This window comes from Camellia sinensis, chromosome 9 (genome assembly GCF_055761805.1).
Source record: "Camellia sinensis isolate YWXY chromosome 9, ASM5576180v1, whole genome shotgun sequence".
In the NCBI taxonomy this organism is placed as follows: domain Eukaryota; kingdom Viridiplantae; phylum Streptophyta; class Magnoliopsida; order Ericales; family Theaceae; genus Camellia; species Camellia sinensis.
Window position 1 is genome coordinate 11,439,053 of NC_138969.1, and position 144,179 is coordinate 11,583,231.

The 144,179-nt window shown below is 34.7% G+C and overlaps 7 protein-coding genes and 1 non-coding gene across 10 annotated transcripts; 6 read left to right on the forward strand and 2 right to left on the reverse strand.

Annotated features, from left to right (window-relative positions):
- Positions 1-18,759: 18,759 nt before the first annotated feature.
- LOC114265883 (SUPPRESSOR-OF-WHITE-APRICOT/SURP RNA-binding domain containing protein 1) lies at positions 18,760-23,183 on the forward strand. The gene is made up of 4 exons (XM_028206719.2): positions 18,760-19,024; positions 20,054-21,075; positions 21,642-21,913; positions 22,119-23,183. Exons 2-4 carry the CDS (start codon positions 20,084-20,086, stop codon positions 22,898-22,900), a joined length of 2,046 nt encoding a protein of 681 aa, XP_028062520.1. The 5' UTR covers positions 18,760-19,024; positions 20,054-20,083; the 3' UTR covers positions 22,901-23,183.
- Positions 23,184-23,878: 695 nt separating this feature from the next.
- On the reverse strand, positions 23,879-36,887 carry LOC114265884 (uncharacterized). Of its 2 annotated transcripts, none has more exons than XM_028206721.2 (16): positions 36,640-36,887; positions 35,176-35,220; positions 34,834-34,874; positions 34,657-34,738; positions 33,627-33,671; positions 33,027-33,083; positions 32,124-32,183; positions 31,905-32,032; positions 27,367-27,634; positions 27,094-27,160; positions 26,773-26,843; positions 26,606-26,695; positions 26,305-26,413; positions 25,687-25,778; positions 24,988-25,093; positions 23,879-24,255 (listed from the first exon to the last, which is right to left on the reverse strand). In XM_028206721.2, the coding sequence occupies exons 1-16, from the start codon at positions 36,757-36,759 to the stop codon at positions 24,131-24,133; spliced, it is 1,506 nt and encodes a 501-aa protein (XP_028062522.2). In that variant the 5' UTR covers positions 36,760-36,887; the 3' UTR covers positions 23,879-24,130. The 2 variants fall into 2 exon arrangements, with proteins under 2 accessions (XP_028062522.2, XP_028062524.2); XM_028206723.2 differs by having other exon boundaries at positions 34,668-34,738; positions 36,640-36,853.
- Positions 36,888-46,377: 9,490 nt separating this feature from the next.
- TRNAK-UUU (transfer RNA lysine (anticodon UUU)) lies at positions 46,378-46,450 on the forward strand. The gene has a single exon. It is a non-coding gene; the product is annotated as a tRNA-Lys (tRNA).
- LOC114265882 (peptidyl-prolyl cis-trans isomerase FKBP17-1, chloroplastic) lies at positions 46,448-50,752 on the forward strand. Its single transcript, XM_028206718.2, has 4 exons — positions 46,448-46,816; positions 49,644-49,766; positions 50,161-50,277; positions 50,401-50,752. The coding sequence occupies exons 1-4, from the start codon at positions 46,520-46,522 to the stop codon at positions 50,521-50,523; spliced, it is 660 nt and encodes a 219-aa protein (XP_028062519.2). The 5' UTR covers positions 46,448-46,519; the 3' UTR covers positions 50,524-50,752.
- A 679-nt stretch (positions 50,753-51,431) lies between these two features.
- LOC114265881 (putative pentatricopeptide repeat-containing protein At5g37570) lies at positions 51,432-55,130 on the reverse strand. Its single transcript, XM_028206716.2, has 4 exons — positions 53,053-55,130; positions 52,346-52,464; positions 51,917-52,090; positions 51,432-51,803 (listed from the first exon to the last, which is right to left on the reverse strand). The coding sequence occupies exon 1, from the start codon at positions 54,850-54,852 to the stop codon at positions 53,182-53,184; it is 1,671 nt and encodes a 556-aa protein (XP_028062517.2). The 5' UTR covers positions 54,853-55,130; the 3' UTR covers positions 51,432-51,803; positions 51,917-52,090; positions 52,346-52,464; positions 53,053-53,181.
- Positions 55,131-60,155: 5,025 nt separating this feature from the next.
- On the forward strand, positions 60,156-66,975 carry LOC114265880 (pentatricopeptide repeat-containing protein At4g14850). 2 transcript variants are annotated; one of them, XM_028206715.2, is made up of 3 exons: positions 60,156-60,432; positions 61,719-61,776; positions 63,938-66,975. In XM_028206715.2, the coding sequence occupies exon 3, from the start codon at positions 63,992-63,994 to the stop codon at positions 66,815-66,817; it is 2,826 nt and encodes a 941-aa protein (XP_028062516.2). In that variant the 5' UTR covers positions 60,156-60,432; positions 61,719-61,776; positions 63,938-63,991; the 3' UTR covers positions 66,818-66,975. The 2 variants fall into 2 exon arrangements, with proteins under 2 accessions (XP_028062516.2, XP_028062515.2); XM_028206714.2 differs by lacking the exon at positions 61,719-61,776 and having other exon boundaries at positions 60,171-60,432.
- A 289-nt stretch (positions 66,976-67,264) lies between these two features.
- LOC114265879 (vesicle-associated membrane protein 721) lies at positions 67,265-73,714 on the forward strand. The gene is made up of 5 exons (XM_028206713.2): positions 67,265-68,718; positions 70,919-71,060; positions 71,141-71,261; positions 73,086-73,148; positions 73,351-73,714. Exons 1-5 carry the CDS (start codon positions 68,529-68,531, stop codon positions 73,498-73,500), a joined length of 666 nt encoding a protein of 221 aa, XP_028062514.2. The 5' UTR covers positions 67,265-68,528; the 3' UTR covers positions 73,501-73,714.
- A 30,704-nt stretch (positions 73,715-104,418) lies between these two features.
- Positions 104,419-106,501, forward strand: LOC114265930 (BOI-related E3 ubiquitin-protein ligase 1). Its single transcript, XM_082886164.1, has 3 exons — positions 104,419-104,779; positions 104,861-105,188; positions 105,838-106,501. The coding sequence occupies exons 1-3, from the start codon at positions 104,724-104,726 to the stop codon at positions 106,387-106,389; spliced, it is 936 nt and encodes a 311-aa protein (XP_082742290.1). The 5' UTR covers positions 104,419-104,723; the 3' UTR covers positions 106,390-106,501.
- Positions 106,502-144,179: the final 37,678 nt, after the last annotated feature.

Consider the following 144,179-nt stretch of genomic DNA (forward strand, 5'->3'; position numbering starts at 1 on the left):
ACACATGCAAAAATGCAACTATAGCAGGCTCGGCTATTCTAGACATGGCATATGAAATGCTACACCTAACATGTATTCAACTTAAAATTGAAGAGACAATGCAGTTAGTATGATGCGCCGAGCCCGGTGCATGCAAAACAGATGAATGAATGCAAACATGCTATCATACTGTATGCTAATTGAAATATGCCATAATCTAACCATCATAAGCGGGTAAATAAAAGGGAGAAAGACGTGGGGTTGGAAAACATACATCACACACACGCACACTTATTACAGTTGTGCCCTCGCGCAGAGGGTCCGAATAAATAATACAGTCCCGAATAAATAATTACAGTCCAAATAATTACAAAATCCTAATTAATTAACAAATTAAATTAAGAAAGCAATAAATTGGCATGCAAGCCAGGGACTGCTTCAAATCTGCTCCGGATGATGAATGATGCATGCTCGGGTTGCCTTGTGCGGAGAATTCCTTGCGATGCCCCAATTAGCCTCTGTTTGTAATTATTCTCGGGATGCGTGCCAAGCTTTGGAAGGCTGCTGATTTCTGATTTGCTGCAACAGAGAGAAACAAAGGGGCACGACAAAGTATTTTCACATATGTAAGCATGACTACTCTTCAGGGAGTGTAGTCCTCGATCCTCGTGCCACCAATCACGCATCTCGATGCATGATGGCCGAGGAGTTGATTTGCACGACTCAATATGAAATGAATGCACATATGGACACAACAAGGCCTAGACTCCATCATGGATAATCCGGAGCGTCGGCGACCAGGAATTGAGACACGTTCCGTCACTTAGAGTATGAAACGTACATCGTTTCCTGTGCTTGGGCTAATTCCTATCCCAAGCACAATGCAATATGCATGACATGCATGAATGCAACTAATATACAACCTAGCATGCACAATGCTATGAAATGGCATACACAATGCACGATGTAACATGGCATACACGATGCTCTAACATACAACCTAGCATACGCAATGCTATGAATTGAAATGGCATACACAATGCACAATGGACTTACACCAACATGAGTGGACCTCAGCCACACTCACATCGGTAGCCATTAGATGAAAATGAGACACTTGAGATGCGTGCACGCGTGCACGCAAACCGAGGACCAAACCCAAGGCATAGCATGCAACACTAACAAGGCATGGCAAGGCATGAAACATGGTATGCAAACATGCAAATTTCAGTGCTGAAATATGATGCAAAACAGCCCCGAAACATGGAAACATGGCACCCGATGCATGGAATGAACCCGAAACACAAAACTAGGCATATGCATTGGCCTATAGCTATACAAAACATGCATTATTTGATCATAAAGTATGAAGACAGAAGAAAGACAGTCCCAAAACATGCATATTTCCAGTTTATAACAAGTCTCAAATATGAACACAAATAGGGCTAATCTATTATGCAAAAATGGCCCCAAAATAGAGATTAAACACAAAGGGACAGCAGCTGGCCCCAAATGGCAAAGACCCCTTCAACGAAGTTGAAGAGGGGCTCAAAAAAAGGTATTTTACAGTTAGTGACCAAACCCAAAACAGTGCACATGCAAGCTTAAAATACTATGCAAAATAAGGCCTAAAAAGAGGTTTAAACACAAAGAGCAAAAAGGGAGCTTCAAAAAGCAAAAGTCCCTTGATGAAACAAGAAGAGGGGGTCAAAATAAGGCTATTTATAGTTCGGACCAGGGCCCAAACATACAAGCACAAGGGGCTAACAAAACATGCAAAAATAAGACCAAAAGAGGGATAAAGAGGCAAGTGACAAAATGAAGCCTCAAACAGTGAAGAACCCTTCAACAATGTTGAAGAAAGGCTCAAAATAAGCCACTTTTCAGTCATAACTAAACTCAAAACAGTTTACAAATAGGCCTAAAATACTATGCAAGAAAGAGGCATACAAGAGAGGTAAAGAAGCAAGTGGTAGCTAGAGACCTTATACATGGAAGGACCCTAAAACAGACATGAAAAAAACCTCAAAATAATGCTATTTTCAGTTAGTGTCGGAGCCCAAATATGAAAGAAATTATGGCTAATATATTGAGCAAAATAAGGTAAGAAAAAGGGAGGAGAAGACTTACCCTTGAAAACCAAATCTTTGACAACTCTTGGACCAAGTTTGGTGGCTCCTTAGCTCTGGAAAACAGCTCCAAGTGGCTGGAATGGATGGTGGTGGTGTGGTGCTAGGTGGTGGTGTAGAAATGGTGTAGGATTTGGGAGGTTTTGAGGGTTGGAGTGTAGAGAGAGAGAGATACAATGTAGAAGCTCCCAACCAAAATTTCTAACCCTTCAAATGGGGGCTGGAGGGCCTGGATATATAGGCAAAAGAGGGGGGAAAAAAGGAGGGGGAATGGAATTCAAATTTCTCCCCAAAAGTGCAGCCCTCCCAGATACACAATCTGGGGGGAAACAAAATACAGATTTATAATGTACCAGAGGAGGGGGAGCAAGGCCGGCCTGGTATTTAAGTTTCAGGTGGCCGGCCGGTCCTCCCCATGGCCGGCCAGCCAAGGGTCAAAAGGTTCAAGCAGTATTAGTGGTCGGCCACCCCAGATTGGTGGCCTCCCATGTGTGCACAACACAACCATGTGGTCAAAAACTGGAGAAAGTAAATCAGGAGAGAGAAAAACCTACTTTTTGGAGGGGTTCAAAAGGTTCAAACACAATTACTGGCCGGCCATGTGATATTGGTGGCCTCCCAGGTGTGTACAACACAAATATGTGGTTTAGGGCTGGAAAAAGTGGCCTTAGGGTGGTCAACATTGGCTTTCAAGTGAGAAAAAAAGGTGACGGAGGGTGATGGAGGAATAAAACTGGTTGTCAGAACAATTACTGGCCTCCCACCCTTCTACGACCTTCCTAACAATGAAACAGAGGTCCCTGCCAAAAATGAACTCAAACCAATGCAAAATGGAGGTTCGGGGGCCGAAACGCGCAGCCCGAGGCCCCGAAAACTGACTGTTAGGCACCGGAAGTGGTGTTCGACCACGAAGTTAGTTTTTCGGACCGCAGTGTCCTTCAAAAGGGAGTAAATAAGATGCATGCCAAAAAAATGAAGCAAACGGAGGTGGTTAAGCTGTCCCGAACCGAGGCACACGGCCAACGACTCCGAAAAACCGGAAACTGGACTCCAAACGGGCAAAATGGCCTACGACCACGAAACGTAGCCTACGGCCACTGAGAGATGATCTACGAGACCCCTTCCTCCCTTCAGGAAGAGAAAACAGAGAAAATAGAGCCTGATTCGCAAATCGAGGCAAAGCATGAAAGAGTCCGAAAGTCTAGAGGCAAGGCTCGCAGCCGAAACTCCGAAACCTCTGAATGAGCACGATAAGCAACATCACCAAGCACTCAATCGGTGACATCTGAGTCTTAAGGTCGGTCAAAAATGGGGTATCTACAGTTGCCCCTCTTTGACAGAACTCGAAAGTCGTAAGTGACGGGAGTGAATGTCAAAGCCCAGAGACGACCCATTTTTGACAAGGCCGAAGACTTAGACAAACTTACTAGATAACAAAGAAATGTGCCCGCAGGCATGCCCGCAGGCGGGGGGCAAGATGCAAAATGATATACAGGAAGATTTTGATAATTGGACTTATACGCTACGCGAAGCCGATTTGATAATTGGACTTATACGCTACGCGAAGCCGGTTTGAAAATTGAGGATTCATGCAATGCACTGTAATGTAGTGGCTAAAATGCAATGTAATAGCTAAGAGGTAAAGGTACCTTACAGAGGCAATTGGCAATGACTTACCTCATGCTGCAGGGGATCTTTCGCTTCTCCTTGGTTGAACCGCAGGTACTACTTTTCTCCCTTACTATGGTCGCAGTTTTCCTTATTCTCCAACAGGGTGACAGACTAGGTTGGTTCAGTATCCAGAATTAAGGCGCATACACATGCTATCTCAATCTATGGGGCTGCCATACAGATTTCAAGCCGAGGATATACCCCTGGGTATTTAAACCGGACTTTAGTCTCGGAAATCCCGAACCTTTGTGTTCTAGGCATGAGCCATTCGAACTCTAGTTTCCACCATCTCAGTTGGTCTCCTAGGAACTCACTACTAACACATGCAGGTGGCTATACCAGACCATCGAAAATCGTTTGGGCACGACAAACACCAAAGGAATTGCACCTTTAGAGGATTTAAGGTCTCCTAGACCGGGGAGTGCACAAGACAGTGCGAATGAAATGCAAGTAAAATGCAAGTACGATGCGCAAAACAGCGCAAATGATGATGCAGGATTTAAGGTCTCCTTAGACCGGAAGATTTAAGGTCTCCTGGACCAGGTGAGTGCACAAGACAGTGCGAGCTAAAGGTGAGGTGCGCAAGATAGCGCGATAAAATGCATGCACAATGCAAGTAATGGTCACGGCGCAAGATAGCGCGATGCAATACACTAACAAGTATAGGTGAAATGCGCAAGATAGCGCGATAAAATGCATGCACAATGTAAGTAATGGGCACAAAATAGTGCGATGCGCAAAATAGCGCGAGTGAAATGTAATGCACTAACAAGTGCAGGTGGGACGCGTAAGATAGCGCGAATGATACAATGCACAAAACAGTGCGATACGCTAAACAGCTCCATTGATTTGAAATGCACAAGATAGTGCGAATGATAAACTGCACAAAACAGTGCGATTGAGGTGCGCAAAATAGCACGAATGTAAACTGCACCAAACAGTGCGATTGAGGTGCACAAAATAGCGCAAATGATAAACTGCACAGAACAGTGCGATTGTGGTGCGCAAAATAGCGCGAGTAATAAACTGTACAAAACAGTGCGATGGCGGAGTGCAAAATAGCGCGAATGATAAACTGCACAGAACAGTGCGATTGTGGTGCGCAAAATAGCGCGAGTGATAAACTGCACGAAACAGTGCGATTGCGGTGCGCAAAATAGCGCGAATGATAAACTGCACAAAACAGTGCGATACGCAAAACAGCGCGAATGATTAGAAATGCACAAAACAGTGTGATACGCTAAACAACGCGAGTGATTTGAAATGCACAAGACAGTGCAATTGAGATACAACCACAAGATGCACAAGACAGTGCAAGTGAGATACAAAGTGTAAGTGCACAAGACAGTGCGAGTGAGATAAAATGCACAAGAAAGTGCGATACACTAAACAGCGCGAGTGATTTGAAATGCACAAGACAGTGCGATAAAATGCATCTTCTATGCAAGTATGGGGGTATTTTCCATGCAGAAGATACAGGCATTTTCTATGCAAGTATGGAAGCACATTCTATGCAATATTGAAAGCAAGCATATTCTATGCATGAAACAAGAAAAGCATATTCTCTGCGGAATCGAAAGCAAGCATATTCTATGCATGAATCATAACGATGCGCGGCATGCATGCAACAACAGTGTATATGAAAGTTCACATTCTATGCAGTAGAGGAGCATCAAATATGTACTCTGGTGCCTCTGATTTACCTCTTAGAGGACTTTGCAACACACTCAGCTCAAAAAGGGCACACCCTGTTCATATTGGCGAGAGATAACATCTGCTGCTGCTGTTTTAATTGCCATTCTGACTTGAAGCATGCTTAAGCTTGGAGTAGAGGCACACTCATTCTTCGGAGCACTGACAAGGCCTGAAGAGGTACATATGGAATGCAATCTCAGAATTTTCTGAAGGTGAAACACACTCAGATGCTCAAAATTTTCCCTCTTTTCTTTTGTTTTGCAGTCCGGAACTTATATAGCTTCAGATAAGTCCTTGTTTTACTGTTCACACTTATCGAGGGGGGACCCTGCAGTTTTATAAAAGAACAAATCCTATTTTGCACAAATGTGGATAATGGCACAGCACTCTGAGCACAAGATGATTTTTTGAAATTGAGAAATGAGTTCTCGTCCGAGTATTGAGCCTACAGCTGAACACAGCGAAAAAGACTCAATAATGGAAAACAAAAGGTAAACAACCTAAACACATCGAGACGCACTCGGACTGACTCAAAGCAAGAATCGAGACAAAACAAAGACACAACACTCAAATATGTTACAAAGACGAGAGACCTCTCAGTACGCGAAGAGCCAGTTTCTTCGGGTATTATTCCCCACCCTTTTCTTATTTGTGATTCTCACATCACTCGGCCCTCAGGCTCTGTTTTTCTGAAAAAGCCCTTTCCTCACTTTTTCTCTCAGCGCACACCTCTCTATTCTTCAATCTCTCATTTTAAATCCCTCCCCTAGGCAGTTGATGGATAAACAGAAAGTTGTGGGCTCTTGCCCCTAGCATTCCGCTAGATTCTTCTTCTTCTGCACGCGGCTAGCGAGTTTCTCCCATAGAGGGGCTGTGCTACAACTGGGTGTGTAGTAAATCTGCAACTGACATCAGTTGACGATGCTCTGCTGGGGAGTTTGGACATGATTAGATCTGTCCAGATGAGGGAGTGGAATATCTTGATCCATTCCAGTTCGTGCTTCGCACTTGGCTTGATATCTCATTGCTCAGACGGTGAGAGAGCTTTCAGCCCTTTTGCTGTTAACTTCAGTTGTGCCCTTTTCTGGCAGGTAGAGTGCCCTTCTTGGCAAGTATTGTGGCAATGGGGAAAAGACAGAACACCTGACTCAACTGTGCCCCTAGTTCATCATTTCGACCATTTTTTGTTTTTGGCTTTCTACTAAGACAATTTTGACCAAAATGAGAGTTCAATTAACATGCTTGTTCAATTTTCTGATTTAAAATCATGCAAGTCAGGTTATGAGCACTAAAAATTTTCCTTTTTTGGGTCCAAAAAATGGTCCAGTTTTGGAAAAATGGAATAATTTTTGAAAAAAAATTAGTCAACCTCATTAAAAATTCTCAAAAACTATTTTTGCAAACGGCCACTACTCAACGAGCACGGAACCCGCTCTTGAGATGCACAACTTCAGATCCGAAGGAAAATTGCCTTGTGCTTGAAGAGAGCTTCCTGGCAATGGAAAGTTGCCCCTTGTTTGAACGGCACCGTAGCGTATTGAATGGCAACGGAAAGTTGCCCCTTGTTTGGATAGCACTGCGGCGCATTGTAGTCAGTCCTCAGAGTGACGAACACAACCAAATTTTCAGATTCAGAGAAAGCAAAGATGATCAAAACTATTACATAGACACAGTGTTTTACGGCTGGACTTCAGAATGAAGTTGCCTACGTATCCCAAAGATGGGAATCAAGCCTCACGTAGTTCGGGGTTTAAGGTACACTCGGGTATTAACCTCTTCTTTTGCGCTCTAACTTTTGCCAAGGCCGTCCTTCCGGGTTTTCAACCTTGCGAGCTTTGTTTTTCTTTTCATTTTCATTTTTTTTCTTTTTTTCTTTTTTTTTTCTCTTTTTTTTTTGTTCTTTTTCTTCTTTTTCTTGCTCTAACTTTTGCCTGGGTCGCCCTTCCGGATTTTCGGCCCAGCGAGCCTAAAAGTGTAGCTTGGTCCATATCAAATGGTTCTAAGATCTCGAATCCGTCTGAATCCAAGAGAGTGGCTGCTGTTCGCTAACGATGTAGGAGTCCATCCAACGGGGGCTGAATTTGCCCCTAGTGTTGTGGATAGGAACTTGGTTGTCCTTCAGCAATTTCTTCTTCTTTCCTCCCTTCTGGGGTTTGGCATTCTTGTCGATCATCATTGATTTGTGGAACAATCTGTCTTCGGCTCTTCGAGCACAATCTGGCATCTTTCGCCCCTAGTTCGAGTGGTGCTTCTGATCTAGCTTTGCAAGCTTCTTTTGACGACATCTGATCTTCTTGATCTGACTTCCCTGCCGCTAATTCATGGGCTGCTTCGACTCTGGCCACTCAGGCCTCACATTGTAGTTGACCGTTGAACGTTCTGAATTCAAGTTCAAGGTTTTGAAAGCAGAAGGGTCGAGTCTCGAGGCTGAGAGCGATCCTAAGCTGTACAATCTCAAGAGCGATTCCACACAGATCTTCGCAGGATCGCGCAAAATATTTTTTGAAATCTTTTAAGAAAGCGACCAGTCGCTCGCGCTGAAGACAGTGTAGAACCAATCTGGATCAAGCTAGGATCCTTCCCAGTACTCACACTAACAAGCATAATCTCAATCATTAAGGGCTTAGCATGCCTCTCTTTCTTTCAATTTGATCAAAGTTTTGCAAATCTCGAGGAATTTCTTCCTCTTTATTTTCATCACAATGTTCAAAAGGTTTTGAAAAACTTAGGTCAATGCAATGATCTTCAAAGCACAGAAAAGCAGGTGAAAAGCACTATCGTTTCATTCAGAATTTCTAGCACAACTAGCACAAGGCAGAAGCGAATACAAGAATGTGAAAATCACTGCTGTTCATTCAAATCTGTTGGCATTACTGGCTCCAAGACAGAAACAGACTCAAAAGAAAGCAAAACGACAAACACAAAACAAAACAGTGATGCCCGAGGTAACACCCCCGGAATCACCTGACTCTAACAAAACAAGACTGACTCGGTACAACAAGACAGACCCAACTGACTCAGTAAGAAAAGACTGACTCTGTACAAAACAACAAGACTGACCCAATACCCAAGCCAGACAGTACAAATTAACAGCATTCACAAATGTGCTCAAAACAGTGCATGCCATTCCTACGTCTGGAGTTAATCGAGCGCCACTCGTAGCTGGTTCACCCCCCGATCACATTATCCCCCAAGTTCACCGATCTAGTGCCGATAGACTTTGCAGGACCTGACGCAAAGATGACCTTTTTATCAATCAGATCTTGTACTTCATGGTGAAGACGAAGACACATGTCAGTGTCATGGCCGGCTTGTTGATGAAAGACACAGTACTTCGCCGGGTTGTGGGAGAGAGGAAGTTTATTCAGTAATGGCCGCGGCTCCAGGGGCTTCAGATGCCCCTTTTCGATCAGGACCCTCAGGGCCGTTGATAGAGACATGTCCAATGGGGTGAACACCCTCTGGCCCCGAGGTGGGTATTTGGCAGGTTGTGAGCTGGTTGTGTTGGATGTACCGGCGAAAGGGTCGGTAGGTGCTGACTTTTGATGATCTCTTCCGAGTGTAGGATTGGAGCTGAAAGAGGTGTTTTTGGTATAACATCTCTTGTCTCGGTTTGCCCCTTGATTCAGACTGCCCCCAACTTGAGTGGCAAAAGTATCATCCACAGTTTTTGTAACCACTGTAAGCACTTGCTGTTTGTTTAGTCCTTCGGCCTTCAAAGCCTCAACAGCCCGTTGAAGGTGTTCATGGGGATCCATGTCCGCCCCTATCTTGTTCTTTCCACTCGCCTCCACTTTGCCAAGGGATTGGCATTCCTCAAATACAGCCCATTCCAAGACTAGGGAGCCTTTTGACATGAACTCCCTGGTATGTGATGTGGTTGATGACGGAGCCGATGTCCCGGAGGCCAAATCTGTCACAGTTCTCTGAAGATCTTCGATCATTCTCTTCGGCTCAGAAGTAGTGGGTTCACGGGTTTGAGATGATTGGGGTCCAGGTGCATCCATCATGCATAAGTCCATGCTTTCTGGAATGAACACCTCAGGCTTGGGTAGATGGGCTGGGGTGATGTATATGCTGGGGTCGAAGGTGGATGGTAGTGTATGGATGAAGTTGAGATGGGGAGGTGACGAGTCAGTACTATCTTGAGGTCCTTTGGGTGGAGCTAGGGTCTCTTCATCAATAAGATCCTGAATCTTATGACAGAGGCGGATGCAACGGTTCGTATCATGACCGTGTTGTTGATGATAGGCACAGTATTTAGCTGGGTCATATCTTGGTGGAAGAGGATTTAGAAGGGGTTGGGGTTCTAGGAGTTCTAGGTGTCCTTCTTCTTGCAACTTTTTCAAAGCTTGGGAGAGACTCATGTAAAGAGGATGGAATTTTCGGGCTTGGGGCCGAGTTGAAGTGGTTGGTTTTTGGTCATTAAGGGAAGTGGTGATAGCGTCTACTTCTGAGCATTTCGCAACTGTGCTACCATCAATAGTAGCATTGGAACCGCGAGCAACATTCCTCTTCGAAGGCTCATTATCTTCTGCAAAGATCCCTTGTCTGATGGCATCCTCGATTTGAACCCCCATTTCATGAAGGGCTGGAAAGGTAAACAGAGGTAGAACGGCCATCTTTTGCAGCAACTTGCCATGCAGATTCCGAACAATCATCCTGGTCTGATCTTTGTCGGAAGGCCTTGTAGTCATCATTGAGGCCTTTGCTCTCCATCTTGTCACGAACTCTAAGAAACCCTCCTTTGGCTCTTGGCGGGTGACTTCGAGATCACGAGTCGTGACCTCGATCTGTGTGTTGTAGGAGTATTGAGCAATAAAGGCCTCAGCCAACCCTTCCCAGTTCTGTTTCACAGAGTTCTCCAATTTTGCATACCAGATTGCGGCTATCCTAGACAATATTCGGCCGAATAGTGACAATTTCTGGGCTGTGGTCAAACCCATTGGCCTCAAGATATCAGAAAACAGTTGGAGGTGCACCATTGGGTCTTTAGAGCCATCAAATCGATCGATATGCGGCATTTTGAACCGCTCTGGCAAGGTCACCACTGAGTCGGTATAACCATCCTCTATATTAGGAATAGAGCGGGCCCCCTGAGACTTTTTGAACAATTTCTCAAGCTTGCTCACTTTCAATGCTGTGGGGTCCGTCTCGAACTCAAAGGGGGAGTCTGGCAGGTTGGTGGGTGTTTTAGACAGCTGGGGTAGCACCGGGGGCGGAGCTGGCCCACTTGGAATGTCCGTATCATCCTGGACGTGGGTTGCCTCCCCGAGTATGGGAACTCTTGGTGGGGGAGGAGCCTGGTGTGAAGTAAATACTCCAGTTTGCTGCTCTAACCTGGCAATTGTCTCTGCCTGTTGGGCTATGACCACGGCCTGTTGCTTGGTGAATTCCGCTTGACGGACAGCGTCTTGCTGCATGGCTTTCATACTATCCTGGAGTTGGCGCACCATCTCTTCCAAATTTGACATATTGTCCTGATCTAACTGAGCAACTGGTATACCTGTGTCTGCAGTAGGCTCCGAAATTTCAACCTGGCTGTTCAAAGACCACTGAGCTAGTAGCTGCTGTACTGGTGGTCTGTGCCTGACCGACCTTTTCACCCTGCCTCTGGTAAAGGAACACTGATTGCCTTTGAACTGAATCTCTGACCCGACAAAGTCTATCAACACAAGTTCGGTGTACCCGGGGGATATTGGAGCCCTCTGAAGCTATGGTTCCCAGACTACCTAGTAAAAGAGAAAACATGCAGCATCTTAGCCCGATTTCACGATAACCCATATGAGCAGAGTTGAATGATTGTGCCTCCTACAGAATTCTGCCCAAAATTCTGCCCGTAAACTGATACCTTCAGGTAAATTGAATCCCAAAGTACTGAACTGGTGCCCGTAGGCCTGATGCCCAAACTTGCAAACTGATACATGTAACCCCTGTAGAGATACACTCTGACAGCACATAACAAATAAGTGAGAGCCAAAACACCCCTATGTTGGGGTAGGGTTTCCCTATCCTATTTTGTCAGGAGCTAGGGTTTCACTACGCACGCAGCGGTTTCAAACAACCTAAATCGGGTAAGCAACCTGTCCTAGCTTGGAATAGTCACTATGGATTCCGAATGTGCACTAGGTCGAATGGTCAAAAGGGTGCCCCGGTAAAACCGGGGTTTGTGTTCCCATACTGGCAGAGCCTACAACCAGTCAGCCTTATGGTCATGTCATGACAAGACAAGCCTCCGGCAAACCGTTCAGGAATAGCAGATGGCAAACACGGTGTCCTAGGCGCACCAATGCAAATGTAATGCAAAGAAACACATAAGTGTAGTCAAAACCAGATATCATGAGCTTGAGTCAAGTTCTCTAAATCCCCAGCAGAGTCGCCAGAAACTGTAGACGTCCCCGAACGCCCCCGGGAGGAACGAGTCCCCCGTTCCGTTCGATATTTGGGCTCACTACAGTTCGGACTCTCAATTTGTCACGGTTCTAAATCTGAACCAAAGAGTCCAAATCCGGCAAAATCGTTTTGAGAAAACAGATTTTGAAAGAAGTGCCAAACATGGACTGCTTTGCCAGATACAGAGTCGCCACCTAAATATTTTATTTTGGAAAAATTTAGGAAACCTTGACTCGTTTGCCTAAGGCCACATGTCCGCCATCACCAAAGTTGTCTCGACTCGGAAACTTGGGTACGATTGGGGAAGGTCACTTTGTGAGCACCCCCGCTCGCCCGATCAAAGATCGGCCTCTACTAACCATGATATCTATTTTTGAAAACATTATGCATTCTTATTCCGGTTATTAGCCTAGATTTACTATGTGATGCGCATAGCATACAAGTATAGACTGATTGCCTGAATTGGAACAAAACATTTCATGTTTGTTTGTTTGAAAATGGTTTGATGGTGCTACTCGCAAGTAGGCTAAGACGTGGATTTGCCACCCTCAGGTGGGCTTAGAAAACATGATTTTGCCACTATTTAGTGGGCTTAAAACTCACAGTGAATGAATTGTTCCAATCCAAATAACCCAACCTTCACCCACAGGCATTCAGGCAAATATATCACATAAGCATATAGCCTCATGGTAAACATGCTATTCATGGCAGTCACTCACACACATGCAAGGATGCTAAAGCATAAAACTTACCGAGTACTCCAAGCCAAAACAGAAGCTAAGTTAGAAATCCATGCATGATCCTAACTATACAGAAATGCCTAATGTAACACATGCAAAAATGCAACTATAGCAGGCTCGGCTATTCTAGACATGGCATATGAAATGCTACAGCTAACATGTATTCAACTTGAAATTGAAGAGACAATGCAGTTAGTATGATGCGCCGAGCCCGGTGCATGCAAAACAGATGAATGAATGCAAACATGCTATCATACTGTACCCTAATCTAACCATTATAAGCAGGTAAATAAAAGGGAGAAAGATGTGGGGTTGGAAGACATACATCACACACACGCACACTTATTACAGTTGTGCCCTCGCGCAGAGGATCCGAATAAATAATACAGTCCCGAATAAATAATTACAGTCCAAATAATTACAAAACCCTAATTAATTAACAAATTAAATTAGGAAAGCAATAAATTGGCATGCAAGCCAGGGACTGCCTCAAATCTGCTCCGAATGATGAATGATGCATGCTCGGGTTGCCTTGTGCGGAGAATCCCTCGCGATGCCCCAATTAGCCTCTATTTGCAATTATTCTCGGGATACGTGGCAAGCTTCGGAAGGCTGCTGATTTCTGATTTGCTGCAACAGAGAGCAACAAAGGGGCATGGCAAAGTATTTTCACATATGTATGCATGACTACTCTTCAGGGAGTGTAGTCCTCGATCCTCGTGCCACCAATCACGCATCTTGATGCATGATGGCCGAGGAGTTGATTTGCACGACTTAATATGAAATGAATGCACATATAGACACAACAAGGCCTAGACTCCATCATGGATAATCCACGGCGTCGGCGACCAGGAATTGAGACACGTTCCGTCACTCGGAGTATGAAACGTACCTCGTTTCCCGTGCTTGGGCTAATTCCTATCCCAAGCACAATGCAATATGCATGACATGCATGAATGCAACTAATATACAACCTAGCATGCACAATGCTATGAAATGGCATACACAATGCACGATGTAACATGGCATACACAATGCTCTAACATACAACCTAGCATACGCAATGCTGTGAATTGAAATGGCATACACAATGCACAATGGACTTACACCAACATGAGTGGACCTCAGCCACACTCACATCGGTAGCCATTAGATGAAAATGAGACACTCGAGATGCGTGCACGCGTGCACGCAAACCGAGGACCGAACCCAAGGCATAGCATGCAACACTAACAAGGCATGGCAAGGCATGAAACATGATATGCAAACATGCAAATTTCAGTGCTGAAATATGATGCAAAACAGCTCCGAAACATGGAAACATGGCACCCGATGCATGGAATGAACCTGAAACACAAAACCAGGCATATGCATTGGCCTATAGCTATACAAAACATGCATTATTTGATCATGAAGTATGAAGACAGAAGCAAGACAGTCCCAAAACATGCATATTTCCAGTTTATAACAAGTCTCAAATATGAACACAAATAGGGCTAATCTATCATGCAAAAATGGCCCCAAAATAGAGATTAAACACAAAGGGACAGCAGCTGGTCCCAAATGGCAAAGATCCCTTCAACGAAGTTGAAGAGAGGCTCCAAAAAAGGTATCTTACAGTTAGTGACCAAACCCAAAACAGTGCACATGCAAGCTTAAAATACTATGCAAAATAAGGCCTAAATAGAGGTTTAAACACAAAGAGCAAAAAGGGAGCTTCAAAAAGCAAAAGTCCCTTGATGAAACAAGAAGAGGGGGTCAAAATAAGGCTATTTATAGTTCGGACCAGAGCCCAAAAATACAAGCACAAGGGGCTAACAAAACATGCAAAAATAAGGCCAAAAGAGGGATAAAGAGGCAAGTGACAAAAGGATGCCTCAAACAGTGAAGAGCCCTTCAACAATGTTGAAGAAGGGCTCAAAATAAGCCACTTTTCAGTTCATAACTAAACTCAAAACAGTTTACAAATATGCCTAAAATACTATGCAAGAAAGAGGCATACAAGAGAGGTAAAGAAGCAAGTGGTAGCTAGAGACCTTAAACATGGAAGGACCCGAAAACAAACCTGAAAAAGATCTCAAAATAATGTTATTTTCAGTTAGGGTCGGAGCCCAAATATGAAAGAAAGTATGGCTAATATATTGAGCAAAATAAGGCAAGAAAGAGGGAGGAGAAGACTTACCCTTGAAGACCAAATCTTTGACAACTCTTGGACCAAGTTTGATGGCTCCTTAGCTCTGGAAAACAGCTCCAAGTGGCTGGAATGGATGGTGGTGGTGTGGTGCTAGGTGGTGGTGTAGAAATGGTGTAGGGTTTGGGAGGTTTTGAGGGTTGGAGTGTAGAGAGAGAGAGATACAATGTAGGAGCTCCAAACCAAAATTTCAAACCCTTCAAATGGGAGCTGGAGGGTCTGGATATATAGGCAAAAGAGGGGGGGAAAAAGGGGGGGAATGGAATTTAAATTTCCCCCCAAAAGTGCAGCCCCCCCGGATAGACAATCTGGGGGGTAACAAAATACAGATTTGTAATATACCAGAGGAGGGGGAGCAAGGCCGGCCTGGTATTTAAGTTTCAGGTGGCCGGCCGGCCCTCCCCATGGCCGGCTGGCCAAGGGTCAAAAGGTTCAAGCAGTATTAGTGGCCGGCCACCCCAGATTGGTGGCCTCCCATGTGTGCACAACACAACCATGTGGTCAAAAACTGGAGAAAGTAAACCAGGAGAGAGAAAAGTCCACTTTTTTGAGGGGTTCAAAAGGGTCAAACACAATTACTGGTTGGCCATGTGATATTGGTGGCCTCCTAGGTGTGTACAACACAAATATGTGGTTTAGGGCTGGAAAAAGTGGCCTTAGGGTGGTCAACATTGGCTTTCAAGTGAGAAAAAAAGGCGACGGAGGGCGATGGAGGAATAAAACTGGTTGTCAGAACAATTACTGGCCTCCCACCCTTCTACGACCTTCCTAACAATGAAACAGAGGTCCCTGCCAAAAATGAACTCAAACCAATGCAAAATGGAGGTTCGGGGGCCGAAACGCGCAGCCCGAGGCCCCGAAAACTGACTGTTAGGCACCGGAAGTGGTGTTCGACCACGAAGTTAGTTTTTCGGACCGCAGTGTCCTTCAAAAGGAAGTAAATAAGATGCATGCCAAAAAAACGGAGCAAACGGAGGTGGTTAAGCGGTCCCGAACCGAGGCACACGGCCAACGGCTCCGAAAAACCAGAAACCGGACTCCAAACGGGCAAAATGGCCTACGACCACGAAACGTAGCCTACGGCCACTGAGAGATGATCTAGGAGACCTCTCCCTCCCTTCGAGAAGAGAAAACAGACAAAACAGAGCCTGGTTCGCAAACCGAGGCAAAACATGAAAGAGTCCGGAAGTCCGGAGGCAGGGCTCGCAGCCGAGACTCTGAAACCTCTGAACGAGCACGATATGCAACATCACCAAGCGCTCAATCAGTGACGTCTGAGTCTTAAGGTCGGTCAAAAATGGGGTGTCTACATCTGGTTACCAAACATATTTTCAAATGTGTTCTGAAATATGATTTGAAATTATATTTTGAAAACTATAATCAAACAGAAGGTTGGAATATGAGGGTGGAATCATGATTCCAGAATTGAACCAAATACAGCCATTATTTTCAAGCAAGGCCCAAGGGTCTCGATTACCTCCAATAGCTAGACAAGAGTGTATTGTTTGGGTCTATAGAATCTATCATAAGTATCGTTTTTGTTTATTTGAATAATTTATTTTGTACGACCTTTAGATTGATTTGATAATTGTAACATGTTTAATTAATTAAATAAGCTTTTATTTATATAAAAAAATGATATCGATATAATAATTCTAATTTGTTTAATTTATTACATTTATCACAAAAAAATTAATACACTTGAGGTTTATTTTTTTAAGATAAATGTAATAAATTAAGTAAAATATGATTATCACATAGAACCGTTTTTTTTTTTTTTTTTTTTGTAAATTTAAAAAAAAAAACCCGAATGAAATAGGTTGATTCAACTAATTGATTGGCCGACCAATTCACTTAAGACCACAAAATTAAATTGCAATAGCAAATGATTGTTTTGAAACTAGCTATTTTAGTTTTTTTAGTTTTTTATTTTTTACAAAAAAGATATTTAAAAAAATATAGAGAATAATTGAATTTTTAGTAGCATTTTTATTTATTTATTTTTTAATTAAAATAACATCCTGCTTATATGTATTTTTATATGTATTAAAAATTATACATCACAAAATTATAAAATACAAAAAATATTAAAATCCCAATACAAATTTTACTTATTTCAAAATATTTTTATATGTATTTACACATTCCAATATATTTTGTACTCTTTTATCCATAAAATGCTTAGCACTAATAAATTTGCACAAAAATGTAAAAAAAAAAAAAATCATTTTAGTTTAAAAATTTTAAAAAGAATTGTAAAATTTTTTAATTCATACATTTTTATTTTTCATAAAAATATTAAATATATATATATTTTTTTTACATATTAGATTCATGTATTTACTTTTGAGCTGCAGTTAAACCATTTGAACGGGAGCAGTTTATTAGAAACGGTTGATAAAATTATAAATGTAAATAAAATATATTTATATTTTATTTAATTTTACATATGTTTTTGTTTGAAAGACTTACATATAAGTGTTAATAAGTAAATTTATTGTCCAATAAGTTATATAATAATTAATGTGTTTTTATCAAATATTATTAAAAAATCGCTAATTATTAATTTTTACCGACAATTTTAAAATATTGTCATAAAAAATTGTCAGTAATTATAATTTTAACGACAATTTAAAAAAATTGTAACAAAAAAGTCATTAATTTTGAACTTTTAGCGACAATTTAAAATTTCGTCACAGAAAAATGTCAGTAATTATAAGTTTTAGTGACAATGTATAAAAATCGTAATAAAAAAAGTCATTAATTATCAATTTTTAAATACAGACATAAAAAGCGTTACAATAAATTTTTTTAGCGACGATTTTAATAAAACTTATTTTTAATAAGATTTGATGAGAATTAAATCTAACTATTAAAACTTATTGGTAATTACCTCTATAAATTATCGCACCTTATCAATGAGTTCCTAATTTTCTTTTATTATTAAAACAGGATGGGAACAAATACAGGGGCAATTTGGGAAGCTAAGTAAAAAACTAATTTTTAACTTTTAACTCATTTTAAGGAAATTTTATTTACATGTACCCAATTATCTCAGTGCACATATTTAATAAAATATTATTTTAATAACAATCATGTCTTAAATTAAAATGACCATAATAGACATTCACTAGCATTTATAATATTATATGAAAATATTTTCTGTACAATCTTTAAAAAAAAAAAAAAGTCTCAATGTATAATTTTTGAATAAAAAAAACTAAACCTTAATTTTTTTTTTATTGTTGTTACTATGCTTGCTACACACTCTATACTCCTCTATTGTTTGCAAATCAATACTCTCATATTGTTTTAATCTCTAGATTTATACTCTATTAGTAATGAAAATGTTAGTTTTTTTTGTGCAGAACTTTTTTTTTTTTTTTCGTGATTTTCAGTCAGACAAACAATACCGAATTATTTCAGTATATTTGGACATTAATTGCCGAATTATTTAATTATATTCGGACATCAATCACAGAAAGTTTTTTTTTGGAACAAATTTATCGAACTAATCACTTTTATTCAAAAGTTAAGTTTCGAATTAAATGTGTAATTTCAAAAAATCAGTGTCGAAATCTCTAAACCGAAAAACATTAAAAAAAACAAAAAAACAAAAAAAAAATGTGGAAAGGAGGGTTGAGTAGTATGTGTACAATGATTATAAGTAAATGATATAATTGTAATTTTTAGTATGTAGATTGAGAAAATTAATTAATAATCAAATTAATAAATGTATGTACTGAGAGAAGATGTGTACTGAAGTAATTAAATATGTAGAAATAAAATTTTTTCATTTTAAATCATATCACGTCTCACAATTTTTTATACATAGGAAGACAAAAAAGTTTAAAAAATTAAAAAATTAACTTTTAACTGATTTCTCAAAAAAATCTACAGGGTGGTTTGGGAAATAAAAATTTAGTTACTTTTCAGAGGTAAGACTTTTTTTTAATTTGGTACTAAAAGGTTGATTTGATAATTTTTTTAAAATTTTATAAGAAAAAAACTAAAATGATGATAGTTTAAATATGGTATTTGACTTATTATTTTGCATTTTTTTGTTTTTGTTTTTTATATATTTGTCTTCCATACGAAGCCTAATCAGCCGGTAATTTTGCACTATCCACACCACCTCCATTTTAGGGCAGATTACGCAGAGATATTGAAAGAGAGAACTCATAGTCCCATCGCCACAGCCATTGAAGCAGTCCTCCACTCTTCAGGTACCACCCCTCTCCTCCTCTGCCTTCCCCTCAATCTGGGTTCTTTGTCTTTGTTTCCAAAATCCGAAGAAATTTTCATTATTGGGTGAAAAAGGTGAGAGCTTTGTCTGGATAATTTGTGAATATGAGTAACCCACTTTCCCCATTCATTATTTTCTTGTATGTAATTGAAAAAACTAGTATTTTTATATATGAATTATAGTTTGTTGTCTATGTGTTCTGATTTTAGTATTTGGAACCATTTAAATCAAATTTGGTTGTTGATATTTTATCAGATCATCTACAATTAGTTGTTTTTTTGTTTGTTGTAGGGTTTTACATTCACAATTTTTCTATGCTTCTGATTTAGAATATCAGGAAAATCGGTTTAATTTTTGTATTTCAAATAACGATTTTGGGTTTCTGAAAATTTTTGTCTTCCCTTGTATAAGAATTAGCCATTATTGCTTCCTTATGATTTATTGATTTAGGAATCGATTTGTTCAAAAGGGATTGAGAGGGTATGTATGACTATCCTTTCATGACCAGAAGGGATTAGTGTTCTGTCAAAGCTGAAATCCTGACTCTTCTAGAAGGCCTTAGTGAAACCTAGGTAACTAGGTTAATTGTTCAATAAAACTTTGTGAAGTTGATTTTTTGTTCAGCAAATGCAAGGTGGTTTTGTAAAGAGGAGCCTTTTAACACTTAAGAGAGTGTTTGGTTTGTTGGAATGATTTTGGGTAGGAATGGGATGGTTGTTCTTTGACTTCCCAATGGAATGGTCATTCTGGTGATTCCATTTGGAATATATGTTTTTACTTTTTACCGTACCAAACATGGGAATGCTTAATGGGTGTTTTGGCAGAATAATCATTCCATTCCAACCTTCATTATAGTGAACCAAATACTGCATAAAACTTGACAGTTCATTAATCATATACTGCTGAATGACATATTGGATACTCATATTTAAATGCATTTTATTCCGATATCTGTTCTGCTACTGTAGTAGAGGGACTTCTTCATATTTTGCTTTATTTATTGGATTAGGTGTTTCAAAGGTTTCCCTAAATCTGTAATATGGATCGACAAGCTCATGATTATGCCACAGCTATGGCATTTGTTCAGCAGCAGCAGCAGCAGCAAACAACTAATATTCAACAGCAGCAACAATTTGGTTTTCATCAACAGTTCCCTCCATCAGTACACGGTCCTCCTTTTCTTCCACCACATCCCTCTCTCCAACAGTATCCTTTCCCTCGCCACATGCAACAACCACATCAACTCCATCCTCATCCTCCACCACATCCTCACCTTCTTCATCTTCAGCAGCAACAACAGCCTCCACCTGTATTTCCTCCACATATGGCCCCTCATCTTGTTCCTTCACCTTTCATTGGTCCATATGATTCTCCACCACACCCTGCAGCTCCACCATCTGATCCTGAACTCCAAAAGCGAATCGATAAACTTGTTGAGTATGCTGCCAAAAATGGCCCTGAATTTGAAGCCATGATTCGTGAAAAACAGCAAGACAATCCTGATTATAGCTTTCTATTTGGTGGTGAGGGCCATAATTACTACCGGTACAAGCTTTGGTTATCTACACATGGCCCGGGTGGCCCCTTCAACCCACCTTTCCCATCCTCTTCTATGCCTATGATGCGTCCTCCAAATCCTATGATGAACCAGTCATCGTTAAATGCTCCTCCGTTGGGTGGTCCTCAAATGCACCAACCTCCTTTTACACCACCGTTTTATGAGCAACAACAGCACCATCAACATTCTCAGCCTTTTGTTGGTCATGGACGACCAGATTATGATCACTCTTCCAGGTCATTCAAAGGTCTCTCTGGACCTCTGCCTTCAGATGTTGCGATGGAGATGAACAATGTGCTTAACAATCTCACTGGAACCAAAGAGTCAATCAAAGGTGCCAAGATTTGGTTTATGCAGAGGTCTCCATTTGCACCAGCTCTGGCCGAGGCACTTAGGGACAGGGTGTTTGGTGTGGATGATTCTGAGAGACAATTGCATATAATTTACCTTGCCAATGACATTCTATTTGACAGGTACACTTCCAGTGCTATGCCAAATCTTAGTTCAACATAAATTTGAGTGCTGTTGAAATGAATTTGATTTTGGCTGCTTTCCTGTGTGTGAAGACCTATTGCTTTATTTTCTTCTTCTTTATTACATGTATTGCAGGATTCTTATTCACTGATATTTTCTGCCTCTTAAATGCTTCCACTGCTTCATATCTCGTGGTGTCCACTGGCTACTCGAGTACATTATTATGTGTCCTTCCAAATTTGTCATATAAAAAATAATAATAAAATTTGATTTTCCTCCCAGATAGAAATTTCTTTTTAAGTTTGTTCAATTTGATACAATGATATTACACTGTTGTTTTAATGAATATGTGGTATTGATCTATCCTGGTAATTATATTTTGGCAAGATAGCAATGTTCTTCGATTTTGATGATATAGTAAGGGGAATTAAAATCGAGCTATTGTGATGCGAACGCAAGAAATTATTTCTTTCTTGAATGCTTCTTAATTGTTTAATCTTTTGGCTATCAATGTGTGCATTGATGCTACATATGTTTATCCTTGTGTCATTCTTGAAATATACAGCTTGCAGCGTAGGATCAACCCTCATGAACTTGATAACGAGGCACTTGCATTTAAGCCTGTTTTAGGTTCCATGCTTGCCAGGATTTACCACAACCCTCAAAACAAGGAGGAAAATCAATCACGATTGCAGAAAATCTTACAGTTCTGGGCTTCCAAGGAAGTCTATGATCATGTCACTATTCATGCGCTTGAGAATGAGATGATTGGTGGACCACCAACGAATTTCTTTCCAAAGGAATTATCTGCTGCTTCAACTGATCCCTCAACTGCAGGTTCTCTCTCTCTCTCTCTCTCTCTCTCTCTCTCTCTCTCTCTCTCTCTCTCTTATGCTGATCCTCAGCTCGCTTGGAAAATTGCAAGTTTGAAGAAAAGTATGATCTTTACTGTGGGTTTTTTGTCCTTAGTTTGCATATACTCGTGTTTTCTGTCTGAATTTTTGAATTTATATATGTTGAACTTGTTTTTCTTTGTGTTCAGGATTGCCACAACTGGCAACAAATCATAATGCCCTACAGTGGCAGCTTGATAAGCAAGGTTCGGTGCCAATATTGACTGATAAAGACTATCCTGATAAATTAGTTCCTTCTATACCAGCCATGCCATCATCCCTAGCAACCCAGCCGTTTCTTCCCAATTCAGTCCCTACCGGTCCTTTTACCGGGTCCATACCCATACAGTCTTCTCTTCTACCTGCAAATCAACAGACTGCACCCCATCTATTGCCACCATCAATTAGCAACACGGGTGAAAAATTACCCCCGTACCCTTTATTTCCACCTGGTCTTATTCCTGGAATGGTCAGAAAGATGCAAATCGGCAGTGGGGTACCTTACTCTCCCATGAGCCCTCTCGATATCCCAACTGTAATCCCGCCTTCCAATGTATCTCCTTCTGAAATTCTTAATAGTGTGTCGAAGTTTTTCAAAGAGATCGGAGAGGTTAACCCTTCTGAGGGACCCATGAATGGGTCTGACTCAAAAGATGACGACGAGGAGTACGAACGAGATTCGCCGGTTCGCAAAGGTGGAGCTTGCATTCCTCCACCCCCAAATCTACAGGTGGATCCGGAGACGGGGACTTATGCTGATGGAAGTGTAGAAAGGAAACCTGGGTCGAGTAGCTCGGGACGGTTGGGACTAGGTGCCGCCCCTAATCCAAATGAGGCGAGTCAATATGATGATGTTTATTCTTCTTATAGGAAACAGAGAAGCTCCAATTACCATACATCTATGAGTGCAAGAGCAGCTACTGCAAGGTGAAAAAGCCGATTTGTTGCAACTCTAATTGTAGTGGGGCCTGAAAACTGGAGGGTACTGTTCATGTTCATTCTTGTTTTTCGTTTCTCCCCCACCTCCCCCTTTGTTCCCCTGTTTCTGTGCTCGGAGTTGGAAATACCTTTTACTTTTTTAATGCTAGGAGCATTTGGCATTATTGATTTTAGGGCCTTGTGATTTTGGTTGATATGAATGTTCTAGTGTTAATGCATGGAAAGGGTACACTTGCTTTTGTCTTTGTTTATGAAACTGATTCCTTGGTTTCAAACTTCTCTCTCTCTCTCTCTCTCTCTCTCTCTCTCTCTCTCTCATCTTTGTTTATTTATTTATTTATTTTGTTGAGAAAGTTGATCTTTGTTGATGAAGACCCAAAAAAAACTGATTCCTTGGTTTCAAATCTCTCTCTGTCTCTATGTTCGAACATTTTGGGGTGTATAAACCTTAGTTGGGAAGGGTAAAGACACTCATACATAGAATCAAAAATATTTCCCAATCCTTGAACCATTCCCACTAAAACACAACTAAGAAACTACTAAGATGAAAATGGTGAAAAGTGAGGGAAAGGGGAAAAACAAATGCAACTTTTGTTCAGCATTATTGTGGAAGAAATTACAATAAAGTTAATTTTGCTATGCCAACTCACACTAGCATGTTAATTAGGTTTTTTTTTTTTTTTCCAAAATATAATCCCTCCAATTTTTATTTTTTTTTAATAATTTGTCCAAAGGGTTACTCATGATTTCTTTCTTGCAAAATTTTGATGCTAATCAAATGCTTACAATAAAATATAATTTCCCTTTTTGTTTTTTTGGTGTAAAATATAATTTCCCTTTTATTTCTTTTCTTTCACTTCATTTTCTACTAGCACCCCCCCTTAATTTGTCCTAATCAAACAAAGCTTAATGGTTAATGCCACATTCAAACATGCAGATAAACTCAGTGATAAAAATTGGGAATGAGGGGTGAAGCCAAACAGAAACTATAGAGTGCTCTCATAAAGTAACATCAGTTATCTAACAAGATACAAACTACCACGAGGGTTTGTCCCACGTGTTTTTACAACTTGATTCCTTTAAAAACACAAAAAACAAATACAAAACAAAACTGTTTCAACTTGAAAATAGGAAACTCGTACAACTTGAAAATGATAGATAATGAGGACTAGGCGCATGTGCTTTCACTTGTATTGGAAAACATGGAAACAGCAAGAAAATTTCATACAGTTGTTCCCTCCTTTCGTGTAGCATCAGTCGACTCGTATGCAGTGTCGGCTGAAGAGGTGTCAATATCATTCAGACCCAACTCCTCATTCTGCTCCCACGACCTCTCATATTCCTCGACTGCACATTGTCAATATGACATCATACAACAGCAACAATAAAAAGAAAAAAAATGCTAGCAAGGTAGAATTACGTGCCATAAATAGTTGTGAAGAGAAAAATCCTTAGCAAACACAGTAAAAAAGATAAAGAGAAAAAAGAGTAGGCATGGGTTGGTACCCATTGGGGTCTGGAAGAGGTACATTGGGTATAGACTAAACTTTTGACACGAATTGTACAAAGTGGCTGCCCTAAAGCTCAAACCAGCAACACCTCAAGTTTAATAGGCCGAGTTTCAACCATTGAACCAGTGGTTAAAACTGCGCTGAAAACAGCATTGTACAATATGCACAAAATAAGGTCCGTCCAAGTGCTAGGGCTTGTCTGCCTAATATGAAGACCACATCAGATAAACCACAGCTCTATACATTTTCTTGAAGAAAGATATTTGAAGAAAAAGAAAAAGAAAAAAAAAACCAAAAAAATTGAAACCCCGGCCATTCTCCAAAACATGGTTATGAGGATTTTCAACTTGGCCGTTGACTCAGGGTTGTTTTAAGAATTGACTTTTTTAGTATTTTTTGATTTATTATAAAAAGACGTGTAAAAAAGTAGAGAGAAGAGTTCGACTTTTTTGTATTGACAGCTTTATCCACAGAAGGGACATACAAGCCTACAACCCATAAAAACAGTTGTCTCATATAAATAAGATTGCATCAGAACACCAGCCATAGAGATGTGTGGAGGACTTACATGATAACTGATGGTCATCTTTAACATCGTCAATTGCCGGTGTGACAAAAGAATTAGCCAGGGCATCATCAATGATCAATGTCCACGGATCTTCCACACTCAGAAGCTGTACAGTAACAGTCAGACAGTTGAATGCTCACAGATAGTTTAAACAGTCAGACAAATCACCAATAACATACATTTAATGCCCACGTGGAGAAGACGCTAAATAAATGTGAATGTACAGCAGTCCATTTCACTATCCGTTGGACACATTCAAATGGTAAGAGAGAGTCAACATGGACATGCATTTCGTGTGCAATCTTCAACATTGAGAAAAAATGAACTGACAATAAATGAGTCACTTGAAAATTGTCTACACTAAGCAATATCTGTGTATCTTGTGTATGCGTGTTTTTTGCGATTCTGAATTGAGAAACAATATCATTTTTTACACCATCTACAATAATCTCTTTTGGGTGGTGGGGGGAGAGAGACAGACAGACAGACAAACAGACAAGGGTTTGAGAAATGCCACAGTAAAGGATTTGCCGAACTGATCTGATAATTAAAGGGAAAAAATTTAAGGTTCAGGAAATGCTACAGGCATATGACAGATGGTAGCTTTCCTTTGTCATTTATTCTCTACTCCTTTTTTGGGATCATGATGGCTATTTAGTTCGTAAAGAATTGAAAACATCATATTTGAGAGTTCACTACCTTGTTAAGCCTTGCTCTGAAGTCTAGCCACTTGCTTTTCTTACTATCATCAAGACTGTCCCCAAAAGTAAATCCATGTACTCTCTCAAGATCTGCACAATTAATCATATAATATATAATTCAATTTGGCAAGAGATGTGTAAATGTTGGTGCATATAACCAAAAAAGGAGGAAAAAGAGGCAATAAAATAAAAATTGATAGCATGACTAACTACAAAGCAAAAGAAATCAAAATTAAAATCAGAGACAAATAATGTGAAGATGTCCATCTCCATATTTATAACATTAACATCAGTTATATATTGATAACATCCACTAGCTCCCAATGCACACTATAGTATCTTAACCAGAGAGAGAGAGAGAGAGAGAGAACTGCACAAAGACATAAATTTAGGAATCCAAATCCCTACAAGTCAAACAACTACTAACATGTGAAAGTTGGTCAATCTATACCATCTTTAAAAATGAGAGTGCAAAAACCATCAATATTTGGAAACATATACATTCCTGTCCTATAATTAGAAAATAAATAGATGAAAAACCGCCAAGAAAATCTTCAGCTTAAGGATAGAAATTGCAGCATGAAAATGAAAACCAAAGGATGGAAAAGGTACCCACTTTCACTAATTTTAGTGATCAGACCTTCAACAGTAGTCACAACTCCACCCAATGTTCCACTTGTCAGCACCAAGTCAAGCTCTGGAACTTCTACACTAGCAGTATCTGACTGAGATATATCAAATGATTGTTAGTCAGCACATTTGAAGCCTATAAGCAAGCGTAAGTTTAGGGAACCCCTTGTGTTTTTTTTCTCCAGCATTAATTAGATTCAAACATCCTTAGTTAGCCATTGTCAGTTTTCATGAAGGCATATTCAAAATGTTCATTTGCACAAAAAATATGAGTGACAATGGCATACCTTTATCACATCACGGCTTAGATCATTAATGTTCTTCACAAGAACTGTAATTTTCTTTCCTTTTTGGGGAATACGGCCACCAGGCTTCAACTGCAAAGGGAAAGCATACACATCATCAGGATATTAAAAACGAGAATAGTAAAGAAAATATATACGTATGTACAAACCTCAGAATTGCGGTACCCACAAGCATCACAAGAGGATGCCATGACGATCACTTCTCGGAAGTATGGAATATCTGTTAAATTGTTAAGCTCAACAAAGCCTGTGCATATTTATCGGTAAAATGATCTGAGGGAAAAATAGTTTTCATTTCCAACCACAAAACTCATGGTAGTAGAAACAATCTTAGATTCCTCAAATATCGTTCTCCACAATCCTTTCAGACACTAAATGTATGCCATATTATTTGTATATGGCAAGTAGTATAAAAACAGAACCACTAGTGCCATGTCACATCTCAATGACAGAAGAGATAAGAAGGATACTAGTGACAAACATTCGAGTCTCACACTTGGCTGCACAGGTTCCACATGTTGATGGGAAGCTCATCACCTATCCAGCAAGAAGAAATAAATAAATAATTGAATTGCAGCTTCCCATTTCATAAAAGAAACAGATGTGAAATTCAAGAAAATAGAGTAGCGAATTATCCATGCTCATTTTGCAACAAATTTACGTTCTACATTTGCACCACAAAAGACGGGAGGAGGGATAAGAAAGCAGGAGGTGGGAATGAACTTTTGAAAGGATATTTGTACCTCTTCTGGTGCAGAGTACCGAAACAAAGATTCAGCAAATTCTGCACTATTACCCTGAGCAATAGCCCGCTGACCAGCTGCAGCTCCAATTAATCCATGCGGTTCTCTTCTAGTTTGATCACCAGTACTATTTAGTTCCTCTGATAAAGCTTCATCACGATGTTCTCCCCCAAGTGATGGGTCGACAACGTACCCCAGTGATGCTTGTTGCTCAGGAGTTCGTTCATAGAACTTAATTGTCAATGAAGGATCCGGAGATGGAGCAAACCTATCAGGGATCAGTGGATGCCCTTCAGATTACCCAAAACAAAAAAAAGAGAGACAGGAAGAGAAAGAAAGCAAGAAAGCATTTAAAGTGAGGTACACAAGAAATCATTTGTTAATATACTTATTTAAAGGCCCCGCATTAATGAAAGGGAGAAACACGGAGAGAAGAACTAACTATGGGCCTGTTTGTTATAGCTTATTATAAGCTAATAATCTATAAGCAGAATCTAAAAGCACCCCTCACTGAGCCACAAGATAATCAACTTTTTCCAGCTTAATTAAGCTATTTTTACCACTTATACTGTTAGCAAAAGTTACAACAACAGTCGCACAAAATCTCACAATTTAAAAAAAACAAAACAACAAAAATTTAAAAAATAACCTATGTTACATGGACTGGGATACAGGTGTCAGATGTGGGTATGTATCTAGAGGGCAGAGTTTTCAAACCATAAATTTAAGGGTACATGGACTCGGCAAAACAAATGTCATATTTTATATTTTTAATCAAGTATGTGAGATAAAATAGTGCTATATGTAACTTACAGTGTCAAAAAGACATTCAAAAAGACATTTATTGCAACTATACAACAATATGTACATATAATAATAGTGTTATATACAATTATATAAGAACTGTCTGTTGAAAAGTAGCCGACACATATCACATGCTCTTATCTGAGTGTCCGGTGTCTGACACGGGTATTTGATTTATTTTAAAGAGTCTGCGTAACATAGATAATAACCATAGGCAGCCCATTGAAGCTGCAACAAACAGCACATACAACAGAAATACCACGATGAAGATCAAATTAATTAAACTCTCTTGTGCTAGAAATTTGCACAAGAATTTCAGCTTCAAAGCAGATTTCTTGTAATATTGGAGGGTCCTCCCAAGTCTTAGCAGGGGGTTTGGAGGACATCCTCTCTACAGTTCAAATATCATTATATTTTTACTATAATCAGACCTAAAGCAGACACTTATGTAATGTATTATGTCATTTTATAGATGTTGAAATTGATGTATTATTGATTGATTCATGTTGTATATTACAAATGGTGAGGGGCTCCTTATATAGGAGATGTAGTGGAGTAGGTGGTAGTAGGTAGTGGTAGGTGTAGTAGGTGTAGTAGGTGGAGTAGTTTTTAACAGCCCCCGCAAACTCAAGGGGGATAGGAACTAACCAACTTGAGTTTGGAGAGAGTAACAAAACAAGAAAATACACGAATACATAAAATAAAAAAGGATAGGAGACACTGTATGGTCGTGTCAGACCGTTGGTGAAGACGCTGGATGGTTGTGTCATAACGTTGTAGAGGACACTGTATAGTTGTGGCAGACCGTGGTAGCAGATAAAGCCTGTGACAGTTTACGGAGTCTTGCTGGACCCTTGTAGAAACTAACCGAAATCAATGTCGGGACAGTTTACAAAGTCTTGTCGGACCCATGAAAAAGTCGCACCCTCAAAAGGTGTGCCCAATCTTTCAAAAGGCGTGCCATCAAAAGGCGTGCCCAATCCATAAAAAGACGTGCCATCAAAAGGCGTGCCCATGTTTTCAAAAGGCGTGCCATCAAAAGGCGTGCCCAATCCATAAAAAGGCGTGCCATCAAAAGGTGCGCCAGACACGCGGCGATGCACGTGATCGACAGAACGCGTGTCGGCCTCTTTGTCATGGTCTTTATAAACCGAAGCGGAGGCGGAGGCTTGGAAGCAGAGACAAAAACCTGCTAGAAAAACTCTGAAAAACTCTTCGTTTTTCTGAGAGAGATTTCTGAGAGAGATACTCTGTAACACTCTGTTGTCTCTGTTTTCTGAGAGAGATTTCTGAGAGATACTCTGTAACACTCTGTTTTCCAGAAAATGGCTTCGTCTTCCCGTGGTCTGCTCACTCTCTTTCCAGACCTTAACGAGTCAACAAGAGAGATAACTGGTGCGGGGGCCAGTGAACCTCAACCAAGCGCCCCAGGGTTTGCTCCGTTGAACTTTCCTATGCGGTCTGTGGAGCAAAAAATGGCAGTGCAAACTGACATTGAAGCCAATCAGTATACTTTGAAGTCCTGTGTGGAGACGATGACGGCAGTCACAAACTTGTCGCACCGGCTGCAGAGTAGGACAAATGAGGTGCAGCATTTAAACAGCCAACTGGCTCTGCTCCAGCGCATGTATAAGGATGCGCGAGCAGAGATAAGTGTGCTGAAGGCGGAAAACAAGGAGCTGAAGCGGAAGGCTACCGTGATGTTCCGATTTGGAGGTCCACCATATGCTGTAGTGGAGGAGCAGGGTGGAGTGAACGTGCTCGGTGGAGTGGGAAACACGGAGGCAACACCGTCAAGGACCGCCCAGGACGGAGGCAAGAAGAAGAGACCGGCAGCAGAGTAGAGAAGAAAAATTCCGCCTGTGGATGTGGTTGTTGTGGGTTGTTTGTTTGTTTGTTTGTTTGTTTTTTTTTTTTTTTTTTTTTTTTTTTTTTGGGTGTAAAATTGTGATCGGGGTTGATCCCCTGATATGAAGAAAATAAATGTGTTGTGCAAACCCGATGGTAGAAAGAACATGCAGAAAAAAGGGTTGAGAATGTGTGATTTGTTTTTGTTTTTTTTTTTTTCTGTTTGTTTGTTTTTTTTTTTTTTTTGTGGTTTGGTTGTTTTTAATAAAATATATAAATTATGGGTGGAATGACGTGTTGGATGTGAATGGATATATATATATATATATATATTTTTTTTTGAAAGAAGGAAGATAAAATAAAATAAATAAATAAAGGGTATAGTGGGATCAGACAGCGTGGTGTAAAGTGGATGAAAAGAAAAAAAGATAAATAAATAAATAAAGATTGGTTTAAAAAATAAAAAGGAGTATGGGTGTGTGCAAAAGGTAGTGAATGATGGGATAAAATAAAATAAAAAAAAAATAATGATGGGATTTCAGAGAAAGAGAATGTAGGTTGGGGTTTGTGCCCTGCAAAAGAGATATGGTTGGGTCGGTGCGTGGTGGTAAAGGAAGTAAAAGAAAAAATAAAGAAATAAGAAAAGAAAAGTAAAATGGGATTTGTGATGCCGAGAGAGAGAAAAGAGAGATGGGTTTGTGCAGTGATTCCAACTTCCCAAAACCCTAATTCCCTCCTCTTCTGCCCCTCATTGACAGTCAAAAAGCTTCAATCTCTGGCATCAGAGTTCAAAGCTCTGCCTGAGCCGATCGATCGCGTGAAGCGGCTCTTAATCTATGCTTCTCATATTCCTCCATTGGACGAGTCAGATCGATTGGAATCGAATCGGGTCATGGGTTGTACGACCCAGGTGTGGTTGGAAGTAAAAATGGATTCGAAGGGGCTAATGCGATTCAGAGCCGACAGCGATGCGGAGATCACGAAGGGGTTCTGTTCGTGCTTGATTTGGGTGCTGGACACGGCGGCTGTGACAGTGCGTCTATGGTGACTGAGAGCGGTTCTGATGGTGGGTCCCCCTATTTCTGGTGCGTTCTGTTCAGCAGTGGCAAGGAGCGAGGCCTCTCGTTCTCGGATGAATTGCTCGATGGGTTGTTGAAGCTTCTGGATGGCCAAGCAAAGCTTCTCCATCATGCCAAGCGAGCCGGCGAGGAGATTCTCACATCCCTCAGGCAAGCCGAACTCGGCGGTGGGTAATTTGAAGGTGTGGAAGCTGATTTCATGACCTAATGACTGGTCTCTCTCGATCGATTTCTGGAAGAGCTGAGCATGCGCTGGAGTTGTGATTATGGTCACTTTAGCTCCATGAGCTGCAAATACCCTTGTTGTGTCTATGGCTGGGATCATGTGGCCTCTTTGCACTATCCATGGCAAGAAAAACATTTCTACTTTACCATCATTTGATGAATCCATGCTCTGTGGAGAGAGAGAGAGAGGCGAAGGAGGCAATGCGGCAGTGGGAAGGTATGTGTAGAACATGAAAGATTGGTAATGAGAGAGAGTATTTGTGCAATGATGGGAAGGTATGTGTAGAAAATAAACGGAATAGGTTGAGGTCCGGCGGACGGCTAAGGTGAGGTTGCCGTCCGCCGGTGAAGCGAAAAATTATAGGTTCTAAACCTGCTCTGATACCATGTTGAAATTGATGTATTATTGATTGATTCATGTTATATATTACAAATGGTGAGGGGCACCTTATATAGGAGATGTAGTGGAGTAGGTGGTAGTAGGTGGTAGTGGTAGGTGTGTAGTAGGTAGTGGTAGGTGTAGTAGATGGAGTAGTTTTTAACAATAGATTTAAATGTTAATGGGTGTGGGCAGGCACTTACGGGTTCTCAATGAAACTGTTGCCAGCAGGATCATCAAGAATGATTGTAAAGGATGACTCGCCTTTTGCACAAGCCCTCAATTTTGGCAAGAACCGGTCAATTGCTTCAGCAGATTGGGGATCCACTTTCTGAAAAGCAGAAGATAGGTTGTAAGGGAACCTAAGAAGGAGAAGGAGGAAGATGAAGAAAAATGGCTAGTGAGTTCAAATTAACATGTACCTTTCTTTCTTCTTGAAGGGCCTCTATTTCATCCGCAGCTCGTAACAATATCCCTTCCACCTGGAAAACAGACAGCAGGGGTGGGGTTAATAGTGTACAAAGATAAGCATCCAAATAAATAACACAGATTATGTGGAAAAGAATAACACAAGATCAAACATGTTGACTCAAAACTGCATGAAAAGAAGAAAAAAAGGGGGGTTTTATTCAAAATTCATGCACAATGCACCAGCAATCTTGGAGAATATACTGAACTTTTAACTCATAAATTGAGCGACTCCTCTGCACTACTCACTTCAGAATTCTGACTTAACAAAATATTACTAGTTTAACATGACTGGACATCACTTATATGAATAGACATATAGGAACAAAGAGTTAATGGCCAAGGTAAGACAGAGCAGAGAAATATAATCATGATAACATGTTACACACAGCAGAACTATTTATCGAAGTTATTATCCAAATGATGGGATGGGATGGGATGATATTAATTCCTACTCTCCAAGTGGCTTCTACATGTGATGCACCCAAACAAAACCAAAGAAAAGGAAAAACCCATCAACGGGAGATATCACCAATGCATTTCTTATCATGAAAAATGTAATAATTTGAAGAAAAGAAAAAAAAAAACAAATACAGAAAAAAGTCCCACTTGATACAATACCTTTTTTAACACTCTGGTGTAACTACCATTGCAAAATCTATATCTGACAGAAATACGATCATAAAAAGTTGCACTTGTATGGGAAGAAGGTACCAATTGCCAGTGGCAACCAGTCAAATTGCTCACATAATGTGTAAACATCTTGGCAAAAGGTAATACATAAACAAAAGGACAAGTTAAGCATCATAAGTACAGAAGATAATATGAAATTAGGAGTAGGTTATAAAAGGAGATACCGTTGACAAAGATCCACGCTGAGCCTCTGGAGGAATCTCAAAATCCAGTTCAGGAATCTGTAAAAACCAATGATAGAAAAATGCAAATCTCTTAGATCACAATAACAATTCAAAGATGTTAATGATAAACAATGCATACAGGGAGGTCACACAGATCAATCGTCATCAATCATAACTGACAAATAAGTACAACACCAATAATACATGCAAGATTCGTAACACTAGAAGTGTAATTTTGTTATTATTAGAAGGGGGCTGCCAATGATCAGAAAGCATCCTTTTATAAAGAGATGAAACTAGTAGATACAATGATTAGAAGGAGAACTAATATACTTTGTTTACAATAAACTAAATGGGTTGGGGGAGAAATCTAGGGAAATCAAAGGAAACAAGGGTCCCATCCAATAAAAATATATGTATGTATGTATGTAGAACAGCCATCATAGACATATGTAAACAATCCAGTCATTATTTGAACATTCAAACCAGCAGACTGCCAAGTCTAGTTTACTCAATATAATTTTACCAAAATAATGCCAATAGAATAAGAAAATTGTATAGTTGACGAAAGTCAAGTTAAAAGTGGAACCCAAAATATACCTTAATAGTGGCCGTGTCAGATTTCACTACTTGCCGATTGAGCATCTGCATAGAATAACTCCATTAGTATAACACTTTAAAAATTTTACTTTCCTAAAAACTTTGGAAAACAGTTAAGCCATTAGCAAAAGTTTGTATCTGTATCATTTGCAAGTAAGAGCAGTGCAACTTACATTTTGCTTAAAAATAGAGAAACAATTTTGCAGCGCAAAAGTTTGTATGTATATACCAAGAACAACAATGATAATGATGACAACAACAAGAGATGGAAGAGCTTGGGAGCAGATGTAATAGCTACATCTAAAACCTCACAAAGGCGTGCATGGTGTTAGAAAATTTAAAATTACAAACCAGCTAGAAAGAAACCCCCTGAGACTGAGAGTAACCCCAAACTAAAGATAAGTAGGAGAAATCATTGTTGCATGAGTGAGGAACAAATAACAAATGCAAATTACAAACTCAAATGTGGGAGAGGACAGCTAAAATGACAAGTGCAGTTCGTATGAACATATTTACAACCACATTTTTACTCAGCTTTGGATGAAACCAGGTAGCTGAAAAGCATAAATTCAGAGAAGTCACTGTGCCATAAGGGTAGACAAAACATCTTAAAAAGTGATTGTATCTTTCTTTAAATTATCTATCAACTAGTAGAACTTGCAAGTGATTTCAAATACACAAGAAATTACTATCATAAGTTCTCAAGCAGGAGTAAAAATTAGCCAATATACAGTCTTCAACTATTAGGAAAGTGGTCTGGAATTAAGTTCAAAGCTCAAATAGACAATATAAATAGTTCTAATTTTCTTCTTTTTCACAAGTAAGAAATCCGCAAAGAGGCACATCACAACAGGGGCTTAACGAAATTAAATTTCATTACAAATAAATATTTTATTATATTTTGACCGACAACTTAGTTTAGCTTAATGAGCATCTTTTCATTAAAAAACGAAAGCATATTTTGATAAATGCAAAATTATATAACTTAAAAGTGCTTCATTTTATAAAAGTTCATTCCACATGAGACAACCTCTTGATCACCTGGTGGAAAGTTCAATTGATAATGACACCCTCGGGGCTGGAGCTCACCAGCAAACTGCACTTCATTGTTCCTACAGATAGACCAGACAGATAACATAAGGACCTGTTAGAAAAGACAAATTGACCTAAATATGATAAAGATTGTAAAGGGCGTAAAAATAACTACCTCTCACCACAATGTGGACACTCAAAGGCTGACAACAAGATCTGCAAGTAGAAAGGATTTTGCTATAGAAAGAAACCTTCACATGATTTTCCATAAGCTCAAGACAAGAAAATGAAGCAGGCAGGGCAACATCAAGCAAGCATGTACTCGAGAGAGAGAGAGAGATTCAACCCATTTTTCTAGGGTAGATTGTCAAAGCTTAACCCTTCATAACATAATGGAACTTTCTAAATAATATAAAACTAAGAAAAACAATAGCCTAGTAAAAGTAACAACAATAACATTCATGTTAACTTAAACCTTTCAAGTAAACAATATTCCCCAAAGATGGCAAAAGCATACCTTTCTGAAGTGCGGAATCAAAGTTAATAAAAACCTCGTTGTGCCCTGTTAACACCACCACATTAGACAACGTTCAGAAATTCACGATTGATATCCCATGATTACTAGATGAAAGTAAATCCATGTAACTGCTATATTTTTTTTTTTTGAAGCATCTCAGCTCAATAATAAATACTACATTTGCCGATATGAATTAATGAAAAGCTTTTGATGAAACCAGGTAACCGAAAAGCAGAAATTCAAAAAAGGCTGACAAACCCAAGTTATTGTGTGGGTGTTTGAGAAGTGGCTATTTTAAAGGTTTTTTAGCTTTTTGACTATTTTAGTAGGCTATTTTAGTTTTTGTGTTTGGGAAGATGGGATGGATTTTTATTTGAGTTGTTGTATTGAAAAATGTGTTGAAATGATGTTTGAAATTAAATGACAAATTTGTTCCTAATCTTACATTTTTCAAAATTGGTGTGAAGGGGCAAAATCGCCATTTACTATCTTAGGCAATAGGCTGTCAACTCCACTGTGCTACACTGTGAACGTGACAGTGTAGCTGCCCCATGCCGAAATGATTTTTTTTTTTTTCTATTGGTTTAAGATATTTGAGGCTATTTGGCTAAAAATGTATTTGAGGCTATTTTAGCCTCAATATTGGTTTCCCAAACACCCCCCGTGTTTTGATATTGTCTTTGAAGGAGGGGTTTATGGAGCAAAAGCAAAAAAAGAAAAGGAAAAGTGAATGAAACTTTGGCGAAAAACATTATTAACGGAAAACATTTTCTAAAAAAACTTTTTCCATAAAATGTTTTCTGGAAAAAACATTTTTCCATGTTTGGTGGTGGCGGCGGTGTAGTGGTGAGGTGGCAGTAGCAGTGATGGCGACGGTGATGGTGATGGTGGTAGTGTGATAACATATTGGTAGTAGTTTGAAAAACATTTGTGAAAAATATTTACTGCCAAATGGCTTCTTTTTTTGTTCACCATGGAAAATACTTTTTCGTTTTTGTTTTCTAACATTTTTTGGAAAATATTTTCCATTCAAACAAACAGAGCGTTAAAAGATAATATTTTGCCACTTTTTCCTTCTCTTTTCTTCTGTTTGGTTGTTGCATTTCGTTTTTTTGTTTTATATTTTTATGATTAAATCCTGAAAGCAACCCAATTTTGTTTGCTAAACACAAAAACGAAAACAAAACAAGTGTTTTATTTTCCCAAAAATTAAACATAAAACAAAAAAAAAAGAAAAAAAGAAACAATTTTGAGGAGCTTGGTTATCCCATAATCAAAATATGTGAAAAATACTATTTTGATTATCTAATCCATCCCTACAGTGAAATTTAGAAGATTCTGAAGAACAAAAAAAAAACAATCTTTTGGCATCGTCACATTCACAATAGTTTTAGAAACCAGTTCTACAAAATTACATAATCAGCATATATATATATAGAGAGAGAGAGAGAGGAGAGAAGATACGTTTTGGCGGCAACGCATACAAAGGCTTTCGACCTGGTAAAGAGGAGCGTCATTGTCGTCTGAAGATATAGCTTCGACCACTGATCTCACATCCACTATTGAGTCTTTGTTCGTCTCCATTGTTGAATACACAGAGGTGAGTTCGGAGGTGAAACTAGGGTTTATGACTCTCTCTCTCTCTCTATTTGTCTAGAAGGTGAGAGTTCTCAGAGACAATTCGGCTCTGTTTGGTTAAGATTTCAAAATATAATTCCAAAGCTGATTTGAGTGTGGTATTTATTTGTAGCTTTTCAATCATAATTTTGCATTCATTTCTCCAAACTCATTTCAAATTATAATTATTATTTTTTAAAATTCATAACCAATTCAAAACTATTTTCTAAATTCAAAAATAACTTAATTTTTATTTTAAAATTTTTTTATTTTTTATTTTAAATATTTTATTTTATTTTACAAAGATATTTTTAATATTTTAATTTTCATAAAAATATTTTAATATTTTAATTGTAAATATTTTGAATTTTGAAATATTTTTAATATTTTGATTTTCAGAATATTTTTAATATTCTTAATATTTTATTTTTAGAATATTTTTAATATTTTAATTTTCTAAATAATTTTAAAATATTTTTAATGTTTATACAGCCTAAAAAATGAATTGACATAAAAATTAATTGACATAAAATAATTGACATAGAAGTTCTTTGAAAAAAAAAATTATTCAAAAAAATTACTTAAAAACAATTAATTGAAAAAAAAATATTTTTTTATTTGAGTATTTTAAAAATAGTTGGTTAAATTACATTTACCTCCCCTGAGGTTTCTAACAAATACAGGGACCTCCCCTGTGGTTTGAATAATTACAGTAACATCCCCTACTTTACCTGACAATGTCAAGATTCTCCCATTCTGTCTATTTTGCACAAACGACGTTAGTATTTTATATAAAATGACCATATTACCCTTACTTTTGCCTGCAAAAAGACGAAAAACCCTTTTCTTCAAGACGAACATCACTGCCATAACGTAAAAGACGAGAAAACCCTTTGCTTTGACCAACACAACCATAAAATAAAATAATTTAAAAATATTTATATTAAAAATGACACATTTAAAATTAAAAAAAAAATTAAAAAAATTTTAATATTTAAAATATTAAAAAATACAACACATAAATGTATGAAATATAATGCACATTAAAATAAATAAAAAATATTTAAAATACAAAATATGTACCCTAAAAAAATAAATTCAAAAAATTTCAAAACTTATAACAAAATAAATTTTTTCTTTTCAAAACTCATAACTCAAAATACAACTCCACACTCAAATCATGACTCTAAAAATAATTTTAAAAAATAAAATATATTTTTTTAATTTTTTCTTTTAAAATAGAGTTTTGGAAAAAGTTTGGTTTTGAGTTTTGAATTGAGTTTTAAATTTGTGTTTAGTTATGAGTTTTTGAAAATAATTTTTGAATTGAGTTTTGAGTATAAACATGTTCCGAAAAATATTTTTTTTAGAAACATATTTGGTTTTCTTTTAGAATTACAATTCCAATTAGAAATTTTCAAAAATCTTTTCAAAACTCATAGAATCTTAACCAAATATAGAGTTTTGAAAATAGTGTAGAGTTTCGAGTTATGTGTTTGGGTATAATGTTTGAAAATAATTTTTGAATTGAGTTTTATGGTTTTGTTGGTCAATTCAAAAATTATTTGCAAAACTCATAACCAAGCAAACTTAAAAAAATACAAACTTATGTTAAATATATTTTTTAAATATTAAAATTTTTAAATTTTTTTATTTTATTTTATTTTATAAATATATTTTTAAATATTTTAATTTTTTTATGTGTTTTGTTATGATTTGAGTGTAGAGATTTGAAAATAGTGTGGAATTTCGAGTTATGTGTTTGGGTAAAATGTTTGAAAATAATTTTTGAATTGAGTTTTATGGTTGTGTTGGTCAATTCAAAAATTATTTTCAAAACTCATAACCAAACACAAACTTAAAAAAATTCAAACTTTTTAAATATATTTTTTAAATATTAATGTTTTTAAATTTTTTTATTTTAAATATTTTATTTTATTTTATAAATATATTTTTAAATATTTTTAAAAAAATTTATGTTTTTGTTATGATTTGAGTGTAGAGTTTTGAAAATAGTGTGGAGTTTCGAGTTATGTGTTTTGTTATGATGTTTGAAAATAATTTTTGAATTGAGTTTTATGATTGTGTTGGTCAATTCAAAAATTATTTTCAAAACTCATAACCAAACACAAACTTAAAAAAAATACAAACTTATGTTAAATATATATTTTTAAATATTAACAAATTTTAAATATTTTATTTTATAAATATATTTTTAAATATTTTAATTTTTTTGTTATGTGTTTTGTTATGATTTGAGTGTAGAGTTTTGAAAATAATGTAGAGTTTCGAGTTATGTGTTTGGTTATGAGGTTTGAAAATAATTTTTGAATTGAGTTTTGAGTTATATGTTTAGTTACGATTTGAGTCTGAAATTGTATTTTGAGTTTAAAATCTTAAAATTAAAAAATTAAAATATTTACAAAATAAAATAAAATATTTAAATAAAAAAATCAAATTAAGTGTTTACATTGGGCACTTTAGTATTTACATTATAGGCATTATAGGCACTTGAGGGCATTTTAGGTATTTTTGTGTTTACAGTTGATGACATCAGCAGGGTCGGCTAGGTGCATAAACGGCGGTCAAATTTTGGGGGAATCTTGACATTGTCAGGTAAAGTAGGGGAGGTTACTGTAATTATTCAAACTACAGGGGAGGTCCCTGTATTTGTCAGAAACCTCAGGGGAGGTAAATGTAATTTACCCAAAATAGTTTGATTATGACTGTTGATAAAAAATACAGATATCGAGTTATGAGTTGTATATTTGATTATCAATTATAGGTTGAATTAAGTTTTGAAAACTCATCACTAGATAAATTTTCTTATTTCACATGCCACACAAAACTTTCAAAACTCAATTCCACATGCAATTCAAAACTCAATTCAACACTCTATTCAAAACCCATAACCAAACAAATTTTCTACACTCAAATTATAATTCCACAACTCACAAACTCAAAATACAACTCATACTCTCAAATCATATTTACAAAACTCTACTAAACGCAACCTTTAATTAGATACTTGGCAAACGGGCGAGATAAAAGGAATATGGGTCGGAGGTCCATCTGATTAGGTTCGGGTCGAATGAGCTTTGAACAAGGATTGTCTAGTCCAATTTGGGCAGACTCAATTCGAGCAACCTGAACCTAGTTTGAATTTTTTTAGAGCTTGAATAAGATATTTAAAAATTAGTACAAGTTTTGGCAAAAATTCAGAAGCCTGAATTAAATTTAGACAGACTTGGACAAAGACGTCAAATAACCCGAGCAACCAAAACCTGAATTATACATATATAGATATATAAAAATATTAAATATACCTATAAATTATTAGTCATTACATGATATTAAAGTAATTTAGATTATCAAATTATATTGAATATATATTTATATATACAAATAACATAAAATCTGATTTGTTTTTTTGTTTTTTTGTTTTCACTCGTAAATTGTAGAGACTATTATAGCAGCATCTTTCTTACGTTATATAAAATATTTGTTTTGATAGTATTAATGATTTTCTATAATAAAAAAAATGTAAATATAATAAAATTTTAATAATTTAATAATGTAGTTAAAAAAAAGAATTGAAATTCATTTACAATTCGGGCAACTCGAGCAATTTGAGTTTATCTTGGGTGGGGTTTGGGCTTGCAACCACGGGTTGCAATTCGGGCCTAACGGGGCTGTAGAAATCCTAATTTTTGTAATTACCATTAAATCCCTAACCATGAGTTTATTTCAATAAAGCCATTGAATTTCCTCTTAATTGCACTTTAAACCCTAGAATCGGAAAGTATTGCGGATTAATTCGAGTAAACCCTAATCGATCCCGTAGATTAATAATCACCTTTAAAATCCTATTATTAATTATTAGACCCTATATTTATAGATTAATCACTTTAAAATCTTAATTCTCGGTAATGCCGTTTTTGTTCGGTTTCTTGCCTTTGTTTACACATTAATTTAACGGGACCCAAATTTATTATTCTAACTATTTTCTAATGTTAGTATATTGTATACTAAATATCAAGGTTTCATAAATTTATACTTGGTCCCTATATACTTTTATTTTATTTCATTCCAAACCTTAATTGTAATATTTTCTTAATTAATTTACTTATGCCTATTATTTTATATTTATAAATACAAATATCTTATATATATATATATATATATATATTTCTTGGAGCCCAAATTGTTGGTCATGTGATAGATGAAAGGGTCTTGATGGCAACTTTGACAAATTGCACTTATAGAACTTAGTCCTTGAGAAACCTCTCAATCATTCCCTATATATATGTGCACATTTCTCCTCCCTCATTTTACACATTTTTCAGCCATGCACTAGAGGAGTGAGAGCATATTATCTTGGAAAGAGAGAGAGAGAGAGAGAGAAAAGAGAAGTAGAAAAAGAAGAATTGTGTTGAGTCTTGTACAACAAAGGTGTTTACATCACCTCTTCTCTCAAGTTCTTTTACTACTTGTTTTTCCCCTTCTAATACATGCTCTTTATATATATATATATATATATATTGTAATCTAGGCCTACACTCTTGTATAAATGTGTATTAATCAAGAAATTGTATGTTTCTATTTCTTTCTTAAATTTCTAGCAGCAAATCTTTTCCTTATCTTGAATTTGTTTTCCTATCAAAACTCCATAAACTCAAAATCTGCTTTTATGGTGTAATATTTGGTATGTGTAGAGTATGTGATAATTTTAGTAGGACCTACGGATGTATGTTTATAACCTAAACAATTTTTCTAAGTTTGTTACTCATAGAACCAGAAAAATAGTCAACTTTCTCTATTTTTATAAAATTCCAGAAAAATAATCTTGAGTCCACTTTTATGTTAAAATCTTAATCTTGGTGTTATATTTTAACTAAAATTTGTTTGAACTCAAAAGAACGAGGGATTCGAGAGAAAAACCGATTTGCGTAATAGTCAACGAATCTGGATAGATCTTGGTAATTATGAATTATTTTAAAATCTAAAATACCTATCCTACTTTCGCAAATTGAGTTTGAAACTAGACTTGTTTATCTACAAACTCACATGAGGCCAGGTACTTAGGGCCAATAAAAGTATTTTTTTCATAATTATTTTCAAACTGGTTCAAATCTGGAAATCTGTAAATTTGTGTTAATATGCTCTTATTTGGTTTGCAACTCTTATATTCTACATTTCTTGAATGTTTTAGTCTTGATATGTAATCTATGATAAATTGTGAATTTGCCTTACCATGAATAAATTACTTGTTGTTTAATTTGGATTCGTAATTATATTAACCATGCTTTGCTATAATTGATAACATAATGCACTTAATAAAGGGGAAATCAAATGGGATGGTAATGAATTGCAATCATTATATTAAATTTTATGAGATAATGAATGATGGATTCAAGAGTATGATATAGAAGAATGTGTTCACTTTTTGTGAAGTATTGCGCAAGTGTGCTTTCGAACCCTAACATAGCACGGGAAGTATTCTGGCTGCTTAACGAAAATGGGAGGCATAAGGGTGGTAGTGAGAGTCTCACATAGGGAAAGTATCCCTAGAAGCCCGTTCCCTTGGGACAGACCGTGATATCACTACTCGCGTATGTAACCTAGGTGCGTGGGCATCATTGGTAATTGTGCGGTAAGCGACGCACTGGTGGTTATGCGGTAAGCGACGCGTCGGTATTGTATTAACCAATGGGGAGTCAAAATTGCCTATGGCCAGTCTTAGTGGTTGGATATGAATGGCATTCCACGGGCAGTTGCCTAGAACTAACTAAAATTGACTATTATTCATGAGAACTGAAATTTAATTATAAGCTTTGCTTAATTATTGCTTTCGTTGTATGTTATGATCATGCCATTATGTTGCTTGTGTATTTGGAATGGGAAAATGGTCGGGGTGTGTGTGTTTCAAAGCTCATGGCGTTTTATGCTAGGTGAAGGCGAGTTTTATACTGAGAACGAAATCCCTAAAAGTTTTGAGGAACCATGGCTGCCTTAGAGATTAGATTTTATAATTCCTGTATTTTAGATAACCTTTTTGTATCAAGGAATTGATTTGTATTTAAAGACTTGATGAATTTTATCTGTAACTATTATTAATATTTTTTTTAGTGTAATTATTTGTATTTTGTATTTAAAAATGATATGTATCCGTTAGTTAAACCCCGGTGTATCGTTATATTATATTATCAAAATTTGGGGCGTCACACGGGCTTAGGCAAATCTCAGCACAACTTAAATTAGGCTTGGACAACCTCCCAACCCACCGAACCCGCCTAGGTTACGCCCCTAGTCTCGTCTCCCACCAAAACAGCCCAATTTGGTCCGTTAGACCCGTTATGAGAAGTGTTTTTTGTTTTTGCTTATTTTTGTCTTTACACTGTATTTGAATGCAAGATTTGAGAATGTATTTTTTAAAAAAAAATAAATGAATAAAATATACTTATATTTTATATAATTTTACACATTCTTTTTATTTCTCTTTTCAAATCATTCAATCAAATACTGCGTTAATGATTTTTTTGTTTCAAAATTTTCAAAATGTTTTAGGTTTCTATATTTGAAAATTTATAAATTTTTTAAAAGAATTCAAAAAAATAAAAATAAAATCATAAAGACAAAAATAATTCAAAATAAATAACTTTTTTTTAAAATTTTATTTTTGGCTTTAGTAATTTTTTTGGAATTTTTCAATTTTTTTTTTTAAATTCGTATCGACAAAACAGACAAAAAAAGTAAAAAAAATTTACTTAATTTTTTTAAAAAAATCACTAAAACAAAAACACATGTGACTCCAAAAAAAAAAAAAAATTTTGTGACCCCCCCCCCCAAAAAAAAGGGGGCCATAATGGGATTGGTTCATTTTGTTGGTTTATTATGATAGGTTGAAATTTTAGTCAAAAAAATTATTATAGAAAACGTTAAACCAATCCCTTTATATATATATTTTAAAATATTTTCATAAAAAAATATTTAAAAAATTTATTTCCCAAAACAATCCACAATCTACTTTGTTTATAATTATAAAATTTTAAATAGTTTGATGAATGAAAAAATATATATTTTGATTAATTGTTATTAGATATGACAATTACTAGATGTAGAAGACACCTTGAAAACAAAAAAAAAGAAAAAAAAGAAAAGTGACAATGTTCCCAACAAACTTTATGTTAATAGACAGATATATAATATATTTATTGTTTGTTATTTAAATGTTTGTATTAACAAAAAATTTGGTTTGAATCAAATCAAAAAACGACAGTAAAAATCAATTTTTACAAATAGAAATTCAATCAAGCAATGTGGTTGGTGTCCTATGCCTTAACAATTTCAAGAACTTCTTTGGAGGTTGCAATGTGAAGAAACAAAGTATAGACACACTAGAATTGGTAATAAAATTAAAACTTGTCACTCAATTGCATTAATTAAACAATAAGCACAATCTTTGTTACACAATCAACAAGTATTAAAATGGTTACAAGAACTAACTATTAATCTACTCCTAAATTAAGATAATCTAATCTTAAATTAAGGTAGACTACTCCTAAATAAAGGACTCTGATGAGTTTGATGTTTTGTTGATCATTTCTTCTCGTATCTCCCTTGGTCTTTTATAAGCATATTTTCAAATAAAAACTGCCCAAAGCAGTTCTTTAAAACAGTTATTCAAAACCAACCCACAGTTTCTTGAATCAATCCACATTCTTAGCATAAAGTAACACGTGTTCATCTTTCAACTTGTCACCAAGGAGTGTCTTCCCATGTTCCACTTTTCTTTCCTTGGTGCTATGACCCACTATGCTTTGAATCACCTCATTCAGTTTCCAAGCCACACGTTGTTCTAGAGCCATGATGCTACGATCCACGTTGTCACTTTCCTCTCACGTAAGCTTAGAAAGACTGCTAGCAATAACAATAATAATAATAATGATAAGAATAAAACATAATTATGGCCATAGTAAATTTTTGAAGATGGTCATAATCTAAATCGACAGATCAAAATTGACAAGTCACAATCAATGAAATTAGATTTGGCCATAATTGACAAATCACAATCAATTAAACGAGATTTGGTCATAATCGACAAGCTATAATCGTCAGACAATCAATTTTTTGTGTCAATAGTTTGTTAGTACAAAATTTTGACTTTATATTTTCTATCGAATAAATTGTAATCTATCAAACACTCAAAATGTTCTCTCTATTTCACTATGCTTAGGTTGAATTTTTTGCCAAATTTCTATTTAAAAGGTTAGGGAGGAGGAACAAAGGTGTAGTATAAAAGGAAGGGGTCGAGACAAGAGAGTGATGGGAAAATGAGGGGGTGTAATAGGAAGAGAAGTTGTTTGGAGATTGTTTGCACTATAAATAATTTTATCGTCGATTATGGTCTATTGATTGTATAAATTATGACTAGATTTAAAAATTTTATTACTTATTATTATTATTATGCAATAAAATATTTAAAATTAAGAGAAGTTATGAAGATTTAATGGATGGAAAACAAGTGACAATGTAAAAAGATGAAATTTATGAGTAGTTATTTGGTTGCAAGGTGGTTAATACTATATTTTTTTATAAATTGCCATTTATGATTATATTGTAATGATCTTCAACAAATCAAATACATACCTCGATTTTTATTTCTTTTCTATCATAGGAGTAGATACTATATAGATATAAGTAGTTTTAATGTACTTTACCTGTAATTTGATTATTTATTTAATCATTTTACTTGATCATCTTATTTTGTCTTTCTTTTATATTTTATGTTTTTATTGTCATTATTTTTATTTAAAGAAAGTTATTGAAACCTTTAAAGCATAGAATTTCAACACAATTGTTTAATTATTATGTTCTTTAGTAAAGTTTAAGCTAAGACTTTGTCGATCCAAACTTAATGAAAATTTTACTAACAGAAATATATGAAAGATGAACAATTGCAATACATGGGAGCTGATGGTTGGAGAAAAGGGAAAAAGAAGATGATGAGTAACTGTGCTCGATGATGGTGAGTGTAGTGGTGTGACGAGAAGAGCGATGATGGTGATAGTATGTGATAGTGTGAATAGCTAAAAGGGAAGACGTAATAAGAGAAGTTGACAAAAGACAAATTTTGAGTAGTACTCGTTAACAAAAATGTTAGTGCCGCATACGATGTTAAGAAAATAAATACAAAAAAATTTATGTTGCCATTTGGTAATTGACTTTTAAAATTTGATTTTTTGGTTATTTTAGTTCTGGTTAAAAAGTTCGTTTGGATTGACTTTTTAGATTTTTTTGATTTTTGTCAGGAAAAAAGTGAAATGATTATAATTTAGATCTAACATTTTATCTTATTAACTTTTTAACCTATTTTACATTTTAGTAACTAATTTAGCAAAAGAGTCCATTGCCAAACAAAATCTATTTATATATTTTTTATAAAGAGATATGGCATACATTAAAATTATAGGAAATAACCCAACCCCTCCTCACATTAACTTGTAAAAAAATAAACAAAAAAAATGTATAAAGTATAATTTTGTTTTTATATTAATTGATTTTGGTATAACCGTAACACATATGGCCGTCTTAGCTCAGCTGGTAGAGCGCGTGGCTTTTAACCACGTGGTCGTGGGTTCGATTCCCACAGACGGCGTTTTCTAGTTCATTTTTAACTAATAGTATTTCAGTTCAGGCCAAACGTGGCATAAGCCGGATTAAGAAGATGAAGGGTCAGTACTGCTCGACAGTCTCGTCTCTCTCTATCCTCCTCTCTCCTCCGTTGAAGCTCTCTGCAACTTCAAGTTCTTCACCAAAATCAAAATCATCATCATCATCATCACTGAAAAGAAGAGCTATATCTCTGTCGGCAATCTCAACGGCCTTGTCTGTTTTGATTATACCCAATTCCAAATCAAGTTGTTGGTCGAAACCTGAGTTCTTGGAGCTCCAAAATTCAGGCGGAGTCAAGGCTTTGGATCTTCGCATTGGTGATGGTGACCTCCCCTTCGATGGCGACCAGGTGCGTACAAAATGGGTATTCTAGTTATACATTTTTAGAGGTCGGATTGAATGGTTTTTGGATTAATGATCAAGATCCTAATTAAATTTTGCCTATCTTTATGCTATGATATATATATATATATACACACACACATTACAAACCAACATGTTCATGGGTGGTTGGGCTTCAAAATAATTTTTTTAAAATTTGGTTGGGCATATGTATAATATGATTCCCAACAAAATCATTTCAACTTATGTACAAGTTACTGTGTTGATCCTTTGGTTTTACTCATTGAATCTGTTCATTTTAAATCTCAATTACACTTTTTTTTTTCCCTTTTCCCCTTTCATTTGGCAGTAGATTTTACTCTTTCAATTTGATCTTGTTGCTTTGGTGCTTGTTTATGATATTTTTATAATATTGTTCCTTGGTTTTTGAGTTTACAACTCTGACCATATGATTGGAGTCTTCCAACTTAAAACCCAAGACGTAATTTATTTATTTTCATGTGAAGTTTTTAGAAATGGGTTTTAATTTTCCGAGGGAAAGAAGTGAAAACAACTTTGCTGTGTTATCTAAAATCACAAGAGATGAGATAAAACTCAAGATGGTTCAAGGTTGATATGAAGAGTTTTGGTGTTAACTACCTAAATTTTGATCCAACTTATTTCTGTGATAATCTCAAGTTTGAATCTTGTGGGATAAATCTCAGCCGTGTTGGATATTTATACATTTCCACTTGTCCTTGCGTAGGATTACAAATGAACAGAGTCGTTCGTTCGTGAATAGGTTTGAGTTCGGTTCGGTAAGAACTCGTTTGAATTCGATTCGTTAAATATTTTTTGGGGAACTTACTGATAAGTCCCATGTACCAAGTTCAAGATCCAGTTAATCCCAAAACAAAACACTTATACCAATTAGTCCAATACATTTTTAATTGTTACCAATTTTTTTTTTTTTAATTTACAAACACTGTTCACATCTTACTACCGTCGGACTTCCATTTAACAGTTGTCGAAGACTCACCGAAATGTCTAGAATATTGCCGGAAAAAAAAAATTAAAAAACATGTTATGAAACTGTAAAATTTTACAGTTCTAAAGAATGTTATAAAACTGCAAAATTTTACAGTTTTAAACCATGATTCATTCCAGCACCAAAAAAAAATTTTGAAACTGCAAAATTTTACAGTTTTCACCGCCTGTAACTAAAACTCGAAAACTACTTGTTCAGAATTTGAAAATTTTCTCTATTAGAACAGAAAAACAGAAGTGTATAGCAGAGAAAAAAAAAAGAGATCGAAGGAGAAAGGCGGATGTAGAGAGAGGATTATACTCCGGCAACTATTTTTTGTTTAGATCTAGCCAAATCTGATGTAGATCTACTCAGATCTGATAGATCTGAGTAGATCTACACCAGATCTAAGTAGATCCACTCATCTTCTTCGTTGAAAATATATATCTTCGCCGTCGGTGAGAGTGAAATCACGAGTTGATTTCGATGGTTGGCAGTTATCAGTAAACCCCGATCAATGGAGAAAGATATGAACACTTGCACCATCGTCTATGACGAAGACGATGAGAGAAAAATGTAGAAAAAAAGAGAAAGAAGAAAACGTAAAAAGGGAGGAAAAAACCAGAGAGATGGAGGAAAGGACTTTTGGGTGTACCCAAAAAGTTATGGGATTAAATGGTGTCCACATGTTCCACATGGGACCTGTGGGTAATTTCCCCATTTTTTTTTTGCGTTCGGGCTCGAGCTCATTAAATTTTTAATAAAGAATTCCAAACATACTAAATTTCGGCTCGTTAACTGGCTCGTTTAATATTTATTATTTATATATTAAATAATGTAAAAATATGTATAAAATATATTTAAAAAATATAAATATAAATAATAGTAAACTATAGATAGTACATTTATATAATAGTAGTAGTATATATTATTATTTCAATAAAATATTGATTTTTTTTTTTAGAATGTTCATATATATTGTATAATAAAAATTTTAATTGTAACTTCAGTATTATATGCTCATATGAATTTATAAGTTTTTGACTCGTTAAGGTTCGTGTACAGGCTCGAGCTTGAGTCAAGCCTAAGCCAACTCGGCTCGAGCTCGGTTCTTTAAATTTTTATTGAGCTTGAGCTCGAGCTGAATCTCAAGTTCGTTAAAATTTTAATAAATAAGTCTAAACATACTAAAGTTCGGCTCGGCTCGGCTCATTTGCAGCCCTATCCTTGTGTAATTGAACTTTGCCATCTTATTTAGACAATGTGTAGCTGCTGCACTGGACTATCCATATCCTTCCCAGCGCTTTCTCCATAAGCCGTACAACCCACCCATTGTTGTTGGTCAGAGAAAGCCTATCAGAATAGATGATCACCTTCCTCCCGACAGTGCCTGAACAACTGCCTGACCTCCTAGTCCTCTGCTTGGAGCGGCCCTGTCTCTAACAGGACATACACTATGCTTTAGGTTTTTGCTACATCGTTCATAAAAGGCTGGGACATTCAATGAGATATTGAGGACTAGGGGGTTGGGACCATTTGTACAACACTTGGTGCACATATTATACGACTGGATTCAATTGTAACTTGACTTGAAGTTTAGGGGATTGACTGAGACAATTAAAAAAAGGTCGGGTAAAGTGAGACTAGGTGTAAAGTGTTGGGGGTACAAAAGTGTAATTTGCCTGGTGCACAAATTTTACATGCTTAAACAGTGTTTGTTTAGGATCTATAACGGGCCATTTGCAACCATTTCAGTGTGACTACATGAAATGTTTTCAACCAATCTGAATAAACTAATTCATGTTTCTTTACAATTTTGATTGTAAAGGTGGCAATTCATTACTACGGAAGGTTGGCAGCAAAACAAGGATGGCGCTTTGATTCAACATACGATCACAAAGATGATACTGGTGAATCAATTCCATTCATCTTCATCCTTGGATCAGGCAAAGTAAGTCCTAAAGGCAGTTCCAATATATGTCTTACATTCTCTGGCTTACATTGTTGTTTTGGTTAAGAAAAAATACTTCAAATTCAACTGTCAGACATGAAACACTTATGGTGTATACCATGGATAAAAATGTTCCCAAAAGCCAAGGTATTGGTTCCATACAATGAATTATGCTTCTCCATTCTCCTCCAAACAAAGTGGTTGGAAGTTCGTTAATGTCTTTTGTTATCTAAAATGGCTGATTTCCTGTTTTTGGGACAAAACAAGAGCCTAGACAGCTGAGTCCAACTATTGACAAAATAATATAATGGTTACTACAGACTTGACCCGCAAAATATGGAATTCTTGACACAGCCTTGAGGAGCACATAATGTTTAATGTCTGAATGTTGCAGGTTATATCAGGGATTGAAGCAGCAGTAAGATCAATGAAAGTAGGTGGCATACGTCGAGTCATCATCCCACCATCCCAAGGATATCAAAATACATCTCAAGAGCCCATACCACCTAATGTAAGCTCTTGTGTTTATATAATTGACTTTGTTCTTGTAATTTGTTCTTGGTACTAGTGTTATATCTAATTTATATAAATAATAAGGATAAATAATCACTTATGAAAGGGTGTACGTCTACAGTTTTTCGATAGGCAAAGGCTGTTTACTACGATTTTCAATCCAACACGTCTTGCCAATGGAGAAGGCTCAACATTGGGGACTCTTATATTTGATATTGAGTTGGTCAGCCTCAGACATCGGTGACAACTTTCTTTACTCTGCAAACGATTTCTCATGTCTACCACAAAGCTACGCGTAGACAGCTTCTTGGTGCCTTTTGCAACATCACCTACCAACATTTCTCTTCCATCTTTTGGAGTATATAGTAGTTTTTTGTTATCAAAACTTGTTTATTCTTATTAATGGATATTTTTAACTAATTGATTGCAAATATTTTTGGCCAATATACCGACTGTGCATTGCGGTTACACTCTTTCAAAGTTCAAAGTTTGTGAGTTATTATTATTGCAGGCTTGGATTGGTTCCCCTTTTTATGTCAAACTTCTTGTTGCTACAACTGAAATTGATCATGATGGGTTGATAGTGATGATAATAGCATGTAATATTACAGCCTGATGATATTTTCATGAGCAATAAAAAGTGGAAAACAGGCAGTTCAAAAAGAATTATGCATTTAAAACAATCAAATCCAAATCCACTTATTAATAACGGATTTAAGTAAGTTGAGTTGAATTGGATACAAATTGGATAATGAACCTGACCAACCCTTGTACTTCATTGATTTTATTCCCAAATAGATGGTGATGTTGGTGGCGATAGATGGAGGTAGGGCCGGGGCCGGGGCGTGGTAGTGGAGGTGGAGTGGTAGTGGAGTTATGGTGTGGTCAAGGAGTTGGTGCTTGCCTAAACTAGTATCCCCATATCTAACTCATTTAAACATAATTTTATTTGGGTTTGCAATATACAATTCATTTATTAATTTGGACACCTTTAAATGGGTATAATTGAATGGATTGCGGTTTTAGGCTGAGTTTGCAATCTCTATGAGCAATGTTCTATATTATTACATGGAAAATATGTTGTCCTCCCTTTTCTCCTCGATAATCTCTATTGAAAGCAAGGAATTCACAAGTCTCCCTTAAGGGAGGTGATGCAAAATGCAATGGAAAACCAATAACATAGATAATGTTGGAGTTTATTGTATTTTTTTTAAATCTCAAGAGGTCATGCAATTCACTTTTGCAAATTCAAGGGTAGTGTAGTTTGCACAAATCATGATAACCTGGCAGAGATCCAAACTGTGAAACTAAGCCGCTTAAATTGTAATACATAAAAAAATTTGAGCCACACTACAACAATTTGAGCTCAAGAATGTATAAACTAGACTCTTCTTTAATTTACACAACCACTTTGTGCGATTAGCACTTTCCACTTGACTACTGAGAGCAATTTGTGTACGAGATCCGCACTAAGTTGACAACGTTCTTCTTTGCGATGTAAAGATGAGCCAAGTGATCTATCTTCTGCAAAACAAAGCACTGTCAATACTATCCAGCTGGAGGACGCTCCGAGACTTAACAAAGATTTTTTCCAAGGGAAAGACAGTACAGAGTTCTTGTGGGTGTGTATTGCGTACCTTAGGTTATGAGGTTGGGGCCTCTGACCAGCCATGTGGCGCAAGTTGGTAAGACCTAGCAGAAGCATTGTCAACGTGGCTGACCTGGGCCCGATGCTTCTTCTTCAGCTCATTTTTCCTCCCTCAACTGGTAAGACAAAATAATTGCTCGCTTGTAATTTGGCAACATTATATCTGCATAATCATATATATGGAAAGAAACCATTAATATTTCCACTGTGAGAAACTTTAGCAGATCACTTCAGACTCCAGGAGTGTGCTTTTTTCCAGTTAGAAAGCAAAGAAATTTGGATTTCAGAACTTTTATCGATTGACATTATATATATGTTTTGTTTTTTTATGCACATCAAAATATGAATTACTCAACAGTAAATGAACTTAATTTGAGAATTGAGAAATTCATATTGTTTGTTGCAATTTAAAACTCACCTTTAAGATTATCCTTCAGCTCATTGAGCAACCGAGCAGAGCATTATTGTATGCATTTCGTGATTGCATGTATGCATTTTCCCATCAAATCTGCTCTTATGCTCTCACTCAACCGACCCCTGTAGATTCCCAAAATTAGAATCAGAAGAAAACCATTAAAACATATATACATGCCGTGGCGCAGCCAGGAATTCAGCAACATATTAATCACAACATTGAATATCTTTTTTATAATAAGCAACAAGATATTATTAAACTTGAACATTCTTTTATTTATTTTTATTTTTTTGAAATGCTAGCAAGTCCCCCTTGATCATTGTTTAATATTGTAATTAGGGTGAAAAGTGCTTGAAAATTTTATATAGACTGTCCTCCGTGAATTGCAGAGTGGTCATAACATAAGCCATCAAAGAGACCCCCAAATCTTTCACAACTCGAAAGTCAAAAAACTACTTTCTGGAAGAAAAATCAGTGATTTGTTTCAAGAAATCAAAATTAAAACCCATAGCATCCCATAGGTACACAAATTAAACATAATTTGAGGCACATGAGCCTTTATCATCCACAAGCCATGATATGAAATAATTACATATCAACCTCAATTGGTAAACAAATCTGAATTCCAATGAATCAAACATATAAACAAAGCTCACATGAAATTAGTAAAATTGGGTAAAGAAGACAGAGAAGGGGATCAAAAGTCAAACCTGGCCGCACTTTAGTGTTGTTGAGCTCCTTATTGGTTGCGCAATACTTGTGTATTACCCAATTAGTCCTCTGCCCAATGGGATTCCCATTATAGAAGGCCAAAGTCTTCTTCATGCCAATTACAGTCTTCACTGAACAGACTCGTAAGGATACCATACACTAGGCTTCGCTGAGTATATCAAACTACGACCAGGTTTCTTTTTTACCCCCATTTCAATCATTTGGCTCCTTAAAAATGAAACATCCAACCACCGATCTGCTGCTGCATAGATGTCTGACAACAACACATAACTACAAGCATTGTGAGGCTCAATCTCAAAAAGTTGAGCAGCTATCTCCTCCCCTAATTCAATATCATTATGTAGCTTACAAGCCCCAAGAAGTGCACCCCAGGCACCAGCATGAGGTTCCACGAGCATTGATTTCAATAGCTCATAAGCTGCTCTTAGCTTTCCAGACCGGCCAAGAAGATCCACCATACAAGCATAATGATAAGTTGAAGGAACTAGAGAGTATTCATTTATCATAGAATCAAAAAATCGGCAACCCTCTTCAACAAGTCCTGCATGACTACAAGCATTCAGAATGACTGTAAAAGCCACATCATCTGGAGTAATGCCTTCATTTATCATCCTACGAAAGAGGGAAACTGCCTGAACACCGTGCCCATGAATTGACAGGCCTTGTATCATAGAACAAAAACAAATCAAATCCCTCTTAGGCATCTTCTCAAATAACATTGTTGCTCTACCCATATTCCCACACTTTGCATTCATGTCTATAAGAGCTGCAAGAACATGAACTTGATGGAGGTCAAGTGAGCTTTGGCTCACATAAGAATCAACCCATTTAGCCTGTTCCAAACTACCGGTTTGGGAACAAGCAGACATCAAGCTAACCACTATGAACTCATCCGGTTTAATGTTCATCGACTGCATTTTAAGAAAAATTTCAACAGCCTCGTTAGGCTGACCATTCTGAACATACCCAGATATCAACGCTGACCAAGAAACAATGTCCTTCACCGGAGATTGATCAAACAAAAACCTTGCTGAAGCCATGTCACCAGCCTTGGCAAACCCATCAATCATTGCCGTGAACGAAACCACATTCCTCTCAGGCATTTCATCAAACAACTTCCTAGCACTCTTCAAATCACCAAATCTCACAAACCCACTAATCATGGCATTCCAAGAAACCATATTTCTCTTAGGCATTACATCAAATAGCTTCTTTGCTTCAATCAAATCACCTGCATTCACATACCCAACAATCATAGAAGTCCAAGAAACCTCATTTCTCACACACATTCCATCAAAAACCTTGCGCGCAAACTCAATCTCTCGACACTTTCCATACAAATCAACCAAACTCGACCCAACAAAAACATCGTGCTCAGTACCGTACCTCACGATCAACCCATGAATCGCCTGACCTTCCTTTAACGCCAATTCGCTCGAACAAGCTTTGAGCAATGAGGGAAAAGTATATTCGTCAGGAACAACATTCCCACTCTGTTTCATTCGAAGAAAAACTGATATACATTGTGCGAGAGACGAGTGTTTGCAGTACCCTTTGATGAGAGTGTTCCATAGATAGATATTGGGTTGCAAAACGCGATCAAATACGCTGGATGCGTAAGAAATGTTGGAAAAGAGTGAGGTACAGAGAGAGATGAATCGGGTAATGACGAAGTGGTCTTGCTCTGCGCCTTTGTGGATGATTTGAGTGTGGACTTGTTCGAGGTTTCGGATGCTTTTGCAAGCCGAAAGCAAATTTGGGATTGACAATGGTTTCATGAAGATTGAGCAAAAGCTGACATCGAGATTTCGTTTTTCAATTAGGTCGAATCGGCAGAAACTACAGTTTGTTTCGGTAAATGATTCAAATTGATTGTTGAGAATTCATGGAAGCTTGAAACTCTCAAATCAAACCCTAATGCTCAGGGGTCAATCCAATCCATAGGGGTGTTGAAAGGGCTGCGAGAATAGCTTCGATCAGCAACGGCTCCTTCGTGTTCAAATGTGGCGAATGCCAATTTTACAACCAACCAAGTACATGAGGGGTTTTTTTTTTTTTTTTCACCATCAAAACTAAATAAACATTCAATTTTTATTTATTTATTTATTTATTTATTTTTTCAGATTCACAATCAATTTTTTTTTTCAAAATCTCCAACCAAAGCTAAATATACCTCCAATCTTTTTTTTTATTAGTTTTAAGGTTCACAACTATTTTTTTTAAAATTTTTAAGATTCACAACCAAACCTAAATATACATTCAATCTTTTTTCTTTTGTTTTTTTTATTTTTTATTTTTTATTTTTTAAGGTTCACAACTATTTTTTTTTTTAAGATTCACAACTAAAACTAAATATATATTCAATCTTATTTTATTTTATTTGGCTCAACAATAAAATCAAATACACTTTAATTAACATTGTCACATTATTCTTGCCAAATTTTATGTATATCTAGAATTTTTTAAATTTATTTAAAAAAATTAAGGACACTGTCTAGTGCAGGTTTCGGTTTGCTTTTCTATGTTATTTTATTTTGTTATGTATTGTAATTTTCAGAATGATTTGCTTGTTCTGAAATTTCAATTAACGAGTATAAATCTATTTGTTTTATGTTATCACACAATTTATAAAACATATATATATTTATACAAAATAGGGAAATTGTAGAGAATCGAAACAAGCATGAGTCGTGATTGGTTAGAAATGATAGGTACAAAGATTTATTTGCTAACAAAATAAAAAGGGGATACAAAGTCTTATTAAATAATTTTTTTTAAAATAATTTTTTTTTCTTAGTTATGAACAGATTTAACTGAAATCAACTTGTTTCCCAATGTTATGCTTCATTTATTTAGATAGAAAATATTTTTAAATGAAAAATATTTTTTATAAAAAAATTAAAATATATATTTTTATATTTGGTGGTTGTGGTGATGGAACGAATGTGAAAATAGAGATTGCGACATAGTGGTGGGGTGATGGCGACAGTGATGATGGTAGTGGCTATGGTGATGGTGGTGTGATAGTGAATGTGAGAATAATGGTGATGGTGTTCTGAAATTAGTAAAAATTTAATTGAAAGAATATTTTTTGTTTTTTAAAAATAACAAACAACAAAATTCATAGGGGACTAAAGGAAGAAGATGGGGGATGGATTGGATGTGGTAAGGCATAGATATCTTAAAATGAGTGGTTCAGATTTGCTAAAATGTATAATTAGATTTTGGATAAATTAAAATGAATGACTCAAATTTACTAAGAGAAATATGGTTTAATGTCTAAAATGTCCGTGGCTAAGAGATTAACAAACAATTCCTTATTTATGCTGTGGTGCAATTTAATATCGGTCTTATAACACTTTCTTCAAGCAGGTTCTTTTACATTTTATTTATTCAAACATGCTCTTATAACACTGTAAATAGGTTCTTATAACATGTAAGGGAGAGAGTGAGAGAGAGATGGTTGTAATTTTTTTTTAATCTTCCACGTTCTTCCACATATTTTTTAATTACTAAAACTTATTTGATTGTGTCAAAATTATATATTTGATTATTATAAAACAAATTTTTTAATTAATTAATTAATGTGTATTTGATTTTGTTGTTGAACCAAATAAAATAAAATAAGATTGAATGTATACTTAGCTTTTGTTGTGAACCTTAAAAAAAAAAAATTGTTAACATTAAATATATAAAAAAAAAAGAAAAAAGATTGAAGGTATATTTAGCTAAAACCTTTTAAAATAAATAGAAAAATTAAAAAAAAAAAGTTGTTAACATTAAATATATTAAAAAAGAAAGAAAAAAGATTGAAGGTATATTTAGCTTTTGTTGTAAACCTTGAAAAAAAAAAAATTAACATTAAATATATTAAAAAAGAAAAAAAAAAAGATTGAAGGTATATTTATGTTGTGAACCTTTTTTTTTTTAAAAAAAATAGTTGTTAATATTAAATATAAAAAATAAAAATAGAGATTAAAATGGGTTGGAGAAAATTCAAACCCATTAGAAAATGGGGAGGGTGGTACCCATGGAGAATGGGGAATGGGAAATGAGAAATTTTATTATAGGAGAATGGGGATGGGGAATTAATATCCACCCCATTAACCCCCATTGCCATCCTTATCCATTGGCTATTTTCATTTTTTTTTTTTTGAGATGCATTTTTGCAAAATTTAAAAGAGCTTATATTTATTATTATTTTTTCATTTTTTCTAATTTTTTTTGGACATTTGGTCAAATAATGTCCAATTTTAAAATTTTGTACTAGGAGTTTTAATATATATACTATATATATTTAGGATAACAATAATTTGAAAACTATGGTACCTCATTTATCTTTTATCTGTCTATATTTAGGATAACAATAATTTGAAAACAATGGTACCTTATTTATCTTTTATCTGTCTACATGTTAATTGATTGAATTTTTCGACCACAATGTTCAATTATAATTGGCCGTTATGTTTGGAGTTGTTTTTTTTAATATTCTAAAAAAATAATAATTTAAAGAATTGACTCACTTTTTAAACTATTTAAGAAATTAATCTACTTTTTAAAATCACATTTTGAAAATATAATTTTAAATTGAAATTATATTTTTAACATATAATTTTATCTTGAAATCGCATGTTGAACACCTTCTTTTTAGTGAAAGGTGAGAAAAGGTGCTGACACCCCCAAGTCAAGTATCTGTTAGGGAGCGCGGATTCACGGCCGCCCTACCCGGTAGCCAAACCCAGCAGCCCCCAAAACGACGTCGTTTTGGGGGCAAATTTTCAAAAAAAAAAAAAAACGCAGAGGAAGAGAGGGAGGAAGGAGGGAGAAGAGGGAGAAGAGGGAGGAAGGGCGAGGGAGGGAGAAGAGGGAGGAAAGGGGAGGGAGGACTGGAGGGGGCCATAATCAGTGGGGGAGGAGGAGGAGGAGGAGGAGGAGGAGGCGACGAGCTGCGACGGCCGGCGACGAGCTGCGACGAGCTTCGATGGCGAGGCGAGACGACGATCGGACAGCTGCGACGGCCGGCGAGGCGAGACGACGATCGGATGGCTGCGCAGCCTCCTCCTTCCTCCCTCTGGTTTCCATTCGAAGAGAGAGAAAACGAGAACGAAGAAGAAGAAAAGAAAAAAAAAAAAAAAAAACCCCAAAACGACGTCGTTTTGGGGGGCTGCTGGGTAGGGCGGCCGAGGATCCGGATTCTCTGTTAGGGCCCTCTACGGGTACGGTTAGCTCCCTCTAAAAGAAGGGTTATTTTCTTGATAATCCCTACGGCACCTTTCTCCTGTCGGCATCCCAAAGTCGAGGGCTGTTTTGTTTTTGTTATGATGGACCTAGGATCACCTTTTTTTGTACTGGAAGTTGAGCAAAGGGGGCCATCCCTTCTATGGGATTGGCCAGTGATTACCTTATCGTTTAAGCCTCTGTTTAGGAAGTTGGTTGGCTTTTTGATTTTTTGGTTTTTTTGGTTATTTGAGTCTGGGCTCAAAAACTTTGTTTGGGAAGGACTTTTTGACTTTTTGATTTTTTGGCTTTTTTGACTTTTTTTGTAAGAGAAGAGTGTAATGATTATGAGTTAGATGGAACGTTTTGTCTGTTGTGGCTCAAATAGCCTATTCTGTCTTTTGTGACTCAAAGAGTTAAAAGAGCCCAAATGAGCTCTTCCCAAACGACACCTAAATATCCTACGACTCTTTTATCATGTTGAAAATATAATATATAATAACTCATTATAAATTATATTTTCAACATGCGATTTCAAGGTGAAATTGCATGTTGAAAATGCAATTTCAATTTTAAAATCGTATTTTCAAAATGCGATTTTAGTTTTCCAAATAATTTGAAAAGGGGGTCAATTCTCTACATTGTTTTTTCTTTTTTTAGAATATTAAAAAAAAAACTCTTATGCTTGAGAATAGAGACAAATTACAAATAGAAAGGGTTAAATTGTTATAAATATAATTTTTACTCAATAAATAAAAAATAAAATAAAATGGTCATTTTAACCTCAAAAAAATTGACCCCATCTTTAATGCTTCATGTCCTCCCTTCTTTATAGTTATCACCATTTTTTTTTTTAAACTTTTTTTATCAATTTTAAATATATTTTTACAAATTTTAGATTTGTCTCGACTACAAGAATTTACAAATTAAAGATATTTTTATATTTACAAAATTACTAAAGGCTCAGAATAATATGAATATTTATACAATAAAAAATTTATGTGACAATTTATTTTTGGGTAAGTATGTGACAATTTATTTAACCAAATAAATTCAATTTTTTTTTTCTTCAAAATATGCACCAAGCAGATTTATAATTTATTTTAATTCAGTTAATAATCTAAAAAGTTATAATCCAAAAAGCTAATTTTTCAATTTAAATAATTTAATCATTACACTTTAAATTAAATTTTAATTTAATTATTCTATTTAAATTAGACATTAAAATTAATAATTTTTTCACATGTGTTCATCTCTTAAAGTGTGCATATAGAGCAAATCAAGCAAAAAAAGTGTGCATATAGAAATAAAAAACTTCTAATGTACACACATTTCAAAATAATATACCATATACACTTTTAATTATGTAATTTTTTTCTATAGTGTTAATTATTTTTTTTGATATTAGTTTAATTATGATTCATAAATTCTTTAGTTATGCATTATATTATATTTAGTTATGACATTTTTTTTATTATACTTAAAAAAATATAAAGTTGTGCCTTTTTTTTTTACACCGTTTAGTATATCTAAGTAAAATTGACTATGATTTATATTGAAAAACTAAATTCACATTGAACTTAGATGTCGTTTGGCAAAAAAAATTTTAGTTGATTTTTTTGAATTGAAATTTTTTTGAATTTGGGACTAAAATGTTCGTTTGAATTAATTTTTTTGGGTCTTTTTTATTTTTATTTTTGTGAAAAAAATAAAATAATTATAATTTAAATATGATATTTTATTTTATTATCTTATTAATCAGTTTTGATTTTTGTACTTTTTTTTAGTTTCAAAAACTCGCAAACGAAGCCTTAAATTATATAAATTAAAACAATAAAAACGAAAGTAAAATTTAAATTAAACTGGGGATGAAAAGTACAATTCAAGATGATTTATTTTCTCTCACCCGGGAAGTGCAATAGTTCATTTGGACTGATGGAAGAAAAGAGAGAGTGAAGGGAAGTAAACTCCATCTCCAGGAACTTTTCTCTGATCAAATCGTTTTTCATCTTCGCAAAAGTGCTTGGGTTTTGCAGATTCGTGCGATGAGCTTTGCGCGTACATCAATCTTTATCTCTTCTCAATCGGCTCATCCAGTGTAAATGCACACAGATTATCCGATTCGGAAATCTTCCCAATGGGTATGCTTATACAACATTATATATATATATATATATATATCTATGCATCTCCTAGGGTTTTATTGTTTTCATTTGTTGGTTTGTTCGCTTTAATTATTAGTACACACTGGGTGTGTGAAATTTAGGTTATTTGAAGTAATTGAATCTGATAACCATAACACTTAATTGAAAGCAGTTTAATTTATTTTTCCGATGTACCTAAAAAAAAAGAAAGCAGTTTAATTTGAAAGAACAGTAATATAGATAATAGTATAGATATTATAGACTCTTATTTGATAAAATTTGAAGATTGCATTTTTATTTTATTTTGTTTTTTTTTTTCTTTTCTCCTAGTTAGCCTTGTTTGGTTGCTAAGAAAATAAAAGAACAGTGAATAAAATTTGAATTTTTAGCTTTTAGTGGGTTAGAAAGCTACACACCCATTAATTGTCCTGAAAAGTATTGGGTACCAAAGTGTATGGTATAAATTCAAATTTGGAACCTTGAGGGTTGTCCTTGAATGGTTGGTGGGTATTCTCCCTACACAATTGTTCAGGGTTCAATTCTTGTGGCGCAAGAAAGAAATTTCTTGTGAATTCCCTAGTCCCGGCATGGATGGCCTGCCTTTGACCGGACCGGAGAGGAGATTAGTCGAGCTGCGTGTAAACTGGCCCGAACACCCCCTTACCATCTGGGTGTGGGGGGGGGGGGGGAATCAAATTTGGTTTGGTGTGGGTGACATTCAAAATGAATTTGAACGATATATTTCAGTTATTTTTGGAGATGGGATGGGGTACTAAGTTCCTAACAAGGATGAAATAGGAGTTTTTTTTTTTGACCTTTATTATTTTGATGTCAATAAGAAAAGTAGACTTTATTCTTCTACATAAAAGTGATTATTATTTTTCATTTGGTAAACCAATTGTAAAATGAGATTGACAGTGGGACAAGTTGAAGAATATACAAAGTATCATGCACAAACTTGAAGGGGATATGTTTTTGGGCTCATGGGGTCACTTGCCATAGAAACCTCCAAAATATTCATAAATTTGCCAGCATAATAATTATAACAACAAGAAGAAGAAGGATTAATTACTCTTTGTACCTTGTAGTTTTGTGAGAATTTGAATTTATCCCTTGTAAAATAAAAAATGCACTTTGTCCCTAAAAAGTGATTCCTGAACTTATTACTAATGGAGTAGTAGCTCCCATTTTACCATTAAACTTGAATGATTAGTGAAGAGGTTTTTAGAGGGAATAAAACTCTCGAAGCGTCATAGTCCATTTGATAAGCAATTCGCTCTCAGGTATTGTAGACTCTCTTGGAAGGACATGATGGGAATGAATCACAATTTTTAAACACAGGTATTTACTTAATGAAAACTCCAACTGTCATGTCAATTAGGATCCATACAGATGTTGACATGACAACATCTGGGTATAATATCAATAAGCCTATAAAATCTCATTTAATTAATAGTAATGCTACGGGACCAAATTTCAGTATTAGATATTGGATACCATTTGATGTTTCACCAGCTTTCATGTCATATATCAAATTACCAATGTATTGGTGAGATGGTATTCAAAATTTAGGGATTGTTTGGGATGATCTAAATAAGTGTACTTTTTAACTTTTTATGAAATATGGGTTGGGTTTGGGTTGGGTTTGAAGTGATGTGTTAGAGAGGTGATGTGACTTAAATAAGATGATATGACTTAAATAGGATAGTAACTTTTTGACTTTTTATCTTTTTTCAAGCATGCCAAACTTGGCCTTAGTACCCAAATCTATTTAATTAAAGATCATTGCTAAAAATAATTAGTGAATTGTTATTCCTACTTCAATTCATTATAAAAGTAGTCTAAAATTTGTCTTCTAGTGTGCATTGGCAATTATGTTGCATGTAATTTAAGACACTAAAAATGTTTTTTATTAGCAACAAATAAAATTGAATTAGAGAACATGCTGAGGGGGCACAACCCTTATACAATATAATCAATCAAAAGAAAGAGAAAAATAAGAACTACAAAGGAAAAACCAGCACCCCTTTTACAAGTCCATAAAACAAAATATCCACTCACAAAACTACAAAAAACTTCAATATTGCACCCAATTTTACAAGTTGCTTTCTCAACTTCTGATATCAATTTCCATTTAGCACTGCTAGCCTTACCAATAGCCACAACAGAATTGATATCCAGATTCTTCTCATTGAACTGCCTCTTGAATTCTTTTTTTTTTTGTTTGATAAATAAGAATATTATAAGAAACTAAAGCATTAAGGAGATGCAAAAGAATACAAGACGACACTCCCAATAAAGGAGCACCACACACAAAAACAAAGAAAACTAATCAAATCAACCAATCACATCATCTAAAATGTCCAAAAAGGTAAACAAATCTGGATCTGCCAGCCCAGACACTCAACCGCACAAAACATGGAGAAACCTTGATTCCAACCAATACAAAAACCGCACAACCTCCCGGAAAATATAATGGTTTCTCTCTAGCCAAATGAGCCACATCAAAGATAGAGGAGCCAAAGCCCAAGCCTTCCGATGCCTCTTGAATTCTTTCATTTTGATTATAAGAAAAAAACACTAACAGGTCTCTTATGTAAATTACTATCCTCAATCAAACACCCATCCTTATCCTTCTTGTGATTTTGCCCTGCTTTAGATCCTCTCTTGTGTTCATCATAATTCGCTTTGCATTGAAATCTTCCAAGTTCCCTTTACTTTCTAGAGGATGTTTTCCCTCCTCCCTTTCGAGGTTCATTTATAATGAAATGGAGTAGGAAATAAAAATTCCTTTTGTAGTTGCTAAATTTACATCCTAAAAATGTTCTATTCATATCCTAATCTTCACTTGTGGTGGTCTAGAGGTTTAAAGAAAAAGGAGGAATTCACGCTTTGATATAATATCTTCCCATGTTTTGAAGTTTTAAATTAATTGATCACAACACAAAGAGCGTGCAAAAGCCTATTGTCTTTGAGGTGTTTGTACCTTTGAGATTTGAATCCTAACATTTTCTTGATAACAACATCTAATTTGCAATTGTAGCAAGATTCCAATTCACGCCAAATGTTAATAATGTTATATCATTATCAATGATACGTGTTAAATTCTGAATCCTTTTTTTCTTTCTTTAATTTTTAGGGCAATTACTTAAATCCATTCTACATGCAATACCTCAAGTACATAGATTGATAGTTGCTAAATTTGATTAAAAAGTAGCTGTTAAATTCACATCCTAAAATCATTGCATTCATATCCTCTTCTTCACTTGGGTGGGACTACTCTAGTATCATTTGATATGTATTGGTTGGTAAAACATCAAATGGTATCCCAAATTTGGTCCCAGAGCAATACTGTTAGTTAATTGAGGTTTGATAGGCTTATTGATATCATGCCTAGATTTTGCCATGGCCGCATTTGTATTGGTCCCATCTGACATGGCAATTGGAGTTTACGAGTTAACTTCACTAACTTGTGTTGGGTGGTTGTGATCCATCCTATTAGGTTCTTACAAGGAAGTCTACAATACCCAAGAGCAGATCATTGATCAAATGGACAATGAAGCTTCGACAATTACATTCCCTCCCAAAACCTCTTCACCAACTACTTTACCTTCCACTTAAGCTCTTCATTCCGTCCCCCCATTTTATCTACTTTAAACGTATCCAAACCTTTGCTAAGTTTGGTGGAGACCAAAATGCCACTGCTAGTTTAAGCTTCAATGAAGGTAGCTACTTCGCACCCACCTCCATTTCCTATTCAAAGCTATTATCTCTTTGCTGCCAAACCAAGTCTCTTAGTCCTGGGCTACAAATCCATGCCCACTTAACCAAAACCGGGTTATATGAAGACACGAAGCTCCAGAACCATCTGATTAATCTGTACTCAAAGTGTCGAGCTTTTGGTTATGCTCGTAAACTGATCGATGAAAGTCCACAACTAGATTTGATTTCTTGGTCTGCTTTGATATCTGGGTATGCTCAGAATGGGCTTGCTGATGAAGCCCTTTTGGCTTTCCATGAAATGCACTTGTTGGGTGTCAAGAGTAATGAATTTACTTTCCCGAGTGTACTTAAGGCATGCTCAATTACAAGAGATTTGATTCGAGGGAAGCAAATTCATGGGATTGTGGTTGTTACTGGGTTTGAGTCAGATGTTTTCGTTGCAAATACTTTGGTTGTTATGTATGCTAAATGTGGTGAGTTTGTGGATTCGAGGAGGTTGTTTGATGAGATTCCAGAAAGGAATGTAGTTTCTTGGAATGCGTTGTTTTCTTGTTATGTGCAGAGTGATTTTTTTGCAGAAGCACTGGGGTTGTTTCAAGAAATGGTGTTAACCGGAATAAACCCGGATGAGTATAGTTTGTCTAGTATATTGAATGCCTGCACGGGGCTGGGGGATGTCAATCAAGGGAAAAGAATTCATGGACATTTAATAAAGCTTGGGTATGATTCTGATCCATTCTCAGCAAATGCACTTGTTGACATGTATGCAAAAGGTGGATGTCTTGATGATGCAACAGTAGTTTTTGAGGAAATTGCAGAACCTGATATTGTTTCTTGGAATGCTATTATTGCTGGTTGTGTTCTTCATGAATATCTCGAATGGGCTTTGGAGTTGCTGAGGCAGATGAAGAGGTCAGGAGCCAGCCCAAATATGTTCACCTTGTCAAGCGCTCTTAAAGCCTGTGCTGGATTGGGACTCCAAAAGTTGGGCAGAGAGTTACACTCTGTATTGGTGAAGATGGATGTAAAATTGGATCCATTTGTAAGTGTTGGCCTTATTGACATGTATTGCAAGTGTGATTTAATGAAGGATGCAAGGACAGTTTATAATTTTATGCCAGAGAAGGACTTGATTGCATTGAATGCTATGATCTCTGGACACTTGCATAATGGGGACGATGTAGAGGCTCTTTCCCTTTTTACTGAGATGTACAAGGATGGAATAGGATTCAACCAAACAACTTTGCTTACAATACTCAACTCCACGGCTGGCTTGCAAGCTGTCAATGTTTGTGGACAAGTTCATGCACTTTCTGTAAAATCAGGACATCAATCTGACATTTATGTTGTAAACAGCCTCATTGATTCATATGGAAAATGTGGCAAGGTTGAATACGCGGCAAAAGTTTTTGAAGAATGCCCATTTGGAGATTTGGCATCTTTTACTTCTATGATTACAACTTATGCTCAATATGGACAAGGAGAAGAAGCACTGAAGCTTTACTTAAAGATGCATGATATGGAACTCAAGCCAGATCCATTTGTCTGTAGTTCTCTCCTAAATGCTTGTGCAAATCTATCTGCTTATGAACAGGGGAAACAAATGCACGTTCACATCTTGAAATTCGGATTCATGTCAGATGTTTTTGCAGGGAATTCTCTTGTCAACATGTATGCCAAATGTGGAAGTGTAGATGATGCTGGTCGTGCTTTCTCGGAGATAGCTGAGAGAGGTATTGTCTCATGGTCTGCCATGATTGGTGGACTTGCTCAACATGGGCATGGAAAAGAAGCCCTCAATTTATTCAACGAGATGCTTAAAGATGGCATATCCCCCAATTATGTGACTTTGGTTAGTGTACTTTGTGCGTGCAATCATGCTGGATTGGTAGCTGAAGCAAAACGATACTTTGAATCAATGAAAGAGTTATTTGGGATTCAGCCCACACAAGAGCATTATGCTTGTATGATTGATCTCCTTGGCCGAGCTGGGAAACTGGAAGAAGCAATGGATCTTGTAAGTAAGATGCCATTCGAAGCCAATGCCTCTGTTTGGGGGGGCCTTCTAGGTGCAGCAAGAATTCACAAGAATATTGAGCTTGGCCAACGGGCGGCTGAGATGCTTTTCACTCTTGAACCAGAGAAATCTGGTACCCATGTTCTTCTTGCAAACATTTATGCCTCGGCTGGCATGTGGGAAAACGTGGCGAAGGTGAGAAGACTGATGAAAGAAAGCAATGTGAAGAAGGAACCTGGGATAAGTTGGATTGAGGTGAAAGACAAAATATACACATTTATAGTCGGAGATAGAAACCATTCTAGAAGTGCAGAGATATACGCAAAGCTTGATGAGTTGAGGGACTTGATGAATAAAGCTGGGTATGTCCCTATGGTGGAGATTGACCTCCACGATGTCAAGCGAAGCGAGAAAGAGCTTCTTCTTTCCTTCCACAGTGAGAAACTTGCAGTGGCTTTTGGGCTGATTGCCACTCCGCCAGGAGCTCCCATTAGGGTGAAGAAGAACCTTCGAGTCTGTGTGGATTGCCATACTGCATTCAAGTACATTTGTAAAATTGTTTCTAGGGAGATCATTATTAGAGACATCAATCGGTTCCACCATTTCAGAGATGGGTTGTGTTCTTGTGGGGATTACTGGTAGTATTAGTTGATGATTAGTGCTATTTTTCTTGAGGAATTGCTAGTTCTTTTTGTGACATACAAAGGAATGATTTTTACACCCTCACAATTCTTTGTAGGCTGAATTTTGTATTTTATTTTGATGTATCGATTAAGGAAATGAAAAAATTCAAAATTAAATGACACTGTTTTACTTTTTTTTCGCATGTGTTAATCTCTTTCTTACATGCTTCTTCCATGATTATACTTCCTATTGTGCTAGAAATGACTGTTTGTTTGGAAAATTTACAAGAGCACGTCTGAGGACACTGCCATGGGGCACGCATGTTCATTTTCCAGCTCGGTAAAGGTGCTGTTTGCTTAGACAGAAAGTTTTTGGATTGCACTATTGCTTTCTTACATGCTTCTTTGATGATTATTGTGCTAGAAATGACTCAGTTTGGAAAATTTACAAGAGCTTTTAGGTGGCCTGGGGCTGGAAGTGATTGATGTTCATTTTCCAATTTTATGAAGGCTCTGTTTGCTGATGCAGTGTCTTCTAATAAAGTGCTTTTAATTGAGAATGCTTATAGAGAAGAGATTGTTGTCAAGTGGTTTGTTATTATTCTGTTGTTGCACTTTGAGCTTTCCCATTTGTTTTGATAAAAAAAAAAAAAACATTTTATTTATTAAATTCAATATGAATATATATAAAATATTATTTTTATTGAGTTCAATAACTAAAAAATCTATTTTTCTATTGATTTTATTTAGTAAAAATAGATAAATGATTTAAATTGAAATTAAATAAAAAAGTTTAGAATTTAAATTAATAAAATTAAAAACTCAAAATTTGGTTTGTTATAAGACTCAAATCGGAATTTATTATTATTATTATTATTTTGTAATTTTCTCAATAATAAAATTTAGTGCCAAGTTTATTTACTTAAATAACCCAAATATATATATAATTTTGTAACTTTTTTAGGTACATTTTTTTTTTGGGGGGGATATTTTTTTAGAAGAACCATGGAGCTATCAAATCCAAAAAAAATAAAAAGAAGAAATTAAGGGTAAATTACACTCACCACTTACATATATGAAAAAAATATTCTATAATCTTAACATAATTAATTTGAATTTTTTTTAATAAGATTAAATGAACTAAAACTAATTCATCCATATAATTAATAGATGATTGTTGAAAAGATGATTATGTGTTACACGAATTAAAATATTTAGATAACTCAATATAATTATATTAAAATTATGAAACTTATTATATTTTTATTAAACTTTAAGAGAAATCAATTAGGCTTTTTTGGTACAAATTTTAACAGATGATTATAATTAATTTTAATTTAAGAGCTTATATAAAATTATTTGATACAATTTCTATTTATAACATATTAGATAAAAATAACTTGTAAACTTAAAAAGAAAAAAAAGTTAAAGTAATCTTCACAAAGCACTCCAATATAATTTATAAAAGATTAAAGTTAGAAGCTTATGGAACTTTTGCTTTTTCTTTACTTTTCTTCTCCCAAATAACTCTCCTTAACAACTCATTTAAGCATTCCCCAACCCCCTACTACCTTTACTCTCTCTCTCTCTAGAAAAGCAAAAGAGGAGAGAGAGAGAGATTTTGATAAACCATTGAAGGTATATGTGTATATATATATATATATATAAAGCAGATCTGTGAGAAAATTAGAGTAGAAATTTTCCCGAGAAAGTGAAGTGAAGTGAAGAAGATGGGTCAGAAATCACTGATCTACGCTTTCGTAGCCCGAGGGACGGTGGTTGTGTCTGAATTCACGGAATTCAGTGGAAATTTCAATTCCATAGCGTTGCAGTGTCTCCAGAAGCTTCCCACCACCAACAACAAGTTCACTTACAACTGCGATGGCCACACCTTCAACTACCTCGTCGATGACGGCTTCAGTGAGTCCTCTCCTCTTGTTTTTTTCTCGTTTCGTTTTATCTTCGATCTGTTTGGTTAATGAGAAAATCTTAGGAACATAAAAAGGAAACTAATTTGCTGGATTTTTAATTAATTATTGGTTTGATTATGTTTTTATATTTTACTTTACAGTAAATGAAATAGTGAATGATTAAGTGAGTCTGTTTGGCTAAGATGATAGTACTTTTCTCTGCTTTGATGTTTTGCCTTACTGTTTAGATGAGTTTGGAGACAATATCTGCTTATCATATTTCATTATAGCAGTATATATGTATGTACTAACGGCTGGTACACACACTATGCCTGTGCAAATGCATGTGAGACAATGAATAGTTGAATTTTGAAGATTTTAATAAGTTTTTCACAGTGATAGTTTTTAGACTGTTATGGGCATTTTCGAAATAGAAAATGCGTGACATCTACAATATCTCCATGCTTCACTTTTTATATAGTATGGATAGATATAAAATAGAATAGTATATATATGATCCCATAAACAAGAAGATAAAACTCAAATATTTTGTATAAGGTTCTTAATTTCAGGAAACAACAAATAAGATTATATAACATTTTGTTCCATTGCAATGAGTTTGATTTTAGGTATCTTGTTATTAATTTTTGTGAATCAGAAACAGAGGGAACATCAAATTGAGTTTCTCCGTAAGTTGCGATTGTTTGTCACTTGTGTGTTTTGATTTTGACGATATTGTTTGTTTTGGTATGGTATGAATGTGGTGGTTGGCATTGGGTATAATTCTTTGAGGCTTGGTTTGGCTGTTGAGAAAGTGTAAGAGACTAAAATAAAATAGTTGAGCTGATTGAGTTTAGATTTAAATTCCAGGAAAACAAAAATATAAAGATTATGTAGCATTGGGTAATTATTACTATGAGCTGTGACATTTCCTTTAATGGTTGGACATCTTAATGGTTTTGTGTGGATTTGGGTTTGTTGCTGATGGATAACTAATGTTATTTTTTTCGAACGAAGAAAAATTTTATGTTGATATTTTTCTTACGTTTGGTTTCTTTGGAAGTGAGAGTTTCAGGCAAATTTTTTTTACAATACTTGTTAGACTGTTCTTTAATACTTGATTTTTCTTTTGAGGAAATTAATACTGGAAATTGTTAAATTCTGTTCCTTTCCTTTGGTTTATTTGCATTCATAAGAGATGTTCTTTGCAGAAAAGTAACTGCCTTTACTTGATATGGGCTCCATATTTCAATGTCAATAATATGTGGGAAACATAAAGAAGTTGAAGATATGAAATTTTATAGTTCACATTATTGGGGATGTGAGAGAAATGAAGTATGCACTAGAATGGGCCTAAATATTGGATTACTTGAGTTGAATACCCCTTTCTCCACCCCCATTCCCTTGAAAAACCAGAACAGCTCAATATACCTTAGAACTTCTTTCATGTCAACAAGAATTCAAATAAATCGATGTTGTTTTAGGACAATTTATAATTTTGATAAAAAAAAAAATATATTATGATACTTTTCAAAGGAAAAAGAAGAGGAAGAAGAAAGTGTTTCCCTTGAATTAGATACATTTTATGTTTGTTTGGGCTGCTAAGTCAAATATCTTAAATTCTATTGCCACTCAACCATCGGTCATGTGTTTGTTGTTGCGATAACATGTTTTTGATTGGAAGGTCAACCTTATAATGGAAGGATTTTTAGAGGGAAAAATTATATTTATTTATTTATTTGTTTGGGGATATGTATATGATGTGTTAGAAATTCCCCAAAGCTTAAATTGTTAGGAAATGAGTCCTACAATGTATAAAGTTATCCAACACCCTCCTTTGTGTACAATCCCGTCTTGCAATTGAAGATGCAAGCATCCATACGTAGAGAGAAGAGAGAATGCAAATGAGAGAAAGAATGCAAATGGGGACCAAATGCAAATGGAGAGACTCGATAAGTATTCGATAAATTGTACGGAGTAATGGAGTTTTCAAAGATAATAGTTGTAAAGCAAATCATGGAAAATTAAACAGCCGTTCTTAAACTGTCGCGATCAAATTTGAGGAAACTTGCATGCACAAAACTCTAATAGCGTAATAGAAATTGTGTACAGTAAAGTTTGGAAGCTTTAATTTCTTTTGCATCAATTTACTGACTAGAGAGGTGGCACTCACTATCTGATTGCAAATAAATGATTCTTTGATGTTGCAGCATATTGTGTAGTGGCAGATGAGTCAGTTGGAAGACAGATTCCTATGGCTTTTCTAGAACGTGTCAAGGATGACTTTGTATCAAGATATGGAGGTGGAAAGGCTGCGACGGCTACTGCAAATAGCCTAAACAAGGAATTTGGGTATTCTAGTTTCATTAAGACCATAATAAGGAAGGCAGATCTTGTCACATTATAATTAACGGGTCATGATTTCCTTGCAGATCAAAATTAAAGGAGCATATGCAGTACTGTGTTGATCATCCTGAAGAGATAAGCAAACTTTCAAAGGTGAAGGCTCAAGTCTCAGAAGTCAAAGGTGTTATGATGGAGAATATTGAGAAGGTATGGAGGTGATAAGTTGGTTTGTGCGCTCTTTTGCATATTGAAACACATGCAATCAAACTATATGAGTTTATGGCCTCGAGACATCATATTTTAGTGTTTTAGGCATTGATCAATTATTGAAAGATGTAGGAATTAATAAATAATTAGCAATAGTTGTGGAATATGTAATTCATTTGATTATGTATTTCTTGGTCTAAGATATAATGAGAATATGATTCAACCATCTTATTGAGGATTTGAGGTTTGCATGATATTTTATAGTGAATGTCAGACGACTTTTTCTTGGTCACAAATTGTTATAACCATTATATTTGAAGGTGTCAAATTGGAAACTCCATTTCTTTATTTAATTCAAAGCAAAGGTTGAATCACTATGTATGTTAACTATATAATATTAAAACCCAAGTTGAATATTGAAAAAAGAGAGAAATTGATCTGTTTTTTCTAAGAGGTGCATGCATCAAATGCAATACACGTCTCTTGACGCTAAGTTTGCATCTAAGTAAAATCACATTTAGGTTATGAAGATTGGTACAGTTTTTTGTTTGACCTTTTCTGGATGAGCATTGATGTAATTCGAAGTCCAAGTCTTAGAATATATTTTTTATTCTAATATGGAGAATAATTTGTGCCTGAAAAATTACTTGCATTTTTATAATTAATCATACACAAAGTTGTAAAAAGCGAAGGCATCCATCATGTACTAGGGGCGCATAACTCTTTAATATGAGCATACATATAGGCATTGAGGCCTAAGCCTGAGTGATTTGCTCTTTCAAAATCTCTGTGAAGCTGACTTGCACAATGCTTGGTAAGTAAAATATTGTCGTGTTCTTCAATTTTGAAATTGAGCAGAACTTTAGCAAATAACTTGTTTGATGAATATGCTTTGTTATGTCAACAAAAGTGATGCATGAAGTTGTTCCTTGTTCTAGTAGCCTTGATGAAAACTTTAGGCGTTTTTCTATGTTTCCCCTGACCTACCCACAGGCTGTCATGCACACAAACTTGCGCAATGATTTTTTCAGAATGGAACTGTTTTGGTCTGAATATGAGCACATGATATACCAAACATTTGCTCATTAAAATGTGTTATGGTTTTAAATCACTTACAAGAGTGCTTGCATGATGAAAGCATAATATGGACAATACAAGTTAGTGATGGTTATGTTTGGTGCTAATAATTTGTTTTGTTTGATTTCCCCTCCCGCTTTTATGCTGTTCTTATTCTTTTCTTCGTGGAATTGATGAATCATTCCTTCTTTAGTGGGTTAAAACTAGGGATTGGCTACACTTGCATCCCCCGTTCTACCCAGCCCCAGCCCTAGTCCTGATTATATTTATTAAATATATTTATTTTATTGGTATATAATATATAATTTAATTTTCTTAATATATTAACTAAAATATGACACTTGACATTCATTTCAACATCTTGATTTCTTATTTTACATCTTTTCACTCATAAAACATTATCTATAATAAACCATATTATGTCTCTTTTTTTATTTATTTATTAATACTGCAATTCCTAATATGCCAAAATTAATCCGGCCACCCCTCCCTGTTGCGATCCCTAGTTAAAAATCTCTGTCTTATCTCAGTTTCATCATCTTTTTACTACTGGAAGTGCCCGTAAACCTCAATGGTGATCTATGTTAGATGACTTGGTGATCAGTGTCCAAGTGTTCGATTCATCTGTTCCCATTCCAAGGATATAGGGACATGGAAAAATATTTGTGCATAATGCCTTCCCTTTTTCAAGGAAATTCCCTCAGATTAGTTCTGATGCATTGATGCTTATTTTGTTTTATAATTTAGGTTCTGGATCGTGGGGAAAAGATAGAGCTTTTGGTGGATAAGACTGAGAACCTTCATCAGCAGGTAAGTCATCCTCTCTCTGTGGGTTTGTTTAGTGTAGTGTTTTGTTACAATTGTGCGAACCCCTAGCACATCAATTGTCTTCTTCTCCACTTGTTGTGTTCTGCATTTTTTTAAAATTTGAGTGTTTTTATCCATGTCGTGTCACATGTCCGTGTCCATGCTTCTTAGAGTGTTTGCGTCTTCTCATTTTGTACTTGGACAGGCACAGGACTTCCGGAGCACAGGAACAAAAATGCGGAGGAAGATGTGGCTGCAAAACATGAAGATCAAGCTGATTGTTCTTGGAATTCTGATAGCCTTGATCCTCATCATAGTCCTTTCGGTTTGCCACGGGTTCAACTGTGGTAAGTGATCATCGCCTTCCTCCGAACACTACACATTTGGAAGAAAGATGTTTTGTGCTGGTCTACCCTGGCCTTTTGCAATTATATATAATATATCTGAAAAGAAATGTGGTTGTGATTTGTGTATGTAGTTTACCAATCGATCAATTACACCATTATATTGAACCAAAGAAAACTAATTTTGCTGTAAAACAGCCTATGAAAAATATTTTTATTGTATCATGTGTTTGAAAGGGTAAAGCTCGATTTTTAAACCTTTGTGAGCAAGAGGGATTGTCTGATGCTGTATCGCAACCCAATTGTGTCATTTACCCTTAGGCGGCTCTCTCGAACAAAGTGAGTGTTCCACTGGCCTTCGAGGGCATATTATTTTCAATACCTGGTCACCTTTGTGCCATCGTTAACACATTGTGTATCATACAGTTTGACGTTCATTTTTTTTTTTTTGGGTCTAGGATTTTGTTCTCAATCCTTACTCATTTTTATCATAAATGGACATGAATTTTGTGTCAATGATACAGAGACTACCCCCCTTTTATATCGGTCCACGTGTCTTTCTGAAAGTAATAGAGATGGGGTTAATAGCTACGGTAGCAAACACCACTATTGTTGACATAACTCTCATTCTGTTTTAAACCCCCGCCCCTCGCTCATAAAAAAAAAAAAAAAAAAAAAAAAAAAAAATCTTGTTTGAAAGTTGAAACATTCAATAAATTGGATATTGAATGGAAGGTGCAAATGCATTTATGCAAAAGCAAGTCTTTGATTGAGTTCTTATCCCCTTTTCCTTATTATTAGTCCCAGAATTTCAGTTAAACAATGGACATAAATTGAGTGCTCATTTCTTGGCTAACGTATGGAATATGCATTGAAAAAACAAAAGATTAGATAGATCATTAGTTTTATACCATGGAATTTTATGTTACATTTCTTTTGATCAGCTATATTTTATGTACATAACATAGCAGGGGACCAAACTGAAACACTTTTATATATTGGGAATTAAATTGATGCAATTTAAATTTTGAAAACTAAATGACAAAAAAGGCTCATATTTTGAGAACTAAAAATATAATTAATTTAATAAAAAATAAGACGTGTAAAAATAAACGGGGACAAGTGTCGGTATGAGTGTGAAGTTAACATTCTTGGAATAAGAAAAAAGAAAATATTAAGGTTAAAATTGTAAAAAAAAAAAAAAAACTCTAGATTATGGTAATCACACTAACAAAGGCAATCTCTTTCAAATAGGCTAATCAATTATTGCCATATTCTACCATTACCTAAGAGATGAGAATTCAATTAATGTCCATTCTAACTTAATTGAAGTTTAGATCCCATAAGGACAAAGGGGATAAACAAAAATTAATGATAGAAAAATTGATTTTACATAATTTATTTTTACATGACACTAAATTCATACATCTTCAATCCTATGGTCAGATATCAACACCCAATTAATGTCTATTCTTGCTTGAATGAATATTGAAGGGGTATAAATTTTTTGAGGATTGAGGGTGTGTTTCATGTTTCTCACACAGATGGCATAAAATAGTGTAAGAAATATGGTAACAGTGGCGGTGTTGACAATGTTATCTGCAATTGTCATTCATGCTGACCAAAGTGGTTCCGATGGTGAGTTCATAGCAAGGTACACTCTGTTGAGAAGGCCTATGAGCATTCATGCTGACCAAAGTGATTCGGATAGTGAGTTCATAGCAAGGTATGCTCGTTTGAAACGGCCTATGAGCGTCTACAAATCTAATAGGATGTGTGCGTACTGAAACTAGCACTAGATGAAAGTGGATCGGAGCTCTGCGACTGAATGGACTACCTAGAAATTGAGGTCATGCAACACAGAACACCTTTAGAGCTGCCTGACCGAGGTTGGTTGGAAAACCCCTCCAGTGTGGGAATGAATGATCGGAGAAGATAAAGAACTCTCTCTAGGTGTAGAGAGAGGAAAGGAAAGAGTGTATTCAGTTATGTTTAAATGAGTAGAGTTGTTATGAGATGAGATTGGATTAGATACCTTTAATGTGAAGAGAGTGAGGCTTTATATAGAAGACTTTGCTTGTTGCCCAAAATGGTTTCATGGAGCTTTGGTGCTTTAAGGCTTCCCTTAACATTGCTCAAGGTGGGGAACCTCAAGGTAGTTGACAATGGATGCATGTGCTCATTGTAACCATGCATATAATAGATCACATTCCCTGTGCTAACTGCTTTCGTGATTCTAGGGGGAAGGGACCAATTGAGGTAGCAGCCTGGACATGCATGTGTTCATAGCTTCCATTGTTTGAGATGTTTCCTCAGCTCGGTACCGTTGTGCCTCGGCTCAGCCTTTCGTAAGACTGCTTGTAGAGATGGGCTGGCCCATTTAGATGTTTTTGTGTGGGCTCAACCCACTTTGATTCTGATGATGGGTTCGGCCCATCAGTTCGGTCCACAGATTAAGTTCAGCAGCTCGGCCCAGCCTAGCATTGCAGCTGAATTGGCCTTTCCACTGTGAGTTGGGCCCAAGTGCTTGAGGACTTGGGAAGACTGTTTTTCATGGAGATGGGCTCAATTGACTGGCCCACACATTCGCTTGATCCACTTGGGTTTGGGCTTAGTGAATTGGACCGGCCCAAGGCTTGGATCTGACCCGTTTTATTTGTTGCCCCTTCAGGACGTAATTCTGAATTTGCCTCAAATTTCCTCTATGGTACATCCAGAAAGACTAGGTTGCTTGAATTTCAAAGTATTGTGAATGTGAATGGAAGTGGTGAAAATAGTAACAAATTAGAAGTTGATGTTACTTATAACGGAGACCAGTGGGATATAATGAAAAAACTCACAATTAGTGATATACAAGGGGGCAGTCTTCATATTGGTTCAATTGTATTCAACCAGGAAATTCTCCCCGCAAATGACTGATGAGCAATGACAAATCCTAAATCGATCCAAAAAATTGAAAATTGTTGTCTTTGATGTTGATAAAGGAGTAGTTCATGAGATGAAGTAAAATAGGTACGGACAAAAATATTATTCCATTTCGAGCCAATGGACCTCTGAATTTGTTCGACGCAGAAGCCTCAAGGTATTGCGCTGGGTTAATCATCAAATGCAATTTACTAAGTTTAGCTAAAAGAGAAACAGTGTGATATACATTTTTTAACTTGAAATAAGTGGGAACAATCTGGCACATTTGGGATGAAGTTTTAGTTACATAAATAATGGTTATTGGGAAGAATCAATGTCCCAAGTTCACTCGTCTTGGTTGTACTAAAGTTTAATCGCATTATGGTTTCATTTTGAAAAAATAAAAGTAAAAATATTGGTACTAGTCTACCAAGATTTTATTCCAACTCAAGTTAACTTGTTATTAGTTGAGTTTAAAGTATATCTTTAATAGTCTAGTTGAATTGATGCTTTTAGTTATGTTTTGTTAGCCTTCTATGATTTAGCCTCTTCAACTGGTTAAGTGGTTAACTATTTTAGAGATATGATTAGACAAACAAATACGTTTCTAAATTTGCTTTGTCAAAAAAACAAAAAATAAAAACCCTACGCATGCATTTATCATCAATGACAAGCAATACTAGTATTCAAATAGTCGTGACCATTCATATCACTTTCTGATTTGTTAAGAGTGTTTTAGGTTATGGATGTGATGCATTTGGCTCTTTGATGGTAACTCTTTTGATAATATTATCAAATTTCATCCAATTGACTAATCAGCATGAGTATAATGTCATTGGTACAATTTTTTCATACTAATAAGGTTGGTTGTAATTTTGGCAATTATCATCAAAAGATTGGTCTAATTTGCCTCCTTGAAAAGTGGGCCTCCAACAAATATAATTAAATCATGTTCATTCATATGAATTCTATGTCCGATTTCTAAGTTCATAGATCGACTGTTCTTTGAACCATTGTGTGACGACACGATGACCTCATTCTTCGCAAAATGATGAATGAACAAGGTTATAATAATATTAATATGATAGGGCTTGGCCTTCATGGGTCAATATGAAAATGAGAAAAGCACATTTCAATTTCAAAGGATGTTGAATGTCATGGACTTTAAGCCTATGTTTTGGCATTGAATATAGTTAAGAAAATTAGGCAAATGAACAAGTCTTGTGTGCTTATATTAATTTTTTTTTCCTCAAAGAAAGGGTCTTTCATTTTCAAGGAATACTTCTAGTGCCTACATTAACTTTATCTAGTTAGAATGTCCTTTGTATTGTAATAAAGCCAAAATACTTATCTTTTAAGTTTGGAATTGTATCTCATTAGGATATTCAAAGAACGACGATTGAGTTTTACTCTGTCAACTCTCATTAACAAATCCTAGTCGACAAGATCATAATAAATCTTAACCTTAGAATCGTGAAATAACTCAATATATCTAAGGACACAAAAGTACAAAAATCTAATCAAAATAGACCAAAATACAAGTACTGGGTCGACCCACCATTCGTCTATTAATTGGGTCATGCATATCGCGAACAAGCAATAAACATCATGCATATCCATGCTTAATCTGCCCCCTCCATTTTCATAGTGTTGGCTTTGTCCCTAGCGATGATATATGTTTGTAATACCGTATTGTTGAATTTTTTTTTACATAAATCGACCTATAATAAGCCAAAAAAAAAAAAAAAAAAACCAGTATACATCCACATCATTATGAAACTCAATGCCAAAAAATTTGGTCCCTACTTGACAAAAGACAACACACATCCCATACTATACACAATTTTTTGGCAATTGTGTTGGTCCAACAGCCTCCAAAAGAGAAAAGTTCCAAAGAAATGACAGGTCAAATTGCAATCGCTTGAAATGTTGTTTGTCAATTCTACAAAAATAGAGAGATGATGCAAGTTTTGAGCATAACATTTTGGCTTTTTTTGTATGTTGCTACACTTCAAAACCTAACATCAATTGATTGATAGGGAAATAATCAAATTAAAGAAAAGTATAAAATAGTTCTTAAACACCTTATATATTGTGTTTTGTTTTTGCAAGGAAAAGGAAAAGATGTAATCTAATTTATTGGGACAAGTTGGGCCCTTTTGAAACCTAATTTTCTCGGTTACATCCAAGGAATGAAGATCTCTGTTTCATAACTAATTATTGTGAACAAATTTGATAAATAACTCAATATTTTAAAAGGGTAATTTTACAATGCTCCGCTTGTCAAAAAGAAAAAATAAAAATAAAAACAAAGAGAAAACTATACTGTGCTCCAAAAATTGTTCCAAATTTTTTATTAGAAAACAACTAAATCAGATCGCTTAGGGGTAATTTGGAAAGCTAGTTAAAAGTTAATTTTAACTAGTTAAAAGCTAGTAAAAAAAGTCAAAAAGTTAATTTTTAACTAACTTTTCAAATCACTTTTAAGCGAGAAATTGTTTGAAGGCTCTTTTCGTTCAATAATATCATCTCTCTCCTTAGCATTCTCAATCTGGACATTTTAAGCAATCAATTAACCTCAAAGTTGTGGGGGCTCATCAAATTGCCAGTCTAATCTCAATCCATATATCAATATTTAACAGTCATTGCTTAAGAAATATTCCAACTTAAACCACACGAAATGATTTTGAAAATTAGAAAGCAACTTCAACATCATGATATTCAATCAATAAGAAAGATATAAATTCATTTGGTTTTATTTTTTTGTTATCTCGATCTACAAGAAATGGCATTATCAACGACTGAGATATGGATTTATTTAGTACATTCATGTAGATCGGCTTTTTTTAAAAAAAAGTACATCTAATTTAATTTTAATTAGAGATTGAGAGAGTTAAATTAAATGCAACCTCCCCAAAGGCAAGAGACCGAGTTTTTTGTTTTTTGTTATAGGAAAATCTTCCATACCCTCTCGCAGGTCCAAGGCAGCGCCCCTTGTAGAGATCACCAAGGAATCCTGTTAGCCATTTCGAGCGAGGAGACTATAACTTAGGAACTTGCCCCCACATCCTAAGATAAGTTCCGCTTAAGTCAAGACTCGCACAACGGGGGAGTATTGAACCCACACCAAGTGCTGATTAGACAACTTGATGTCCAACCTCTTAACCAACTATGCTTTGTCCAGGAGATTGGCCTAGGGAAGAGGGAATTAAACCTGTGACTTTGAGGTTTAAACCCTAAGCCTTAACAACAATACCATCCATCTCTGGATTAAGAGACCGAGTTTTAATCATAAAACTAGCAGGACTAATGATTTTAATTATTAAGGGTAAACATGACATTACATAACACATGAACTAAGTTGTCTAATTTTTTTTTTTTTTGAACGTAAAAAAAAGAATGTTCTGAGGTGTCATCACTGCTTTGCTAGCTTGATTTAACTCAATCTGTAAGAAGAGATCCACCACTAAGGCATCAATGGGACTTAATCATATGCCACAGACGAGTTCAGTATTCGAACAGAGTACAGAATAAGATCTCCACAAAAAATTACTAAAATTTCCCAACATTACCCTCTCCAGAATCGAATTTGAATCACGCCTGTGAAGAACAATGGCTTCCCCGTGGTTAAACTGTCTGATTCAAGAATGGAATTAACGTGGTGGGGTCACATCGTTCCATCTCAATCGGAGACCTAATTTTATTTCTTTATATCTCTGTTTTTGTTTTTTAGTTCGGTCAATAATCAAATCTTCAACACATAATAAGGTACATTTTGGTTTTAAACGTGTTTTTTTGTGTGCTTTTAATGGAAAGTATGAGCACTTTATTTATCACTTTTGTCTATTACTTTAAATCAACTATCATTTTGGCTACCCACTTCAAAAAGCTATAAATCTTGTGTATTTCATGGTAGGAAAATATAATATATAATATATATATTAACCCAAAAAAACTAGACATAAAGATGTCATATATATTCATTAATTCTGGATTCTACTATCTCCAAAAACTATATATATATATATATATATATATCAGTACTCTTAGAATGCAGGAGTATAAATGAATCGAGTAGTAAATTATTTAAATTTAATTTAAAACTTTAACAAGTGTTAAAAACGTATTTAAACTTGAATTATTTATTATTCAAACTTATATGAGACTAATTTTAATTGAGCCAATCACAAATTGAACTTGAATAACTTAATTTTTTTTATAATAAATATAAATTTATTGAACTGAGTTTGAGTAAATATATAAAAAAAACTGAGTTTGAGTAAATATAAAAAAAAATAACAAATTTTAAAATATATATAAATTTAACTTATAAAACAAACTGATTTCAAATATATATTTACCACCAAAAAAAAAAAAAAAAAAACCGATCTCAAATATATTTTTAAATGGTCCAACATGAGGCAAACTCAAATCACTAGTCTATTTGTGTATCACATGGAGCATGAGAATTATCTCACTCCAAGATTTTAATGGCTGCAAGATTGTAATCACACAATGAAAAGATTAGTCACTACCAATATGATTAGTGTTTTTTTTTAATGTTCTGCAATATTAAATTCATTTTTTGAACCCAAGGGGTTGTGACATTGTGGTAAGGCTTTGGGGTTTAAGCCCCAAGGTCACAAGTTCAATGGTCCTCCTTGGGCCAATCTCCTGGGCGAAACACTGTTGGTTAGGAGGTTGGACCTCAAGGATGCCTAATCAGTTACTTGGTGTGGGTTTAATGCTCCCCGCTGTGCGAGTCCTGACTTAATCGAAACTTACCTTGGGAGGTTGGGACAAGCTTCCAAGTTATAGTCTCTTACTCGGAACGGACAACAGAACACCCTGGTGATCTCCTCATGGGGCGCTGCCTTAGACTTGCGGAAGGGTGGAAGGATTTTCCTGTTAAAAAAAAAAAAAAAAAAAATCATTTTTTGACTTGAGATTGACCTCCATGATAATCCCAAGGCTCCATGTAGGTCCTCCCACTACCTTTGGATAAGGTTTAAAAGTACATATATAAGAGCATCCATGAATTTTACTAAGAAAATGCTAGCAATTTATCTTTGTAGATTCTGAATTTATTTTAAATATATTTGTGTGGTGAAAATTAAGGGGCCATTTCGGAACATCAATAAAAAGTTAAAAGTTAATTTTTAATTCTTTTTTGGTCACATCACCTTTCATAAAAAAAAGTTTAAAAAGTCAAAAAAAAGTTTAAAAAGTCAAAAAAAATTAAAAAATCAACTTTTAACTATCTTCACAAAACACTCCTAAATTGATGAATCACGAAGTCCATATGAAATAAATTTGTACTATTAATTTCTTTTTTTGGATAAATTCTGAATTCATAAGAATAAGCTTATAGTATTGTTGTTTGGGCATGGCTTCTGTCCAGTCCTTAATCGGACTAGACCGCACTATTGGGTCCGTAGGGTCCCATCACGGGTCCCGTTTTGATAATCTGAACCGTTCAATGTGTAGAACTTGTCGAGTACTATATGTTTGTAAACAATCACGTCAATCGGATATCGATAGCTATGTGATCAAATCAGTTTTGTATAAAAAAAAATAGATGGTGAATAAATTAACGGTTGACAAAAATCTATTTTGATCACATAGCTATCGATATCCGATCAACGTGATTTTTTACGGGTATATAATACTCGACGAGTTCTACATATTGAACGGTTCAGATTATCAAAACGGGACCCGTGGTGGACCTCCACGGACCCTACAGCACAATCCAATTCGATTAAAGACTGGACAGAAGCTATTCCCTTGTTGTTTTACTAAAATGTGAATTTCATAGCTGCACTGTCATTGTCATTGTAGTTTCAATTGAATTAGATTTGTCATTTATTTTTTTATAATTTGTGTTAACTTAGTTTAATTAATAATATTCATTAAGAAATTAAAAAAACTAAAAAAAAAACAAGTCAATACAAAAAGAAATGGACTATTTTAAATTGAGTAATTCTATTTATATATTATAAATTATTTCAGTACATATTATATTTTTATTTTCTTAACTACGATTTTATCCTTCTAGAAAATTATCATTTCCGACAAGCACACACCAATATAATTGTTATAATATTTATAAAATTATATGTGTCAATTTCCGACCATACTATCAAACTAGTACTTAGCTGGAGAGCACCGGCAGAATAAATTAAGCCCGAACGACCTGCAACAGAAAAAAGAGATTCCGGCGGTGGTTCGTCCACCTGGGGGCACTCCGACGATCAAGTCAGTTATCTCTCAAAGATAGCAAAAGTGCTTAACTCACTATTCAGAGCATAAAAGACATACCCTAGACCCATGGGAGTGCTTTCCTTTTATAGCCAACACAATCCTAATCCCAATAGAAGCCTAACTCTAATGGACTTAAGATTACTGCTAATCTTGAACTCCCAGTAAGATTAGGATAAACTCTCTAAGAGTCCTATCTTTACTCAAACTGAAATCCTCTCTCATTCTAGGACTCTTGTCCCTTATCCGCTTATCCCGAATTCCGATATCTTCGTAGATAACCTTGGCCTAGCCGAGATTACCTCGGCGTCATGACCAGGACACGTGGCACCCCGGCTGGCGCTTTGATGACACCTCGGCCACGTGTCGTCATTCAAAAATTATGTCCCCGCAACTGCCCCTTAGGTTCTATTACCTCAGTATCTTGAGGTGATGGAACCTATATCATTTCTTCCATTTAGCACATCGGCTAAGCTCACTCCATCATCTATTGTCGAAGTCAGAACTCATCGGCTCAATATGACCAAGACTTATAGTCTGTTTTCATCAATGCCTTAGAACCAATAACCAAGTTTGTTCAAAGTTATTTAGCCGAAACCGTCCTCCTAGCCGAGGTATTTGCTTCATTAAATCAAGAACTCCAAGAGTTCCAGCATGCGTATGAGCTGGCACGCACAGTATCTCAACCGTTTTTGCCACTCTTCTTTTCTCTACTGAGCCGTATCTGACACACGCCATGAAGTTGCATCGCATTTCCGTACGCCGTCTGACAAGCATGTCATCCTAGGCACCATAATTGCCAATTTGCCACCATTTCAAGCGTTTGATCAAAATCATCTCTCTCTCTTCGTCTTTTTACTTTTGCATCCTCAACATCATGTTAACTCTCTATCTCAAATCCTCCATTGTTCCAAGATTTCAAGCTCTGCAATTTCTTCGTTCATCTCCTCATGCAACCTCATCACCTCGGCCGGATCAAGGATCAACTTCTGATCCAGCAGAACAACCATAAACCTCGGCTCCACAACTAATCCCTCCATCTCAACGCAAACGCCGACGTCGAACTGCAATTGCCGCCGAGATGGGTCGTAAGAAAGCCATTGCAGACGACCTCCTAGCCGACATCCCCAGTACTGTCACAACATAATCTTCACTATCACAAACGTAGCCAAAGCCAAAACCAAAAAGGCTGAAGAAAGCCCAAGCAAAGGCAACAGTAACCCAGATTGACTCTGAGGATACCTTGCTAATCTCAAAGCTGGCCGAGGCAGAGAAAAATGCCTTTGCTGCTGAAAAGAGGCCCACCGAGGCCGAACCCTCCGAATCAACCAGATCAAAGAAGCCAAGGTCTTTGTCGACAATAACCTCGGGCTCTCTGAAGTCTGATGCCCCTTGGGCCCCTCCAATTACCATAGAGGATAAGCCAGCCAGATCTGGTGACAATGCGACTGACATTGAAGTCGGCATCGTCCTCTCGAGCTGAGGCAAGCGAATATGAAAACTTCGCTTTGATGCTGCAGCATTCCGTACAAGTAAGCCCTTAACGCTTGATACTTTTCTTTCTCAGTTTTTCTATACTTAGAATTTTTTGCATATCTTCAACGTACACCTTAACTGTGTAATTTTCTCCGTGTGGAATACTTTGGTTATACCCACTAACAGTTTATCTCGACTTTGGCCTAACACTTGAAAATATTTTTTACAATATTTTCATAAGTGTTATTCACAACTCGATACTTCACCCTTTACTTAGCAAGACTTCTATCTTCAAATATCTTCCAAGTTTTGGCAACATAGTAATCTCGAAAAATATGTAGATACTTCTTTCAACATAACCTTGGCTTAACTTGTAAATTTTTCTCAAAAATTTCAACAAGTGTTAAACCAATCTTCTTTCAAAATGACCTCGGCTTAACTTCAACTTGTAAATTTTTCTCAAAATTTCAACAAGTGCTAAACCAATCTCAGTTTGTAGATTTCAACTCTCAAGCATTATTCTCCAGCCCTCTGCCCCCTAATGTGAACTTAAGTTCCATTTGGGTTCTCATTAAGCATGTGGCTTTGATTTTGTCGCCGAGGTCAGATTCAAACAAAGACTGGCCGAGGTTACCAACCTTGGTTTCTTTGTTAATCTGACTGACATGTACTTAGTTCCAATATGTGCTTGATTCTTGCCGATATGGAAAGTCCGGGTTAACTCAACTTAGTTCAACTCTATTATATGTAAGTAAAAACTCTACCATATACTAAGTCTAAGTTCTTCGTCATGTTTCAATCAGAAATATCGCCAACTTAGTTCAACTCTATTATATGCAAGTAAAAACTCTGCCATATAATAAGTCTAAGTTATTCGTCATGTTTTAATCAGAAACATCGCCAATTTGGTTCAACTCTATTATATGCAAGTAGAAACTCTGCTATATAATAAGTCTAAGTTATTCATCATGTTTCAATCAGAAACATCGCCAACTTGGTTCAACTCTATTATATGCAAGTAGAAACTCTGCCATATAATAAGTCCAAGTTATTCGTCATGTTTCATTCAGAAATATCGCCAACTTGATTCAACTCTATTATATGCAAGTAGAAACTCTGCCATATAATAAGTCCAAGTTATTCGTCATGTTTCATTCAGAAACATCGCCAACTTGGTTCAACTCTATTATATGTAAGTAGAAACTCTGCCATATAATAAGTCTAAGTTATTCGTCATGTTTCATTCGGAAACATCGTCATAGGACTGGTCGGTCCTATCGCACAGATTTCAAATTAACAAAAATCAAACTAGCACTTTATTGCTTCAGTCGATATGCCCCATTGCTGGTAACCTTTCTCAGGATGAGATCCCTATCCTTGAACTCTCTGGGGCTGATCTTCTTGTTTGTAAGCCCTAGCAAGTTGTTGCTGGTATGCCCTTAGCCGAATTGCTGTTCCATCGCACGTCGCAGGTGGATTTCAACAACATTTTCACGTTTTTTTACATAGGGTTTTAGCTTCTTTTTGCATGTAAGGCCAAAAGAATCCCTGCGATATTGCTTTATGGGCAAGAAATCTGCTCCCTACATGGCTTTCACATACTCCTTTGTGGACCTTATGTAAAAATTCTTTAACTTAGGCCATGTTCTTCTCTTCTTGGACTTAATCATCTAGGCTGAGATCTTGTCTTCTGGAATCTGGGATCTGCTCACTTAAGTTAAGCCCTTGTCTTCTCGGACCTAATCATCTAGGCCGAGATCATGTCTTCTAGGATTTGGGATCTAGAATTCGAGATCTGAGCTCTAGTTTGTTGTATCCAGTATTATCACGGCTTCGTTTCGACGAGCCGTTTCTCTTCTCTTGTTTGGACGCCTTTGTCCCCGGCGTGTCTTCCTCGGCTCTGGCATATTTCTCAATTCTGGCCATGAGCTCTTCCATGCTTTTTGGTAATGTCTTGGCCAATGACTTTCGAAGTGGACAATTATCTTTTAGGCCATTCTTGAAAGACACGACCGCTACCTCTTGGTTGCACTCGGGTATTCGGTCGAACACCTCATAATACCTTTTGGCATAGGCCCTAAGGCCTTCATCCTCATTGATTCTTAGAGCCATCAGGGAATCTACTCTCAACGGCTGTAGTTTGTTCGTCACAAACCTGGCCACAAACATCTCGGGTAGGCCCTCCCAGGTTTTCACAGTTCCTTTCGCAACTTGTGAAACCAGTCCGATGTAATTTCCCCGAAGGACGAGGGGAACACTTTGTAGTGCAACAGCTCATTCCCGGTGTATAATGCCATCGAGTTCAGGTACAAGCCGACGTGAAAGTTAGGGTCTGACTTACTGTCGTATATCTGGAATCTCGGCATATAAAACTTCTTCAGAGCTTCAAATTTGTTCAATTCTACCAAGAACGGCGTTCTCGGCTTGACCGAAGAAGTTACCTCGGCTTCTTGCCGCTTCCTCTGGAGGTAATCCTTTAGATCCTCCTTGGTCCGTCCAGGAGTTCGGCTATCTTCAGATTTCAGCCTTTTTGGTACACTACTTTCAGTGTCATTGTGAGTCCTTTTGGACTTCTTTCCATTGGTCATATCGAAACAAAGTTCCTTTCCCTGAACATCGTGATGTTCTCTGGTGCAGTCTTCTTTTGTTCAACGTGTCTTCTGGGATTCTCCATGCCCGACCTCCTGCGAAGGCCGGTGAGAATGTCCCTTGGTCCTACCATGCTGAGGGACTACAGGAACCGTTTTCTGCCTCCTTTTCTGGGCACCTTTCTTGGCCGCTAGAATCGGTGTATCTTGTAGCAAGCACGATGGCTGCATGACGTTGTTCTGCATCATGAAATTGACAACCGTTTGGAGGTCCGCCAATTTGTTTGCTATTCCCTTCATCTTGTCGTCCCGCCGCAGGCATCTATCTTTCCATACCTGGAGGTCGTCCTCGTTATAATACCCGCTCCAGTCTGATTTCTTCGGTACGCCGCCCTCTTGGCCGACGTCCTTTCCTCTGTGATTCTTATCACGAGTCTCTTCGTTGTAGTTGTCTTCTTTGACGTCAAGGTCAATATGTTTTCCACTCTCAATAGGGGTGTCGTCCCCAACCTTCTCTTTTTGTCCGTTGTTGGACATCTATTCTCCTTTCTTTCCCACAGACGGCGCCAAATTGTGTGTGTCAATTTCCGACCACACTGCCAAACTAGTACTTAGCTGGAGAGCACCGGCAGAATAGATTAAGCCCGAACGACCTGCAACAGAAAGAAGAGATTCCGGCGGTGGTTTGTCCACCCGGGGGCACTCCGACGATCAAGTCAGTTATCTCTCAAAGATAGCAAAAGTGCTTAACTCACTATTCTTTTTTTTTTATTCAATGGAAAAACACAGCAGCAGAAGATTAGCAGTACACTACAGAGATAACATAATAGCAAAATAACAAAACAGCAAGAGGGCTAATCCCTCAGCTCAACAGTGCCAAGTATGTCTGCAATAAGCAGCTCCTGCAATACATTTGGGGGATCTTCTAACAGGACAACATGTTCCTCTTGAGCAACACCAATCTGAGCCAGTTGATCAGCACATTTGTTGCCCTCTCTCAGAGTGTGCTTTAGAGAACAGTGGCATCTTTTTAGTAGAAATTTGGCATCCTCAATAAGGGCTCTGTAGGGGGAGTTGCTGCAAGGACCATCCTGGATTTGAGATAGTGCCAATGCAGAATCTGTTTCAATCTCCACTTCATGTGTGTTTTTCTGGAAAAGGATGGTGAGACCCCTGTAAATGGCCCACAACTCAGCTTCAAGACTTGAGCAATGACCGAGTTTTCCATAGAAGCCCCAGACCCAAAGACCTGTTTCATCTCTTAGTAAGCCTCCATAACCAGCTTGACCTGGATCCCCTTTTGAGCAGCCATCAACATTCAGCTTTAACTTACCTGCAGGTGGATGAAGCCAACAGATTAGTTTAGGATTTGGAGGATTTGGATGGAGGGCAGATTGAAAAGCCTCTGCAATCTCATGAGCATAGGTCCATATGTTCTTGAGACTAGAATGAATGGGGTTAAGTTGTTTTTCAAAAACCAATTTGTTTCTATCTATCCAAATCTGCCAGATGGTAGAAATAAAAACAATCTGCCATTTAGTTTCAAAAAATAGATTTTTATCTTTCAAGTTGGAAATGACCCATTCATTGAAAGGTTGATCACAACCAGCCCTCCACCAGGGAGGATCTCTGATTTCAGTCCAATAGTTCTTGGAGAAAATGCAATTTCTGATAAGGTGGGGCATATCCTCACTAACTGACCCACATCGAGGGCATAGATCATTAGTGGCCATATTCCTCACAAGACGAAGTTGATTAGTGAGTAATTTCCCATGTAGAAGAAGCCAGAGGAAGCTTTTCAGTCTCTGGGGCACCTTAAGTTTCCAAACCCATTTCCAATCTTCACCAGCTGGCTCATGATTAGCAATGAGGCTGTATGCTGAGGCAGTAGTGAAATTACTACATGGTGAGCCAATCCAGAAAGGGGTATTTGTAAAAGTGACAAAATGGGGTCTATAGATTTTAAGAATGTCCTGTAGGGCTTGAGGGCTGACAAGATTTTGAAGAGCTTCCTCATCCCAGTTGCCTTTATCAGTGAGCACAGTACTAACCTTTAGATGCTCATTAACCTGTTGGGGTTGGGTGAGAAGCTTCTGCGTTCACTCTGGTTGGCATAATCATTGAAGTCTCCGGCAACAAGCCAAGGTTTGTCCAAATTGTTGGCCACATCCTCCAAATTATGCCACAGTTGGTCACGTAAATTGGGATTGGGGCTAGCGTAAACAGCGGCCAATACCCACTCTTCATAATCCTCTTTATGCACTGTGGCGTGGATCACTTGTGGACTAATAGTAGAGACTCGCACATTAACCTGGGTAGTATCCCAAATTATCCAAATGCCTCCCACTCTTCCCACATGATCGATAATAGTTGAGGCAGTGAACCCAAGCCTATTAAAGAAGTTGGCCAATTTGCTGAAGGCTACTTTAGTTTCCATAAGGACTATGATCTCAGGTTTATGAGCCTTGATAATCTCCACTAGATTCCGCTTGAAGGTGTTATTGCCGGCACCGCGGCAATTCCAAAATAGAAGTCGGAGCAAATCCATAGAAGGAAAAATTGGAGGGTCGCTAGTTGCCACATCCGTAATTATACTACGGATTCGCCGATGGTCGTCCTCCACTGATCTGAGTGAGGCCATTTGGATCGAGTGGAATGAGTGGGCAGTGTTATCCTCCCAGCTTGGTTCGATTCTCATACGTACCTGCTCTATCCACCATACGAAGGCGATTAGGTGAATGACTTCTTTCTCTGGATCTAACAACAGGCTCACTGAGTTGTGTTGCTTCACATGTTCCTCCACTTCTATCTTCTGTCCTTTTGTGTTCGGCATTTCCTCCATTTTCCAAGTCTCCTGGGTCCGGCGGTTCTCTCTCTTTAACCAGATGTTCTATGAGTGAAGGGGGTGTATCTATATTGGTTAAGCTAATCTGGGCATGAGGTAGGGTAGCTTCAACCATAGTTAGGTCTTCCAGCTGGTTGTTAGTTTCCAAGGCAGAGCTCTTTTCAGGTTCTGCATGCTGGTGCTTCATTTCTTGTGTGGGTACATCTACCTTTACCTGTTCCATAGCTGAGATATCTGTATAAGATTCTTGAGCAGGGCTTCCTGAGCTAGTACTAGGTGATTGGCCTATTGACTGAGGTTGGTCTGGTCGATACTGACCTTGAGCCTTAGGCTGGGATTGGTCATTCTTACCTTTACCTTTGTAGTCTTTTGGAAGGCTAGGGCCTGATTGTTGAGGATGCGTATGTTGGGCCTTTTCAATACCTGCTCTATAAGTTTTCCTTCCTCTAGAAGGCTCCCCTAGGCCTTCCTTGTCCTCCTCAAGATATTTAAATTTGTTGGGCTTGGTGATTGGGCCAGCTGAATCTTGGTTCTTCCGGGTCTGGATTGGTCTGCGTCCTCTCTTGGTTGCAAGCATCCAGGGCCCAAATTCTGTGTTTGAAGTTTCTATGGGTTGCTGATAGCCGTTAGGATTTGCAAAGGATGAGGTATTACCGGAAACAGCTAGTTTTTCTGACTCCGGTTGAGTATCGGGCACTTTGAATCTGTAAGCCTCTTTTCTATGATCAATACGCCCACACAGGAAACAGAAATTATGAAGTGATTCATACTCAATGTTGTAGTGTTTACCCTCTAAGATGAACTTGGGTGTCAAGGGCTTCGTGAGGTCCATCTCGATACAGACTCTGGTGAACTTTCCTCTTGTAGCCATAGCAGTTGTCCAGTCAATTTTTAGGGGTTTGCCGATGGTGTTGGCTATTGCGTATAGAACCTTATCTTGATAATACTCTATCGGAAGCTCTGGAAACCGAACCCAAATTGCGGTTGTGGTTTCAACAGCTTCCGAGGGTTTGAAATTGGGCTCCCATCGCCTAACAGTGAGGTAATGATCCATTACCACCCAGGGGCCTCCTGTGTAAACCTTAGTATAGTCTTCTTGCAGGGAAAATTTAAATAAAAAGAAGTTACATCCCAGGTCAATGGCTTGGAACTCACCTTGAAGAGCCCAGATGTTCTTGACTCTCGTGCAAAGCATGGTATAGCCAATGTGTTTCCCCAAGAGTCTGATGATCAGAGCACTTTCCCATGGCTTCCTGATCTTTTGGAGGAGTTTTTGGGGGAGGGATACCTGAGGAATGCCCATGTGATCAGAGATGAAATTGTTAGTCGATGTGGTTCCCTTATGGTCTTCATCTTCCTCATCAGAGGAGAGTAAATCTACTCTGTTATCAAACATATAATCCCTAGTTGTTTTTGTAGTCAATGCTTCTTTGAAGGATTTTGTGGGTATGGGCTCTTGCAGTGAAAGATTTTGGGGGCAATGGCCTTCACTGATTGCATGTGCCATTTCAACCTCATTTTCTAAATCGGTGTGCTCAGAGGGGTTGGAGCTCTTGATTTTCTTGGTACTGCGCACTAGATGATCCTCTTCCTCAGAAGATTTGGTCGTATTTTGGGTGTTTTTGTTACCGGAGTGGTTATCGGGAATCGTCATCAGGCTGTGCAAAATCAGCAATGGTACAAGATTGCTTAACTCACTATTCAGAGCATAAAAGACATACCTCTGACCCATGGGGGTGTCTCCCTTTTATAGCCAACACAATCCTAGTCTCAATAGAAGCCTAGCTTTAATGGACTTAGGATTACTGCTAATCTTGGACTCTCAGTAGCATTAGGATAAACTCTCTAAGAGTCCTATTTTTACCCAAACCCAAACTGAAATCCTTTCTCATTCTAGGACTCTTGTCCCTTATCCGCTTATTCCGGATTCTGATATCTTCGCAGATAACATCGGGCTAGCCAAGATTACCTCGGCATCATGACCAAGATACGTGACACCCCGACTGGCGCTTCAGTGATACTTCGACCACGTGTCGTCATTTAAAAATTATGTCCCACAAAAATAATTATGACCTTTGATTTGAACTGACAAATGACGCGCAACCCAATTCATTTTCTATTTGCTCACCTATCAAAATTTCAGAATATTCCTTAGGACGCCCTCAATCTTATAATGCTTTTCCACAATGGAAAACATTATTAGAGTGAGTTTCACTTTATTGCCGAAATGTCGATAAATTCAACATTTGTTATTTAATTTAATTTTACAAAGTATTTTCATTTAAATAATACACCTATGAATATTTGGATTCGTATCCACTTCAACAAAATAAAAATTATGAGATTGGCTAGACATGCAATTAACAATAATATATAATACATATTTTGGGTTATTGAGTTTGTTAATTGTTCATTGTAAAAACAATAAAATATATATATAGTTGGGATGATGGAAGCAATCAATAATGGAGGATTTGAAAAGGAGAAAGATGAGAGAGCCAGGGTGGATGAGGGAATCCATCTGTATGCCATGCCTCATCTCCATATTTTTCTTGGTGGGTAACTTCTTCTTCTTTTTTTTTTTTTTTTTTTTTTTTTTTTTTTTTTTTACACTTTCTAGGTTGTGTGTGCATGCCAAGAAAGTGTGGGAAAATGGTAGCCACTAAGGGACATGGTGGGATGACTGTTTTAGTTGACTAAGTCTAGTCAAGAATCTATACTTGTGATTTTTTGAATTTGTGCATGGTAGTTTTAAATAAATAAGAATATCTATTATAATCGACAATATAAACATATATTAGAATGTCGACTAATATATCTAGAAGTTCAAAATTTACCCTTATAAATATTAGTTTGAGAAGTTCGAAATTTTGATAGGTATATATAGACTAATATTTATAATTTTGTTGGGCATGCAAGAAAATTAAAAGAAAAATTACAATTCAGTGATATTTTCATAAAATAATTACAAGTTTATAAAAAAATTAAAATTTTAATTATTAATATTTGTAAAAGGAATTTTTATTGATAAATTCCATTTAGAAGTGTTTTAACCCAAGAAGTCCATGAAGGAATTTTTTAACCCATTTAGTCCCATGTATGTATAGTTTTATTTTATAAAATCATTTTTCTTGATTTACACTATTTTCTTGGACACTTATGTCCTTATATTTAATTTTGATACCATTATAAATATTTTTTGAACGGTTAGCAATTTTATGATGTGAACATTCATATTTTAAAATTCACATTGATATGAATGTAAAATTGGCCCGTGGGCGGCCCAAAACCCGCCGGCGAGACGGGGCGGGCCCGGCCCATTGACAATGTGAATATTCACATTGACATGTTAACATTCATATTAATAGAAGTGTAAAATTGGCCCGCTTCCCGTGGTGGCGCGAAACCCACCTGCGGCCCATGGGTGGCCCGAGGCGGGCCCGATCCGGCCCGTTGATAATGTGAATATTCATATTGACATGTTAACATTCATATTGATAAGAGTATAAAATTGGCCCGCGGCCCATCGGCGGCCAAAAGCCTGCCCGCGGCTCGGGGCTGGCCCGGCCCATTGATAATGTGAATATTCACATTGACATGTTAACATTCACATTGATAGGAGTGTAAAATTAGCCCGCGCCTCGTGGCTGCCTGACACCCGCCCACGGCCTGTGGACGACCTAAGGCGGGCCCGGTCCGGCCTGTTGACAATGTGAATATTCACATTGACATGTTAACATTCACATTGATAAGAGCAAAAAATTGGCCAGCGGCCCAAGGCGGGCCCGACTCGGCCCGTTGACAATATGAATATTCACATTGACATGTTAACATTCACATTGATAAGAGTGTAAAATTGGCCCGCAGCCCGTGGGCGGCCCGAAACTCTACCGCAGCCCGAGGCGGGCTTCGCCCGACCCGTGACAATGTGAATATTCACATTGGCATGTTAACATTAACATTGATACCGCGGCCCGGCCCGTTGACAATGTGAATATTCACATTGACATGTTAAAATGCACATTGATAGGAATGTAGAATTGGCCCGCGGTCCGTGGGCTGTTTGAAGCCCACCCGCGGCCCTGGGCAGGCTCGTTTCGATCTGGGCCCGAGCATGTCCGAGACCCAAGGTTAGAGCCTAGGTCATCACTTTGAAGCCTGGCCCGGCCCATCGGCTTGCTTAAGGCCCATTCAAGGCTCGGTCCGAGGCCCAGCCCGCGCCGAGGCGCAATGTATTTTTTTGTGAAAAATAATAAAATTTTGGTAGAAAAAATTAAAAAGAATTAAAAAAAATGGCCAGGCACGCCCAAGCCCGGCCTAAGCTCGAGGCTAGGCCCAGGCCCACCGGCCCGACCCGAGGCTCGATCCATCGGCCCGTCCAAAGCCCGAATACCCTTGTGCCAGGGCTAGGGCCTGGGCCTAATTTTTTGGCCCGTGGGCCGGCCCGGGAAAGACTCGTTTGGGCCCAGGCTCGAGCCTAGTCCGAGACCCTAGGCTAGGGCCTGGGCCATCACTTTGAAGCCCGGTCCCGCCCATCGGCTTGGTTAAGGCCCATTCAAGGCTCGGTTTGAGGCCTAGTGTCTTTTTTATGAAAAATAATAAAATTTTGGTAGAAAAAATTAAAAAGAATTACAAAAAAATGGCCAGGCCCGCCCCGGGCCGCCCACGGGCCATGGACGAGTTTCGGGCAGCCACGAGGCACGGGCTAATTTTACACTCCTATCAATGTGAATGTTAACATGTCAATGCGAATATTCACATTGTCAACGGGCCGGGCCGAGCCCGCCCTGGGCCGCCGGCCAATTTTATACTCTTATCAATGTGAATGTTAACATGTCAATGTGAATATTCACATTGTTGACAGGCTGGGCCGGGTCCACCCCTGGCCGCCCACGGGCGCGGGCTAATTTTACACTCCGATCAATCTGAATATTAACATGTCAATGTGAATATTCACTTTGTCAACGGGTCGGGCCGGGCCCGCCCCGGGCTATGGGCAGGCTTTTGGCCGCCCATGGGCCGCGGGCCAATTTTATACTCTTATCAATGTGAATGTTAACATGTCAATGTGAATATTCACATTGTCAATGGGCCAGCCCCGGGCCGCCCATGGGCCATGGGTGTGTTTCGCGCCGCCACGGGACGCGGGCCAATTTTACACTCCTATTAATGTGAATGTTAACATGTCAATATGAATATTCACATTGTCAATGGACTGGGCTCGCCCTGGCCCGACTCGAATTTTTTCGGGCACCCACGAGGATTGACATGGGTCGGGCCCCTACACATTGACGATATGAACATTCACATTGACGGTGTGAACATTCACATAAGGGGTATTTTGGTAATTATCTCACCCATAGGACTTATTGAAACATAAGAAAATAATGTGAACTAAATGGAACATAAGTAGATGAAAATTGTATTTTGATCTTCTTATCTCAAATAGGACCTAATGGAATATTCAAAAAGAATATGAGTTGGATGGAATAAAACTCTTAGAAAGTGGATTTATTAAAAAAGCTCCCTTTGTAAAATTTATCATTGATCCAATTTTTTTTATATATTAAACTTATATTGAATTATAATTTCTCCAAAATTAAACATAGAGTGGGTTTAGTTGCAACATTTTGGATGGTGAATTTGACCACTTGTTGGCATGTTGGCTTATCTCTATGTTCATATATGTCTATTATAATGTCAAAGTAGGACAACTTTTTGGGTTTTACATTAGTTGGGTAGGTAAAACTTTAGTTATAATTGTGAAACTAAAGGACATGATTTGCCAAAGCCAGACCAAGGATTTCATTAAATAGAAGATGTTAATTACAATTGAATCATTTGAATCGAAAAAATTACAATTGAATCATAGAGCTTTGTGTCATGTAATAAACTACTATATAGGTACGAAAATAAGAAATATAATAAAATATAAAATGCGATGTCAGCTTAGTAACTTGTCTGATGTGTTTGCCTCATGTGTTTGCTGGTTTGATTAAGTTAAAAATTATTTTTAAGATTTGGAATATATACAATCTTAATTCTAATACTATGTAGTAAGACATTATTTATTTCAATCTTTTTTCTTTTTTTTATTTATTTATTTTTTCAGGTTCACAACTTTTTTATTTATTTATTTATTTATTTTTAAGATCCACAATCAAAGCTAAATATACCTCCAATCTTTTTTTATTTTTATTTTTAAGGTTCCCAACCATTTTTTTTTTTATTTTTAAGATTCACAACCAAAGCTAAATATACATTCAATCTTTTTTCTTTTGTTTTTTTTTTTTTAAGGTTCAGAACTATTTTTTTTTTTTTTTTAAGATTCACAACCAAAGCTAAATATACATTCAATCTTATTTTATTTTATTTGGCTCAACAATAAAATCAAATACACATTAATTAACATTGTCACATTATTCTTGTCAAATTTTATGCATATCTAGAATTTTTTAAATTTATTTAAAAAAATTAAGGACACTGTCTAGTGTAGGTTTCGGTTTACTTTTCTATGTTATTTTATTTTGTTATGTATTGTAATTTTCAGAATGGTTTGCTTGTTCTGAAATTTCAATTAATGAGTATGAATCTATTTGTTTTATGTTATCACACAATTTATACAACATTTATATATATATATATATATATATATGAATGTATTTGAAAATAAGGAAATTGTAGAGAATCAAAACAAGCATGAGTCGGTTAGAAATGATGGGTACACAGATTTATTTGCTAGAAAAATAAAAAGGGGATATAAAGTCTTACTAACTATTTTTTTTTTTTAAATTAAAAGAATTTTTCTTAGTTATGAACAAATTTAACTGAAATTAGCTTGTTTCCCAATATTATGTTTCATTTATTTAGATAGAAAATATTTTTTATAAAAAAAATTAAAAAAATATTTTTTTATATTTGGTGGTGGTGGTGATGGAACGAAGGTGAAAGTAGAGATTGCTACATAGTGGTGGTGTGATAGCGGCAGTGATGATGGTAGTGGTTATGGTGATGGTAGTGTGACAGTGAAAGTGAGAATAGTGGTGATGGTGTTGTGAAATTAATAAAAATTTAATTGAAAAAATATTTTTTGTTTTTTAAAAGTAACAAACAACAAAATTCGGGGGGACTAAAGGAAGAAGATGGAGGATGGATTGGGTGTGGTAATGCATAGATATCTTAAAATGAGTGGTTCAGATTTGTTAAAAGTATAATTAGATTTTGAATAAATTAAAATGAATGGTTCAAATTTGCTAAGAGAAAGATGGTTTAATGTCTAAAATGTCCGTGGCTAAGAGATCAACAAACAATTCATTATTTATGTCCTGATGCAATTTAATATGAGTCCTATAACACTTTCTTCAAACAGGTTCTTTCACATTTTATTTCTTCAAACATGCTCTTATAACATTGTAATCAGGTTTTTATAATATGTAGGGGAGAGAGTGAGAGTGAGAGAGAGAGAGATGGTTGCAATTTTTTTTTTAATCTTCCACGTTCTTCCACATTTTTTTTTCAATCACTAAAACTTATTTGATTGTCTCAAAATTATATATTTGATTATTATAAAATAAACTTTTTAATTAATTAATTAATGTGTATTTGATTTTGTTGTTGAACCAAATAAAATAAAATAATATTGAATGTATATTTAGCTTTTGTTGTGAATCTTAAAAAAATAAAAAATAAATAAAAAAATAAGTTGTTAACATTAAATATATTAAAAAAGAAAGAAAAAAGATTGAAGGTATATTTAGCTAAAACCTTTATAAAAAAAAAAGAGAAAAAAAAAGGTTGTTAACATTAAATATATTAAAAAAGAAAGAAAAAAAGATTGAAGGAATATTTAACTTTTGTTGTGAACCTTAAAAAATAAAAAAAATAAAAAAAATTGTCAACATTAAATATATTAAAAAAGAAAGAAAAAAGATTGAAGGTATATTTAGTTTTTGTTGTGAACCTTAAAAAAAAAAAAAAAAAAAAAAAAAAAAAAAAAAAAAAAAGTGGTTGTTAACATTAAATATAAAAAATAAAAATGGGGATTAAAGTGGGTTGGGGAAAATCCATACCCATTAAAAAATGGGGAGGGTGATACCCATGGGAAATGGGGAATGGGGAATGAGGAAAATTTATTATAGGGGAATGGGAATTGGAAATTAATATCCACCCCATTGCCCCCCATTGCCATTCCTAAAGACATATGACCTAACTTCCACCCATGCTTTGGAGGATACTGGATATGACATGCAATCCAAATTCCACCTTAAGTTGGGACATATATGATTTTGGTTTTGATATAATGTAAGACATGCAACTTGACCCCCATTTAAAATTGTTGTTTGTTACAATCGAACTCAATAGTCAGTCACATATGTTTGTCAAATTCAGGTTTTAAGCTCAAAAATCATCACTAAAATGAATGTCTGGTGTCGTCTTATAAATTTATCTTGAACATCATTCACATTCAATATTGAGTCTGATTTTATGGGTTCCATATCTTAAGGGATAGTTAATATACTTTTTAAATAAGGATCTACTATTATAAATTAATCATAAATTGTGTTTTATTTGCACTCTTACTCTTGTTCGTCCGTGTGAATAAAACCATTTTCTACAATGCTGCATAGTTTGATAGGTTTATACCAATTCGGGACTCTTTTATAATAAAATTTCTTTCTTTCTTTTTTATTGGAAATAATCGTTTCCAAAATCATAATCACTTTGACAATTTTTATGAATTGACTTCATCAAAAACAATACAATCATATTGAATTTTGAATACCATCAAAGTAGTGAATTACGTAGGCATAATAATTTGATATCCAAGAATTATAATGACATTTTTCATCATACATTATTAAAAAAAGTCATTAATTATTAATTTTTAGTCATAGTTTAAAAATTGTTACAAAAAAGTCACTAATTATAAGATTCGGCGACAGTTTAAAAAATTCGTCATCATAAAAAATTACTAATTGTAAGTTTTAGCAACAATTTATAAAACCGTGACAAAATAATTGTCAATTTTTAGCCATATATGTAAAAAAATCGTCACAATTTTTTTTTATTTTTTATCGACGATTGTTCTAGGATTTATTTTCAATAGGACTTAATGAGAATTAAGTCAAACTATTAGGACCTATTGATAGTTTATTCAAATATAAATTAAGAAAAATTATAATTAAGTGATATGTTCTTAAAATAATGATTATAAATTTATAAAAAAAAATTAAAATTTCCAATTATTAAAATTTGTAAAATTTACCATTTATTTATTTTTTAACTTAGACTGAGTTATTACTTACCCTATAAATTATACTACTTTGTAATTAAGGTGGCAAGTGGGAACTAGATCCATGACTGTCCATTAGCATTGTAATGGTTTTCAAACTTGTAGTTGAGAATTTCCAACCGTTAATTAAGGATATCGAATTTAACATGTTATATCCTGCCGATGTCGACTAAATTCAGACTCCAAAATCTAGTCAGAAAAACATGATGGGTAGTTCACATACAACTTTTTTCTGAGAAAAAGTTACATCTAAAATAAATTTAAATAATAATTATTTTGAAGCAATTACAAAACCCTCTCCAGTATTTGATTTTAGCTTTTAATTTTGTTAATTTAAATTTAAATTTAAATTTAAATTTAAATTTATTGATTTATTTTCAATCTAAATTGTTCATCTATTTTTTAAAAAATAAAACTAATGAAAAAATAATATTTTAGATATTAAACTATATTTTACAACAAGAGCAATACTACGTAGCTTGAATTTGAATTTGTTTGAATCACTTGAGTTTTGGCTTATTGAAAATTCGAGTGATTCAGAAAAACTCAAATTCGAACTAACAAAACAATCATTTTTGTTACAACAATTCCAGTATCTAATAAATAATAGTTGAGAAACATTTAAAACTATTTTGTGAATAAAACAAAATAATATTAAATTAATCATATTTTCTTATTACGTAAATTTATCACATTATGATATGATAACGTTGGTATGTTAATATAGTTAAATTACAATTAAAAGGATTTGCTCATCCCATCAATTCAAACACCTAAATCTCTCTCTTACCACTCTCTAAATTGTGATTACTTGACCATCAGGCAAAATCCTAAGTTTCGTTTGGCATTTGATTTTTGACTAAAAAAATATAAAAAGATAAAATTAGTTATATAAGTCAATAAGATAAAATATTATATTCAAATCATAATTATTACACTTTTTCTCTCACAAAAGTTAAAAAAAAGCCAAACCAAACGAGACTAAAAAAATCAGGCTAAAAAAGTCTCTATACAAAAAAGCCAACTAAAAAAGCCAATATCAAACGAAGACTTAAGTAGCGTTTGAGTTTCTTTTAGAATCACAATTCCAATAAAAAAATTTCAAAACTCATAACCAAACAAAGTTTTTAAAACTCAATTCAAAAACTCTTTTTAAAACTCTATTAAAAAAAATCAAAATTTTTTATTTTATTTATTTTATTTTGTTCTTTAAAATTATATTTTATTTTAAATTTTTCTTCAAAAATATTTTTTTATTTTTTCAAGAAAAAATATTTTGTTATTTTTTTTAAGTATTGACCAAATAATTTATTGTGATTTAAATATATATGACGATCCAAAAGTTTTTAATATTTAAAAAAATACTGAAAATATTTACAAAATAAAATTTATATATATAAAATAAAAAGATAAAATTTTGTAAATATTAAATATTTAAAAAAATACAACACACAAATGTAGTAAATATAATGCACATTAAAAAAATAAATAAATATTAACAATAAAAAATATTTACCCTAAAAAAATAAAAAAACATATTTTTGAATGTCTAAAAAAATAAACCCAAAATAATTTTAAAATACAACTCAAAGTTAACAGATAAGTTCAAATGGCCTCATTTGAGAAGCTGATTATTTTTGTAGGCTATTTTAATTTTTAGTTATTTTAATAGATTAAAACATATGTGCTTGGAAATATTATTGAATTTTTTATAATTAGATATGATATTTGTAAGAGAAAAAATAAAATGATTATAGATTTGATATGACATTTTACTTAATTAACTATTTTAACTTATTTTATTTTTTTCAATAAATTTTAACTTAAAAAGTTTTTTTTTAAAAAAATATCTTTGCCAAACAAGATTACAATTAATGAATATTTAGAGTAATGTTAGGTATATCAAATTTTTTATCAAATAAATGATCAAATATCTCGTATATTGGAGTTTACAACTTTACAACCATGTAAGATATTTGATCATTTATTTGACAGAAATTTTGAGACCTATAACATTTTATGAATATTTATTCCTGGCTATTTATTGGGAGCATGTATACAGCTTTTATGATGTACCTGGAAGTATTGAATAATTACTGCGTGCCCGGACAGTTATGGAATCGGACGAAGGTTGCAAAAAAAGGCCAAAAACCGCATATCAGAAGAACATGAGTAGTGGGGTCCACAGTACCTGAAAAAGAGGCCCACTTCGAACGTGGCAAACAGGAATCATAAGGATTTGTCGTGTCCTAATCTTGGACCCCTCACACGTACGACAATGTGGGTCCCATATTGTCACGTTTCTCAAAGAAAAAGAAAAACTTACGTGGCATAAGGAGAAAAAAGGTAAGACACGTGGCGAATGTTGAGTTTGTTGGTTACTTAGAACCAAAATGACAGCCCCCCACGTAGCACCCCACGCAACCAATGCCAATTACTGAGTTTTAAACCTAAATTTCAGGAACAGAGCCCCTTGAAGTTCGCAGTCACACCAACTCCCGCTTCTCCGTGTAATTACGTCTGTTTTTAAGACGATTAATATTAACAAACTCAAATATTTTATATACGGCCGTGATTCAGGGCCCGAAAACAGGGGGCTCGAATGCCCCGTATTTCCACTTCAGGTAAAAAAAAAAAAAAAAAAAGGAAAAAAGAAAGAAGAAAAGAAAACAGTTTCCAAAATTGGAAATTAGGGGCATTAAGGACAAATTTTTTAGGGCCACCAATCATTTTCCTTTTATATAAATGTGAGATTCATTTAAGACTTATTTAAAACTTATATGGTGTAGTTTTTATAATCATATAAAATATTAGATAAATTTTTTAATAAAATATTTAGGACCTCTAGTATTAGAGCATCAGCATCAATTTTTTCAAAATAATAAAAAGTTAAAATATAATTAATAAATCTTCAAATTCATCCTCCATCAGTCTCAACAATTTTTTTTTTAAATTAACTTTTTATTAAATTTGCTACAGTAACTCCTCTAATGAAGCGAGTAACTGTTCATCGCTACAACACGCGATTTGAGTGTAACCGGACGTCCGGCCGGTCAATTCGTCAATGGCATTTTTTTTTTTTTTTTTTTTTTTTACATTTCCTTCAGTTTTACCTTTTGTAAAACATAAAAATTGTTTGGTTGACAACTCATCAATTTAATTATAAAAAAAGAATAACAAATATTTTAATAGGATTGAGTTAAAATAGTAAGTTTGATGCAATGAGTGACCAGCTAAAATAGCAAAATACATTTTTCAACTTTAATTTGACTAAAAATTTAAAGAATCTAATGCGGATGCTCTTCCACTTTTTAAAAAGTTTGCATTAGTGATCTATTAAAAATTACATGATGTTAAAAATAAAAAATAATAAAAAGATAATATAATTTTATTACACAGATACATAGTTAGGTCATCTTTTTTAACTCATGTAATAAATTTTAATTTGGGTAAATTATACTGACATCCTCTGAAATTTTTATTTAATACAATCTTACGTTTGAAAAGTTATATTTCCCTTATTAAAATTTGTAATCTTATTACAAATTATCTTCTAAATTGCTGATATTAGGCTCTAAAATTTTCTAAATGAATATTTTGTCATTTTTCTATCATTTCTTCTTCCTATCATAATGACTATATTCTACAATCTTTCATAATTAAATTTACCTAAACATATTCTTATTGAGTGATGATATACAAATGTAAATTTTATATAAAATTTTCAAATACAATAATATAACTAAATGGTGACGTTTCATATTAAAACAAAATATCCATGAATATGATTTATATTTACAACAACATCATTATCACAACATTTTTATGATATTTTTTTTGCATAAATTATTATATATGAATAGAATTTTTTTTATTTATTTCCACCATCATTTTTCTTTTTTGTCTATTCACCTATATTTATTAAAGTATTACCAAATACCACCATTCACATTTATTACAGTATTATTGATTTTTTGTATTTTTATATTTTTTTATTTGGTAAATTTAAAAATAAATCACAAAATATTATACTGCTTAAATATATTTAGATTAGATGTATTTAAAAAAATTTAAAAAATTACTTAAAATAGTAAATAAAATTCAATAAAAATAAAAAATACCAAAATAAAAAAAATTAATTTTTTGTTTGAGTTAAACCAAAGAAGATAATTGTTATTTCTCTTGAAATGACATGAACAAAATATCAGTGTTATTTTATTATTTTATGTGTATAAAAGTTAAAAGGTAAATATATCATTTTAATTTGACAGAGAGATAAATATAATTTTTTAAACATGAAAAAAAAATTATATTAAATAATATCTCAAAAAGTATTAGTGTATTTTATCCTTTTAATTTTTTCTTACTGCGTGAAATAAGTATTTTGTACAATAAATAGGCTTCGCGATCGAAATAGTATAATATAAATTCAAGAAGTTACTTTGTACATGGTCTTGAGTGTTCTCAATTACATCAAATTCTTGTTGCCTCATAATATTAGTCTTTTATTTTATCTTTTTAGTATTTTAAAATATAAAGATTAAAATAATATAATTTTTTTATTTTGTCATTCTTTTAAATTCTAACATTATTTGAAATGTAACAATTGTACTATGAAATGATAGTTTTAAAAAATTAATATTTTTAAAGTATAATAATTATATTATAAAAAAAAGCTCGATTCCTTGAAAAAGACTAAAATTTTAGGACGGAAAGAGTGATATATTTATAGTATTTTTTTTTTTTTTTTGTACTTGATGCAATCTTAATTATTCAATTTGATAGAAATAAAATTTTGAAATTGAAAAAATCTTGAGATAGGTTGTATGAGTTGGGAGTACACTTGATCTCAAAAGTTTTCACATTCTCTTGAGATCACTATGTATGACGAAAATGCTATATATTACATGAAATTAGTTGAGATCAACCACTGAACAATATAAAAAATAGTTAGAGTCGAATGGAGGGCCTCAATTAGGGGGACTATGGGCTTGCTGTGTTCACAATGGTGACTTAAATTGGTCATTTTTTAGTGTCTATTAAGTAGATTATTGATATACAAAAATTAGAATGATCGACACAGATAATCATATAAGTAAATTATATTTATTTAAAAAAATTATATATAATTAGATCATATTTATCTTAAAAAAATATACAATAAGTGTAATTTTTTTTTTTCAAAATCATCTATTTTTTTAAAAATAAATATAATTTAATTATATAATTATTAATATTTAATCGACATTATTTTTTTATCTAATCTACTCTCGAAAAACATTAAAAGAATAAGATTTCGAATAATCAAGATATATCCAGAGTGGGCGACAAACCCTCCATTCAACTTTGACCTGGATGTAAACTCAGTCTCTATTAAAAAGTAGTCAAATTTGTTTTTTTTTTTTTTTTTTGGTAGTAGTAGTAGTAGTGAATTATACGGTAACAAATTACCCATTAAAATACACGTCGCCATTATGTATTTTGTTATTTTTATTATTATTTTTGTTAGATAAAAAAATATTAAAATTTCCAAATTTTCTATACTTGTCAAATCAACACAAATCTTGCCACTCTTTTTGTTTTACTAAATAGTTCTTTGGATAGGACTCTTTCATAACAAAGAAAGTGTATATATAGATTTCTTGACTCTATAAGATTAGTGATTAAACACAATACTCTCCCCCTAGAGAAAGCAATCTTTGACTTCTTTTATTTTCTGTCTAACCAAACACTAGACCCAGTCCCCCACATCTGTTGCATGCTCTCTCTCTCTCTCTCTCTCTCTCTCTCTCTCTCTCTGTATATATATATATATGTTCTTTGAAGAAACCCATCACACAAACACCAAAAAAACAAAATTCACAGCCCTTCATGGCAGTTGAAGCAAGACATCTCAATTTCTTCCCTCCACAACTCATCACAAACAGGTACAACTCTGTTTCTCTCTGTATTTAGCTTTTTCTGATATGGGTCTGATCTGAAATTCAATTATGAACATAATTTTGCAGAGATCTTGTCAACAACAATGGAGGAATCGCCGGAACATACGAAACCCAGATGGGTTCCGGCGTTGATTTCGCCGGAGCATGCCCGGAGACTCTCTTTCCCTTTCATCAATCTCTGGTTTGGGACTCTGTTCCGGTGAAAGCAGAGAGTGGTGTGACTTACAATGTACCTGCTCTTTCGAGAAAGCGTTGTAGATCGAATTCGATGAACCAGATGATGAGTAATTTCAGAGTTCCTCAGTCTGAATTGTCATCTTTTCTGGGTCGTGAGGACATTCCATTGCAGATCCATCAACAACAATTGGACATTGATTTTGTGGTTGCGCAACATGTAAGTCTCATGCTTTCTTCTCATCTATGTTACGTGGAAGCTTTTAAGATATCGGCACCAACAGAATAACGGTATTGGAATATCTGTATAATTATATATCAGTTGATATCGAACAGTATCGAGTAATATATTAGATCGGGATATTTCTCGGTATTTATGATTATATATCGTTTGATATTGGACAGCATCATCAAGTAATCTATTAGTGATTATCTGATATTGAAAGTCCAAAATTATATTACAAATACATGACGGTTGATATTTAAAATACTAAATATCAATCAGTATTAGGAGGAGCAATATGTATTGCGAATCGGGTTCACTCATCTATGTCAATTTAAGATATTGGGAGATATCAAAACCATAATTCTATCATAATACCCATATTATAATATTATAATAAATTGATATATATGGTAAAAAATGGGTTGATAATTTGTTTTTTAAAAATTATTTATGAATGGTTGATAAACATGTAATTTTCATTTTTATCATAGTGCCTATATTATGGTCAATATTTAAAATCACAATTCTAACTATAATCGTGCAGGATTGAATGGGCCGATATTTAAAATCCTTATTTTAATGTGAGTGGTTAGTGTTTTTTGCTGATTTTATTTATTTACTTTGTTGATTTTGGTATGGATAGGCAAAGAAAATCAGATTAGAGCTTGAAGAGAGGCAAAAGCAACAAGCAAGAATGTTGGTATCAGCAATCGGAGAAGGAATCAAGAAGAAATTAATAGAAAAAGATGAGCAGATTCAGAGAATGGGAAAACTCAATTGGGTTCTTCAAGAAAGAGTGAATAATCTCTACTTAGAGAGCCAATTATGGAAAGACTTAGCTCAGTCCAATGAAGCCACCGCCAACTCTCTCCGCACCAATCTTCACCAAGTCTTGGCCCATGTCGCTGACGGTGGCCGAGCGGCAGTGGCGGAGACCGACGATGCCGAGTCATGTTGTGGCAGCAATGAGAAGGAGGAGGAAGGAGGAGAGAGGAGGGAGGTGGTGGTTGTTGGCGGCGGAGGTGGTGGTGGTGGTGGAGGGATGTGTAGAAAGTGTGGGGAGAGAGAATCAAGGGTGGTGTTGTTGCCATGCAGGCATCTCTGTCTATGCAGTGGTTGTGGGTCCACTTTGATACATACTTGTCCTGTATGTAATTCTTACATGGATGCTACTGTCCATGTTAACTTGTCTTAATTTTTTTTTTTTTTTTTTTTGGGGAGAATTTGGAGAAAGACAAAATATATGTTATGTATATGTTGAGATAGAAAGATATATTGGATTAGTGTAATTAGTTTAATTTTAGTCATGTCAATTGTTCATTTTTTTTTCTTTTTTATTTTACGGCTAAAGTTTTATTTTTGATAAAAATTGTGAATTCAGTTTTCACGTTTGATAAAAACATACAGCACTCCTAATATTTTCAATATATGTCAGAGAATCTTTGACATTTGGTAATATAGTTTTTTTTTTTTTTTTTTTTTTTTTTTGGTCAAGATGTCAATGACGTACTAAAAATATCAAGAAGAACTATATGTAATTTTATGGAATATTAATACTGCGTTTGGTTGGCATATTTGAAAAGAAATTTGAAAAAGAAAATAAAAAAGATAGGTAAAATGTAAATAAAATATGTCTATATTTCATATAATTTTATATATTTTTTTCTCTTTTCTTTTTAAATCTCTCTCCAAATCTTCTAATCAAACACAGCATAAAAAAATAATAATTAAAAATTATTTGAGATGATTTAAATAAATATTTTTTTTTATAAAAAAATATATAAAAAATAAAGAGGTGATGTACTTTAAAAAAAATAAAAAGATAAAAATTATATTAATATAGAATATGTCAAACAAGCTCTTATTTTCATTTTATTCCTTTGTGATTTGATTCATGTATAAATTATTTTTTATTATTTTAAAATAATCTTCTTTTCTGATTTATGAATTAAAGTACACATTTTGGTAATTTATAGTAACAAGAGGAGTACGAAACATGTGTCAAGACATATGATAGTTATGTTGTTATTTTAGTAAAACACAAGGGTTTAAAGTCAATTTTATCTCTTAAACAAAAAATGAAGATGTATGTAATTTGCATAATAAAATTATTTATGTACAAAATTATCTTAGGCTTCGTTTGGGAACAGGTTATTTTAATAATTTTTTAACTTTTTACGAAAATATGTGCAAAAAAATAGAGAGGTGATGTGACTAGTTTTAGTTGACTTTTTGACTAAAATAACCACTCTCCAAAAAAAAAAAAAAATCTTTGAACTTAAGTTATTAACTAGTCACATGGTGCATTTTAGTTCATTACTTACAAAAAGAGATATACTTATTTATAAATAATAATGAGTTATGTGCACATAAGTCAAATTATAAAGGGTTTATTTATTTTTCTTTAATAATTGATAGAAAGAGAATAAGGAATTCAAATGCTGCTCAACCCCTTGATATGAGTGAGTCAAGAGAAGTTATGGTGTCTATAAAATAAAAATAAAAAGTTAAAATGTGACAAAAATAAAGTTTATTTCTAAATTCAAAGTTTTTTTTTTAATATTTAATTATTATTATTATTGATTTCTTAGCAATGATGATTTCATCTTCTTGTAAAAAGAGCCAGGTGCGGATTATGGTTTATGTTGAAGAAATTGCTCCAAAAGGTTCACCATCAAGTTTTGCTTTAGCTTTTGTGCAACACTCTCTCTCTTTTCTCATTCTCATTTTCAAGCCATTGAAAGTTAAAAACAAGGCTCATTGATATATATGCCCAAACCCTTTTTTCTTTACTCTCAGTCAGAGAAGCCAGCCTTTCAAATCTTTTTTGGACTCATTTAGCTTGATGGTGTGGTACTTTTGATTTTAGCAGCAAGCATTCATTGCTTTCACCAACTCTTTAAATGCTCTCATGGGTGATGGACCAGGACAAGTTGTACCAGTCTATCAAATTCTCCTAAATTTATATTTAAATTTTTAAAAAATTGAACCTTTTGCAAAAAATTTATATGAATTATGTTGTTTGTAATAGGGGTGTAATTTAGACGGGCTCAACTCGAGCAATTCGAACTTAGCTTGAATTTTTTTAGAGCTTGAATAAGATATTTTTAAATTCGGTACGAGTTTGGGCAAAAATTCAAAAGTCCGAATTAAATTTGGACGAGTTCGGATAAAGACGTCAAACAACCTGAGTAATCCAAAACCCGAATTATACATATATAAATATTTGAAAATATTAAATATACATATAAATTATTAGTCATTACATGATATTAAAGTAATTTAGATTATTAAATCATATTGAATATTTATTATTATATATACAAATAATATAAAATTTTATTTTTTCTATTTTTACTAATAAATTGTAAGGACTATTATGCTGCATCTCTCTTACATTATATAAATTATTTGTTTTAATGGTATTAATGATTTTTTATAATAAAAAAAATATAAATAGAGTCAAATTTTAATAATTTAATAATATAGCTGAAAAAAAAAATTGAAATTCATTTATAATTCGAGCAACTCGGGTAATTCGGATTTAACTCGGGCTAGGCTTAGACAGGCAATCTCAGGTTACAATTGGGTCTGGACGGGCCTAGACAGATCTTAACACAACTTGAATTAAACTTGGACAAATTCCTAACTCAACCCAACCCAACCCAACCCAACCCAACCCGCGCGAATTGCACTCCAGTTTGTAATAACTTAAATTGGTTCAAGGCCCTAAACGAGTCAAATCTTTTGAATTCTCCTGAACTCATGAATGGTTGAAAATCAATGCCCCAAACTAATGAATTTGCTTCTCTACCTGTTATGGACCAGGGTAATAAATGAACAAAGTCTAATTGAATGTAAGTAGTCGTAGTTTAATTTGAAATGTATTCAAAATTTACTTGCTTATCTATCAAATCAATCTCAAAAAAATTTTAATGCAATTTATCACTGGCGGAATTCAAGTAACTTTATTTTTTATAATGTATATAATTGATTCATACCAAATAATAATTGTTCGAACTTAATTTGAAACTTATAAGATTTAAAATGTATTAAAACTTAGTTTACTTATATAAAAGCTTATACAAAATAATTTTTAACAAGTCAAACAGAATTAAGCTCAAATAATTTAGTCCATTATATTGTCTTACCATCACTGTCGCAACCACCACTAATTATGAAGTTATTCATCTAGTTTTTCCTCTTCAAGAGCCTGGAATTGTATGTTACTTGGTTTAAATTCCATTAATTTCTAACAATCTTCCAATAATGTGTGTACATAAAGACAAAAATGGACATCACAAAATGTGAAATTTCACATCTCTTTCTCTGTTGTTCATCTAGTTCTCCCTCTTCTAGAGCATGGAATTATATGTAGCTTGGTTTCAATTCCACTAATTTCTAACAATCTTCCAATAATGTGTGTACATAAAGACAAAAATGGCTATCACAAAATGTGAAATTTCACATCTCTTTCTCTGTTGTGATGTCTTCAATTATGGTAGCTAAATAAGAGTTTGTCTTCACAAGATGGCTAAAATCCAAAGCCCTCTATCTCTCTACAATTGGTCCCTCCTTGTCTAAATCTTCTTTAGGATCAAACAATGTTTAAAATTTTCTCTTTTTCACATGTCCTTTTTGATGATGTGTCTCAATTATTATATGGTTTAGCTCTCTCTAGAATCCTCCTATCTAATTTTTTTCTTCACCCATTTCAATTAATCAACAATAGATCCCATAGATAAAAATGGTGAAAAAAAATGAACTATTATATATGTATACATATATATATATATATATATATATATATATATATATTTTTTGTTTAACATTATAATTATCATAATTTTAAAAAATTGATATTCAATTGTTAAGACATATACTTCTTTATTTCATTATTTTTTTTTTCCTATAATTAAAGAGGATTTTAATTGTTCACGTTACATTTTCGTATTATTTAGTTCACTAATTCATTACAGAAATATGGCGATTCCTATTATAAAATTAACCATTTACAATTTTAATAGGAGATATAAATTTTCAACAACAATCCACTTCAACTCACATGACTACAGATAAAGATAGAAGTAATAAAATAAATAAATATAAAAGCTAAGGCTTTGTTTGGTAAGGTTTTATTTTCTATTTTTTGTTTTAATTAAAAAAACAAAAAAAAAGTTGATTTGATAACACAAAATGTGCACTTTCACATCTTTTTCTTGTGATGTCTTCAATTATGGTGGCCAAATGAGAGTTTGTCTTGACATGGTGGCTATGGCTAAAATCCAAAGCCCTCTCTCTTCCTAGAATTGATCCCTCTCCCTTGTCTAATCCTTCTTGCAATCAAACAATCTTTAAAAATTTTCTCTTTTTCACATGGCTTTTTTGGTCATGTTTCTCAACTTATTCTTTAGGGACTACATTGACATGATGGGTTTATCTCCCACACATCTCTTCCTAGAATCCTCCTATCTATTTTTTTTTCCCCCAGCTTTTTCAATTAATCAATTATTAATTCACATGTGAAAATGCAAAAAAAAAAGAAAGAAAAAAAAAAGAAAGAATTATTTTCAGTATTTATTTGGCTATGCATTATTTTTCTGGAATTATTTTCAGCCTTTTCAAAAAAAAAAAATTTGAAAAAATATAAACCAATTTGATAAAAATAAATATCAAAAAGATATTTTTAAATTTTTTAAAATTATTTCTGATCTCCCAAAAAATAAAATTATATAAAAATGATAAGTATTTTTTATTTTTTAATTCTTTCACCAAATTAATTTTTAATTTTAAAAAAGATTCTGAAACAATTTTTAAAAATTTAAACTAAATATAACCTTGATATTCAATTTTTAAGATCCATCCATCTATCTTTCTATATATATTCAGTAATCTAAGAGGGCCTCAATTTTCAACGGCAATGTACTTCAACTATCATAACTACAAAGAAAAATAGAAGAAAGAGGGCCCCAATTTTCAACAGCAATAAAGAAAGATAGAATTAAAAATATATATATACATATATATGTATAACCTTAATATATATCATGATTGATCTAATTGTTTCATACACTCAAATATATCCTAATATTTATATTTAAGCTTCGTTTTGGAACAAAATTTTTAATAATTTTTTAATTTTTTGGGAAAAAATATACAGAAAAATAGAAATAGTGATGTGACAATTTATAGTGATTTTTTGAATTTTTTACTAGAATATATAGTTGACAAATGAGACCTTAGTATATGTCATAATTGATCTAACTGCCTCACATATTCGTACATATCTAAATATGTATAGAGTTAGTCGAATGGTAAACATTTAAGGATAAAATTCAAAATTTTCAGTTCGAGTCACTCTAATGAGTGACGAGAGATTTGCTTGATAGTTAACTTTATTACCTTAAAATTAGTAATGAGTCACTCTAATGAGATATGTAAAAATTGATCTAAATATCCCAAAAAAATTAAAAAAAAAGATAAGAGAATGATAGGATGATGGCAAATGAATTACTGTATGGTGATGCAATGAGGATGCAAATCCTGGCAAGTGGGACCCCGTGAATTGGGGACATTTATGTCCCTCCATAACCAGCACAAGACTAGAAAAATATATGTGAATGCATGAAATTGAAACCAAAGAAAAATATTTTCGTATTTTATAAGCAGCTCAAGTTTCTTCCCTTCATTAATGTCTTTTAAATATTTTCTTATTTTATAAGTGAAAGGAATGATTCTATCTAATAGAGCCTCCTTTGGGGTTGAGAATAATTAATTCATGAAACAACATGTCAATAATGGCCAAGCTGTGCCTTACATGATAGTTCCTTTTGGATTAAAAAAAGAATAAGGTGTTTCTCTTTAGAATCCTATCTAAATCAAGTTATTATTTGGATTAAAAAAATATTTAATACTATAGAAACACCACCACACCAATTATCAAATGACAAATATGCCACTGAGATCTACCACCACATGTTGTTCAAGACTACAGAAATTATTACATGGATTGAGAACACAATGTAACTGTGTGATCAATCAATAATATTTCTTAATTTGTCCATATTATTTTTAAATACCTCTTATTATTGCTATTTTGAAAAGTTTGAATAATTACTTCTAAAGTGAGATCCACTGACAGATATTCTTTATTAAGAAAATTTTGGTAGTATACTTCAATTGCACATTACCAAGTTCTTTTTATAAGATTTAGGAGAAGAAGATGCATAACAAAATTGCATTACATAAGGAAATGCCTAATGGAAGTAGGCATGTCATCTTTGTTCTTGAATTCAATAAATTCTTGCAATTTTTTATTGTTGAGATGGTAGAGTAAGAAATTGACTAAATCATGGTCAGTAATGTTGTGCAATGGCACCATTCTCTAAGTCAACTCAATTATGGCACCTAAGATGGTGGCCATTTTTCCTTGTGGAAAAAGTTTTTGTCATTAATGTAGAGAAGATGCATGTTGATGTGTAATCCACAATTTAAAGTATGCCTTCGTTTGGCATGTCAAGATTTTGATTAAATAAATTAAATTAATTTTTTAATTTAATAAGATAAAATATTACATTTAAATTATAATTATTTTATTTTTTCTCTCACAAAAGTAAAAAAAAAAATCAAAAAATATATCACAAGCAAAACTTTTTAGCCGCAGACTAAAAAAGTCAAAAAGCTAAAAAACCAACCCATATTCTAAACAAACCTTATACAGTATCATTTTAAATTCCTTAATAATAATAATAATAATAATAATAGTAGGACAGATTATATTAAACTCTCTCAAACTAGCGACTATTTACACTTACATAACAATTATTTCCTTCATATTTTAAACCAACAATTACTTCCTCAAATTATTTGAGTTTGAATATTAAGTCTTTCTATTACTCATCTGTTAGATATTTAGATTAAAAAATTATCAAATACTATGCATATGATGATTATATTAAATTTTATAACAAAATTATCTTATTTTATTTTTTGTAAAGTGTAATATTGGATTTAAAATATTAGAGGAATAAAGTGTAAATGATCGATAGCTTGAGAAAGTTTAATATAATTTGTCTATAATAATACTAAAATATACTAATAATAATAAAGCACATCCAATTTTAATATTATTGCACATAGTGATAACTTAACTTGAACCCCCAACATGCCTTGTGAATAAGATATTATTTATCAAATGCGTGACGCCCGAATTCACATCTTATTATTAGAAGAAAAATGCTTGCTCCCACTAATTAGTGCTCCCACTAATTAGGTGGCAGTGGGTCCCGCTATTAATGATGTGATGTTTTGGTCTTAGAGTTGTGTTTTTTTTTTTTTTTTTTACTTTTTTAATGCATTAGTGCTATTAGTGGTGATGTTTTTAGTGGGATGAATCATTGTTGTTATTAGAATTGTAACTCTTTTTTTTCTCTATTTTCGATCGTGTTCAATAAACTAAATTTCTCAATAAACATATAAAAATATTGCCACTAAATCTTATGTCTCACTCAAAAATTTGATTGGAAAATGTTAGGGAAAAACGATGATTCCCCACAAGTAAATCAATCAATGGGAATAAAAACTAATGTGGAAAAATTAAATCAAAGGCAACACAAGAATTTTTACGTGGTTCCCTCAATGTGAGGTACGTCCACGGGATCGAAATCCGATTCCACTATCAACCAAATAATTCCAAACGATTACAAACGAGACACTAATGGTCTCACAAAACACCCTTAGGTGAATTCCAAATAATCACAAATAAACAAAGAGGAAAGACCTCACCAAATAGAAGAATCAAAATCTTCAGAATCAGAGTTGAAGAAGACCCAAAATAACAAACCCAAAAAAACTCCGTCAAAGCAGCCGAATTGAAGCAAACTGACCCAAGCCTTTTTTGATTCACTGAATTGCTTTTTAAATCTCAAACAGCCGCACAATGTCCTTCGGAAAAGGTGAACAATTTTGTAGCCGCCGTCCTTGCTTGGAAAAACAACCCTATTTTTCTGGGGCAAACATTAACAATATATATATATATATATCGGAAATGCCTGGTAGCTCGAAGCTACCAGGCTCGAAATGGCTCGAGCGGGAGAGGGAGAGGGAGAGAAAGAGAGGGAGAGGAGAAAGAGAAGGGAGGGAGAGGAAGGTCGGCGTCGTCGCAGCCCCGCCCCATCGTCGTCGCAGCTCCGGCCGCCGCTGCTGCTTCCTCCTCCGTCGCAGCCCCGCCTCCGTCGCAGCCCAGCCTCCCCTCCTCCTCAAACCGGTTTTTATGGCCCCCTCCCCTCCCTCCCTCCCTCCCTCCCTCCTCCTCCTCCTCCTCCTCCTCCTCCTCCTCCTCCTCCCTTCTCTTCTTCTCCCTTCTTCTTCTTCTTCTTCTTCTTCTTCTGCAAACCATCTTCTTCTTCTTCTTCTGCAAACCAGGGAAAAAAAAAAAAAAAAAAAAAAAAACCAAAATCGACACCAAAACGACGTCGTTTTGGTGTCGAGCCGCGTTTCGAGCCGCGGCATTCGAGCTACGTATCACGATCGTATATATATTGTGAATCTAGGATTTTGTAATCAAACTCTAATTGTTTCTAAATTGAATTGGGTCTCCTCAAATATAATATATAAAAATATATTATACCTAAACCAAGTCAAATAAAAATTCTTTCACAAACCAATTGGGTCCCACACTCCAATTAAGGAGGTATACCCAACAATTCTCCCCCTACCGACTTAGGTGGAGAGATCAACCATACCCGCCAAAGTTTGACACTTCAAATGTTTGTCCCTCGACAAAGTCTTTGTCAACATATCTGAAATATTATCATCTGTGTGAACCTTTTCGAGTTGTAACAACTTCGAATCTAACACATCACGAATCCAGTGGTATCTCACATCAATGTGTTTCGATCTCGAAGGAAAAGTAGAATTTTTACTCAAGTGAATAGCACTTTGACTATCACAATAAAGTACATACTTTTCTTGCTTTAAACCCAACTCTTGCAAAAATTTCTTCAACCATAACTCTTCTTTGCAAGCTTCCGTAATGGCAATAAATTCAGCTTCTGTAGTTGAGAGAGCAACACATTTTTGTAATTTAGATTGCCATGCCACAGCTCCCCCTGCAAAAGTCATCAAATACCCCGAAATAGATTTCCTAGAATCAACATCACCGGCCATGTCAGAATCCGTGTACCCATCAAGCATTGGCTTACCATCCCCAAAACACAAACACACCTTCGAAGTCCCTCGAAGATACCTTAGAATCCATTTTACCGCTGCCCAATGTTCTTTACCCGGATTAGAGAGAAAACGACTCACCACACCAACTGCGTGAGCAATATCTGGCCTTGTACAAACCATGGCGTACATCAAAGAACCAACTGCTGAAGCATAAGGAACTTTCAACATTTCTTCTTTGTCTTTCTCACTGGTAGGACATTGATTCGAACTAAGCTTGAAGTGACCTGCAAGTGGACAACCAATCGGCTTTGCTTTATCCATGTTGAACTTCTCAAGAACTTTCTCAATGTAGCTCTCTTGAGACAACCAAATCAGCCCCTCTTTACGATCACGAACAATTTTCATACCAAGAATTTGCTTTGCCGGCCCCAAATCTTTCATAGCAAAAGACTTGCTCAACTCCAATTTCAACCTGTTTATCATGGTAGAATCTTGACCCACAATTAACATGTCATCAACATAAAGCAAAAGAATAATAAATTTGCCATCCGGAAAATTTTTCACAAACACACAATGGTCCGAAGTGGTTTTAGAAAAACCATTATTCATCATGAAAGAGTCAAATTTTTTGTACCATTGCCGCGGGGCTTGCTTGAGACCATACAAACTTTTCTTCAATTTGCAAACAAATTTCTCTTTCCCTTTTTCCACAAAGCCTTCCGGTTGCTCCATGTAAATTTCTTCTTCAAGATCACCATGCAGAAATGCGGTCTTCACATCAAGTTGCTCAACTTCAAGGTTCATACTTGCAGCCATGCCAAGTACAACCCGAATAGAAGACATCTTCACAACTGGCGAGAAAATCTCGTCAAAGTCAATACCTTTCTTTTGCCCAAAGCCTTTCACAACAAGACGTGCTTTGTACCTCAGATTCTTGCCATCATTCTTCAATTTGAAGACCCACTTATTTTTCAGAATTTTCCTCCCTTTAGGCAACTTCACTAAATCATAAGTGTGATTTTCAACTAAGGAATTCATCTCCTCTTCCATGGCCTTTCTCATGGCAATAATAGCACTCAATGTCTTTCTTTGAAAAAAAACCATCTTTCGATTTGTCACGGCTTTGATCACGACCATGAGGAGTCTTACTCCTCCCCCTTGTTTTGCTTCGACCTCTCACAACGAATGCTTCCGAATGAGAGAAACCTGCTGATTTTCTTCTAGTTTCTTCATTCAACAGGCTACTAGTGACTTGGCCCATTGTGACAACTCCATCGGGCGCTGAATTACTGACGGTCACAACCAAAGTCTCCCAACTTTCGGGCAAAGAACTAAGTAGCATCAAAGCCTGCAACTCATCATCAAAAACAATTTTCATAGAAGCAAGTTGGTTAACAATACTCTTTATTTCATTCAGATGTTCCGGAATAGGGCTGCCCTCTTTATATTTTAAATTAACCAACTTACGAAACAGAAAGGCTTTATTTGTGGCTGATTTCCTATCATAAAGGCCCTCTAATTTTTTCCATAAATCATGTGCTGAAGTTTCAGTAGCAACATGATGAAACACACTGTCATCAATCCATTGACGGATAACACCAACGGCTTTTCGATTAAGCCTATTCCATTCATCATCTTTCATACCCTCGGGTTTGCCACTAGCACCCTCAATGGGTCCATACAAATCTTTACAAAACAATAGGTCCTCCATTTTAGTTTTCCAAGTTACCCAATTGCTTCCATTGAAGCTAGACATACGACCCACATTCCCCTCCATTGATTTACACAAATAACTAAACCCAAATAAATCGTAAGCTCTGATACCAGTTGTTAGGGAAAAACGATGATTCCCCACAAGTAAATCAATCAATGAGAATAAAAACTAATGCGGAAAAATTAAATCAAAGGCAACACAAGAATTTTTACGTGGTTCCCTCAATGTAAGGTATGTCCACGGGATCGAAATCCGATTCCACTATCAACCAAATGATTCCAAACGATTACAAACGAGACACTAATGGTCTCACAAAACACCCTTAGGTGAATTCCAAATAATCACAAATAAACAAAGAGGAAAGACCTCACCAAATAGAAGAATCAAAATCTTCAGAATCAGAGTTGAAGAAGACCCAAAATAACAAACTCAAAAAAACTCCGTCAAAGCAGCCGAATTGAAGCAAACTGACCCAAGCCTTTTTTTGATTCACTGAATTGCTTTTTAAATCTCAAACAGCCGCACAATGTCATTCGGAAAAGGTGAACAATTTTGTTGCGCCGTCCTTGCTTGGAAAAACAACCCTATTTTTCTGGGGCAAACATTAACAATATATATATATATATATATATTTTGTGAATCTAGGGTTTTGTAATCAAACTCTAATTGTTTCCAAATTGAATTGGGTCTCCTCAAATATAATATATAAAAATATATTATACCTAAACCAAGTCAAATAAAAATTATTTCACAAACCAATTGAGTCCCACACTCCAATTAAGGAGGTATACCCAACAGAAAATAACTTCATTGCTTTGATTTCTTATTATATAGGAGTACTTACCGATCAGTCTTATTAATTAGATTTATTTACCTATAAGTTCTAACTAAAAAATTTATCACTGTAAATTTATTCATAAAAATAAGTGTGTTTATCAATAAAACTTAATGGATAATAAATTTTAAAAGTAAGACCTATTAGTAATTTATCCCATCATCTATATTGAATCGCAATTTTGTGTTCAGATTGCCATGTTCGGCTCATTTTTTATTTATTATTTTTTTTCAAAACTTTTGTTGGCTCCTCAATTTGAAGAATATATGAAATGGAAAATATTTGATGATCCCACTGACCACTTGTCATGTTTTTTTGTTGAGAGCATATGAAGTGTTCCTCACTCACAACCTATGATGTCAATCACTGGGTCCAAATGCACTGCACAAGGTTTGTTCAATTAATTTCATTTATTTATTTATTTTTGGTGGGCAAGGCGCAATTAATTCTCTTGGCACAATGCACCATATGCCTTGATGAGATTAATACTGAATAATGGGAAATATATATATAGATTGAAAAAAAATTTGTATGCAACAAGTTGAGTTTTGAAAATAGATTGAATAATTAACTTGTAATAAAACTTTTTTTTTTTTTTTCTGGTAATCACATATTTCAAGAATTATAATTAAAAAATAGTTATTATAAAAACATGGGGAAATTATTTAGTAATTCCAGAGTATAGATACGTAGTATTCCATAATATTACAATTAGTTAAAAAGGTGGGTAGGTGGGTATTGTGTTGAATTATTAGGAAACATAAGGAAACATATTGAATGATAATTGATTAAGAAATACGAACACGTGATATTTCAAGAACATTTTATAATTTTCGAAAAAGATGTTGATAGAAAGAAATGAGAATGCCATGAAGGAAAAGTTAGTGTTGAGAATTTAGCTTTCAAAGGAACTCCAATTTACAACCATCTTTCCAACATCATCCACTGGTATGCCCCGTCCAGCAAGGAACTCAACAGGTCATGAAGGAAAAGCAAATGGGAAAATTATTGTAAACCCCCATAAATTATAAGTTATTTGCACTTTAGCAACCTCAAGTCTAAAAATCAACACTTGACACCATATATATACGATGGTAAATGTCAGGCAATACCAGCAATTATAAAATGACAAATTTTCTTTCACATAAATTGTAAATACTTTCAATAATATGATAATTGTTAGAACCCACAAAGGTGTATGTGTGTAAATTAAATGTATAAATTAAATAAACAATAAAATAAAATAATTCAGAAAATAATTGTATAAATTATTCTCCGAATTAAATGCTTACAGAAATTAATGTCGAGGCTTGTGTTGGACACAATCTCCTTAGAGTAGATTTCGCCATCGCTTCGGTGTTTCGAGATACAACCGGTGTCTACTTCTCAAGATGCAACGACTAACACTTGATTTTACAGCACTATAAAATCAAGTCTAGCGAACCAAACAATGCTGTAACTCTTTCTTTTTCTTTTTCTAAAAATAAATACATAAACAGATACAAGAGCAACAGAGGACGAATAGAAGAAGAAAGGGAAGAAGTCCGAAAATTTTCAGATGCAAAATGAATTGCTGGAGCAGACTTTATATAGGCAGGTTGGTGGCTGTTCGAACAGGTGCCAACAGATAGGCAACTGTTCGGATAGATTTCAACAGATAGAAAATCTGTTTGAACTGTTTGGATAGTTCTAGATCTGTCTGGGAAAGATTCAAAAGGTTCAAACCCGTTCGGGTGTGTTAGGAACTGTTTGGGTGAAGGGAAAAAATTTGGACCAATTTATTTTGATTTTTGAAACCAAAAACAAAAATAAATAAATAAAGTTCAAATGTTTTTGGCCCAAAAAGATAAGTATTAGACCGGACAAGCCCAATCCAACTTCACACCACGCACCCGCGCCCAAGCCCAGCCTAGCCCGACCGACCGGACGAACAGCACGCGCGTGTGGTTTTAATTTTGGGTCTAATCGGTCTAGCCCACTACACCCATAACCTCACCCTTCCACAAACTTGGGTATCCCCTGGGGCCCATCCCAAGTATCCAATGCTAAAGTTTATAAATCCAAACAATTCCTTAAGCTTTTCCAATGTGGGACAAGCACATTTCACAAATGTGTAGTAAACCCACCAAAATACATTTCCACGAACCCGAAATTGCGCGTTGAATTCTCATTCATCCGGAAATGGTTTTGAGCAATCAAATACATGCATTTATTCACTACGCGGCATTAAACATAAGCCCAATTAGAAACGTTAAAAATAACGCTTGGGTCCCACATTAATTAATGCTCAAAGTTAGCAAAAAATAAGACTATACAAAAGTCATTTTTCAACAATCCCTCACATGAATGAAATTTACGACAACGGACATGCAACAAGATGCAGACAAAGAAAGAGTAGATTAAGAAGATACACTGCATCGAGATAGGTAGTTTTTGGCTTTGAACCTCCTTTAGTGAAAGCCTATCGGACTTACTGACTAACCAGTGAACGCGATGCCTTGAACTGTTCAGTTATTTGTGTAAGCCAAGACAATAGACTACACATAATGTATCCTCAAACACAGTTTGGTTCTTATGGTTATGTTCGTTTTGGCCCTGAACAACACATGGTAATTCATGAGTGCTCTAGAGAATTTAGCCTTCTCAATTCTCACAGAACCGGCCCAGTTCACACTCATATAGATGATTTCTTATTAAGAGTATCCTGCTATACCCCACTTGGATGCCCAAGCTATAAGAATCATTAAAAGCAAAGCTTATTCTACTAACGCTGTAGGTATCACTTTTCTTATCATAGAAATGGGTAAGAGTAAACCTCCTTAGTGATACGTAAAGTCATCCATAATTCGGTTATCCCTTTGAACCTAGATCTTAGGATCTCCAGTCAACTAGATTGGGTTGTCATTATGGCGACTTTTAAGTAATAGGCTTTAATCCCACTCCCCTCGATAAATGGTACACTTGCTCTCTGGCTAGCCCTTTAGTTAATGGATCCACAATATTCTCCTTTGATTTTACATATTCTATGGAAATTATTCCATGTGAGAGCAAATGCCTAACGATATTATGTCTTCGACGAATAGGTTGAGACTTACCGTTATACATATGATTCTGTGCCCGTCTTATTGCTGTTTCACTATCACAGTGAATACACATAGCTGGCACAGGTTTAGGCCACATTGGAATGTCTTTTAAGAAATTATGAAGCCATTCTGCTTCTTCTCTTGTTTTATCTAATGCGATAAACTCAGATTCCATTGTCGACCTAACTATGCATGTGTGCTTGGAAGATTTCTAAAAGACTGCAGCACCTTCCAAGGTAAAGACATATCCACTAGTAGGTTTTGAGTCTTTAGTATCCGATATCCAATTTGTATCGCTATACCCCTCGAGTACTGCTGGATATTTGATATAATGTAAGCCAAAATTCTGGGTATGTCTTAGATACCTAAGTACTAATTATCGCTTTCCAATGATCGGACCCTGGATTACTTGTGTACCTACTCAATTTGCTTACAACATAGTTAAATCTGGCCTAGTGCAATTCATTAAGTACATCAAGCTTTCGATTATTTGATAGTACTCTAATTGTGATATGCCAACACCTGTATTTTTTGACAAATGAAGACTAATATCAACAGGTGTTTTAGCAGGACGGTTGTCGTGCTTTCCAAATTTCTCCAGAATCTTCTCAACATAGTGAGACTGAGATAATGAGCATGTCATCCACATAAAGACAAACTATGACATAGCATTTGTCTGTGCTTTTAACATAGACGTATTTGTTACACTCATTTATCTTAAAACCATCCGAAAGCATAACATGATCAAATTTTTCATGCCATTATTTCGGAGTTTGTTTTAATCTATAAAGGGATTTGACAAGTTTACAAACCTTTTTCTCTTGGCCGGGAACTTGAAACCCTTCCGGTTGTTTCATATAGATTTCCTCATCTACCTCGCCATTCAAAAAAGCTGTTTTAATATCCATTTGATGTATTTCCAAATTATACAAAGCTGCAATCGCAATCAACATGCGAATGGATGTTATTCTTGTCACTGGTGAATATGTGTTAAAATAATTAAGGCTTTCTTTCTGCATGTATCCCTTAATAACAAGCCTAGCCTTGTATTTATCTATTGAACCGTCTTCTTTAATTTTTCTCTTGAATATCCACTTATATCCAAAAAGTTTACATCTTGGTGGAAGATCCACCAGTTCCCAAGTATGATTTTGCAGTATTGATTCAATTTCACTATTCACAGCCTTTCTCCACAATGGAGCTTCAGGACTTGATATAGCTTCCTTGAAGTTTTGAGGCTCATTTTCTAACAGGTATGTCAAAAAATCTGGACCAAATGATTTAGAGATCCTAGCCCTCTTGCTACGCCTAGGTTCATCTACTTCATTATCATTTTGGTCTTCACTGTTATCCATAGCAGTATCAAAAGTTCTTTTATTTGAACTTTTCTCTTCAATTTCCTTGCTAGGAAAAATGTGTTAAAAAAACGATGCATTTCTTGACTCAATAATAGTGTTTACATGCATATCCGGATTTTCAGATCTATAAACTAAAAATCCATATGCACTACTATTATTGGCATATCCAATGAACACACAATCAACGGTCTTTGGTCCTATCTTAGTCGTTTTGGGACTAGGGACTGCCACATTGGCCAAACACCCCCACACTTTGAGTTAATTATAGGTAGGTCATCAACCTTTCCATAATTCATAAGGTGTTTGATTGAGTTTCTTGTGGGGTACCCTGTTAAGGATAAAGTTAGCAGACAAAATCGCCCCCCCTCACAAGTTCTGAGGTAACCCTGAACTAATCAATATGGCATTCATCATCTCTTTAAGAGTTCGATTCTTTCTCTCAGCAACACCATTTGACTGAGGAGAATAGGGTGCAGTGGTTTAGTGAATGATGCCATGTTCAGAACAAAATTCTTCAAATGGTGCATCATACTCACCACCTCTGTCACTCTTCACTATCTTAATAGTTTTGCCAAGTTGATTTTCACCCTCAAGTTTATATTGCCTAAAAGCTTCTACGGCTTCATCTTTACTTCTCAATAAGTAAATATAGCAATATCGATTGCAATCATCAATAAAAGTAATAAAGTACTTCTTACCTCCTCTAGTTTGAACAAATTTTAAATCACAGATATCTGTGTGAATTAAACTTAGAGGTTCAGTACTTTTTTCAACTTTATTAAATAATGCCTTAGTGAGTTTTGCCTCAACACAAATCTCACTTTTATGATTAGGATCAAATTTTAAGTTTGGTAAACATTCTAACGCAACAAGTTTACGCAAAGAATTAAAATTAACATGTCCTAATCTACCGTGCCATAAAAAAGAAGACGCAGCAATATAAACAGAATATGTGTTTTTATTATTAAAAGCCAAATTAGGTATAACAGTCATTACATTGAGCTTAAAAAGCCCATCACTCATGTAACCTTGCCCTACATACATTTCACTTTTGGAGAGTACAACTTTATGAGATTCAAAGACTAATTTAAATCCATTCTTGATCAACAATGACCCAGAAATCAAATTCTTGCGAATCTCTGGCACATGGAGTACATTGTTAAGAGTGAGTTCTTTTTCCGAGGTCATTTTCAGAACAATCTTTCATTGTCCTTCTACAGTTGAAGTGGAGGAGTTTCCCATAAAAAGTTGTTCCCCACTTTCCACTACTTTGTAGGTTGTGAACTTTTTCTTATCTGCACAGATATGGCGGGTTGCTCCAGTATCCACCCACCATTCCTTGAGATTGCCTACCAAATTTGCTTCAGAGACTACTGCAGCAAGATTAATGTCAGCCATTCCATCGGAAAGATAAAAATCCTCAACTATGTCGGCTTGTGCTAGCTTTTTGCTCGAACTCCCTCCGTCCTTGCGAACGTGACAATCCTTAGCGCGATGCCCATCTTTGCCGCACACAAAACACTTGCCTTTGAACCTCTTGTTGAACCCATTATTGATGCCTTTGTTAATCTTACTAGTGGATCCTTGTTTGGGACCATTGTCATTATGCTTCCGCTTCTTATTGTTGAACTTTGACCCTTGTCCATGTTCCACAACATTTGCTTTAGCTTGCATGACATGGTTTCCTAACTTCTTGTCGGAACCACGGTTGTCCTCTTCAATTCGAAGCCGCACTGTCAGTTCCTCCAATTTCATCTCCTTGCGTTTATGCTTCAAATAGTTCTTGAATTCTTTCCAAGATGGTGACAATTTTTCAATGATTGCTGCTACTTGGAAAGATTCATTGAGAACCATCCCTTCCACATGTATGTCATGGAGAATTAATTGGAGATCTTGAACTTGGCTAATAACCATTTTGGAATCCATTATTTTAAAATCCAGAAAACGACCGACAACAAATTTCTTTGTACCGGCATCCTTTGTTTTATACTTATGATCTAAAAATTTCCACAGTTTTTTAGCTGTGCTTTTTACACTATACACATTGTACAGTGTATTGTCCAACCCATTGAGGATATAGTCTCGACACAGAAAATCACCATGTTTCCATGCATCGACTGCGGCAATCACTTGCCGGTCAGTTTCTTCCTTGTTCAGTGCCGGTGCCTTTTCATAAGTAAAGCGAGCCAAATTCAATGTGGTAAGACAAAACATCATCTTTTGTTGCCATCTTTTAAAATCGTTACCATTGAATTTTTTTGGCTTCTCCCCATGATTTACCGGTACTGCCGGAGTCATCACTAGCATAACAGGTGTGGGAGTTTGAGTAATAATAGTCTCAGTACTGTTAATTTCAGTTGTCATAATTTTGACGAAATAAAAATAATATATCAATCACAAATTTATACAAAAAATGAATTCACACACAAAATAAACAGAATAATATTTTGTAACAAAATTTCAATGATAAACAATATATTACTACTATGTTATCAAAGAAATCATTAAACAGTATATTACTACTATTTAAGAAATTAAACAGTATGTTACTACTATTTAATTTCCTGAAACAAAATATTTGTCTGTTTATCATAGAAATAAATAAAAATAAAAAATATACTTTAAGATTGTTAGAACCCACAAAGGTGTATGTGTGTAAATTAAATGTATAAATTAAATAAACAATAAAATAAAATAATTCAGAAAATAATTATATAAATTATTCTCCGAATTAAATGCTTACAGAAATTAATGTCGAGACTTGTATTGGACACAATCTCCTTAGAGTAGATTTCGCCATCGCTCCGGTGCTTTGAGATATAATAGGCGTTTACTTCCCAGGATGCAACGACTAACACTTGATTTTACAGCACTATAAAATCAAGTCTGGCGAACCAAACAATCCTATAACTCTTTCTCTTTCTTTTCCTAAAAATAAATGCAGAAACAGATGCAGGAGCAACAGAGGACGAACATAAGAAGAAAGGGAAGAAGTTTGAAAATTTTCGGATGCAAAATGAATTGCTGGAGCAGACTTTATATAGGCAGGTTGGTGGCTCTTTAAACAGGTACCAACAGTTAGGCAACTGTTCGAACATATTTCAACAGATAGAAAATCTATTTGAACTGTTTGGACAGTTCCAGATCTGTCCGGGAAAGATTCAAAAAGTTCAAACCCGTTCGGGTGTGTTAGGAACTGTTTGGGTGAAGGGAAAAAATTTGGACCAATTTATTTTGATTTTTGAAATAAATAAAGTTTAAATGTTTTTGGCCTAAAAAGATAAGTATTTGGCTAATCTCACCCTTCCACAAACTTGGGTACCCCTTGGGGCCCATCCCAAGTATCTAATGCTAAGGTTTATAAATCCAAACAATTCCTCAAGCCCTTCCAATGTAGGACAAGCACATTTCACAAATGTGTAGTAAACCCACCAAAATATATTTCTACGAACCCGAAAATGTGCGTTGAATTCTCATTCATCCAGAAATAGTTTCGAGCAACCAAATACATGAATTTATTTAGTATGGGACATTAAACATGAACTCAATTAGAAACATTAAAAATAACGCTTAGGTCCCAGCTTAATTAATACTTAAAGTTAGCAAAAAATAAGACTATGCAAAAGCCATTTTCCAACAATAATATAATAGACATGTATGAAAAGATTAATTACCTTTCAAATGGCATAAATTTTGCCTTTCATCCTTAAGATTGTATAATGACAAGTGGTTTGGTGACTAGCCCTAATTCCACTTATTCATTTTGATTACCTTCCATGAAATTTTAAAATCTCTATATTCTCTCGTAGTTGATTCAATACACATTGAAACTTGCAAGTTGTATTGAAGCATATAATCCCATAGAAGGTGTTTACTAGGGAACGTTTTGAAACCCTAACAAAAGATGTAAAGTATCATAATTTTATATTCCAACAGATCAACTCTTGAAGTTTTAAACGTTTTAAGCTTCAAAGACAAAGTGCTAACCAACAATGAGAAATCAGATTCTATCTTGAGTTCAAAATAAAATAAAAATCCTATCACATGCAAAGTTCACGTCCAACATGGCCATATCATGAAATTGGAAGATGTTAACCTACCAAGTGGGGGCCTTAGCAAAGGCAATCAATCCATTACCTCATCCCACATGTGATGCCAAATATTCTACCACATTACAATGACACCCATTTATTGCTTTTTTTATAATAATAAAAAAATAAAATAAAATAAAAAAATCAGTTCCAAAGTGAGTCCTACCCTGACCCAAATGAAGGGATCCCCTCGTCTCAGTATCTTGGCCCATGAGAGTCTATGGGCCCCACTGGGGTGAAGAACAGTAATATTATAAATTAAAATTTTTTTATTTAGTATTTATTTATATTTAGACTATATTATTTCGTTTTAATATTTATTATACAAACATATTACTCAAAAAAAATTGAGACAATTTTTTTAAGACTAGGATTTTTGGTGAAAAAATATGGAAAGGTGTGTCATTAAAGTTGCCCCACTTTGGAGATTTATTTTGATATCCCCATTCCATGGACTTATTATAAGGAGTTGGGGGGTTTGAAACTTTGAAGAGGATGATGACGGAGTGGTCCGTTCATAAAAAGATGATGGAGTGGACAAAGCCAAGCACTATAAAGATGTGGAAGAACTTTGGTGGACCCTAAAGATGTGAACCCTAACTCTCTCTTGTTTGTGTCATAGTGGTTGGGGCACACATCTAGTACATCACCTTTTGATTTGATGTTGCTTCCTTTGTTCTCTTACAACACATCCTCCCCTTACATGATGGGTGTACTCTTTCTTTTCTTTTTCTTGTTTTAAAGAATTTGTAAATTAGTGAAATGTAATAAAAAATTATAAAATTATGAAGGTATAAATAGATATTTACTTTGATGTAAGTAACATCGTGACTTAAAACATAACTCTTATTTACATGTAAATCTATATTACGGTATAAGAAAATTATTACCTAGAACACAACTTTCACTTTCACTTGCATTTTTATGATTTTACAATTATTCTTTCTATTTTTCATTAATTTGTATTTGTATTTTCTTGTACTTTTATTTTTTTGTACAAAAAAACTTTTAAGATAGGGTCACATTAAAATTCATATCATTCTTATAAAGTAAATTCTAAATATATGCAGTCAGTTGCAAATTACATGTATCAATTAAAAATTATGCATAAAAATTATGCAAGTCAAATCTAAAATGTCCCATGTAAAACAAACCCTCAAATTACTAATTGCATAAGTTCACACTTTTGAGAGAGAGAGAAAAAAAAAAAAAAAAGCACTAGAATCATGACCTCCCACAATGCATTTTTTCTTTCTTTATGTGGGTATTTTGATGACCCTGCCATGGCTCAACTTTTGCTGGATTTGGTGGAAGGGATAAGATTTTAAGACACATAGTGGAGTAGAGCAAAAGCAAAGTCATTACTTATTTCATGGTTGAATCATTAAGCCAATAAAGATAAAAAGCATTGGAAAGCAAAAACAAAACAAACAAAGAGAGAGAGAGGGGGGAGAACAATTCAATTTCAAACTATTCATTTCTAGGGTTATTGAGAGATGGGTGTACACATCATTTTCTCCCACTAACTATATAGTTCCATGTGCTAAGCCTACAAGATTTCCTCATCCCATTTACGGGGTTTTGGAGATTGCACCACCAAAAGCCCATTTAGTGCATAACCAACTTCCCATCTTGGTTATTATGATTGTGTCTTGCTTTTTGAAGTTAAAAACCTTAAAAAGTCTTTGTGAACCAACAATAACGCAGCTATTGTTAGCAACATTGATGCTTTTTGTGGGTGGTTTTTCTTTTAGTGGAGAGAGGGAGTATGTATGTATATAATGCCATTTAAATTGGGTATAGTGGGCACCAATGACATCTTGTAGAAGTGACTTTTCTATGTGGAGGATAGGAATAAAAGATATTGAAATGGTCTACTTTTCAACATAAAAGCAGAAAAAAGGTAACATTGTTGATATATTTTGGATTAGTAGTGAATTAGATCTTGTCCTTTATTCTAGATTGGGTCTTGTTAGCTAACAAGTGCCATTGGACTAAAATATAAATAAATACAAAATTAAAATAATTCTAGACATTTTTTTTTGTTAAATTGTTATACTAATTCATCTAAAATTTTAAATTATTAATGGGAGGGATAAGACTCTTTTTCAAAAGTGGATCAAATACGAGCAAGTATTACCAACTTTGATATTATGCTGAATTGGTAACTAATGTTTAACTTTTATTTATTTATTTTTGAAACCCTTTTCAATTCGATTCCAATACTGAATAATGCTCGAAGGATAGTTGTTAATATTTGTCTAAATTTGCCTCTCTCTTTTTCTTTGAGAAAAGAAGCATATTTACATGTAAAAAAGTGAAAGTGATATGTCCTTGAAAGTGACATAATTAAGCCGAAGTTGAACATATTGAAGAAATTTTGAGTACACGAAATTTTGAGTACAACCCACCACCAAAACCGAAAGGTGTTGGAGCTCCTGTGAGTGGCCCGTTACCCTTTTAAGGGCCAAACAAGTTAGACATCCTTGCTTTAAAGTTTAAAGAATTCTAGTTGGACTTGCTCTTCTTTTTTTTCTTTTTTTCTTTTTTTTTTTTGTGGGCAGCTTATGGAATTGTTTATAATTTTTTTATTTTAAAATGTTGTATCAAAGTGTTTAGTGTATCTTTTATTAAAGTTTATGATAGAAATAGTTAAAATAAGTTTTAAAAAAATTGATTATTGAAAAGCATGAGAATGGATGTTTGTAGTTTATATTTCTAATGATCAATTTTCAAGTCACAAGAAATTGGATCAAACAAGCCCAATATATAGAATTATAGAGAATTTTTGAAAATTAGTTGGTACCCATAGGCCTATGGGTATCACATAGCTATGTCACAAACAAATAACAAAATGAGATATTATCAAGTTGTACATCCTATTACTAACATAAAATTGCAGATTCTTACAATTGCTTTGAGGCACCGTCTGAGTATGCTCTTGGGATATGAAATAACTGCACTAGAATTTACACCTTAGTGACAACGTGTTTGGTTGTGTGTGTGTGTTTTTTTTTTTATTTTTTATATTGTTTAATTTTCATGATTCAAAAACAAAAATAATGAAACGTTCAAAAACATTCAGCATTCTCATATCTTTTAAGTGTCTTTGAAAACTCAACAAATAACTATTGATATTTTTTATAAGTCGGATTGTTCTAGGAAGTTTTTATTTTATTTTTTCAAAGGGTTCTCATTGTAAACATAAATTTCAGAACATAAACCTTATACTTTGGATCATTTACCATGTGTATTATCAAGAAATCAAGACAAAATGACATACCTGAATCTATTGATGAACGGTTAAACGGAAGCGTGATTATCAATGAACTCTTTGTTATTGATTATGTTATTGCCTTCTAATCCTTTCCCCTTTGGTGCCTTATGTTTTTCCTTGAGAGGATTTAGAAAAAAAATGACAGTGTTCTTATTTCCACTTGGGAAGGAATAGGGACCATAAACTTTTAAAGGTTGTAATTGGTTTTCAAAACTGAAAGGTTGTGGAAGTTCAAAAGGAATGAAAATCAACTTTAACCAATATGTTTTAATTTCTATTTCTGCCCCTCATAAAAATAGAAATTATACAACTAGTATCTACACATTAGGTCCATAACACATATACCCTTAAACCTATTAACTAAATTGAATAACTTAAATTGTAGGTTTCTTATAAATGATAACACCACATTTAATTATGTGGTCCCATTGAGACATTATCTAACAATCTCCCACTGGACCACATATGTATCCTGAAAATGTGCTTAATTTTAGTGAGCTCAGAAATTTGTTATCATAACTTGAGGGTATCCAAACAATCTTGTCCATTAACTATATTAATATAGGATCAAAGCGGTCTTCGTTACATCAATCGTAACTCGACCCACCAATGGTCACGTATACTAATACAACTAAATGACATAGATCAATCATGGATGCGTAGCATGGAAATTACATGTGATGTGATCCATACATGCCTATTTCCAACTGGTCCTACTTAACTTTATTGAGATCAATACTTCACAATACGTAACAGAGCGTAATAAACTGAATATTTCATTTCTGCAGAAATTAATCTAATTGCATAGATAAAACTCAAGGCTGACATAAAGCAGTAATATAAATACAAACTCCCACTAAACCAGAATGTTCTCAAATAGAACAACACCCATCTGAGCAGTGTGCTCATGGAAGATCTTGGGTGGTAGTCCCTTCGTAAGTGGATCCGCTATCATGGAGTTTGTCCCAATGTACTCTATGGAAATCTGTCCACTCTCCACTCATGAGAGTTGGAACTTTCCATGGCTTGACGAAAGTTGATTGGATCATCTTTCGACATTCCATTTTCTACCTCATGTTCTTGGAGATATACAATATAATCATCTGAAAATGCAAATCTCCTTTCTCTGGTGAATCGCCTTAATGGCACAGATTCTTGAGGTTGAGGTTGTAGAGTTTGTTCCTCAGGAACAATTACCTCATCTTGAATGGGGGTTTGAACTATATTATCTTGAACAACATTGTCTGGTTGAGGATCCGAAATTACTTCTCGAGCAATGACAGGTATAGGAACCTGTGATTGGTCAAAAGTAGTAGTAGGAAGTGGGATTACTCCTGCTTCCTCCTTAAAGACAATGTCTCTAATTGGATTTCTCCCCCCAAACTCAACATCCTCAAAAAATGTTGCAATTACCTCATGTTCACATTAAGTTACCAAACAGATAATCTCTAAATAAATTAATTTAATGACAACATCTCAAGATACCTAGCACAACATTAATACCAAGCCTTTGGGTAGTGATATTAACTGTAAGTGGTATTCTTGTTGTAATGATCAAGCATTGACAATAAGTTATGTCAAATAACAAATCTATCTTTTGATGGATTTATTATTCACATTAGGTTTTCTTGACAATTGGCACATGTTTATCACCACAAAATGTGTGTAATTCTGCCAAGTCTTAATCATATCTTTGGACCGATAAATACCCGCATGAGATACACAGACATGAACTTCAAAACATTCCATATAAAACAATCTAGACAAGAGAGATCACTTTGGTGACATCTTGTTTGAATTGACTTATATTGAGAATGTTAGAAAATTAAATTTCTGTAGACGTTGTATGAAATTACATTAAATTTAAAGATTTCTAAATTTGTGACCCCGTATATGTTATATAATCTGAAGCAATTCCAATTATATATATACATATATAAATAGAATTGACGGGTCCAAAAACAAATAGTTTGTTTTTTTTATGATGTTCAAAATTAAACCGATCAAATCGCAAGATATATCTATATATATAAATACGTGATGTTCATCCATTTGAGGAAAAAAAACTGCCCACCGAATCATTTTACAATTCCAGAAAACAGATTGCCATTTTCACAGAACAAAACAGGAAAAATCAGAATTTACATCCATAAGAAAATTCAGAATCTGATTCCAGGAAACTAAATAGAATGAATAAAGCATATCAATTCTGATAAGACACATGATATGCTGGCTCTGATACCAATTGTAAACATAAATTTCAGAACATAAACCTTACACTTTGGATCATTTACCATGTGTATTATCAAGAAATCAAGACAAAATGACATACCTGAATCCATTGATGAACGGTTAAATGGAAGCGTGATTATCAATGAACTCTTTGTTATTGATTATGTTATTGCCTTCTAATCCTTTCCCCTTTGGTGCCTTATGTTTTTCCTTGAGAGGATTTAGAAAAAAAATGGCAGTGTTCTTATTTCCACTTGGGAAGGAATAGGGACCATAACCTTTTAAAGGTTGTAATTGGTTTTCAAAACTGAAAGGTTGTGGAAGTTCAAAAGGAATGAAAACCAACTTTAACCAATATGTTTTAATTTCTATTTCTGCCCCTCATAGAAATAGAAATTATACAACTAGTATCTACACATTAAGTCCATAACACATATACCCTTAAGCCTATTAACTAAATTGAATAACTTAAATTGTAGGTTTCTTATAAATGATAACACCACATTTAATTATGTGGTCCCATTGAGACATTATCTAACACTCCAAACAATATTTTCAACTTTTCCAAAAAATAAAAAAAAATACAGACAAAAAAGTTTACATTTCAAGTCATTGCGTGTGAACAAGATTGAAGTAACACAATTGGTATGTCAAGTCAAAAATGATTAATACTTTGTCGGATTATGTGTAAGGAAAATTATGTCATATTCCGAGTAGGTTTCCTTTAATTAAGGTATGAACATGTTTTTTTATTTTATTTTAATTTGAAGATGATAATGATGATTTTTCCATGAGTGTGACAATGGGTTACTATCATGATTTCGATTTTGAATAATCTTAATTATTATGTTGATGTCGGCCTAACTACTACATTAGAGTTGAGGAATATAAAATTATTTCTTTTACATGAAGTTAATCATTAAATTAAATCAAGGAGAAATCTATAATGTGTATCTTTTAAAATAGTGTACATCGTAAAAAAAAGTTATGATTTTCTATGATGAACGTTATGATTATTTGTTGCATGTGTTATGACATTTGTAGTAAAGTTATGAATAGTGAATTTATGATGTGCATCCTAAAACTATAGATGATAATATTAAGACACTTTATAATTTGTTATGATATTTTTTAGTAAAAAAAAAAGTTACAACTTCTGTAGTAAAAAAGTTACAACTTCTGTAGTAAAAAAGTTACAACATTTGGTGTTTAAGTTATGAAATTTTATGAAAAAATTATAAAAGGTATACCATATGTACATTTTTTAAGGTACACATTGTAGCATCTCCCTAAAATCAAATACAATTTTCTCGCATTTAATGAGTCCCACCTCATGTACAAAAAATTATGTCTGATCATGTGATCAAATTATGTGAACTTTTCATTTTTCATATAAAATGGTTATCATACATAATGCTTCAAGTTGAATAAATTTAACAACCACATAATAGGAGTTTAATATATGGGTCATTACATTGAAATTCAAACATATGAAAGGATTCTTTTAGCCTATGTGTCAATTGTTGCAAAATGAAAGTTGAAGTAGAATGATCATTCCATCAAAATACTCATTTTTTGTTTGGTTCAATAAAAATGAAAGAAATGCGCATTACAGATGAAATTATCATTTTCTAAGTTAGAAAAATGACTATTCCGTTGAGAGGTAAAAAAATAACCATCATTTTAATTTACACACTAAACTATTTCCCTATTCATATTAATATATTATTATGTGTTAATATATTTTTTTTAAATAAAAATTTTTAGATTATGTTTCATGAATTGGGTTCCTAAAATAAGGTACAATCGAAGCCCAATCAAGCCCACTGTGAGGTTGGCATTTTCAATCAAGCATTTGCCACTGAAAGAAGTCCAACCCAAGCATGGGTTAGATTGGGTTGGACATAGAGTAATGGGCTACGCTAATTTGCCCAAGTTGAAGACTTTCAGCCCATTCAATTATAGCCCCCCCAAAAAAGCCCTTTCCATAAGAAAACAAAATAAGGCACCAATAGTGGGCTCATTTATCCACTTCCAATGGTGTAAGATGATACCGTCACGTGGTATCAGCTCTGATTAAATTCATTTCTTTTATTAGAGATGATAACATCCAAAAAATAAATAAAATATAGTAACAAAAATCATTTTAGTTTAGTGATAATTTTTATTGTAGAAAATCACGAATTCAAACAAATTTCATTTTTGCATAAAGTGTTCCAATTTAGCATTTAGTGCCATTATGTTTTTTTGTAATAGACAGAGGCAAGAATCAATGGCCGAGTGGCATTTTCTTTTTTTAAGAATAGATTTTGAATGCATATTTCGAAATCAAATGAATTTCATTCTTGTGAATTTTACTTGATAAACTAATTTAGGGAATTCAAAAACTTAAGATAAAATGAAAGAGACCTTATAAAATTAAATAAACTTTGATAATGAAGTTAAAATTTGGTTTGAATCATAAATTCAAAATAACAAATTTGAATATTTTGGTTAAATTAAAGTAAAATAAAATAAAGTGAGCAAATAAATTCTTGGGTTTATGAAAATTTCATTTATTATCAAATAATTTCTTTTATTTCTCACCAACTCCTTTTTACTCCTTACAAAATCGAGAAAAATGAAATTTTAGGAATAATGCTTTATGTACCAATTAGTGTACCAATTGGTATACTAATTAATGTACCAATTGATATGGCATAATTTAAGACGCTTTTGGTATTTGTAATTTGTATAATGAGTGGAGTCAATAATAATATCACAACTAGTGTTAGTACACTAGTTAGTACACTAATTGGTACATATAGTACTACTGAAATTTTAAATTTCGTAACAATAAAAGAGGATTTAATTGATACGCACTTTTTCTCTCTCTCTTGTTTGTGGTGTCCTAAATAAGTATACTTTTTGTCTTTTTGGACTAAAAAGTTGAGGAAAAAAATATGAATGTTTGGATTAACTTTTTAACTTTTTTAGAAAAATGTGTATTAAAAAATTATATAAAAAAGTGTGTAGGAGAATATTAGAAAGGTGGGTCGGTAACTGTACAAGCTGTGCAATTGAATTGATGATAGGAAATTATTGGCCAATGTTTGGGCATTGCACTGAATGGTTTTGTTCGGTCCGTGGGGGCCATCATGGGTCTCATTTTGATAATCTGAACCGTCAATGTATAGAACTCGTCGAGTACTATATACTTATAATAAATCACGTTGATCGGATATCGATAGCTATCTGATTAGATTGTTTTTTCTCAATTGTTAATTATAATACCATCAATTTTTTTATACAAAACTGATTTGATCATGTAGTTATCGATATCCAATCAACGTGATTTTTGGAAAGCATATAGTACTCAACGAGTTTTACACATTGAACAGTTCAGATTATCAAAACGGGACCCGTGATGGCCCCCACGGGGCGAACAACTGTGTGTTCAATTGCACCCAATCTGATCAGATTTGTTCGGCCACACAACAGTGTGTTCAATCACCTGATGATGTCGTCTCCAATTCTATTACCATATCATTTTGGGTGAATTTATGAATATTTAACCTTTCTTCTGAATTCATATATATAAAAAATTATGGTGTATAAGTTTTCTCAACAAATAAATATAAAACAAATATTATGATAATTTTCCTATCTAAAAAAATTTACTAAGATAAGTCACTGCACTAATAGAAAAGCAGAACAAAATACATATATACACAAATGACTAATTTTATTAATACATGAATCATACTCGCATAACAAATGATCAATTTTATTCATAAGTAAATCATTAAGTAAACTAACAATTTTTAATGATATGAAAAATATTTTTCAATTAACCATTTTGTTAATAAACAAATCATTAAATCCATTAACAATTTTTCATTATATGAAGAATATTTTTCAATAAAAATTTTTGATAATTTATTATTGTATAAGAGAATAGTTGTTTTGTTTTTCCTTGGGTATGGTGTTAATTTAAAATTTGTAACAAACAATAGTTGTAATTTTTAATATTATAGGACCGATTCATATTTTAAACAAACTTTATGGGTGTAGTTGTAATTTGTTAAAAAATAAAATTTTTATATTTTATAATTGACCAAGAATATTTGTATAATTACGAAAAAAACCTATTTCATAATTGATCAAGAATGTTTACATAATTACAAAAAAACCTTTACTTAATATATAGGCTACCATTAATATATTATTCAAAATAAAATGACAAAATAGACACAAAAAAAATAACAAGCCATAGCAAGAAAGAGCTTCTTATATATATATATATATATATATATATTTTTTTTTAAAAAATTATTTTACTACTAAGTTTTCGTTTGGTATTGGCTTTTTTAACTAATTTTTTTTTGTGTTGAGACTTTTTTAGTCTCGTTTGGTTTCACTTTTTTGGTTTTTTTGAATTTTGTGAAAAAAAATATAATAATTATAGTTTGAATGTGATATTTTGTCTTATTAATTTATTTAACTAATTTTATCTTTTGTATATTTTTTTAATCAAAAATCTAAAATCAAAGGTTAAGGTGCCGTTTGGTAACACTTACGTTTTCAATTTTCTGTTTATATTTACAAAAATTTAAAAAACTCAAATAAAAACTTATTTGGTAAATTTTTTATTTATAAATCAGTTGTCTCAGTTTATAAATTTGGCCAAAAAATGTGTTTCCGTTTTGAGTTTTTAGTTTTTAGTTTTTTTACCACCCAACACTCACCACCATTTTCCGCCACCGTCTTCCACCACCTACCCCCCACCACCACCTCTCATCACCCATCTGCCACCACCACTCACCACCTGCCACCCACTCGCCACGACCACCCACCCTTCGCCGCCGCCACCACCACCACCCACCAGCCATCCACCCGCCACCACCCACCACCCGCCGCTACCATCCACCGCTCGCTACCACCATTCACCACCACCAGCCACCTGTCACCCACTCGCCGTCACAACCATCACCCACCACCACCACCACCACCACCACCACCACCACCACCATCACCCACCATCCACCTGCCACCACCACCACCACCCACTCGCTACCACCCACCACCCGCCACTACCACCACCTGCCACCACCCGCTATTCGCCATCCACCTTCCACCACCAACCACCACCCACTCGCTACCACCACCCACTACCTACCACCGGCCACCGTCACCCACCCACCCACCATCACCACCCGCCTGCCACTACCACCCGCCACCACCCACTCGCTACCACCCACTACCCGCCACCGTCACCCACCCACCCACCACCACCACCACCACCCACCATCACCACTTTCCACCACCGTCTTCCGCCTCCACTTGCCATTTCTTACTCTTTTTTATATTTTTAATTTTTTTTAAATATTTTGTTAATTACCAAACGCGTTTATAGTTTATATTTTTCTAAAAATAAATAAAAATTAATTTATAAAATTTTTATAAATATAAACTGAAAACATAAACGTTATCAAACAAACTCTCAGCAATTAATGATGTAAGCCAATGATAGAGGCTGTCTCTGTGCCCTATCATTTTCTCTTTCGGGCAATGGTAGAGGGCTACAATTTTTGTGGCTCAAATGGCTTAAAACTGTCAAAACGACGTCGTTTTGAGCACAAAACATGCCAAAACGATGTCGTTTTGACAGTTTTAATCCATTTGAGCCACACAAATTGTGGCTCTCAAACATTATTCAATCTCTTTCTTAAGCTTTAAACAACACTACCAACTACACCAACTCCTAACCAAAAAATTTAAAATTTGAATGCTCCAGTGACTTTCTGCTGATAAGGACAAAAGGGTTCAATATTGCAGGGTAGACACATTGAAGCATCCATAAATAAATTAGTGTGGATAGAATTATATTCTAAGCAATTAATGTCAATAAAATTTTTTATATAAAAAGTATATGTATATATAATGATCTGATTTGAGGCTTGTAGTTTTTAAAACAAAATCATTATATATCAATATGTAATAATATAATTTGTCCGTTAACGCTTTCAAGATTAAGATTAGAGTAAGGTATCACCTGACATCATAATTTGATTAAATTTAATATTATAAATATGATTTATTTTTTTAAAGATAAATATGATAAAATCATATTATTATTAGTTTTTTTTTTTAGATTTGAACATTTTTTTAGTCAATCTACAAAAAAACAAAAAAAGTCTACAAACTATAACTGTGGGTCAATTTCAAATTTGAACAACAAAACAAACCGTCTCCATCTTAGGGAAACCCCAAATGCAAACCCTACCACACAAAACACATTTGAAAGCTATGACTTTTGCTAACTAAATTCTTGATTTTTTTTTTTTTTTTAAAAATTGTTTTGTTTATATTTTGAAAATGAATAAAAAAGATATATAAATTTTTTTTTGTTGATTTGAAAGAGTGAACTCTCTATTAAAAGTATGTATTTCCTCTAGATCCTTCTATTTTAGACTAACGAAATATGTTAGTGAAGTAGGACTAAGCATTTGCAACTGAAAGAAGTCCAACCCAAGCATGGGTTAGATTGGGTTGGGCATAGAGTAATGGGCTACGCTAACTTGCCCAAGTTGAAGACTTTCAGCCCATTCAGTTATAGGACCCCCAAAAAAGCCCTTTCAATAAGAAAACAAAATAAGACACTAAGAGCATCTCCAACGGTGAACTTCTTTTTTTATCAAATTTGAGTAAAAAATGATTCATTTTCTCAATTTGATATCAGTTACTCCAACGGTGCATCCAAAATCCCATGGGTGAACCGGTTGGTCGACCAGTAAAGCCAAATATATATATATATATATATATTTTTAAACTGTTTGAACCAGTTCGCAGGCCAATTTTTGCATGCACTGGTCGACCGGTTGGTCAACCGGGTGGTCGACTAAGGGGTCGATCAGGTGGTCATCCAGGTGGTCGACCACCATGTGTAAAATTCTCAAGCTTTTCTGCTTTAACGGTCACGCACAGTAATTTGGTAAAACCTATATTCTGTTCTCAGTTTGATGGTTTTTTTGTTTAATTCTCAATTTGATACCAGTTTGGTGAAACCGTTGGACCTTCAAAAAGTGTCTTTTTCATCAAATTTCAAATTTGATACCAGATTTGCTGAACCGTTGGAGATGGTCTAAGGGGGTGTTTGTTTTGGAAAGATTGGGCATGGGATTAGACTATTTGTCCGGATGGACTAATAGTCCGTTGTTTGTTCAAAAGTTTTAATCCGGATTATTAATTCCATATTTGTGGGATTATGGTATCCCATTGGGGGGATAGAAACTATGGAATAACTCATCCCATGAGATTAGCTAATAAAATTACATTTTTGCCGTCTGGTATTTAATTATGTATTATATTTAGTAAAATTAAATAAAATTTAAATGTCTCAATTTAAAAATAGAGTAATTTTATTTAAATTTTTTTGTTTTATTTATTTAATTTTTTAAAATAATTTTTTTATAGATATTTTGTTGATGTTTTATTTTAAATTTTTTTTAAAATTTTATTTAATTTCATTATTTAAATTTTAATAGATGTTTTATTTTATTTCATTATTTAATTATTATTATTTAAAATAATTTTATTTAAAATTTTAATTAAAAAATAACATATATTTTTATTGATATTTAATTTATTTAATTTTTAAAAAATAAATTTATTTAATTGTGCAAAAAATAAAATAAAATAAATTTTTATTTAATCTAGCTAAAAATAATTAAAATATTAAAGCTATGTTTAATATTGCTATTACTTAGTAAATAATTGAAAAGGAAAAAATAGTCATTTGAGCATTTATCATTCTCCATAATATCCTAAACAAACATTGGATTCACTAAAAATAATCAAATCTAGGCATCTAATCCCATGGGGCAATGGTAGAGGGCCACAATTTTTGTAGCTCAAATGGCTCAAAACTGACAAAACGACGTCGTTTTGAGCACAAAACATGCCAAAACGACGTCGTTTTGGCAGTTTTGAGCCATTTGAGCCACAAAAATTGTGGCCCTCAAACATTATTCAATCCCATGACTAAACAAACATAGGATATAAATTCAGTCCAACCAACTAGTCCGGGACAATGTATCTCAGGACTAATAGTTCACTGGATTACAATCTCTCCTTATCCAATCTGTCCAAACAAAACACACCCTAATAGTGGGCTCATTTATCCACTCACAATAGTGTAAGATAATACCGTCACGTGATATCAGTGCTGATTAAATTCATTTCTTTTACTAGCGATGATAACATCCAAAAAATAAATAAAATATAGTAACAAAAATCATTTTAGTTCAGTGATAATTTTTATTGTAGAAAATCAAGAATTCAAACAAATTTCATTTTTGCATAAAGTGATCCAATTTAGTATTTAGTGCCATTATGTTTTTTTGTAATAGACAGTAGGGGTGAGCAGCGGATATACCGATCCGCCAAAACCGACCGAACCGAACCGATCCGCCGCATTTTGGACGGATGCGTGATGATGAGCGGACGGTTGCGGATTGATTTTCTCCAATCCGCCAATTTGGCGGACGGATGGCGGATTTGAGATTTTTTGGCCGCAACCGAACCGCCAAACCGCCAAATCGCGAGCACCTATAGTAATTTATAAGACTTTGTATTTTCAATTTGTTTAAATATTATGTTTGTGTTTTCAATTGAAAAAGAGTTTAAATATTCTGTTGAAAAAAAGTTTTCAACTTGAATATATTTTTGAATTGAAAAAAATAAACATATTATTCATCTATATTTTTTAGTTTTTAAATCTAACTCTAAAAATAAAAAATAAAAAATATGATATATGCTGGTTGGTTTTTGTTTTCAAAAACATATGTAGATGTAACAATATAGAGACATTCAATCTCTACTACTGCTCTGTTTATGGTTTTGGTGGTTTGAATTGTTATTATATTTTAAGAATCACAGATTGTAATACTTTATAGGGATGAATCATGCTGTAATTGTAATATGTGGATGAAGCATACAGTGATCGTGATATTCTAAAGTTTCAAACTTTCTTTCTTTGGATAAGGCATACAGTGATTGTAATACTTTTTTAAGTCATTGACTGTAATACTTTTTTTTTTCTTTTTTTTTTTTTAAGGAAGTGCACAAGTTGAATTATGTTGAAAATTTATAAAATTTTAAACCGCCAAACCGATTCGCATCCATCCGCCAAACCGCCAATCCGCTCAATCCACATCCGCCGGATTGGCGGACGGATGCGGATTGATTTTCTTCAATCCGCCAATCTGGCGGACGGATGGCGGATTGGAGGTTTCGTGGCCGCAACCGATCCGCGCCCACCCCTAATAGACAGAGGCAAGAATCAATGGCCTAGCGGGATTTTCTTTTTTAAGATTAGATTTTGAATGCACATTTCGAAATAAAATGAATTTCATTCTTGTGAATTTTACCTGATAAACTAATTTATGGAATTCAAAAACTTAAGATAAAATGAAAGAGACCTTATAAAATTAAATAAACTTTGATAATGAAGTTAAAATTTGGTTTGAATCACAAAATTCAAAATAACAAATTTGAGCATTTTGGTTAAATTAAAATAAAATAAAATAAAATAAAGTGAGCAAATAAATTCTTGGTTTAAAAAATTCATAAATTCTTGGTTTAAAAAATTCATTTATTATCAAATAATTTCTTTTGTTTCTCACCAACAACTTTTTACTCCTTACAAAATCAAGAGAAATGAAATTTTTAGGAATAATGCTTTATGTACCAATTGATGTGGCATAATTTAAAAACTTTTTGATATTTGTTATTTGTATAATGAGTGGAGTCAATAATAATGTCATGTTAGTACACTAGTTAGTACACTAATTGATACATATAGTATTACCGAAATTTTAAATTTTGTAACAATAAAAGAGGATTTAATTGACGCTCTCTCTCTCTCTCTCTCTCTCTCTCTCTCTCTCTCTCTCTCTCTCTCTCTCTCTCTCTCTCTTTAAACCTATTTTATTTTATTTTTTTCTTCACCAATTTTTATTGGGTAAATTACATTGACACCCCTTGAGATTTAGTCCAATTACTACCCACCCCCTGACATTTTGAAAATTACATTCCCACGCCCATGATTAATAGTCTCATTTCACAAATCTCCCTGCTTATATGAAAGGTAACAACTCTTAGTAAAAAAAAAGAGGAAATTATATTAAAAAAAAAGTAAAGGAAATGAGGGAAAATACAGGAAAAGTGAAGCAAAGCAAAAAAAAAGAGAGTGCATGAGTTCAATGTCTTCATTTCGTCTAAATAATTATAATGATAAGGGGGTTAGTGTAATTTTCCAAACGTCAAGGGGTAATATATGTTAAATCTAAACCTCAGGGGTGTAAGTGTAATTTACCCATTTTTAATTTAGTATGATTTGGTTTGGAATCCAAATAGGACTTTCACATGACCTCTTTGCCTATTTTTTCTATTAATTATTGGATGGCTTGTCTCTTATATATATATATATACACTAGTTTATCCAGACCCGTGCAAATCATGAATTATTATTACAGTGTATTTAAATTTTATACCATAAAGGCGGAAGCAGCATATATGAATATATGAAGGAGATGGATTACGAAATCAAAATAAGAACACATATTCAAAATGAACTGAAAACTTACATTTACTTAAAATGAACTGACAACTTAAAACATTCAAAACATTAACATTTAATTAAACATTTAATTAACTGAAAACTTAAAACTTACAACATTAACATAACTTACAATTGTATTAGTAGCAACTGCAAGGATCTTAAATAGGTTCAACGGGGCAACGGGTAAGGCTCACAAAACACTCTGGTTTTTCTTACAACAAAGATGGAGAAGAAAATTGAAGATGCCTGAATGCTTACAATTGATTACAATATAAAGAAATAAAAAGCAAAACAGTGAGCATGTGAATTCTGAAAGCAGCTGGCCGAGCAGGTGAAAAGCAGATGCTGTCGGATGCTTTCGGTGGAGTGATTACACAACTGAGCAGCCTTTAGCAAAAGTTGATTGGTTGAATAGTGACGGTGAACAGTAAAAGTGAACAGTAGTTTTTACTATTCATTACTTTCGGTGGAACATGTGAATTATGAATCAATATAAATACAAATTGGCAGCTTTTCTCAAAAGAGTATTGATTGAAGCTAATTTGTATCTATATGGAATCCAATGTTGATCAGATAAATGGGTCTTGAGCATCTTGAAACTGTGGTCCGGAATATTGATTGGTTGATTCTTCAGAGGAATGGTCCTGAGCTGAATCATCTGAATTATCTGAATCGGTGGATTGGGCTTTAGCTTGATTCAACAATTGATGGGCTAACTGGATCATGTCGGCTTTGGATGATTGGGCTTTACTTTTGAATTTCCCTTTGGGCTGAACAGGAGGTGGAATGGGCTTTGCCTTGACTTTGGATTGTGCTTTGGGCTTGGATTGGGCTGGTTGAGCAGCAACAGCTTTGGACTTTGATTTTGTTGATTTGGGCTTGGAGCCACTGGATGAGGGGCTGCCAAGGTTGACTGGAGGAAGACTGGGCTGGCTGCCTTGAGTGCTTGCAGCAGTTGGGTTCTGCTGGGCTTGAGCAAGAGCAGGAGTTGGAGCATATTGATCAGGTGGAAATTCTGCTGGAACAATTTCAAGAATTCTGGGAACATTGAATTTATCCCACCATTTAACTGTGTGTTGGCGGATGATAATATTATCATCAATCCCATAATGCCATTTGAATATCCATGGAATCTTGTATTTGGCAATGAATATGAGTAATAAGGGAAATTGCTTCTGGTGAGTAGAAAATGGATAAACAGAGTTGAAATAATGAATTATATTTTTGAGATCATCAGGAAGGATAGCTGAAATGGCGCCATAGTGAGACCACCATCTCAGAAACCAAGTTGGTAATTCAGATTTGAATTTTTGATCAAATGAGATGAACCAGGAATGAATGGATAAACAGAGTTGAAATAATGAATTATATTTTTGAGATCATCAGGAAGGATAGCTGAAATGGCGCCATAGTGAGACCACCATCTCAGAAACCAAGTTGGTAATTCAGATTTGAATTTTTGATCAAATGAGATGAACTAGGAATGACTAAAAGTTTCATTTTGGTACAAGAAAATCTTGAACCAAGCATCAACGTAATCATGATAATTGTATGGAATAGAATGACCAGGTAGATCTCGAAGCTGGTTAGGATTTCCCCATTCAGCCATGGAAACAATGTTG

Excerpts from the sequence above, each read along its gene's own strand:
- LOC114265882 (XM_028206718.2), top strand. The coding sequence starts at position 46,520 with ATGAAGGGTCAGTACTGCTCGACAGTCTCGTCTCTCTCTATCCTCCTC. Across the intron at positions 46,817-49,643 it reads TCCCCTTCGATGGCGACCAG|GTGGCAATTCATTACTACGG; the intron begins GTGCGTACAAAA and ends TTGATTGTAAAG. Across the intron at positions 49,767-50,160 it reads TCATCCTTGGATCAGGCAAA|GTTATATCAGGGATTGAAGC; the intron begins GTAAGTCCTAAA and ends TGAATGTTGCAG.
- LOC114265930 (XM_082886164.1), top strand. The coding sequence starts at position 104,724 with ATGGCAGTTGAAGCAAGACATCTCAATTTCTTCCCTCCACAACTCATC. Across the intron at positions 104,780-104,860 it reads CCACAACTCATCACAAACAG|AGATCTTGTCAACAACAATG; the intron begins GTACAACTCTGT and ends ATAATTTTGCAG. Across the intron at positions 105,189-105,837 it reads ATTTTGTGGTTGCGCAACAT|GCAAAGAAAATCAGATTAGA; the intron begins GTAAGTCTCATG and ends TGGTATGGATAG.
- LOC114265884 (XM_028206721.2), bottom strand. The coding sequence starts at position 36,759 with ATGGAGACGAACAAAGACTCAATAGTGGATGTGAGATCAGTGGTCGAA. Across the intron at positions 26,414-26,605 it reads TAAGCCGTGATGTGATAAAG|TCAGATACTGCTAGTGTAGA; the intron begins GTATGCCATTGT and ends GATATATCTCAG. Across the intron at positions 24,256-24,987 it reads AGATGACCATCAGTTATCAT|TCGAGGAATATGAGAGGTCG; the intron begins GTAAGTCCTCCA and ends GACAATGTGCAG.
- LOC114265881 (XM_028206716.2), bottom strand. The coding sequence starts at position 54,852 with ATGAAACCATTGTCAATCCCAAATTTGCTTTCGGCTTGCAAAAGCATC.
- LOC114265880 (XM_028206714.2), top strand. The coding sequence starts at position 60,394 with ATGCACACAGATTATCCGATTCGGAAATCTTCCCAATGG. Across the intron at positions 60,433-63,937 it reads TTCGGAAATCTTCCCAATGG|GTTCTTACAAGGAAGTCTAC; the intron begins GTATGCTTATAC and ends CCATCCTATTAG.
- LOC114265883 (XM_028206719.2), top strand. The coding sequence starts at position 20,084 with ATGGATCGACAAGCTCATGATTATGCCACAGCTATGGCATTTGTTCAG. Across the intron at positions 21,076-21,641 it reads AATGACATTCTATTTGACAG|CTTGCAGCGTAGGATCAACC; the intron begins GTACACTTCCAG and ends TGAAATATACAG. Across the intron at positions 21,914-22,118 it reads AACTGATCCCTCAACTGCAG|GATTGCCACAACTGGCAACA; the intron begins GTTCTCTCTCTC and ends CTTTGTGTTCAG.
- LOC114265879 (XM_028206713.2), top strand. The coding sequence starts at position 68,529 with ATGGGTCAGAAATCACTGATCTACGCTTTCGTAGCCCGAGGGACGGTG. Across the intron at positions 71,061-71,140 it reads AGCCTAAACAAGGAATTTGG|ATCAAAATTAAAGGAGCATA; the intron begins GTATTCTAGTTT and ends ATTTCCTTGCAG. Across the intron at positions 71,262-73,085 it reads TGATGGAGAATATTGAGAAG|GTTCTGGATCGTGGGGAAAA; the intron begins GTATGGAGGTGA and ends TTTATAATTTAG.